The sequence below is a fragment of the Rhipicephalus microplus genome, chromosome 3 (assembly GCF_043290135.1).
Source record: "Rhipicephalus microplus isolate Deutch F79 chromosome 3, USDA_Rmic, whole genome shotgun sequence".
In the NCBI taxonomy this organism is placed as follows: domain Eukaryota; kingdom Metazoa; phylum Arthropoda; class Arachnida; order Ixodida; family Ixodidae; genus Rhipicephalus; species Rhipicephalus microplus.
Window position 1 is genome coordinate 245,112,899 of NC_134702.1, and position 144,179 is coordinate 245,257,077.

The following is a 144,179-nucleotide window of genomic DNA, read 5'->3' on the forward strand; positions in this document are numbered from 1 at the left end:
TCTCACCCGCCTTGAACCGAGCCGTTCGAGTCGCCGACGGGGGAACTGCCGCCATTATTGTCATGTGCTCTGCCCATGTGACTATTGCCGATAGAAGCACTGCTGTTCCTTTCATCGTTATGGAAAATTGCCCTCATGATTTAATTCTAGGTATGGATTCTCTAAGCGCTCACTCGGCCCTTATAGATTGTTCAGCCGGCTGATGATTGATTGATTGATTTGTGGGGTTAAACGTCCCGAAACCACCATTTGATTATGAGAGACGCCGTAGTGGAGGGCTCCGGAAATTTTGACCACCTGGGGTTCTTTAACGTGCACCCAAATCTGAGTACACGGGCCTACAACATTTCCGCCTCCATCGGAAATGCAGCCGCCGCAGCCGGTAATCGAACCCGCGACCTGCGGGTCAGCAGCCGAGTACCTTAGCCACTAGACCACCGCGGCGGGGCTGTTTAGCCGGCTGTCTTGACCTTGAGATGCCTTATTTCCGATCCGACCAACCCACCCCAAAGCCGTCTTTGCTGCATTGATTTAGTACGTCTTCCGCCTAACTGTGTTACACACTGTCACATGTCCCGTTAATTAGACAGGCGATCGCCGGGCTAATTCCGAGGACCAAAATATCGGCCCCCCAAACTGCACCATAAAAGCGTGGACAATTTAGAAGTGGTCTTATTTGGCGCGCCAGCGGACGCCGGCTGTGTCCCAAAGAACAAGTCAGAGCCGAGAGTTGATAAACAAAACAAAATTATATTCTCAATTATGGCAGATCAAATCAATACAAAAATATGCACACTCGACAATAGTTGAATACCATTTGTCACCAATCAAACAACGTACTACAAAGTACAATCAGCCACATTCGAAACAACGGACACAAACAACAATACGCACTACAATGCAGTCGTATGCATCGAACAACGAAGACACTCAAAGACTAAAGAGTTCGAAAACTTATTCAGTCCAAAGTCCTTGGGACAAAAGTCTGAATGATACTCTTCCGAGAATCACTCGCTCAAAGTCCAGAGCTGTTGTCTTCCCGCTGCCCCCGAAGTTTCTCTTCCAGGAAACCTCGCGTCTTCAATTGGCCGCTCTCCAAGCACCAAACTTCTTCGCCGGTAACACGTCGGCTTCCCACGCGCAGTTGTTGCCACGCGTCTTCGCTCGCTGGCGGTAGACACACACTCCTGCCTGTAGCACGAATCTTCACCCTTTAGGTGGAAATCCTCTTCTTCTCCTCCTTTGTCACTGACGACAAAAGGCTTCGCCCACACGGCCGAAAGAGCCTACACTGACCTGCGCAAAAATTTCATTTTCTGTCTACGCACACGGGCGCGAAATTTCTTGTTCTCCTCTGTCACTGAGGAAAAAAGGCTTCACCGACAAGGCAGAACACCCTACGCACACTGGCGCAAAATTCCTTCTTCTTCTGCTCTCCCATCTCCGCTTTTCGATTAAATCTCTTCCGCGCTAGATTCCACAAACTTCTCATCGTTTCGTCGGCGCGATGCACAGCCAAGGCTGGGAAAAGAGCGAGACATTTCGAGGGCCGTCCGCGAGTCGTGACGCAACTCTGAATCACCCCGCCCCTTTCATCGAGAACCTTCCAGGGCTTGCTCGGCCACTGCTGTGAGGAGGTTGGTTGGCGAAACCACGCTTCCGAGGGAGAGAGATGGCGCGCCCGGGTAGTTTTTGGATGCTTGTTTTCTTCTTTATAATTGACCTTGAGGCGCCTCTCTGGGCTTGGTATCATTACTGTCGCTAGAATTCGGCGGCGCGCGCTTTTTCGGAGCGCTCGTTTGTGACACACAAATCGACCTCTTCTCCACGCCACCTGTACCTGACGGCGATTACATGGTGGCACCAATTCATGCCGTGATGCTTACGCATGGCGTCGCTGTTCCGCACACAATTTTGACAATTGTTGAAAACCGCACATGCCTTCCTATTGGAAGTTTTGCCCTCACTGCCCAAATTTTCCCCCAAGGTCGAATCTCCCTGGCCGAAATTACTGCCCTGCAAGACCATACGGTTGAGCCCTTCAGAGTGGATAATTGCTGCACTTTTGACCATGACCTATCACGTTCTTCGGGCATCGACGTTTACCGCATGGTAGCATCAGACTTCGCCCCTGATCAAGCGGAAGCCCTCCGTCACGTCCTGGAATCCTATAGTGACATTTTCGACTTCGCCAGCACAGCCTTAAGCCGAACGCGTGTTGTTACTCTTCGGGTAATACTGGTGACGCGAGTCCCATTCACTGACGTTCATTCCGTGTTTCCGCGTCCGAGCGTACAGTCATACAACAGGAAGTCGAAAAGATGCTTGCTAAAGACATAATCGAGCCCTCGTGTAGCCCCTGGGCTTCTCCTGTCGCCCTGATAAGAAAGAAGGATGGAACATGGTGCTTTTGTGTAGATTATCGGCATACCAACAAAATAAAGAAGGGTGTTTACCCGTTGCCTAGAATCAACGATGCCTTAGACTGCCTTCACGGTGCTACGTATTTTTCTAGTATCGACCTTTGATCTGGCTATAGGCAGATCACATAGATGAGATGGACCGTGCGAAGACCGTATTCGTTACTCCTGACGGTCTTTACCACTTCAAAGTTATGCCCTTCGGTCTCTGTAATGCGCCGGCCACATTCGAAAGAATGATAAACTCATTACTCCAAGGGTTTAAATGGTCAACCTGCTTATGTTATTTACACGACGTTATCGTTTTATCACCCACATTCGACTCCCATCTCGATCGTTTATCGGCGATTCTTGAAGTTTTTCGTCGAGCCGGACTTCAATTGAACTCTTCGAAATGCCACTTCGTCGTCAAATAACCAGACTTGGCCACCTCGTCGATGCCGCAGGAGTCCTCCCGGATCCCGAGAAAATTCGCGCCATCATGGACTTTTCTGCTCCGAAGTCCACAAACGACCATCGCAGTTTCGTTAATTTGTGCTCCTATTTTTGACGAGTTGTTAAGGACTTCACGATCATTGCACGCCCACTCACAAACCTGAAGAAGGACACCCCATTTTTGTGGGGCGCTGATCAAGTCTCATCTTTTTCCCAGCTCACGACCCTCTTTACAACACCACCAATTTTAGCTCAATTCGATCCATCAGCTTCAACCGAGGATCGCACTGACGTTAGTGGGCACGGCATAGGAGCAGTGTTATTGCAACACCAACGTACACATGACCGTGTTATAGCATATGCAAGCCAACTGCTATCTACCACCGAGCACAACTATTCAATCACGGAGCATGAGTGTCTCGCTCTTGTGTGGGCAGTCGCCAAGTTTCGCCCATACTTATACGGGCGTCCATTCTGAGTAGTCACCGATCACCACGCGCTCTGCTGGCTGGCCTCACTCAACGATCCCACTGGACGCCTCACTCGTTGGTCCCTACGTTTACAAGAATACACGTTCACCGTAACGTATAAAACAGGGCGGTTGCATCAAGATGTGGATTGATTATCACCTACGCTGTGGAAAAAGCTGCCCATACTGAAACCTTTCCAGACCTTCTGTCTGTGACGCAGCTACTCAACCTTGGCCTCGAACAACGCCGGGATGCTTCCCTGCGAACCATCATTGACAAGCTTGAGTCAATGCCTCGCGACGCATCTCTACAAATGTTCCTTGTCAAAGACGGGATCCTGTATCGCCGTAACCTCGATCCATATGGCCATGACTTACCATCATACCAGCACACCTTCGTGCGACTGTCCTCAACCAACTTCATGACGCTCCTTTGGTGGGCCACCTGGGCGTCTCTCGCACATACGACCGTGTACGTCTTCGTTTCTTTTGGCATGGTCTTGCCCATTTTGTTCTACGCTACGTCACCGCTTGTGAGCCCTGCCAGTGCCGTGAAAAGCCATCCTCCCTACCACCTGGCTTCCTTCAGCCGACCGACATTCCCCCGGAACCTTTTTTTCGAGTTGGCCTCTACCTGCTTGGCCCATTCCCGATCTCCAGCTCAGGCAACAAATGGATTGCTGTCGCCACTGATTATGCGACATGGTACGCTATCACACAAGCACTTCTGACGAGTTGCGCAACCAATGTGGCGGACTCTCTGGTATATGATATTCTTTTAGTACACGGAGCTCCACGCCAAATTCTCATTCTCCACGCTAACTTCTCAGTGACCGGGGCCAGACCTTTCTATCAGCTGTCGTTGATGAAATCCTGTGCTCTTGCTCTGCCAAGCACAAGTTCGCCACTGCGTACCATCCGCAAGCGAACGGTTTTACGGAACGGCTCTACCGCACCATAACCGACATGCTTTCTAAATACCAGGACTGGGACGTTCATTTGCCATTTGTGTCGTTCGAATATAATTCATCACGTCATGACACTGCCGGTTATTCGCCATTCTATCTACTATACGGCCGAGAACCCGCCATACCTTTTGACACCTTGCTGCCCTCGGTCACTGAGTATGCCGGCGAAACCATCGCGCGAGCCGACCACGCACGCCAACTCGCCCGCAGCCGCCTGCAGACTTCACAGGAGAACCAAAGACAGCTCTACAATTTTCACCATCGAAACGTGCACTTTTCACCGGGTTCTCTTGTCCTTCTCTGGTCCCCCACTCGGCGTGTAGGTCTTTCTGAAAAACTGCTGCCACGCTACACTGGACCATACCGCGTCGTTCGCCAGGTGACTGACTCCAGACAACACAGAGCCATCCTTTGGATTCCCCTAGGAGGAGCGCTTAGGATGTGTGGGAACTTCTAAGGGTGTCCCAAATAATTCCCGGAAACCTCCATGAAGGCTCTAAAATGAGACAAAAAACGAGATCCTTAGGGCATCCTGCACTTAGGGCATCTTGGGATCATGATGGGATTATATCAGGATGTTGCACATTCCACTGTATTCAGAAATCACCAGTACATGCAGCATTTGAAGGACGCATGATAGTTAGTAGAAAGAACTGCCTTTTTGGAAGTCTTGTATTTCTTTACATCTTTTTAATACCCCTCAACGTACTCTTCCAGCAATGCAATGCACTCCTGCTTTTGCACGTGGCTGTAGGCCTATAACATGTTCAGTGGTTCTGTTGTCTTCCTCTTTGCTTGTTGTTTTCCAAATCTTGCAAACACTGCTTCATTATGTGTTCTTACCTGCTTATTTATTATGTGTATATTTATGAAGGGTTGCGCAAGTTCTATATATATATATATATATATATATATATATATATATATATATATATATATATATATATATATATATATATATATATACACGTGCGTTAAAAATGTTCACTGAAAATGTACACTAATTCATGAAGCAACGTGCATATATACGTGAGAATATCAGTAAGTAGATTAATTGAAACCACGTGAAATGATATATACCATGTCCAATAAAATCCCATAAGGAGACATGAATGGGTGAATGAAGATATGAATGGATAGATGCATGCAGATCTCACGCATGCATCTACCCATTTCACGTCCTCTTCCGGGATATTTAATGGACATCCGTTGGCTGAAGTCTACGGGACATCTACACGATTTCCTTTATTGGAGTGGGACTTAGGTACTTGTTTGGGGCATCCTTAGGACTTTTTGTGTTGTCTGGGACGTTACATACGAGACCGTTCCAGCCGATTTGAAGTCACCATCGTCAGCTTCAAGCGTACATCATGCACATAGCTAGACTCAAGCCTTATCACCCTCCTTCTACAGCGTGCGAGTAGCTAAAGCACCGAGACGGTGCTTCTACCACCGGAGGGTTATGATACGCAACAGCCGCCACAGCCTTGCTGCATGAAAGAGAATGAAGACATCGGTTGCTGGTTGTTGATGAACTGTCACCATCTTGTTCGCCGAACACGGTCCATCGTATATAATTTAATAAAACGTTACTCGTAACAATATTGAAAAAAAAACGCTTTATGCTTGTTCTCTTCTTGAAAATAAAGAATCATGCAGATCTAATCAAGTTTATAAGGTATAGGAACAAATTAAGCATAGACCTAAAGAAGTAAGAAATGAATATTAGGAAAAAATATCCCCTTTATAGTATAGCTCCAATCTGCTCTGGGGTGCTTTTAATATAATATATACAAACTGAACGAGCAATTACACATACTGAATTACGCATTAAAACCAAGCTCTGGCACGACGCTTGCAAATCGGTTCAACATGCATTTTTTTACTTCAGGTGCTTTTCTAGGCCCCAAGGTAACACCATCCTCGAAATCTGTTTTTTCATACTTTCGTACGGCATACACAGATTCTATGTTTTTATCACCTAGCTACGTCAGACGAGGGGAGAGCATCCACTGAAAGACATGAGCTCACTCAGCTACGATGAAATCAGCATGCTGCCTATTAAATCAGCTATCTGTAATATTTCTGCTCGATTAACCTATAATTGCCACAGAATGCTGGCGACTGGCATTATTCCCGGCGAAATGAAAGTTGCACGGGTTGCTATCGTACTTTAATTAAAGGCGGTAGCAAAAATGACCTCAACAATTATCGACCAATATAGGTATTGCCGTTTTGCCCCACCGCGGTGGTCTAGTGGCTAAGGTACTCGGCTGCTGACCCGCAGGTCGCGGGTTCGATTCCCGGCTGCATTTCCGATGGAGGCGGAAATGTTGTAGGTCCGTGTACTCAGATTTGGGTGCACGTTAAGGAACCCCAGGTGGTGAAAATTTCCGGAGCCCTCCACTACGGCGTCTCTCATAATCAAATGGTGGTTTTGGGACGTTAAACCCCAAAAATCAATCAAGGTATTGCCGTTTTTTTTTTCAAGGTGGTAGAGAATGTATATTTCATACAAGTTAAAAATATTTTCTTCAAACACAAGTATGGCTTTCACTCAGGTAAATTGGTGAAATCTGCTCTACTGTAAATAGAGAAAAGATATTCAGCAATTTTGAACAGTGACTCTCTAGAGTAGGGCTTTTTTTTTTTCTTTCGAAAAAGCTTTGACTCAGTCAAACACCAAAGTTTGTTTCAAAAGTCCACAATCCGCGGACTGGCACTCACATTCATAGAGAGTTACCTTGAAGAGTATTCAACCCAATACACACAGCTTCACGAATTCAGTTATCACTTAGGTAATACAAACTTTTCAATGATGTGTTCAGTTGAACCCCTTTATAAGAGACATGCTACAGGCAGCCCTTTTTGTCTCCTATATGAGATGTCTCTTATTAGCAGGGTACCTCGTGTGCATTTCTCATGAACCGTATTTTACTGTCTCTTATAAAGGAGTTTGACTTTATTTCAGGGTCTCTTAAAAGTGGTTTGACTTACCTTTATTTTATATTTTACGTGCTTCATATGCAAAGACTAATATTTCCACTATTGCAGTTTTTATTAACTTGTTTTTCCCTTTAGACTCCTGTCAAAATGTTCTTTTTTACTTTCATTCTTAATTTCATGCTGTGTGATGAGAAGTGTAATCATTTTTAGTATTGACATGTTTTCCCTGGTTTTGCTCCTGCTGTCGGACATGAAAGTCCGGGGTGAAGGCCTCGTCAGGAGAAATACAGTCTTGTTTTGCATTTCCTTGTAGACATACTCAACACTGTGGATTGTGTATATATGTCTGAAATAAACCAATGGAAATTTTTATTTATTTATTTACTTGGGTACCCTACGGGTCCGGGGGGCATTGGATTGGGGGGGGGGGGGGGATTTCTAAGAAATGAACTACAATCACATTTGAGGCCTTCAATCAAATTAACCTTGCTCAGATATGTGTTATGTGTGCCTACAACGTTTTCCCCTGTACCGGTATTCATTTAATTGTCCTCATTGAATGAAGCAATAAAAGCAGGTCTCCCTGTTCTACCAAGAAAAAATGAAGGCACTCATTGAAGGCCAAGACAGGACTTTCAGAAGTGGGGCAGCTTGGGCTAGTTGGTATGGCATGACGATAGTTATAGCGCGAGAACAAAACGACGACACAGAGACAAGAAGGACACGAAAGACACGAGTGTCTCTGTGTCATCGTTTTGTTCTCGCGCTATAACTATCGTCAGGACTTTCAGATCCTGGCTGTCCAGAGGGCCCGCGTGAGCGTGGTCACTTTGATCCTTACTGTCCCCCATTGGGCATGGCCAGGTGTCGTTGAGTGTGCTCGCGTCTGTTGTGGATCAAATAGAGTAGTTTAGCCCAAACCACATAAGCGCGAAAATGCACGCGACAGCGACGAGCGACGCGACGTAGATCGTCTTAGCGCGATCAGTCGCTAGCGCAGGCAAACCTCATTCGCGCGACGGCTTCGGCGAGCGAATTCCACTGTTGCTGGCATGAGGCCGTCAACTCGCACCAAGAAAACCGCGTAGCGAGCGGTTTCTAATTTAAAAACAAGATATATTGTTGTGTAATGGAACGGAAAGTGTTTATTATTGCCTTGCAGCACTTTTTATATGCACATGCATAATAAACATTGCGTTATTTTTTGTTGCGCCCAGTGACTTGGGCAGGATCACGTGCACCTATGTAGTCTGTCTTTTCTGGTATTTCGCTATTGACTGCTTGAGCCCAGCACTTCCGGGCGATGAGCGACGGTTTCCAAAACTGGAGAACCGAGCGATCGCGCGAAAACGAGCACGCGACACGTCGCGCGGACGCCCTGTTTCGTCGCTCGTCGCTGTCGCGTGCATTTTCGCGCTTATGTGGTTTGGCCCTTTAAATCGCTGAATCATGGAAAAAGTTGTTGAACTCCATCCAGCCAAATGCGCGAAAAAAAAAAAAAAAAAAGAAGCTTCGCGGGCGCTCTGACCGAAACCTCCGCCACTGTCGCGGTCACACCCTTTTTGTTTTTTTGCTGCTGCTGATATTGGCTGCGGAGTGCGCCGGTGAGGGCAGATGCGCGCACACCGATCATGTCAGTGTACGCAGGCGCTGTCTACACAGGTAGACACGCGCCGCGAGCGGTGGACCCGTGTGAGGGGTCGAGTGAGTGACGAAGCGCGCTACGTGTGCTCGCTGCGCGCGTTTGCGTCTGCACTCGTAATGTTCAGCCGCTTACCGCGGCAACCACCTTTGCCTCAACAAAGGCTGCGCCGTTCGAAACAGACACAGCGGAGTTAGCGAAGCTTCCCCCAAACGATCTCCCTGAAGAAAGCCGGGCGTCTGGCCGGGAGATGCTTGTGCCCAGTTTTAATCCGGTGGGTGTCCGGCGGTGGGTTTCGAACCAGCCACCTCCCGCAGCCGAGACGGACGCCCTAACCACTAGGCCACGGCTGCGGTGTTGAACAGCGGGCTCAGTGTCCCTTTTAACATGCACAATCGTCGTGGTGTGGCTGACACGGAAGGATTGCGATCGATCATCCCAAATGTAGTCGACATTCATGCTCCGAAGTACGAATTATTTGGTGCCACTACCTGTGCAGACTACTAAGCAGATTTACGCCACTGCCTCAGTTGAGCCGTCTCTCCCCAGCTCTGTATTCCTGATATGCACTGCTGCAAGTTTGCAATAACACACATGAGAAATTCGCTGACAGATAATTTAATCAACAGTATCCTGTACAAAAGCCACGCGTACATCCACGACCGGTGACAAATGCTATGGGCACAAGAAAGTTCTGCGAGCCAATAAATAGTTCTTAAACCGACGCGTAGATGGCGCCAGAAATGGAAAAGAAACATTTTTTTATTTGCCAGGTAGCGCGGCAACAGTTTTGTCTGCTATTTTCCTCGTGCCCTACGCGAAGCATGATTTTCAGGTAATACGACCATCTGATGAAAAGAAGTGCACAACACGAACATTTCGTCCAATGGGCAAATGGTTACATTCGTGCATTCTTCGAACACTTGAGGCCCGTGTACCGCACGTGTGATAACTCCAGATGGTCAAAGCTTCCGGAGCCCTCCACGGTGTCTCTCGACGTAAACCCAAGGAGAATTGCGTAAACCCCAGATATTGCTTCGCATGAGCGCAGGGAATACACGGACACGCGATAACTTGAAGCGCGAAATTTTATTAGAATACACAGATCACAGTGCCCACATTTTACGTATATAGTCAGCGAGTACACTTCGAAACCAAAAACATCATCTCCAAAGAGCTACCCGGTATGCCTTACTGGGGAAGATGTGGTGGATGTGGTGCCAGAGAGCAATTAAACGACATGTTTAGTACCACGACACCGTAGTGGTGATTTCATGTGCCCAGACCAACGTTTATAGATACTTTTTATCAGCGCGTGGCTACGGCGACTTTTCGGAGGCTACGTCATTGCGCGTCGACAGGTATTCTGCTGGCTACAATCTCGGAGGTCATACCACGTATTGCAGGTTCACTGAAACTCCACAAGGTGGCTGCGGGCGTTTTCTGCAACTACGGTTTTCGCACGGGTTTTCGACGGTCTTGGAAGCGCGCATGGTTGTGAGTCGAGCCCGTCGATCTGACGTCTGGAAGCTGTGCTTGTACGAAGTAGCACTTGTGGACATCGTCGATACAAGGTGTGTCTAGAAGACGTCGCGTCAGGTGGCACCGCGGCCGTTCACGAGTGTGCTGCGCCGTGAATGACGCTCCAGCGTACACCTTACCTCGACGGCAGTCCGTGACGGCAGCTGTGTGATTGCGCCGCGACTTGTCTTTTTCGCGGCGAGCGATAAAGGTTTCAATCGCGCCGAGTTGAGTGGCTGATAGCGTCCGCCCTCGTGACGGGGGGCGTATTCTTCGGCTTGTCAGATCGGCCAAGCACGCTGCATTCCCTTTCGGCAGTCGCGGAAGCCGCCTCCGACGATGGCCTGGACCAAGTACCAAGTGTTCCTCGCGCTCATGCTCGTCTTCACAGGTTCCATCAACACATTGGCGACAAAGTGAGTGGTGACTAGCGTTCTTACCGGCGTTGCTCTGTTGTGCAATTGCTTCATGGCTCGTTTTCGCCCCTGCAATTACTGCGAATGCGTAAGCATTTGTTACGGCTTTCATTATATATAAAGCGCTCACTCCTGGCTGCTTGTTCGGCGAGAGTGGTAATTGGAAGCTCTGCAGGTTTTGTAATTGCGGGTATACGCTGTGCTTTCAGATGGGCGGACTCATCGCTCTCTGTCGGTCGAGACGGCAAGCTGAGGCTATTCGACCATCCTTTCCTGCAGGCAAGTTGAACGTTTAGTTTTCCGACACGCGGGTTCGTTCGAACATTGGCCAGCAGCGAATCTTCCCCGCTTCCGCGTAAGTGGCTGTGACTCGGCAGTCGATCACGCGCAAACTACGTCATAACGAGCCGCCCGCTTGGCTCCGATTTTAGTTCAGACAATAGCCGCATGACAAACTGCAACATTTGACATCACTTGTGAAAGGGTCTGCTGAATGAAGCGCACTTGCAACTCGTGCACGCGTTGGCTGGCACACGCCGTTGCTTGACTGAGTTTGTTCAACCGCTTTCCTTGGCGATGCTTCGTATGATGAGTGTAATTTGGTGTCTGTATACTAGTGGCGCCCATCGGCAGATAGGCGAACACACGTTGTCGATTTGGCGAGTGCGCCAGGGAGTTATCTGCAGTTCGGTCGCATGACGGCATATGTATAATCATAATTCTAGGTAAAGCAATTCTTGCTGCCTTCACCCAACAAACAATGTGTAACAGCAAAAACCAATAAGGATACAATAGTCCATGCAGCTTACATGAATGACATAAAAAGTAAAGAAGGAAATTACCATATGACTTTGGTTACAATTGCCACAGTAATGGAGGCAGAAACTCTTCAGGTGGGGCTTTCGCCTATTAGCACACTCACTCTCTAAAGAATGGCCATTTCGTGTTTAAGGCGAAACCCCAAATGCATGAAAACGCACATAACATCAACGAAAGTGGCTATTGCTCAACAGATCACTGGGTTTATCGCTCACAAATCTAGAATGTCTCCCCTCGCTTTTAAGTAAAATCATCGACTATCCAATAGCGAGGAGTGAAAACTGCTTGTATGCGTGAGTGGTAAACAGCGAGCTCTGCTGCCTAGGAAAAGCAAGTAACCTAATGTTTGTGCGTACTGTTGTTCTATTAAGAAAGGTTACTCATGAATATACACTGTGCAGCAGCGGCCTCTAGCATTTTCAACGTGCAGCTAGAGAAAGTGCATCCTCCACCTTTAACATTCACTGGCAAACAAAGTATCGCACTATGGCCGGTGGACAAACGGGTGATGCCTGCTGCACATTGTATGCCGGCAACAGACCAAGTGAGGGGTGCAAGCATGGTTAAAACATACAAGCTCAGTTTTTGGGCTTGTGCAAGTTGTGCTTTGCCTAAGCCGAAGCCACATAGGCAAGATCAGTGCACTCAGCTGAAGGTTTGGTTTGCGTTAATCGTATCACTGGACGATAAACAGTATCGATCAATGATTCTCCGGATCAAGCGTGATATTTGGTATCAATCAAGCTACATGACCAAGCCATGTAGATCGCTTTCGCATAAGCCACCACTGAATAACTTTTCAAGCGAGTCATGTGCAGCATTGAAGAATCCAGCAAATAAAAGCGAAAAAGTTATTTAAGTTGTATTATTGTTCCTGTGTCCTGCAGAAACGTAAAAGTGCCAGTTTCTAATAAAATTTGCTCAAGGATTGATTTCAAACCGACCTTGCATGGCACTATCCTCCAAGTTTTTCCAAGTAGGTGCATGGGCTTCAGAAAAAATGATAGTGATTCCTCTCGGCTAAATGGTCACTGTGTTCATGCATTTATTGGCAGCAATCAATGAAAAGAGATGTGGTTTTAGTTGAGAGGCAGGGTCATGATCAGTTCAGTTGGGGGACCAAGTTAGAGTCAAGGATCATTGGCGTATACCAGGGTAAAGAGTGTCGGTGTGCGAGGGGGGTAACACATGGGCTCCAAAAGCCTATAGCTGGCTTTGTAAGAAGCGATTAGGCAAGCCACAACCAAACCTTTACCAGAGTGCACCTTGCTCACCTTTACAACTCTTGATTATGCAAAGCACAACTCTCTTAAGCCGAAAGACTGAGCTTGTATGTTTCGACCATGCTTGTACCTCACACTTGATTTGACAGCAGATGATGTTGCAGGTATCACCCATTAATTCACTGGCCACAACTGGTTGACCCATACATGACACCATATTGGATGTGCTTTCTTTAGCTTCTGGCTGACCACTCTGTAAGTAGCCGCCTCAGAGCACAGGCCACCGGCTCATGTCTTCTCTTTCATAAAAAAACAGTGTATGTTTGAAGGAAAAAAAAACTTAATGCAAGACTTTCAAAGCGTCTTCTTGCACAAAACATGCTTTCTATTAGATACAGTTGGCATCATCCCAGTTTTAGTACAGAGTAGCCACCCTCATGCTGGCAACACTACAAATTCATCGCGCCAGTGAGGTATAGTTTGGTAAGCTTGAGCAAAGGTATTTCTGTGCGTGAATTTTAAAACATAGTTTGGTAAGCTTGAGCAAAGGTTTTCCTGTGTGTGAATTTTTAAACATATGTTGTTTAGCCTTTACAATGATGGGCCTTATATACTGCATTAAGCAGGGGCAGTTTAATAACCAGCCATTGCAGAGTAGTGACTGTGAACTCAAAATACTCATAGTTCATATAGAACAGAAGTTGCAGCATTCAGTAAATGCCTTTCATTTGTTTTAAGTGCAAGGCACACAACTTCACTTATATTTATGCTGCTTACCTTTAATTTGAAAAATTATCCAGTTTACATTACAACAGGATTTGTACAGTCAGTGTTTAGTAACATCATATTTATGGACTCAGTTATTAAACTATTTCAGGCAGCCACTATGCAACTGGGCTCTCTGTGTTACTTCAAAAAGGCCTATTCATGCTATTCAGACTCTATGTAGCAAAATGTTGATTTTTTAATGGCACGGAGATTGACAAACCAAACAACTTGAGTCATCAATACCTTATCAAATACAAAGCATATGCTAAATTCTAAATTGTTTTCCTCCCACAACTCATTGGCTTACTTGCTCTTTAAGACCTTTGAGTGCGAACTGAGGCAGGGACAAAGAGGGAAGGAATGACACCAGTGCATTTCAGTGACTGGTAGGCTTGTGTGAATAAGGAATTTCAAGTTTCGAAGCAAATAGGAGTTTCGGTTGAATAAATTTGAATCGAATACAAATAGTATATTTCACATATTACGAAGAACAATGGGCATATTTGTCATAGCCTAACCTGCCTTTCAAGAAATTTAAACAAACAAGGCTTTTGCAAGTGCCATTTTTTCGGGTCAAAAGAAGTCGAAAAAGCTTTGAATTAGTAGACTGATTTAACTTTTGATACAATGAAAGGGGTCGTTTGTAAAATATGTTACGTTTTAAAGGTTATTAAACTTGGAGCATATAAGACAGTATAGCGAGGTTTTGGGCTTTAAGAATGATGAATTGATGTGATGGTAATATATGTTCATTTAACCGTGAAATGACGCTTCACGACAGTGTGGATTGCTTTCAAAAAGGTGCTAACAGCGCACAGAATGATTAGTTGAATGAGACAACAGATGCAAGAGCACTCTTCGCCTTTGTTATTTCGTTCTTTTCTAATTGTTCTATGCACTGTTAACATTTTCTGAAATGAATCCCCAACTTGCCCAAGCGTAAAGTCTTTCAGTGCAGATTGCACTTGGATAAGTGTTTTCATGGCTTAGCACTTCTTTACAGCAGTCAACCTTTATAGGGGGTTTGCATGTGGACTAATGCACACTAAGATATGTGCCTTCACGGCTTAGCATTCTTCTACTGCAGTGAAACCACCATTACAAAAGTTGACATGTGAACTAATATACGCCTATTTGATTATTTGTAGTAATTTGAAATATTTATTAATTTAAGTTTGTATTGAAACAAATCTGAGTACTGTAATATACATTAAAAAATTCTGAGCAATTGAATATTCACACAAGCCTGGTGACTGGTCATGACCACTCTCAGCATTACTTGGAGCAATTCAACCTAGCATCTCAAACTTATGCCTTCAGACAAATTCGCTCTGACAAACATGATGCCGTGTCAGCAATACGTCATCGCCACGCAGCCAACGATCAAGCAGGTCACCCCCCACATCAGCACAGGTTTTAGTGTCACTGGGACGAAGCGCGGTGTTAGGAGCGCCCTTTACCTAGCGGTAAAGTAGCAGTACACCCTTTTATCTCGGAAGCTTTTGTTCTGGAAATACCACTTCTCCCTGTAGTGTCAGGCTCTACGAAATGCTAGAAGGCAGCACAGGAAAATTAAAATATGAATTGCGTGGCTTAAACTTCATCGCCACACACACGCACTCGCACGCACACTCTCATTGGTTTTCCCCCCCGAGAGAATGCAAAATCTACACCTAAGGCTATCACCTTGATTTCTTTTGTTTATTTAAACAAAAGTAGTGCATTTTATGGCACTGGTTGTAAACCATTTTAGACTCATATCAGTAATTTTGTTCAAATACTTCTTTCGGAGAAAAGGAAAGTACACTTAATTGGTTTAGCACATTTGAGCAAGATAATCTATGTACATTGATAGGAGCTGCCGAGATAAGGTTTGCCCGTAGGTGTGGCATTATTGTAGGATCACAGGCTGTCAGCCCTCAATGAGGTCAGCTAACCTCACAAAGCACGTGTTTTTCTTGTCTGTAGCTTCGTAAAAGGAGAGATATTTAGGCCATAAACCATGCTTATAAATTCTGGCCACCTGCCAGGCATCGTCGAGTCTTTCATAAAGTGGTTTTGATTAGTTCCGATTCAATCAATCATTATTTCAAGTTCTCAGTAGTACATGAAAATGCACTACGCTGGTTAGGCCCATAGCCACTGGCTAGTAGGAGGGCTTGCTAATTATGCGCTTAAGGGAACAGGTTATACAAAACAGTTGTAAAAAGAGTGGGGGAGAGGAAAGCATATGATAGGGCAATTGCAGCTCCTTGCAACATGTTGCATGCACGTAACAGATTAGATACTATTCATGAAATATTAATGCTTAGAGGTTCGCAAACAGCGTCAAGTATTAAACATAGTCAGTTCCTTTCCAAATCCTTCTTGCTAGTTTCCAGCACATGTCAAATGTAACAGTGCTCACATCATACAGCCGCTGGTCTTTCATGGGCTTCACCTGTGAAGTTAGAAGTGAAATGGATGCCACGAATGGTTTTGGAAGTTTTATTTTAGCGGGCGTGATATCCTACATGCCACTTTGAAGGAGAGAAAAATATAGACATATTACTTAGGTTGATTTTAGACCCTTTCACTGCAAAACCTTCAAAGACATTGTGGCACTAGGAACAACCACTTGTAGTCAGTGAAACCACACGTCACAGACACTAATGGAAATTCTGTTTGACAGGCTTGTTCTCTGTACACAAACACCTCAGCTTGCCATTGCGGTGGCATAGTGCTTATGGTGCTCGCCTGCTAACCCGAAATATGAGAGTTCAACTCTTGCCATGGCCACTGTACACTGATGGAGGTAAAAAGGCCGATGAACTGTGCGATTGCAGGGCACACTTAGAAGAACCTCAGGTATAGATAGCTCTCCACTCTGGCATGCCTCATAATAATGCTGCAGTTTTGATATTTGAAATTTTACTTATTTCACTACAATCAATACATTTCTGACAAAGATAAAAAATGATCGAGCAAACAAAAAAGCTAACCATTTATTATGAGGATAAATTGATAAAAGCAGAAATATCTGCAGTTTGACTAGTTTGCCACTATACAATTGTAGCAATATGCAGTACAGAAGGAGTTTGTTTAAAAAAATTTGGACTTGCAGTGTAAAATTCAGAAACGTAAAAGCCCTCAAGATGATGTAACCACAACAAAAAGTGAAACATTCAACGACATCTTAATTAAAGTTGAATAACTGTAGATGATGTTACAATATTGTAACAATAGCCTTTTCGGTTACAATATTATAACAGCAGCCGTTTTCGGTTCAGTAGATTTCAGTCGCCTCTGGTTTCTTGACTACTATTGCGCAAAATGGTGGAAGAAACAAAAAGACACAACTTTGCCACAAAGGCCAAGCAGTGATCACGATAGCAACGAATTGAAAGGTCACGTGCAGAGTAAAGCAGACCGAAACGTGCCTTGCGTTTCTCATGCACAAATGACGCACGAAACGCACTCGCAGGTACAGATGCACGCGAATAAGCGTCTCAGTTGTTACTTCGCTGTGTCTGAAAAGTGCGCGCTTTTCGCAAAGGGAGACTGCAATGAGTGCAGTGACCTTTGTGCACTTGGTAACTACAACAGAATCGTTCCAGGTAAAGCCCGAGGCCAGCCAAGACGTATGATCCTCCCCACCGCAAGATAAAGGCGCACCAGGGAGCGTCTCTTCCCTCCTCTAAGCGGGGCAAACTACGCGCGGGAGATTAGAGCGCTCAGCACCACGCAATGTGGCGACGCATGCTCATTGTGCCATCTTGCTGGTAATGATGAAAACACAATAACTTCTTCGAAATGCCCGTGAGTAGCGGTAAGTGGTAGATATAAATAGCTTGAGGTTTGAATAGTGAAGGATGTGCTTCTCAGTAGCTCAGTGGCTAAAGCCTTGTTTTCACAATCGAGAGGACCCAAGTTCGATTCCGCGCTCCGGTGTCTTTCTTGCATTTTCATATATATAGATACGTATACATATATGCTGAGTGATGCCGAAGCCGGCAGTAAAATGCAGCCGAGAGTGTCCATATAATTGCTAGCGCTATAAAAACAATGGCGTATAGTTGAAGTAAATCATGATGAGTGGGCAAAGCACTAGGACCATTCAGTGTTACCGTTAATCACCCGTGACATAAACCTTAATCACCCGTGACATAGACCACCCATGCATGTGAGTGAGTGACAAAGCGGTGTACAGTTATATACAATGTTTATTGTTCGTAAGCGGTTTGTTGTGTTCACTTGTGAATTTGGTTTTGCCTTCATTATTACTGCCTTGTGGTATCGGATGCAGCTGGAAGTTGGCAAGGACGAGGTCAGTGCACATCCTGGTACTTTTTGGTTGTTGCCAGTATGCGAAATGAATCTTGGAGCATATCGAGATGTCGTGTGCTGCACAAGCCAGTAGTTTTTTGCGATTATCATCTTTATCATCATTATTATCGCCAACAGCAAATGCAGAAAGAGAATATGTGGTCTGGAACGAGCTTCTTTATTGTCATCAGCGTACTCGTCATGACATATAGTGGGTACTTTGCATGTGCTGCGCTGTTTGAAGTTTGAAGTTTATTGAAGGGTAAGAATACATATAAATGAACAGATAAGCAGAGTACATGAGGCACTGTGATGGCAGAAAGAGAATGTATGGTCTGGAATGCATTTGTTCTTTGTCATCAGTGTTAATGTCGGGGTGTGTCACGATTGACAGCGGATATGGCTCGACCTTTAGACGCTTAGCCTTTAAAATTTCCGGCTGAATTGTTTTTTGCACTTCTATGGAGACCTGACCCTCTTGATCTTTAATTCCTTTATTGTCTGGTGCCATGCATCAAATACCTGATACTCATGAACAGCAAACGCAGAGCTATCAATCGTTCTTTTGCTGGGTTCAAAGTGGGAAAATGGTCCGGTTTGGGCGAGCAGCAGTAGCCATTCATAATGCTCATTGCAGGGACTTTGCCTGCCACCAATAAATCTCTACAAGTACAGCAAACCAAGTACTCACTGGGATCATTGGCGGCAACACGGCAGTGGCATTGGCGTGGGACTGTTCGTTCTTAATTGCATGCAATCTTTGTCAGATTATTGCTGAACCAAAGGTGGCCGCAAATCTTGCAGCTGTGCTCGAAACGTTAGTCGAAGAACTCTCGCTTACACCGTGCATTGGTGCTGCCAACCTCGGGTAGCAACCACTTCAGGCGTTTTATAGCCACTTCCAGTGCTCTCGCTACTTCTGGATCTGCTTGCTGGCACTCCTGTCTCGCTGCACCTTCACGAGTCCTCAATACTTCATCAGCGCAGCTGCTGTTATGCTGCAGCTGCGCAAGCCCTCACCACTTCTGCAGCTGCGCAAGCCCTCACCACTTCTGGATTGGCTTGATGACTTACTGTGCCATTGCGGCTTCGCTGGCAACAGCGCATTCACGTTCGTTTTCATGCATGGCAGAAAAAGACTGTTGTCTGGAACATGCTTAGTCTTCGTTGTCATCAGCCACAGCTCAAAGTACACATACCTTACAAATGTGTAGCGGATACCTCACTTATCAGCAGAATGATGAGTGGCATAGTGGGCGCTTCATCATCATGGCATATAGTGGATACCTTGCAAGTGCTGTGTCATGATGACAGAAAGAATGTGCGGTGTGGAACGGATTTTTTTTTTTTGTCATCGGCGGCATTGTCATCTGACAGCTGACATGGCTCAACCGTATGAAGCTTCGCTCCTAAAATGAAATAGGAAAATATCCAGGATCGAATTGGATTTGAACAGAGGCTCTCTGTGTGGCGGTCTACCACAGAGTCACAGTGGTGCTCCAAACTCCTTTTCAAGACCCTATGCAGGTGTAACATTGGGCAAGGAATCTTACTAGTCTGTCATGCAGCGTGGTAAAAGAGTAAGATAACAACTAGGTGTCCCACAAATGCATTGTGCTAATAGTGGATCGTTTAATGCTTCTAACTCATTACAAATGGTCTGGCCACAAATTGTAGTAATCAGCCACCACACCAACCAAGAGCACATACCTGCACATGTGCACATAGATACTTGCTACAGATGTTTAGCAGGTACCTCGCTTTTCCACAGAAGGATGGATAATGGTGTATTGGGTGCATCCCTACTTCACTAAAATTCTAATTTATGGTGTAGTGGATATATCTCAAATGTACCTGTATTGATTGCCCCAAGAGAGTTTACAAAGACTGCTCTTCCACTAGCTTTTGCTGTCACTGTTCCGAGTGTTCCGCACCTGCCTGGTGTTTTTTTTTTTTTATTTATGTGTAAGCGGTCATCTGTACAAATTTGTTTGATAAGTTGGGTAGGCTATGTTGTAGCTGTGTTGGGGATTGTGCCAGTGAACAGTGCGTTCTGTTTAACATGCACATGGATTTAGTGATTTTACATATGTTGTGGCTGTTTATTAATCAGTTGAGATCGAACTGTTAAGAGACAGTATTCATGAAAATTTTCAATTATTAAAATCTCTCAAAAATGCAGACATATGTGCATTGTATGGAATACCTGAAATGAATTTTTTTTCTTTTTTGCAATGGGATGAAGGTGGCTAATGATTTCAGAGTCCTGATACCCTACACTAAATCACAATAGTGTAAATGGCGAGTACATAGAGCATTATATGTTCTTGCTGGTCTGGTAGTATGCATGGACATTTTTTAAAAATTCCCACTACTCTAAAAAGTTAGGGAGATTGAACAGCACGAAGATCGACACATGAATGACAGTGCTGAGCCTCCAATTTAGTATTACTTGATAAAGATATTCTCTATAGTGTAACTCGTCACCTCTGACGGGAAGCCATACGCACAAAAGTAGCCAATAATAGCAGTCATGAATGTTGTCACTTAACCAAAAAAACAAGCTACAAGGCAGTTGAGTATGCAGGAGAGAATGGCATATTTTGAATCACATTGAGATATGAATATTAATATGTAAAAGTAGGTGCACACATTTAGCATCTGGATAAAATACACCATCCTTTGATGTACATGGGCCAGTGAAAAAAAAACTTAAATCAAAAATACTTTTAAGAACACTTTTAAAGCACGCTTGCAAACATGACGTACTCACTTCCAGAAGACGAGTTCTCTGGTATTGTTCACAATATTCTCTGTTCAGACTAATCACGTGAATATTGACAAGACTGGCGATTTTCAAGTACACCTGAAAGAATGCTCTCATGATGTGGAAAGGAGGGGTCTTCCTGTGCTCTTGCCAAATGTGCCGTTTCAGAGGGACACAATATTTACAAGGGCAGTGTGCATGTGCTAGCTAATGAATGAAATCTAACTTCATGACTTTATCTTGCGTCATTACTAATCCAAACTACTAAAACCACGCTGAACCACAAAGATGGCACCCTTCCTGCCTTTATGCATGCTGATTGTGCCATCTATTTACGAGTACTTAATTGCCACCCTTTCTCTCATTGCATCATTGTGAACAAAGCACGCGAGTTTTTCTGTTTGGTTAGCATGTTTCTTTTATTTTTCACCAGCTTTTTATTTCAATAGCAATCATATGGACACTATCGGCCCATTTTTTTCCGTGGCCATAATGTCCCGGATATGTGTGTTATATGTGTGTGTGTGTCTGTGTGTGGACGTATATATAAAAGGTACAATGAAAAATAAGTCTGATGAATATAATTCCAAGGCACCCAACAGGGATTCGAGCCAGCAATCATTCGCATCTCGGCATGCCGTATTAACCGACTAGGCCACGCTGCTCATACTGTCCATCTCACTAGCGGCGAGCTATAGGCTTGCAGCGCTAGTTTGTGTTGACACATTGCACAGCTCTGGTGGCCTTGTTGTGAAACGGTAGTGGACGGTTATGGCTACCGCAATGACATGCGCGGAAAGGCCCCCCCTCCTCTCCGAATAAAAAAAACTAGAAAGGAAAATGTAGGAAACGACGGTACTGATGCATGTAAAATGCCACACAAAAGAGGGGTACTACCCAAACGTCATCTTTTAATCATTCCCATCTAGGCTGTACAAGAAAGAGCGGCGGCAACGCTGGACATGTAAAACACAACAAAACTTTTACTTAGCAAGCACGTTACAGCTTAGGTATGTAAAATCTCGCTGAAAATTGTGCATTTGATTTCATTAAATTGCTACGTACTGTGGGGGTGCTGATACTCCCTGTGAAGTTGTTTGCGCCGCGTGGCGCACGTGTCTTGCACAAAAGCCGTATTTGGGGGGCACAACTATTGAGTGGTTGGTGGCGTTCTGTTCGCGAGCATAGATCACCGCTATCATCGTCCTGGTTGTTACAGCGGTAGCGCTGGTGGTTACCTATGGCGGCAGGGAAGCCTTGGTGGCAGCGTGCAAGAATTAACCTGGTCTCTTTCTTTGGTGGCATTTGGCGCAAATGGTTGTCTCTTGCGGTGTGTCCCCGGTGCACGGCACCACAGGCCGTCTGCCGAGGACCACTTTGGTGAGTCAGGCGTTGGCGACGTTGCCTTGCGTTTATGTTACGTTGAGTGTTGTGTATTTTCATGAATATTTAGCTTGTGGATCACAGTTGATGGCATAATAATTCGACTGATGATATCGTTGATCAAAAGTAAGTAAATAAATGTGTTGTTTCATTTGTACCGACCGTGTCTGCTGTGTTCGTTCACTCCAAGAGCACTGTGGCGATTACCACCTTCAGACCCCACAATAGAGTTCTGGACATGCTAGCAAGAAGAAAATACTGAAAAAAATCACATAGGCAGAGATTCACCACTTTTTGCCCACACAGTAGCTTGTCAACACACGGCACGGATGCCTTTTATGCCTACTTCAAAAGAGTTCCCCAACGAGCTCCTTTACGGACGTGTCAGGTTTCGATGATGGCCGATCGCAAGCTTGTGATTGGTCTGTTGAGAATGGTGAGGATGGTTTACACAAAGTACGACCTCTGCAACTTCTTTGCAATTTCAACTTGCGCCGGCCTTGCAAGTGCAGCTGAACGCGGACACCCCGTGCTTCGCTGTCAGCTACGAAGAAAGTGAAACGAAGATTAAGTGGATAATGTTCGAAACGCAGCAAAAGAAGTCGGGAGACAAAACAGCTGCTCACCTGCACGTGAACACGCTTCGAGAGCTCCAACTACCAGTTGTGCAAGAGTTATCTGCTTTTAGTACTCATACACTGTTCGTAACGCCACAATAAAAAGCGCGAAACAAAAGAGATTCTCACCTGGGATTTGACGAACCATAAAAATTTTTAACTACCGATTAGGCTTTTGGCACTGTTTAAAACACTAAAAAAACAAAAGCGTGAAACAAACCAGCATTTCTTCTGCATGTTAACGTGCTGTGAAAGCTGTAACTGCCGGTTATGTAAATTACATCGTGATCACTGGGGACCAGATTATAGGCAAATGCCTATTCTGTTTATTGGGTTACTATCGTACCATTTTGATCAATGAGCATAAATTATAGATTAAGAAGGGCTTTTATAGTGTTTTGTAGTGACTGTAAGTGCCTATTTTTGATACCTAAATTTCTGTAAGTGCCTATAAATTTCTTTTTTCGAAACTGGTGCTTCTATGAACATTATTTAATCTCAAATTCTACTCTTTAGTAAAGTTGGAGAGTGGTATTCATGCTACAGGGCCAAATTGGGCTTTCGGAAGTCTATGGGCTGCAATCTATACTCCATGTTGGAAGTTCCCCCCAGCACTTTCAAGGCTATAAGGCCCTCTTAAAGGGCCACTCACCAGGCCCCATACCAAATTTTAGTAAGACCATGAAAGTTCTTGGGTGGCCGATGAGGAACATTTTGCCACAAAAATTTTTTTTAATCTGTTCGTTACGAGCTGAGAAAATTGTTCTTTAGAAGCGGCGCGAAACAAGGATGAGAGGAGGCGAGCTCAAAGCCCTTGCCGCTCCTCCACGTAGTCTTTGCAAGCCAAATCTCTCCTCTCTGGCATCTGACCAAGAGGTCACGTGCAAATGACTGGGCCGAACAAGCCCAACCCCCGTGCTCGGGAGCAGAATTTTTTTTTTTTTGACCAGCGTTGTTTTGAGGTCTACTGCCTGTTTTTGTGGGATGGTTTGAAAACGCTGGCTTGGACGCTGTAGAATAGATGAGCACAATAAGTTGTTGAATGCGTAGGAACATTCCACGGCTGTCGTCTGCTCGATGCGCTGACCGCGGGGACACAAACTCATGTGAGACGCAAGCAAATTAGCCTGGCATCTCGTTGCAATTTACGGCAGGGAAAACAAAAAATGCTCAAATTTTTTAATGCATCTCATTATTTTCTAGAGATTTATTACTCTCTTCAAGCAACAAATACAGAAACTACGCATGTTGTGTTAAATAATTTTCGCCATGTCGCGTGCCACTGTTGGCAACGTCGGAGCATAGTAGTCTACGTAGAGGACCAACACCACTGCATTGCCTTGTATGTAGAGCCATTCTTACGCGCACGGTATCCCCTCATTCTCTAGGCGAGCGCCCGCAAAAGGAAGAGGGAGCAGCGTTCATCTTGAAATTTGTCCCATTTCTACGGTGCATAGCATAGCAAATTTTGGCAGATGTGATCATGAATGCCTTATCTACTCATTGCACTTGTCATTTCAAAATTGTCAAACCTGGTGAGTGGCCCTTTAAGCCAATAGGAAGACCGATTAGCCTTTACACATGTATTCATCCGCGACACGTCGTATGCTCAGCATCTCCACAGCGTGTGCTCGCACGTGTAGGGAGCAGGAGGTGATTTTATGCAGTCGAAGGACGATGGAGTACGAATGCTAAACTGAATTGACATTAGGGGACGTTATAGAGTGTAGGGGAAAAAACAGATGTTCATGTGGTTTTTGTTTTGTCATTTACTTCTTGAAGGGCTCTTTGCAGGTCATATGACAAATTTCGGTTACAGGCTTGAAGTTGTTGAATAGCTTTCTACTGCAAAAATTTTATGTGACCAAGTTTGCTTGAAACCTCTGCCTCTCAGCCTGTGTAGACTTCGCAAGCCCAATTCCTTTACGGCCCTCTTCGGTATTAAAGCAGCTCGGAGCCGCAAGATCACACGACGTAGGCTTATCAACATGTCGTGCTTGGCTCATGCAATCCTTTCTTTTTTGTTTCAGTTATATGGAATACATTAGTCAAGCACCTGTTGTTTTAAGCTATTATAACTCGAACGTGATCGCTACACGTGGTACGCTATCATATGATATATTAACTATGTTTTTCTGCGAAATAACCTATTTGCGAGCGCAGCGGTGTCATAATCGTTCCTTTTGTGCCTTGCTTCACAAGCAAACATGAACTATCACCAACTAACCAAATTTTCAATGCTACTGAGTTTCTATTCAAGCACCAGATTGCACAAATTACACATGGCACCTCGAATAATTGTGTAGTGTCACATACCACTTTCACGTACGCAAGACCACTGTTGTGTACAGAAATTTTTTCGGGGGGGGGGGGGGAAGTGGGCGTGAGTAGGCAATCTTTAGATCTAAAGTAGGGGCAGGATAAGTAATTGAAACAGTCATTTTGCGCTATGTATGCACGAGAAAAACATTTTTTGTAGGGGGGGGGCACGGCCTGGAGTGCCACACCCTGGAGTGCCACACCCTGGCATCTCCACAATGTTGGAGTGCGCGCCCGTGACATGAATGACAAGCAGCGTTCAGTGTGACATCTCGCCTCTTGCCGGGCGCATACCAAATCTTGGCAGATGAGCGCCCAGTGCATGCATTTCTCTTGCCAGCTCACAGAGCAAAACACAGAGCAGAAGTTGACCCTGTTCGATTGGACTTGGTTAACATGAGGCTAAAAGAGCCGTCTGGTCTAATAGAGATCTTGTGATTTCCTCCACCTGTGGTGCCCTTCTCAGCCATGCAAAAAAGAAAAACAAGAAACGAGACCCAGGAGCATGTTTATTCGATGGTGCTCAATTAAGTCACCATAATGGACAATAAAAGGAGAGAGTGTTTTGCAAACCCCGTGGGAAAAAAAATTGCTCGTCTGCTACACCAACCTCCTCTCCAGTCACAGATCCCGATCTGTTGCCTTCGACAATGCGCGTAAACTCACGTTTTGGGCTGTAAACTTTGAAGGAAAAAAAAAAACATGGCACGAAAGCAGATAACATGTCGGGCAACATTCCGTATGCGTTTCAGCGGGGCCAGTGGCCCTGGCCTACTAGGACTTTTTGAGTCAACTCGTTTGGCGGTGCCATGTGTGAATTTTCGACCTGACCTAGGCAGGGCTGCTTTTCTATGTATGTACGCCATTCATTACTGGCTTACTGTCAGTGGACTTGAAAGAAACATTCTTAAACAAAGCATGTGCTTTGTGTCCGATGGCTTGATCAGTGGAGGAAACACATACAGTTAGATGAGAGGCATTCCAAAATGTCTCTGGCTGCACTTTCACTCTGAAGCAACAGAAAAAATTGCATCAAGTCCAGGACCATAAAAGTTGTTGGTTCTGTCGTGCCTGTAAATTCTGTTCCCATCGAAATGCACACTTTAGATGAACAAACTCAACTCGCTGCCCCAGATGGGTTGTGGGGACTGTTGCACTGTTAAAACATTACATTACTTTGTCATCGCCATAGTGCACTTCTCACTAGAAACCTTGCGGGCTGACGTCATGAATAGAGGCTGGATTTATAGGCACTAAAAAACTGGTCTGAGGTACCAAAAATAGGTGGGCAAAACACTTTTTTACGTCCCCAAAATTATAAATATAGATACAATAAAATTTGACAAAATTCAAGCTTTCGAATAAATACGAGTCAGATCTGTGTCTGCAACAGGAACGCAAATGGAAATATAGTTTATAATGGTACAAATAGTAAAGGCTTAGCATAGCTATTCAGTTTTTTTTTTTTTTTTCGCAGGACCTACAAAATACAGTATCTCCTGTTCTAGTCCAGCATGGTGAGATAAATGTTCCCCATCGAATAAGCACACTCCTGGATCTTTCTTTTTGTCATCGCTGAAAAGAACAAAGGAGCAAAGAGCCAGAGTGCTAATAGGCCAGAGGGTCTTTTTGCCTCGTATTAACTAGGTCTAACCATGCAGCATCAATTTTTCTTCTGTCTGTGAACACGTTAAAGGGCCCTTTACCAGGTTCAAGAATTTCGAGTGGGCAAGAGGAATGCTTGCACTGGGCGCTCACAATCTTATCTGCCAAGATTTGTAAGGCTACCTGCCCAGGGAAGAGGTGAAATGTCAGATTGAACGCTGCTTGACCTTCATCTCGCAGGTGCGGGTCCAGCAAGGTGGAGGTGACTTATACGAGGAATGGCCCTGTATACATCAAAGTAGTACTTGACACTGCAAGAATTGTTCGATGTGACGTGTAATTTGTGCAATCTGTTGTATGAGTAGAAGTAGGAAGGTTGACAAAAATATTAAAACATACGAACGGAATCTACGTGTGCATTGCAGACTAAAAATATGTTGCTTGCTTGTAGACATCAGCATGATAACAGGGAATAGAAGTGGCTCTTAGTGCTGGGTGATGTGAAATCTTTTTCCTCTGCTTTGTTTTGTACTCTTTTCAAAGCATTTCATTTCGTGGTGCCTGTGCAGGCGGTCGGCATGTTCTTGGGGGAAATGTCGTGCCTGTTGGCCTTCCGTGTTGTCTTCTTCTACTACACCCGCAAGGCCAAGGCAGGCGAGGCAGTTGAGCTGCCTCCCAGTGTGAGCGGCAGCCGAGACTTCAACCCACTCATCTTCCTCCCTCCGGCCATGTGCGACCTGGTCGGCACTTCCATCATGTACATTGGACTCAATCTCACCTACGCTTCCAGCTTCCAGATGTTGCGAGGTCAGTTCGCTTCATCTTCATTGCACAGGCAGAGCATGGCACTTTAATGAGACATGCCGAACCAGTATGTGCTAACTTCACAATTTCAATTTGGAGGCAGTTCAAATATCTCTTTGGACTGCATGCATCTACCCAGCTCCTGAACCTTCACTTGGCACTTTGAAATTGTCCTTGTGTCCTCTCCTGTCTGTACAACTTCTTGAAAACAAACCCTTTGGGGTCCAGGAACCCTTACTGAAGCAGCTTCATGCACAGTGATGTCAGGTATGTCAGGCAGTTAAGTATTCTGCCCTAGGTAACAGTCAAGTGTTCTGCCCCAGGTAACACTGAATAGGTTTATTATTTTTTTTTCTTCAACCGTTCTAAGGCAAGCTTGTCTCGCTCGTTGTCACTGAGCATTGTTTCAGTCCCAGATTGCCGAGAGTGTTGAACATCGCAGTGCTAAGCTCAGTCTCGGTGCCGAAAAAAAAAAAAGGAATAAGACCATGATCGGTTACCTCTTGTAATTCTTTTCTGAACGAGCCTTGGGATGTAAGATAACTGCTTCATTGTATTTGACACAAGGCCTCTATACTTGCCACAATTTGTATTGATAAGGGGAAAGGTGTGATAAGGGGCAGTTGGTACTGACTGGCATGCAAAAGAAAACCAACCATGAAGGCATGAAAGCATAGTTCCCATGAATGTGACATCATCTTGCCACATTCATGGGAAAACTGTGCTTTCATGAGCAAGAAAATCGCAATACTGTTAAAATGTGGTCACGCAGCATAGCACATCTTATATGCAACTACAGTAGAATTTTGATGGTACGATTACAGTTGATGCTAATTTCGTGATGATTTTAAGGTTGCTTCGAATGGACTACATTATATAAAAAACGCCATGATTTGGTGTTGCAGTCGAACACTGATATATCAAACTCGAAGGGGATCGCAAATTAGTTCTATATATAAAAAATTCTATATATAAAAAAAATAGAGGCCCTGACAACTTGCCTGTAGCGAATCATCACCTACAATAGGTGTATCGAAGAATCACAACTAATTCTGCACGCACGCCGCAACAGAATTGCACAAACGCCGCAACAGATTTATTTGCGTGAAAAAAAATCTCTAACCTTGGCCTGCTTCTTCGTTTTTGAAATGTTGAAGACGCTAGTCTTGATCTTATCACTACGCATCGTCTAGCTCCGCCGTCTCAAAGCCTGCCTTGCGGAAGCAGTGGACCACTGCGTCCGTCTTCATGTCTCGCCAGGCATTGAAAATCTCCGCAGAAAAAAACCTTTGCGGAGATTTCCGGCCATTTCTTCAACATCCACCGCTGGATGTCCTGGCTGCTTACTGTTACGCTTACGCTTACGCCAGAAATAGTTTTGCCAGCAATGTTGTAACGCTGCTTATATCGGTGAAGCCACCTGCTGTGCTCGGCGAAGTTGTTTCACTGAGTACAGCGACAAACCATTTGGTCTTGGCGATCAGCATCGGGCCATCCACGGGAATGTTTCATCCACTGCTGGATGTCCTGGCTGCGGACAGTTTGGCTTTCACCATAAATGATTTTGCCAGCAATGTTGTAGCGCTGCTTATATCTGTGAAGCCACCCGCTGTTGTCAGCGAAGTTGTTTCACTGAGTACAGCGACAAACCATTTGGTCTTGGCGATCAGCATCGGCCCGTCCACGGGAATGTTCTTCGCGCACGTTTCTAAAAACCAGAGTGCCTTTTCTACATTCTCATGGGCAGAAGCGCGCACATGACAAGCTCTCGACGTTTGCTGCTCTGCCGCCTTTGTCTTGATATCTGCCTTGTTCTTTAACAAGGTACAGTGAAACCTCGTTATACTGTAGTTGGCAGGAGCTCGGAAAAAGTACGTACTGAACGGTAATACTGCTTAACCGAAATAGCGTCAGGTCGCTCACTTACCTGTCAAAAAAAGAAATCTTCAGGGAGTGTGATGAAAGAACAAAAAACGTGCAGTTATTAACTTCGTGTGACATAGTCTGTAATCTTCATTTGACGATGCGGCGGCTTAGCAGCAACGACAGCAGCCTCAAACTCACTTATGCTGTGAGCCAGCTTTTCCGCCAGCCCCCTCTTCTCGGCAAATACCCGCATGACGCTGACGCAATGCGGAGCTTTGGCCACTGTCGGACCTGGATCACCCGTGTTGTCGCTTTCCATGTCGTCCTGATCACTATCATTTGGCGACACTTCGACAACCGAGGCAACAATGGCTTCGTCGGACATGTCCGTAGATGTCTGCACATCGCTGTCTGCGTCTCTGAAGTCAGGGAAGGAAATGCCTTCCGTAACGCCCTGCCGCTCCAGCACTTCAGCTAGCAGAGTTTTGCAAGCTTCGTCTACGATGTCCGAAGTCTGGTCGATGGTGTCACTGGCGTCATCTGCGTCGCCCGCACACACACTAAAGCCAGCATGCTTGAAGCAATTTTGAACTGTCATTGCTTCAACCTGCCGCCACGAGTATTCGAGCAGGTGAATCGCGCCAATCAGGTCGATGGAAAATAATTTGCCACATGCAATGGCGAGAAGAAATCTGCGCAGCAGATTTTTCTTGTAGAGCTGTTTTACAGCTCTAATGATGCCTTGGTCCAATCGCTGTTGTGTTTGGTGGCAAAAACGCCAACTTCACAGCAGTCAGGTTGTCCAGGGCGACGTGCGCCGAAGCGTTGTCTAAAATAATAAATCTTCTGTTCTTAGCCGCAAAACGACGATTGATGAGGCGCACGGCCCCGCCGCGGTGGTCTAGTGGCTAAGGTACTCGGCTGCGGCGGCTGCATTTATGATGGAGGCGGAAATGTTGTAGACCCGTGTGCTCAAATTTGGGTCATGTTAAAGAACCCCAGGTGGTCGAAATTTCCGGAGCCCTCCACTACGGCGTCTCTCATAATCAAATGGTGGTTTTGGGACGTTAAACCCCACATATCAATCAAATGATAAGGCGCACGTACTCCTCAAAGAGTTTTGTTGTCATCCATGCTTTGGTGTTGCTGTGATAGATGACCCCTGATGGCAACCGGGCGCCTTTGAAACATTTAGGCTTTGCCAACTTTCCAATCACGAGGAGCGGAGTTTTGTCGGTTCCAGTCATGTTTACGCAAAACGCCACTGATATTCTGTCTTTTGCATGCTTGCCGCCGGTGCACGTGAACGCGAGTGTTTTGTCTGGTAGCAGCTTAAAGAATAGCGGCGATTCATCCATATTAAAGATGTCATCAGGTGCGTAGTCTCTCAAGATGTTCTTCAGCTGACCATTTTGCCACTGCTCCGCGCCATCCACGTCAGCAGCAGCACCTTCTCCCGAAACAGTCCTCGTGGTAATGCCGTGCCTCGCCTTAAATCTGGCCAGCCAGCCATTGCTGCACACGAAGTAGTCATGGTTGAGCTGCGAGGCATAAACCAGGGCCCTCTCCACGAGCAGCGGTCCGCTGATAGGCAGATTTTTTGACTGTGCAGCTTTTAGTCGCTTCACCAGCACCTCCTCTACATCTGAAAACGCTGAACTGCGTAGCCGGCACCTTTTCGCAGTTGCAGCAGCACTGCCGAGCAACTTCTCTCTGGAATTCCAAATTCCACACACCGTGGTTAACGGCAGGTCCTTCTCGCGTGCCAGCGCCGATTTTTTCGTGCCACTTTCAATAGCACGAATTATGTCCGATTTCTCCTCTATTTTCAGCACTTGATGCTTTTGTCCCAGCTTCGGCATGACGCAAGTATGAAGCAGCACAAGCACACATACACAACACGTGAAAAACGACGCGGGCTGTACGGCACGGATCAACCAGAAAACACCTATGCACAGCGCCAAAAAAACAAAGAAAGCAAAGCAAGCGCACACCGTGTTTGCGTGTTTGTGCAAAGCGCCATCGCGTGGACAACACCAGAAGCCTAGCCAGCCGAGTGCTTCTTGTTGCAGAAAAATCCAAGAGATGGCGCTCATCAACACAGCCGCCATCATCATGAACACAAACAAGCGAGGCGTGTTTTGATCTCTGGGGCTTGTTCTGTCGGGACGCCCTGTGGGGGACGACATGCCGCGGTGAGTGCGCAACGAAAATTGGAAAAACTACTTATTAACCGATACATACGCGATAAGCTGGTACGGCTTATGCGGATACAAAATGCATTATGTTCAATGGCTGCCGAGTCGGGGATTTGACTTCACTACTTTTAAAACGAAACTACTGTTTACGCGGGTACGGTTTAACGAGGTTTCACTGTAGTCGGAATGCCCCGTGGTATCCTGACATCGTCCGCGGCGGTCGAACATTTCTAACCCGCCTCAACTTCATCGCTAAGTCAGGGGTCATGCGCTTCTTGAGACTGGTCATACCTACACGAGAAGTCGACCATTCAAGGAGTTCGCAGCGGTTTTGCACACCATGCATGCAAAAGAGAAATGCTTGACATGCGGTGGTATGTAGACGTAGCGACAGCTCGAGAGCAACAAAGCGCTGCTGAGGCGGTGGCTACCTGCGAGGGCAGCAGCAAAAGGCGCGAGCCGTGGTTGGCTGATCAAACCTTGCAAAACAGCAACAAAAAACAAAAAGAAAAGGCTGATGTACACCTTCCAGCTCGAGCGATGTTCTATATATCCGAAGGCAGGTAAAAACACTGATATAAACGTGCGAATTTCTATACCTTTACAAAGAAATTTCAAGGGGATAAGTTGCGAGTTTCGTATACCAGAAAATTCGATATACAGTCGAGCCCGCTAATAAAGAACCTGAGCATGACGCGGCATCCGTTCGCTGCATCCCGAAGTTCGTAGTAAATGAAACACAGCTTTTTAAAAAGTTGCGAGTGAAAATGCAAACTTTTTTTTCCCCCAAAGGTCTGTGATACACATGTTTCGAAGAGCAGAAGCGATAAGCGCGGTCTTGAGTTCATTTAAAACGGCAGGGTGCTCGTTTGCTGAGGCCTGTGGCATAAGCTGCATGAGGCACTGGCTCCAAAGTTTCATCGTTCTCGCAATTGGATTCTTCCAAATCGCTCTCGCTACATACTTCATTCACAATGCCCCAATCTGTGCACGGTTTCGCAGTGTCGGCATCATCGTCGGCCGTAATTAAACCACTGCAACAGATGTCCCACCCGCTCTCCCGGGTCGAAGTCGATGACGTGCTGCCACAAATCGCCGCCGCAGTTCAGAAGCTTCAGGCTTGGCATCGAGCCTGTCGTCAATGAAGTCGGCCTCGCGAAAACAGTTTCGCGCGCATGTAGCCGTCGCCGCTGCCCACAAAATATTCACCACCTCCACGCTCAGCTGAATACCGGGACACCCGAAGCGGCAAGTTGGCTGCCAGGTGGTCAATAGCCATGAGCAAGCGCTTCGCAACGCGGCACCTAACGCGCGGATTACGCTCAAGCCAAGCGGTCAGGACGGAGGGGTGCGTAACAAAAAGCAGTCGGGGCATCGAGGAAGGAAACAGCTTTCCTTCCTCCACGGGTTGGGCAGAGTGGCAACTAGAGGGTCGCAAAGGCAGGGTCGGCGTTTAACAATAATAATGTATGGGCACTTCGCCGATGCCTGATCGGTGGTCGAAATCGGCTCTTAGGGACGTCGGCAGACCGCTGACTCCGTTCGCTGTAACCGATCAGCGGCGCTTGGAGATGTTCGCTGTAAGTGCGATTTTGTGCCATTGAACCAATGTATTTTTTGGTGGTCACGCGGATTGGTCCTTTTAAGTGAAAGTTCGTTTTAAGTGGGGCCATTAAATGTGGGATCGACTGTATGTAAGCTCGATATAACCGTGTTTGACTGTATACGAACGGTTCCCCCAGCAATCGGGAATGATACGAACCGCAACTGACCGCTACATCCGAGCAGCGCAAGACGGCCTGTCTGTTGGAAAAAGTCCCACAAACACTTGGCCTCAAAGGGAGTTAATGTAGCAAAACTCACTGGAATTTTTCTCACTTCGCCCCCGGAAAAGAGGCTTGAAAACCATGCTGCGAGGCCGATGTGAAATTGTCACATTGGTCCCGTTAATTAGGGAGGCGATCGCCGGGCTAATTCCAAGGGCCGAAGTATTGGCCCTCCGAACCGCACCACGAAAGCGTGGACAATTTAGAAGTGGTCCTTTTTGGCGCGCCAGCGGAAGCCGGCTGTGGCCCGAAGAACAAGTCAGAGCTGAAAGTTGATAAACAAAACAAATATTATATTCTCAGAATAGGCAGATCGAAACCAATACACAAGAATGCACACTCCACAATAGTTACATACAATACGTCACCAATCAAACAACGTACTACACAGTACAATCAGCCACACTCGAAACAACGGACACAGACAACAATACGCACTACAATGCAGTCGCATGCATTGAACAACCAAGACACTTAAAGACTAAAAAGATAGAAAACCTATTCAGTCCAAAGTTCTTGGAACCAAAGTCTGGATGATACTCTTCCGAGAATCACTCACTCAAAGTCCAGCGTTGTTGTCGTTCCGCAGCCCTCGAAGTTTCTCTCCCAGGAAACCTCGCGTCTTCAATTGGCCACTCTCCAAGCTCCAAACTTCTTCGCCCGAACACGTCGGCTTCCCACACGCAGCTGTCACCACGTGTCTTCGCTCGATAGCGGTAAACACACTCTCTTGCCGGTAGCTCGAGCCTTCACCCCTCAGGTGGAAATCCTCTTCATCTCCTGCTTCGTCCCTACGGACAAAACATTCGCCGACTACACGGCGGAATCCCTACGCACTCTGGTGCCAACTTCCGTCTTCTCCTCTTCTCTCATCTCCGCTGCTCGATTAAATACCTTCCGCACGACATTCCAGAAAGTTCTTCTCATTTCGTCGGCGCAATGCGCAGCGGAGGCTGGGGAGAGGCGCGAGACTGTACGGGGGCCGTCCCCGACAGATGACTCAACTCGGCATACACGCCCCTTTCCTTCTGGAAATTTCTAGCGCTTGCCCGGCCGCCGCTGTGGGGTGAGGAGGTTCATCGGCGAAGCCACGCTTCCGAGAGGAGAGGCGTCGCGCGCCCGAGGAGCCTTGGATGCTTGTTTTCTCTTTTCTTTTTTTTTTTTCGTTGACCTCGCCGCGTCTCTCTGGGCGCGTTATCGCAAGAATTTGGCGGCGCGCCCGTTTTTAGCGCTCGTTCTGTGACACTGCCCCCCACTTTAAGAATATTATCCCATAATATTCAAAACCACACAAATGAGCGCGAACAGTCACCACACACTCTGTAAGACTGTAACACAAACCGTCGCTCATGACACTTCACATTCGCAATAGATCGCTCAATACAATCTTACATTGTAGTTCAATTCCACAACACATGAAATATAGCCACAGGTGCACGACTACAACACTTCATCACTCATTCCAAACAATACAAACGGACAAAGTTCTCTCATTACAACAATTATACAACACTATACATCACATCACAGCACAGACACTTCGACACTTGTGACACAGGATAACACAACATTAACACAACATATGGCACTCAGCACTGCCAAACACAATTCGATTCCACCTCAGCACCTATCCTGTGCATTTCGAGCGGCGCTTGCGCCCTTTCTTGCGGTGCTCGCTCGATCTCTTCTTGTGTTTCCACGTTCTTTTTCGGCAGGCCCTTTCCAACGACGATATCTGAGGCGGCGTCTCAGCCATCGTTGTCACTTCCGACACCGTTAACTGGTCATAACATTCGACGGGTCCTGTCTGTTTATTTACCAGCTTATTTATGTCTCGACATTTGGCCCGGCTGGCCGACTCCGTCACCTTTACACTGTCGGTCGGTTGAGGTCGTGCCGACGTAAGTCCGGTTGCTCGGCCCGTGAACTTATTCAACACGATCATCTTCTCCTTCACTGTCTCTTGCGCCGCGGCTTCACCTTGGGCTCTAGTGAGATCCGTCACGGGCTGCTCCTCCACTGTATCTTGCGGTCGCTGGGTTGGCGAGGGTTCTATCTTAGGGTCTTCTCCCAAGCATTCCGGATCATTCGGTCCTCGCGCCCCGTCGATGTTTCCGATGACAAGGTCGTAAAGGGGGGACGTCATGCATAAAGCAGTAACCTTCCCGCTGAAGTACGGGGTTTCCACCTCAATCTCTGCTTCGGGAAGCATCCGAACTGTACGGTCAATTAAGCAAACCGGTTTCGTTTTGCCGGTCAACTCCCTTTCCCGTACCAAATTTCTCCGCACGATAACCGTGGAGCTACCGGTATCTCATAGAACCGTAATCTTCTTCCCCGCAACCTTTCCAGGCAGCGTTGGCATTCCCTTCGTAACACCGGTTGGCCGTTTTGACATTACAGCTCCCACAATAGGAATTTTCTCCCCATTTTTCAACTCTACGAATCCATCTGTGACGGCATTATTACCGGATTTCGGTGCCGCTTGCACGCAGGATACCTGGTGAGTTTGACTCGCTCCGTTTCGACATGCGTCTGCTTTGTGCCCAGTCTGACCACACTTAAGACATTTTACTGCCGTAGGGCTCGTAAAGATCGTTCGACAGTGTTCCGCGCGATGACCCACTCGGTTGCACAGAAAACATCGCGGAATGCTCTCTGGTGCACGCTTCTTTTCTTCGGGAGCCAATTTCTTCGAATCATCGGGACAATCCTTCTTGATCTTGGCCAAATTAGTTCCACCTTGCGCTTCCAGGAATTGATCAGCCAATTCAAGCATGTCTTCAAGTGAGTCAGCCTTCCTCTCTTTCAAGTACAGCGACAGGCTTGGGTGGCAACTAGTAAGAAATTGTTCTCTAATTAGGAGCTCTCTAAGTTCATCGTACTCCTGCGCTGTCCCTGAAAGTTCAATCCATCTGTCGAAATAATGGCAAAGTCGGGCGGCATACTGCGTAGCCGTCTCACCATCAGCTGGCTTTCCTGTCCGAAATCTGTCCCGGAATCCTTCCACGGTAAATCTAAATCGCTTCAGCAAAGCAGCTTTCACCTTTGCATAGTTGGCTGCATCGGTCGGCGTCAGCCTACCGTACACACTGAGCGCTTCACCACTCAAGCAAGTACTCAAAGCAGTTGCCCATTGATGTTCCGGCCAATTCTGGCTCCTCGCAATCGTCTCGAATCGGTGAAGGTACGCGTCAAGGTCGTCCTTCCTTTCATCAAACGCCACGAGCAGCTTGCTTGGGTTCAAGCGGAAGCCATGATCTTCCTGTTCGCTGCTTTCAACTCTAGCTTGGACGAGAGTTTCGCTTCGCTGTTGCAAACGGAGCCGCTCGAGTTCTATCTCGTGCTGTCGCTGCCGTTCTCTTTCCTCTCTTTCTTCTTTAGCCCTCTCTGCTGCCAGTCTTTCTCTCTCCAACTCAGCTTCTTTTTCCGCTTTGGCTCTTTCGACCGCCAACCTCTCTCGTTCCAACTCAGCCGCTTTTTCTTCCTTGGCTCTCTCAGCTGCCAACCTCTCTCGTTCCACCGCCTCTTTCTCCTTCTGGCTTACCCCTTTCCGTAGTTCGGCGCCGGAAAGACCCATCTTCTCACCAAGCGCAACTAACTTTTCGAGATCCATTGTGTCTCTCAACTCGCAAATAAAACCTTGCCGCGTGCAAAAAGTATCTGCCTAAATCAGTCTATCGGAACACTCCCCTGCACTCGTTAATGAGAACACTGAACAACACACAAAATCGTTCTGATAGCACTATCAACAACTGGAGGCTCTTTCTCACTACTTTGGACACACTGTGCACCAAAAGGTCCTGTCGCGGACGCCAGATTAATTGTCACACAGGTCCCGTTAATTAGGGAGGCGATCGCCGGGCTAATTCCAAGGGCCGACGTATTGGCCCTCCGAACCGCACCACGAAAGCGTGGACAATTTAGAAAGGGTCCTTTTTGGCGCGCCAGCGGACGCCGGCTGTGGCCCAAAGAACAAGTCAGAGCCGAAAGTTGATAAACAAAACAAATATTATATTCTCAGAAATGGCAGATCGAAACCAATACACAAGAATGCACACTCCACAATAGTTACATACAATACGTCACCAATCAAACAACGGACTACACAGTACAATCAGCCACACTCAAAACAACGGACACAGACAACAATACGCACTACAATGCAGTCGCATGCATTGAACAACCAAGACACTTAAAGACTAAAGAGATAGAAAACCTATTCAGTCCAAAGTTCTTGGAACCAAAGTCTGGATGATACTCTTCCGAGAATCACTCACTCAAAGTCCAGCGTTGTTGTCGTTCCGCAGCCCTCGAAGTTTCTCTCCCAGGAAACCTCGCGTCTTCAATTGGCCACTCTCCAAGCTCCAAACTTCTTCGCCCGAACACGTCGGCTTCCCACACGCAGCTGTCGCCACGTGTCTTCGCTCGATAGCGGTAAACACACTCTCTTGCCGGTAGCTCGAGCCTTCACCCCTCAGGTAGAAATCCTCTTCATCTCCTGCTTCGTCCCTACGGACAAAACATTCGCCGACTACACGGCGGAATCCCTAAGCACTCTGGCGCCAACTTCCGTCTTCTCCTCTTCTCTCATCTCCGCTGCTCGATTAAATACCTTCCGCACGACATTCCAGAAAGTTCTCCTCATTTCGTCGGCGCGATGCGCAGTGGAGGCTGGGGAGAGGCGCGAGACTGTACGGGGGCCGTCCCCGACAGATGACTCAACTCGGCATACACGCCCCTTTCCTTCTGGAAATTTCTAGCGCTTGCCCGGCCGCCGCTGTGGGGTGAGGAGGTTCATCGGCGAAGCCACGCTTCCGAGAGGAGAGGCGTCGCGCGCCCGGGGAGCCTTGGATGCTTGTTTTCTCTTTTCTTTTTTTTTTTTGTTGACCTCGCCGCGTCTCTCTGGGCGCGTTATCGCAAGAATTTGGCGGCGCGCCCGTTTTTAGCGCTCGTTCTGTGACAGAAAACATCGGTCCGAAACCAATTTTGCCCCCACGCGATAGCGGATCGCCTTTCTGCTTTGGCTTTGCCTACACCGGCTGCGCTAGCTCTCAAACCACGTAATGTAAACAACCAGCTGTACATTCAAAATGGCGGCAAAGCTGTCGGCAGTGGCTCATGTCGGCGCAATCCCAAACTACCCAGGTAGCACGACAAAGCTCATAACCTTGTAAAAGACGTATTCTTGGAAAGTCTCGTTTGAATTATGATCACCGGAAGGAACAACGGAAGGAGAAGGTGCAGCAGCAGTCAGTATGCCTTAACCTGTCCTAATTTCACACTGCTACTGCTGCTGGTGCATCCGCTTGTCATTTCTTCTGATCTATCTCCCAAAACAGTGTTTGTAAAGGTGTAAATTTTTTCTTTTCAGTTTTTGCATGCATGACTTGAACTCGGTACAGATTTTGACGCTCGGGAATAAATTCTCAAGCAACGAGGGTGGCAGTGGTCGCATGTATGCAAGGGGCAAAACGAATGCGAACATTTTTGATAGGCTGGACCTAGTATTGCGGCCGCTCTGCAGTTTTCACTTGAACTTTCCGGTGTGAATTCTCTACGACGGATTTTGTTCGTGTCCATTTTGCGGCGTGCTTTTCCGGCCGCTTAAGCAGTGAAGCAAGGGAATTTTCAATAAGTTCTACTGCTTTCACTCTCTTTGATGCCAAGTGTGAACGCGCCTTATAGCACCAGCAGCATGAGTGAGGAACCTGCAGCACTTTATTGAGAGGTGGTCAAAGCAGGAAAGTTCAAAAAAATGTCATGGACTTCTTTTCAGTTAGAAGTAGTTGACCCCAATAAAGTTTTTGCTCATGTTTATGGTCAGTTTTAACTTGTTTTTGGTTCGTACGCATCCAGGATGATACGAATATTTTGCGAGCTGCCTTCGAATTCTTATCATTGAGATTCTACTGTAGTAGATTCAAGGTACCGTGCCTACTTTGACACAAGACAATTGATAGCAGCACAGACTAAGCACACGAACAAAAGGGGGCACATTCAAGACACCGCAGAACTAATGTGCGTTCTTTCGTTCGTATCCTTAGCTTGCGCTACCATAACCATCAGTTATCATGCCACCACACCAACAAGCCCAAATCGCTGCCCTCTTCCACAAAAGGCATTGTGTAAAGGAAGGTTGATTCAGTCTTTGCCTTTTCGTTGTTTCTTTTGTATGTAAATGAGAGATAAATATTGAGCACCTTACCAGCACTAGAAGGTAGATAATTTTACCCATCAGCACGACAGTCGAAAATGAGTAGATCACAAAATTAGAACAGACTTGCCAAGCAAGGGTCCTCTTTATTGCAGCTGGTGACCAAATGATTCATCTGTGCTAGTAGAGGCAGGCCAATAACTAGCGTTTTAATCATATACCGTGTAGTCCAAATTTTCCAATAGTGTCATTTTGCCCATTCGAATACAGCTTCCACCAGCTGCATAAAATTTTTTCATTCCTCTTATGCAAATGGCATCGAAGCAGCCCAGATATGTTCTTTGATCTGGCACCATAAAGTGTCACTAATCCCATTAATAGGGAGGCAATCACTGGGTGGATTCCAAGGGCTGATGTATCGGCCCCCGAAACGCAATACAAAAGCACGGACAATTTAGATTTGGTCTCTTTGGTGCTGGTGCAAAGACAGTCAGAGCCGAGATTTGACAACAAAACCAAAATATTTATTTTGATAGGCAGTACAAATGCCCAAAGGTGCACACTCGATAGTTATCAAATGCAGTTCAACTTAAAAGGTACTTCGATATGTTGAAAGCAACGGGCACAAACACCTACTCTCACTACACTGCAATCTCATGCATTAACTATCCGAGAAAACTTGTAGGCTGGAATGTTGGTCAAACGTATTCAGTCCAAAAGACGTCGCTCATGTGATGCTTTTTTTTTTTGTGTGTGGTGTCTGCTTCTGTTGCATCTGATCGGCACATGGTATTCGCGCAGCCATTAGAAATCAGAGGCACGCGCTTTCTTGGGTGCTCGTTTGTGACACACACCGAGGCTTTTTGAAATGGCAGCTTTTTCGCTGCTCCATTTCAGCTGTGTGCGTTTTGTTATACTCGGTAGGTGTGTGCAAATATACCGAACTTGTGAATATTTTTGGTATACTGTTTCTTATTTTATTCAACTCGCCCTGAAACATTTGAACTTCTCGAACACAAATATCGTCGTTTTCTTGCCAATCGCCCCTTCAAATATTTAATGTGCTTCACCTCATGACACACTTGTATTGCAGTGAAGTCATTTTTTAGATTGCTATGGTCAGGAATGTATTTATGCTGGTTTCAACATGGAGATGATAAACGGGGCAGAGGTGATAGCTCAGTTAATACAGTTATGAACCAAAATTTTGGAAGAAAGTCTTAAAAATTAGATGCCAAAGATATTCAACATTCAAAGTTTTAGATATTCATCAATATTTGTCTGTGGGGCAGATTAGGAACTCTGGACTAAAAGGGACCACTGCGTCATCTGCCACACTAGTTGGCCTTCCACTGAAGTTGAAAGAGGAGCAGAAGCTCAGGAAATGTCATCTCGGCCTTAGACATGCGAAGTGTTGTCGGCATTACTTTGGTTGTAATGAATCGTGTAAATAAGTACGATTTGGCCTCTTCATTGCCCCATTCCTGATTAAATAATTCCTCTTCAGTGCTCCATAAACCTAGCCAGATACATCGCTTTCATGTTGCTCTCTCCTAAAAAGGAATCCTCTCCAACCTTTTTTTTTTGTGTAATTTCACTTTAAAGTATTTGAGAAATGTTTGTAAAAATATTCTATTCCTTTTGCATTCAAAGTTTAGTATTCGATATTATTACGCACCTAAATTTTTGCCATTCACACAGCTCTATTATTTAGCCTGACCAAACTCTCTGCATTGCCACAAGTGAATGTCTTTGTTGAAAGTTTGACATGTCCTCGATAGTCTGAAGCTAGTGGAGGAACTGACATTTCCACATAGACAAGCATATTTTTTTAGTCTCTTTACATATCTGACTGCAATCAATATATCTTAATGCAGCAATGATGAACTTTTTATTCAAGGGTGCGGTTGCGATCGCTGGCGTGCGTGCTATCTCTGTAAACATCAGTGCGTTTTCAACATGAAGAGACTCTGTGAAAAAAGCACTTCTCTATGGAGTGGCCGTATTCGCTTACACCAGCGTTTTGTAGGAGTTCCGTGATATCGGATCCAAAAGAGTTGGCTGCCAGCCTTACTTTGTATAACATTCATTGCATTGCATTCAATGCGCCATCGCGTTGTTGCCCAAGCTAATCAGCTAATTGCGAAGGCTATGGTCCCGCGAACTCGGGCGGCGCAAGACAGAAACGCATGACGAGTCGATCTCCAAAGATCTGCCGATGTCAGTGTGGCCTCTGAAATCCTCAGCGCGACATTCCCTCAGTATTGACAAAAAAAAAGGCAATGCTGAATGTTCTTGGGGCCACACCATGTGCGTAAACCATGCACGCACGGCATTGAAAACGAAGAGCGAACCACACGTGTACCTCGGAAAACTATTTGCTAAAGCGCCCTCCATATGCAGCACGGCCTCACATATGCGGTGCTAACTAAACGCGTGGCACTGCCAGAGGTAGTTTCCTGTTTGTTTGTATTTTGTTTGGAGGGTGGGCACCTTTGCGCATGCACCCGCTGCAGCAAGAACGGTGCAAACGCTGGCTTTTGAGGCGCACCTCCCGCATATCTGCGTGCAAAAAGGAGCACTCGCTCGTGCCTGGGAGTCGCCAGAGCCACGACCGCGCCGCTGCCGTTTTGCACTTTGTTGGCGCGGGGCCACCGCGAGAGATTCATACTTGTGTCAAAATGACAGAATCTAAGGCGAATTTTTTTTATTGTTTGTGGTGAAAATTCTTCATATCAAGGAAGGATCCTGCTGTCATACTTTGTTACACAGAGGTCGCAAATACGTGTGCTTCTGAGGAGTAATAACGGGAAATAAAAAGCATCATTACATGAAGGAATTCGTTATATAGAGGTTCTTTATAAGCAGGCTTAACTGTATGCAGGATACCACGTGCGACAGCAATAATGTCTATGTGGGTAAAAGTGTGAATCTTCAATGCTTAAAGGAGCATGTAAATGATACGAGAAAAGTCTTGTCCAGTGTCCTCGCCGACCATGTAGAAATAATTTATCTCCCCACTCTAGTTTTATTACTACGAACACTTCCTTTTATTTCTGATAAACACATTTCACGTCACTCTCATGATTTTAAAGAGGCCCTGCAACACTTTTTGAGCATGGTCGGAAAACACTGCCGATCGGTAGTAAAGGCTCTCGACAACACGTGTGCCAAATATTATAGCACAGCACGCGGCCTGGAATTCACAATAAATTATCAGTCAGCTAAAACTTGCTTTCTCTTCTCTTGACAAATGGTTGAATATGCCCAAAAATCACACGTGAATTACCCATCTATCAACCATTGACTGATTTGAAAATGGCATGCTCGCTTGTTACAGAGATCGCCGCGAAAAGCCATGACTTGTCCACGCGTGCGCACGCGATCACACCGAAAAAGTGGCGCATTCAAAGAAAATAAAAGAAATTGCTCAAGGCCATGAGGTGCGTGTGACATTTTTCTGTGGCCCTGCCATCCCTCCCTGCTTAGCTTCCAGCGCTTTCGTCGAGACGAGAGAAGATAAAATGCAATTGCAGCATGCGACAAACCTTTGTAACTCCACTTGCACTGGACAGATTCTTAAAATTTTTGTGGCGTTGAATTCGTGAGGCAATAAGCTTTTCCAGTGAATTCATGCTGTGGTTAATTGAAAAAGCATTTCAGGGCCCCTTTAAAAGTTATGTTTCAGCCTGCCTAAAGTCACAGAATCTTAGGCTCCTTTAAAGCCGCGTAACAGTGTAATAGTTCATATCCTGTATATGTCACCTTAAATAAGGGACCATTGTATTTCTATCATTATTGTTCGTGGCGCCCCTCGGCCAAGCATAGCCCTTTGTGCCGTTAAGACCCATATATCGTCACCATGTAGAAATAATACATCCAGAGTTCAACTGGAACAAAGCCTCACTTGTCGCCTGGGAAAAAAACTGGATGAAGTGTCAATGTCTACAATCCTTGATAATACAAACTAGAGAGACGGTTAAAGGGCACTGACACAAAAGTGTTGGCCTCCGTGTTGCTGGGGGCCTGCTAGTTATAACATGGCATATCGTTTGCTGCTGCACCCGGTAGATAATGAATTATAGGCTCCTCAATACTGACCAGTCTGTTTCGATTTGAGAGCTCCAAAAAGCCACTGTGTCCAACTATCACCACCTAGTGTGTGCAACGCCCAACCACGTCAGCACACGTAACTGTCACGCACTTCCGCACAGTATGCGTCAAGTAGTCCGTTTGAACAAGAAACGGGACAGCAGTGTCACAAAGCTCAAAACATTTGATGCGTGCGCCGCGGCCATGGACTCGTGAGCAGCCGCTGCATAGTAGTCTTCTAGAGCAAGTGCGGCCAAACGAAAACATCAGCTATAACATCATAACTTCTATTGACTGCAGTGGGGCGATGTGAAAGAAGTAGGAGGGTCACCATGGGTCACTTTTGAAGGGGTGGTGCTCGACCATGCGCGCTATCTCCTGATTTCATGTAAGACACCTTCCAAGCTGTGTTCGCTGTTCATATTGTGCAGATGATATACAGTAAAACACTGTTAATTTGTACTTCACAGGGCTAGAAAGAATGTCTGAATGAACTGAGGGTACAAATTATCACGAGTACAAAGAAAGCACTTAAAAAATGTTTCCTGCACCACCAGACTTTTATTTCTTAAAAAACTGTGATCGTGCTTTTTTTATTTTCCCGGAGATAATGTGCGAAGAAGTCACAATTTTTGAAGTTCCTGCAGGTAGCTTAGTCTGTGCACACTGTTTGAGAAAACCACTGTATTCTAAAACGTGCAATGCATGCACAGCCTTCGTCATCATTGTGTGGCGTGGACGCTCATCTGAATCACTTGGGTCCTTTTCAGCACTTCCCTATCCAAAACTTCGGCGATGATAGTTAAACCTGGATATACCAAAATTGATAAATTCTTGTAAAAATTTGTTATAAGGAAGATTTCGTTATATGCAGGTTTTGTACAAGAGTTGGGAAAATAAATGCGCATATTAAGCAAAAGGAGGCTGAAGGCAAAGCTAACCCAAAACAATTATTTAGGGGTAAAAAACTGCGTTAATAATCTGATAGCTATTTGGACACTCTCGGCGGGTGTTTACCGTCGCGGCCATGTTCTGTAACAAGTCTAAGATAACATGCCCCCGCGCGTCATAACTTTCACGAGCGAGTAAAAGCACGCAAGCACTGCTGAACCTCAGATCAAATGAGCTGGCCCATCTCTATCGCCTGAAAGGCGCCTAAGGTAACATCACCGGCATGTTAGAACTGCGGTCGAATCCTCATACAGAAAAGAAACCACCTGTCTGAACCGAACATGAAGAAATGCGGCGGGAATGTCACTCGAGTAGCAACAATGAACTCTGATTTTAAGGGCGGTTGCAATCGCTGGCATGCCTGCTATCTCTGCAAACATCAGTGCGCTTTCAATGCGAAGAAATTACGTAAATAGGGGACTTCTCCCTGGAGGGTTCGTATTTGCTCACACTAGCGTTTTTAGAGGTGGCTGCCAGCATTACTTTGTACAGTTAAACCTGCTTATAACGAACCTCCATATAACGAATTCCTCGATATAACGAAGTTTTTCTATTTCCCGCTGTTGCTCCATAGAAGCACATGTATCAGGGACCTCTATGTAATAAAGTAACAGTAGGAGACCACCCTGATATTACGAATTTTCTCCACGAACAATCTAGGATTTTTTTTACTCCGCGTTTTGGCACGAGCATGCGTGTAACTTCCCCGCCGCTGACGAAGCGCAAAGCAGCGGAGGCGCACATGGCGCACCAGGCGAGAGCGATCATTCGTTATTGGGCGCGGGTGGGTAAGCGTGAGGTGAGCCTGCACCCCACGAGCTGGTGTGCGCCGATGTGTGCCCCCCCCCCCCCCCCACTCCAAACCAAAATAAAAAAAAGTATTCTTGCGCGTTGGTAGTGCCACGCTTTTAGTCAGCGTCTCATATGCGGGGCCATGTTGCACATGGAGGGCGCTTTGCCCATAGTTTTCCACGGTGTTCGTGTTGTCCGCTCTTCGTTTTCGACGCCGTGCGCGCGTGCATAGTTTTACTGCGAGCACATGGTGCGACCCCCGACGACATTCAGCGTTGCTTTTTTTTATTATTGCGATAGAAATTATATAGACAGTCTTGGCTGGTTTTTTGCCGTCGCCGCTGCCATTCACATCAAACTTGGAAAAAAAAAACTTCAGCTCAAAAAAAAAAAAAGCCGCCCGCGCATGGTGCCCAGTCACAGAACACTTATTGCTCAGTTCATCATGATGCGCAGACGCGTGCTTATCTCTCACCTGTACTCTGCCCCGCGAATGGGGGGGGGGGGGATTAGATGCTTGTGCTCGCGTGCTTATCCTTCTCCTTCGGTGAAGAGAATCACGCGCCTGAGACCTTGACCGGAACGATTGCGTTTAGTTGCCGGGCGCACAGGTGCCGTTTGTGAAAAGAGTGCGCTTTTCAAACATACAAAAGTAACAACTGGGGCATCTGTACCTGTTATTACGTTTCATGCCTCGTTTTTGTTTAAACAGCGCGTTAAGTGTCGAGCGGTAAACGTTGTTTGTTCGCAGTATGTTTTCATGCATCACTTGTGCGTGAACTGCGCGTGGCCCGTTTCAATCTGCTTCCCGTTCTCGGCATTAATTCCAACTTGTTGCTATCGCATTGTTTTGCCCTTGCGGTGAAACTGCGACTTTTGTTAATTTTGGACAACTGTGACGTCAACTCCGCGGGGATATCAGATTAGGCGCTGATGGAAACTCTCCGAGACCACGGTGACGGCGGATATTCGGAGGTCGACTCGTCGCGGGCTTCTGTCTTGCGCCGCGAGTTCGCAGGCTGGTAGCTTTCACGATTAGCCGATTAGTTCTGGCAACAATATGACAGCGGGTTGATAGGAATGCAATGATCGCGATAGCAAAAAATTTTAATGTTATAAGAAGTAAGGCTGGCAGCCAACTCTTTTGAATCCGATATCGCATAACTTCTACAAAACACTGGTGTGAGCAAATACAACCGCTCCAAGGAGACGTGCTCTTTTCACACAGTCCTTTCGCGTTGAAACCGCACTCATACTCGCAGAGATCGCAAGCACGCCAGCGATCGCAAGCACCCTTGAAATCCAAGTTCATTAATACTACTCGAACGATTCCCCTCCCCCCTCCCCACATTGTTTCATGCTCGTTTAAGACGGGTGGTTTATTTTCTGTTTGAACATTTGACGGCAGTTCTAACACGCGAAAGATGTTATCTTACGCACTTTCCAGGCGATAGAGATGGGCCGACTCATTTGATCTCTACTTCAGCAGTGCTCGCGCGCTTTTACCCGCTTGTGAAAGTTAAGATGCTTGGGGCGGGTTATCAATTTGTACTTGTTAAGTAACATGGCGGCGACGGCAAAAACCCACCGAGAGCGTCCATATAATTTTATTGCAATAAAAATGCAGTTTTTTACTGTAAAATGAGTGTTTTGGACTAGCTCTGCCTTCAGTTCTCTTTTTGTTTATTTCGTGCATTTATTTTGTGAATTTTCATACCAAACCTGCATATAACGAAATCCTCATGACAAATTTTTTGGGGAATTTATCAATTTAGTTATATCTAGGTTTAACTGTATAACATAACAATTTGTTGCTTTTGTCTTCAGTTCATTGCATCCAACGTGCTGTCGTGTTGTTGCCTGAACTAATGGGCTAATTGCAAAGGCTACGGTTCCTCGAACTTGCGGCGCAAACGGAAACGCGTGAGGAATGGACTTTCAAAGATCGGTTGTTGTCGGTGTTATCTCGGAGGGTTTCCATCAGCGCGCCTAACCTTACATCCCTTCGGTGGTGACGACATGGTTGTCCGCATAAAAAAAAAACAATGGAAAGAAAAAAAAAAGGCAATGAACTTCATTGGGGGCCACACCATCCGTGCACGCATGCAAAACCATGCACGCATGCATTGCTTCAAACGATGAGCGGATGACACGGATACCATGGGAAAAGAATGGTAAAGCGCCCTCTATATGCAGCACGGCCCCACATATGTGACGCTATCTAAAGGTGTAGCACTGCCAATGCAAAAGTAGTTTTTTTTTTTTTTTTGGTTTATAGGGTGAAGGCACATCCACGCATGCACCCATGGCAGCAAAAATGGCAGGAACGACGGCTCGTGGGGTGTAGGCCTGCCTGCCCTCTTCGCGCTCACCTGCGCGTAATAAGCGCTCGCTCTCGCCGGTTGTCACCGGGATCACAAGTGCGCCGCCACCACTTCGAGATTCGTTGGCGGCGGGGCGCTTGTGGAAAGTGCATACTCATACCAAAATGACAAAATCTGAGGCAAAATTCATTAATTGCAAATGCAAAATGCCTAAAGTGATTATTGACACGAATCCAAAGCTGAAAGCTTCGGCCTGCCAACTTGGTAAACAAGGCTTCGTGGGGAACTTAAAATGTTTTTGTAGCTCATTTTGCAGAAATTTCGGCGTCGGTATCGTTGGTTGTGAGCGAAACATATAAAAAGATGCACATAAAATAATAAAAACTTCTCAGCTTGAGGGAGGATTGAACTCGGACTGTTTGCGTGGCAAGCAAGTGTTCTACCACACAGCTACACGTCTGCTTGGAAATTCAGTGAAAGTAACGTTTATGCTTTACAAACACATGCATTCTGATACAGGCTTCACAATATAACATGTATTATCGTGGTAATAAACACAATAACCTCGATATATTGAAGATGAATATAACAGAATATCGGTTTTAATGAAGTGAATGAAAAATAGTCTTGCAACAGGGAGTGTTGGGAATAAGCTCTATGATGCAACTTCGTTGTAATGAGGTTTCAGTGTAGCCTGGTACAAGCGTACATTGCCATGAGGCGTCAGAACCGTAGATTACCATAATGACTTTGTGGTTTAAAGCCGGCCACTCATTACACAAGACTTTACTTGTGTATTCCCATATGACCACGTAGTAGGTGCATGCCCCGCCGCGGTGGTCTAGTGGCTAATGTGCTCGACTGCTGACCCGCAGGTCGCAGGATTGAATCCTGGCTGTGGCGGCTGCATTTCCGATGGAGGGGAAATGTTGTAGGCCTGCGTGCTCAGATTTTGGGGCACGTAAAAGAACCCCCAGTTGGTTGGAACTTCCGGAGCCCTTCACTACGGCGTCTCTCATAATCATACCGTGGTTTTGGGACGTTAAACCCCACATATCAAACTAACGTAGTGGATGCATAGCAAGTTCGAAAAGGTTTCACGTGCATAATTGCTCGATGGTGTGAACCATGCTACCCGTTACACAATATGCACCCATATGTGAAAGCTTCAGTAATACAAGACACCGTCAATTTTATCAATTACATTGTCGTAATTCGCAATCGAAACTTCTCGAGTAGCATGCTATAATAGAAGTATGCACTAAGTGGTTTAAGTATGCACTACAGACAGGCTATCACTATCTCATTTATATCTTAAAAACAAACTTTTTTTTTCAACTTTTTTGGTCAGTGTTCAGTGTTTCTATTTTGCCGTGCCATTTTCTAAATATTTGAGAAAGCAGAAGGCCCAAAGTGCTTGATAAAGGAAGAAGACTAACTTAGTGTTCATGCCAGTGAAGCATCAGCCAGTGTGAGTTTTGGCAATGATAGAATGCACAGTCTATGCAGGCAGTTGCAAACAGAATTTTCGATTGCAACAAGCTTTTCTTTATCCTTTGTTCGAAACTGGTAGACAGCTGGTTTTTTTGTTAGGATGATCTTTTCTGATTGGAATTACGTTGTGACACCTGTCATTCTCGAGCATTTCGGGCCATGCTTGTCTTGCCACTAATGCTTCACTGCAGCACATGTTGTATAGTGCAGTGAAGCCGGCATGTTGCATTCTTTCATGCTACTGGGCCCCGTTGATTGCGGCCCTGCACCAAAGAGTTTAACATATGCATCACATATGCAGTATACACCAAAAAGTTTTACATATACTGCTTCAAGTGATTCTAAATTCTATTTTCCTGCTGGAAACCTGCTCTAAAAATTGCTCCAAATACTAAACAGCCAGGCCAGCACTGTATACCGTATTTACTCGCATAATTCTCGCACTTTTTTGCCAGAAAATCGATGCAAAGTTGGGGGTGCGAGAATTACACAGGAAAAACTTTCCACGAAAACGCAGAGAGCGAAAAAGAAAACGAAGTGGCTGCAAATTGGGATTCTCGCGCTAGCAACTTACAGCAAGCTTTAAGGAGTACTTATTAGGACTTACCTCAACAATAAACGCAGAGGTTCAACACTAGGCAAGATTTATTTGAGACACAAAAAGTGGAAGCAAATAGTCGAGAATTAGAATACCGTACGGAAAGCTTGTAGGTGTTGCCGGCGTAGCGGTAGTATTCGTCACGCATCAGGAGCCTTCAAAAGGTAAGCGTAGGACGTCAGTATTGGGCTGACGGCTATTTAACAGAATCGTCTGCCGTTCCCTTGTGAAGAAGTAAAGTTTATCATCAATCCCAGTTTTAGGCACACAGCAGGCCCAACGTGTCTTGGTGGCTTTCAGCTGCCGTCACCAGTAGCGAACACAAAACTCGTAGGCTCCGAAGGGCCTACCGGCGGCCCTGTTGTCGTTGTTTAGCGCATGATCTATCACTTGCAACTTAAAGCAGCCATGTGGCTTCAGTATCTCCTCATAACATGCAGTGCCAAGATTACCGACACAACGTACAAAACACGCTGCAACACGCATTGGTCACTTCGGCTTGGCTTAGATTGGATTGAATCTTTGTGCAATAGTACGCTTGATGCTTAAGAGATGGTGCCAGATGGTGTGCGCTATCATCATCAATGGCTGGAATGAGCAGACGACATTATTGCAGCAGTTTTCGGGGGTGCGATGATTACTCGAGGACAAAAAAATTTTACTTTTTCTTGGGCGATGTGGGGGGTGCGAGAATAATGCGTGTGCGAGGATTACGTGAGTAAATACTGTATGTTATTGTGGGAAAAACACACAACCTGCTGTGCGATAACTGTGCAGTGATTGTGAAGTGTGGAGCACAATATGTTGTCTAGCGATAGAACAGAGTTCTTCAGGTTCTCCCTGTGGTATATGGTTCTCCATATGGCAGCCAGACTTGTGCGTGAAAATTAGTGTCCACTGAGCTTATGCTTTTGTCTGCAGGTGCTGTGATCATCTTCACGGGGCTGCTGTCAGTGGCATTCCTTGGGCGCCGGCTGAGATCGTACGAGTGGATTGGCATCCTCGGAGTCATGTGTGGCCTGGTCGTGGTGGGTCTGTCTGACATCCTCTTTCCCGACAGCCATGCGACCAAGGGCCCCAACAGCATCATCACCGGTCGGTACCCTCACAGTGGCTGGCTGTCAGCGACAACTTTTCTTGGCAGTACTTCGGAGAGCTGAAATGCATGCCTGCTACCACACCAATAAATAGTACTTAAGTTTACTGATAGCTTTCTTATTTGCCTTGCTGAAATAAATGCTTAATTTATTGTGCGACTCAAACAGTTGCAGGAAGTCCTGCAACTGCAAAAGGGGAGCTAAGACGAAAATGAAATTTTTTGCTTGGGAGTTGTGCAGATGAGTTGTCTCCAATGCTAATTTTGCTACAGAAAAAGTAGTGAAGGCAGTGAGCAAGTTTGCAATGAGTTTCTGGCAGTTTTCTGCGTGTTCATTGCTGACTGGATCATTCATAGTGGCCCATGCTGTGCACTTTGAAATTTCACTGCTCCAACAGTCACATTTCACATACTCATCTAGTGCACTTCACCCTGAACTACAGGGCACAAGCAACCAAACTTCCCATTATCTGTGTAAATAGATTTACGGAGGTCGCACTGCTTAGATCAGTGCATTTGTATATGCCAATGTATACAAATGCTCTGATCCAAATGCACTGATCCAAATGCACTGATTCAAATGCAATGTATCCAAATGCACTTCCTTGTAGTGTGCAAGCCATGGAGCAAGAACTCTTGAGAAGGTGAAACTGTGCTTGTTTGGGCGTCCCAATAAAATTGCGAAATCTGGAACAGCACTCTTTCAATAGTCTGCCAGCAGAAAAGGAAAAACGACGTGTGCACTGCTCTCTGTACTTTTCGACGAAGCTAGTATGTTCAAGGCTATTCTGCGGCGATTTGACGTTCGCGCTTCATATCTGAGGAGGTGTTTTTCTGCGCATTCTCACTGGCTTCAAATTTTAATGCAATATCATTAAAAAGCTTTTTTTTTTCCCTAGAAATTTCTATGTCAGCATCTGGTGTCAGTGAAAAACCACCGTTGTGACAGGAAAATTGAAAACGATGCAAATAATATGAGCTGTGGCACCATATTATGCCTTTTAACCTCACAGTAGCCGGTGCTTGTTTCTTTATATAGTTCAATGCACTGAACTTGTAAGAAGAGGAGGCTACAGGACAGAAAATCAGACGTTCTCCACCCTTGCAAGCAGAAGGCATGCTCGTACCTTTAGCCACTGAAGTATCTAATACTTGTCCTTGCATGCATTCTGCTCTTCAGACGAGGTCCACTTTGTTCTGTTGTTGCTTTTGCGGTAAAAGCAGAGAAGTAATCGAGATGGCACAGAAAGATTGAAGGCACGGTATCTGGTAGTAACAATGGCCGTTTTGGTTTTCAGACAAATAGTGCTATTGGGGAGAGCTTGGTGGTAAACAAAGTTCTCCACAATAGCGTCGCCTGTCTGTACCACTGTCCTAGGAGTGCTTCTTGCAAAGGTAGTCGCAAGGCGTCGGCTCTCTCTCTTTCTTTAGTATGGCGCGAGCCAACGCCTCCAACCTCATTGGACCACTAGAAACTTTGAGGGTGTACCTTCTCCTTGCAAGATGCGTGCCCACTGTAGAAGTTGGGCATATTTCCGTCGCATACTGAAGGACTGCTCAAAATCAGCTTAAAGGGGCCCTGCAACACTTTTTAAGCATTGTCTGAAAACACTGCCGATAGGTAGTAGAGGCTCCCGACAACACGCGAGCCAAATATTATCAATATTATAGCGCCGCACGTGGCCTGGAATTCACAATAAATAATCAAATTCAGCTTAAAATACCTTTCTCCTTTCTCGAAAAATCACGTAATAAGCCCAAAAACTGCTCATAGTAAGCCCATCTATCAGCCATTGGCTGACTTGAACATGGCACGCTAGGTTGTTACAGAGGTTGCCGCGAAAGGTCGTCACTTTTTCACGCGTGCGCATACAATTGCACTGAAAAAGCCATGTATTTGAAGAAAAAAAAATAAAAGGTGCTGAAGGTCACAAGGCGCGAGTGACGTTTTCTGTTGGCCCCTCCCATCTCTGCCTGCTTAGCTTCCAGAGCTTTCGTCAGGATCAGAGAAGAGGGAGCGCGATTGCAGCGTGTGACAAATCTTTGTAACTTTGCTCCTACTGGACGGATTCTTAAAATTTTTACGGCGCTAAGTTTGTGAGGTAATACGCTTTTCCAGTAAATTAATTTCATGGTTACTCAAAAAAGCGTTTCAGGGCCCCTTTAACAGTCTTTGTTATCACGGTTCAAAAACCGTACGCAAACACAGAGGAGCCAGCACCACCAGCGCAACATGAAACCACTGAGCGCACTAGAGTGCAAATCTCGAAGGGATGTGCGGCAGCTTGTTGGAGACTTTCCCTCCCTCCCAGAGCCACCTATGCATGTGTGCGCACAACGTGCCAGTGAAGACTGAGGGGTGTGTGCATGCGGCGAACGTCTGATCAGGGGCCATTACTAGCTGCTGGTTTAAGCACTGTATGGCCTATAATTGTGGCGGTATGAGTTAGTAACTGCAGATGAAATATCTGTCATATTTTCCAATTGATGTTACAGACAGAAATCTGAAACTTTTTCGAGTGTATGAGGTGCTATAACCGCTTTTACTTGTCACATCTATATACGCGCATGTAAAAGTTGGCAACAAGCCAAAAGCATTATCCGTAGAGCATCGGCGCAAACTGCATTTCTCCGCGGCGCTATCATGTTGCCCTCATGTGCTGCCACAGCCAGGAAGTTCCTCCTCCTCTAATATTCTTTCTCAGAGGTGTGAGTACATGAATGCTAAAAAACGATGTAATATACATGAAAGCTTACTAGACTTAGGGCACTACATTGAAAACGTTGGTCTGCATCACCTGGTGGATTTTTCAATAGTGCGCACTTTAAAAACCAGACAGCATCTCAAGATCAATGCTTTTGTCTTAGAGTGGCATTTGTACACTTCAAGCACCATATATTTATATCCTACAGGCTCTGCTAAGAGCATAGGTCAATGGGGCATATGACGAAGTAGGGGTAAAAACAAAGTGTAAACTGTTCAACAGTACAGTTTTCGATACAGTAGCGCCCCTATATAAGAGACATGTGCTGGGGAGCAATCTTTGTCTCTTATATTTTCTTACCAACCCCTACTTTTATGCAAGAACACTGTTGTCTCTTATACCCAATCATATGTTATATCAGTGTCTCTTATAAAGGTGTTCTGCTGTATCATGTAACAGCAGTAATAAAACTGTAGTCTTGAAATAATGTCTCATCCGTCATGCAACGGCAGCCTGAGGTGAAATCTGTTGTGGCTGACAGAAGCGCTGGCCCTGACCGTCCTTTAGGTGACCTGCTGATAGTGCTGGCCCAGGTGATCACAGCTTCCCAGATGGTGATTGAGGAAAAATTTGTCACCAAGTACAAGGTTGCACCCCTGCAGGCTGTCGGCTGGGAAGGCAAGTGTCCTTCTCCTCATCTTCCCTGAATTCACTGACAAGCAACAAAAAATAATGCTAATGCTGCTTAGTTCGCATGCAGTCAACATTCGATTTTAGGACTCGCTGGCTACCACAAAATCGTCTGCCGAAGCTCATCTTTCACATCGCGCTGCGTTCGATATATCTGAAGATAGGTGAAAATTCCGTTCAATATAAACGTGCGAATTTCTATACTTTTACTGAGGAAATTCAAGGCGATAACTTACGAGTTCGATATACTCAAACCTCGTTATAATGTAATGGGATGTAACGAAACAATGAATATAACGAAGTAAATGAAATTTCCCTTGAAAGCTTCATTGAGGACCACGCATTTTAAACCTCGTTGTAACAAAGTAAAATTGACCGGTCAGTGGGTCTAACGAACTAAATTAGTCTATCAAATAGTTTATCAAAAAATCGACTAGTGTGTTCGACGCGGCTCTTTCAAAACTACCGCGCCGACCTTACAGCCACATCACGCGTGCGTGGCCGAGAGAGCCGTCGTCCTCGCACAGCCAGCGGAAAGGATTGAGGAAGCGCTCAGTGGGTCACATGATCGAGAAACTGTGCAAAGCGATTTCCCTCTCCAGGCCTTAAAGACTACGCAAACGACTGGCGCTGCTACCCCACTGCACCGAGAAAAGAGGCCTCTCCGCCATAGCTTATTTTTTTTCCTCTCTACACACGCTGCCTTGAAAGGAGAAGGGACTCTGGGTGCAGAGACGGAAAAGGGAGAAGCTTGGCACACGTGCGTCGCAGATCGGCATTTGAGGAAAAGTTAACAATCTGCCAGAGTCTTTTCTTTCAGTTTCTTTATTACCTTCTTCGCGCGCAGCGTTAAAGGGTGCGGCCACGGGATTGTGCATGGTGCTGAGAGCATTTTCGGAGTGCGGTATGTTCGAATTAACCGATGCAAGTGCTTGCGGTTCGAATTACAGGGCGTTTTCGCCCATTGGAATACACATAGCTTTGACGAGACCTCAGCATGAGTTCGAATTCACCGGAAGTTCGAATCGAGCATGTTTGAATGAATGAGGTTCGACTGTGTTTATTTTCTGTTGCAGGTGGGGTCGAGTAGTGGTACATCGAGCAGCGAGGCGGTTTCCTTGTTTGCATGCTTATAGGTGTGCGCCTATCTGAGCATACATTGCCACAAACTGTTATAATCGATATACCGGAATAATTGATATAACGAAATAATTGTGGCTCTCCTTCATCTTTGTTATAACGAGGTCAGAGTGTACTCAAACTCTATATATGTGGGTTCGATATAACCGTGTTCGACTGTACTGCAATGACTTCAAACAAGTTCAGCGGTTGCTTACCCCGGTGAGGCTGCTTAAGCATCATGCTCTCATGTTTATACTTCACCTGCACTGAATAATAGCTTCTGGCATTTTTTTCTGCAGGCTTTTTCGGTTTTGTAGTGCTGGGGACCTTGCTGGTGCCAATGTATTTCATCCCAGCTGGCAACACCATCTTCCAGAACCCTGGTGGCCAGCTGGAAGATGCCATCGATGGCTTCATTCAAATTAAGAACAGCTGGCACGTTGCTTTGGGGGTTGTTGGTGAGTCATTAACTTTCCTACTTTGTTTACCCATCCATTGTAGCTTGATCAATTTTACAGCAAACACTGTTGCGAGACAGCAAGGGCCAATAATGGCACTGTAGTTGTCCGCCGCCACTGGTGTCTGTAACCAGTATCGCAAGAAGTAAGAAAGAACTACATAAATCAAAAGAGGGAGGACAGAATAGGAATCGAACCTGGGCCTTTTGTGTAACAGTCCAACACACTGGGGCTTGAAACTCTGTTGCAAACTGGCCCTATGCAGGCTTCATGTTAAATAAGGAATCGCGTCATGTTAGTGTGCGTAATAAAGCGTTTTAGAACAGTAAAGTTACTTCTAGGCATCGCACACTGCGAATTTCATTACAAGTGTGCCATTGCATGCTCCAACCCATTACAATGACCTCAGGCGTAATTCTGCATCAGCTGAAGCATCAACAAAGTGCCTTACAAGTAGCAGGTATCATGCTTCCACAAAAAATGAAGAAAAATGGCACGGTGGACACTTTACACTACACAAAAAAATACGATTTGTAATGTATTGGGCACCACGCAAGTGTGCTTGTCTGAGGTGTCCCAAGAGTGTTAAAAAAAATCACAAAAGGCCGCTCTTCCAACTTTCACTGTGATTGTGCTGTGCGATCCATCCAGGCCTGGTGTTTTTTTTTTTTTTTTAATACCATATTTGTGGTTTTCTTTTCCTTTGTTGTGGTAAATGTCAGTGGTTTTCTGTAGTGGGCCCAATTCTTGAGCTGCCACTTTTGATGCAGTTGTTGCGCTTATACAGTCACGGCACTAAATGAAAATCGTAAAACCAAGCATGAATCTCAGGGGGTCTAAGCAGAGCTGCACTGCTCTCAAAGTGCACACTAGACTGCAATTAACACATGTACAGGCATGAGCAAAGGTGTGCGGACCGCAGGATCGCGTGGCAGAATGCATTGATGCATCATCTATCAACGTGACACTAGCTGCAGGTGCACATGCCCGTCCAGTCCTTATCAGGCGACCTCGCACATCGATTTGTTTGAAGGGGTTACAGCGCTCATAGCCAAAACAACTGGTTGTCGCTTTCTTTGCTCCATCCAATTTGTGCCGTTCTTTTACGTAGTGGCAAATTTTACGGTCGCACTCAGTCCCCTCTCCGGTGATTCCAACAATGCTCACTAGATGGCACGCCACCACCCAAGGTGTTGGCTTACAATAGTCTGCGCCCTCGCGTTATTTAAGGGGCTTTGAAAGAAAGGCAGTGATGGAAGTGCTGCTCCAATTGCTCTAAACTGCTACAAAAGAGAAATGTTGCTCTGTGCTCCTCCAAACAGTAATTTTTGTTGCTAATTGCTTCAAAGCTGCTCTGAAATGACACTGAGAGAAGGAGAGTGACAAACTTTTACTCGTTGATCTTCTCGCAAGTCCTCAAGAAACTTAAAAGAATCTGTGTACTTTCGTCCCACTGTGCTACTTGTGTGCAGAATTATCAACTCTGACCCATTTGTGCAACAGAACTGTCATATTGACTATACAGGCTATTTGGCTATTTTTTTCTCAGCTGGACACGCAGGCTAGTGTGGTGAATTGTGAAAATGAGCCGGATTGCTTTTATTTCATGCCTATTTTCTACTCCTTATTTGGCAACAGCTCTATGGGGCTGTGGTTACTTCTAAATGTGGCACTTAGCATTTACGTTTTGATTTGATTTCTGCCACAAATACTAATTTCAAATTGTAGATCATTTCACAGCACATTTTCTGAAAACCTGTCATTGTTTGCTTCATGAAACTTACTTTGATTGTTGTCTGGTAAATACATTTCATAATAAAAAAATATTTACAAGATGTTTCGACAATGCTCTGAACTCCAAATAATGCGTGGCAAATTTAATATCTGATCCTAAAACACTAGTAGCTGCTCTATACTGGCATTTTTTTCTGCTTCGGGAACTCTTATGGCTGCTCCAAAGTAGGAGTTTTCATGCTTCAAAGTGTGCTCGAAAAAGTAGTCGCTTCCATCACTGGGAGGGGAAGTGAAGAGAAATTTGTGTCGTCGTAACTGTCTCTCTCTCTCTCTCTTTCTCTCTCTCACAGTAGGTGACTTAAACAATGCCACACTGGGGGCAGATGGTGGGGGAGAGAGCGGAATGTGAAAGAGAGGAAAAGAGGAGGGTTACAGGGGTGTCTGGTCTGACCGTGCGCGCCGCCTCCAAGCCAGGAGGAGAGAAAAAAAAGGTATCGCCATCAATGTGAGGATCGTTGCTACGTAGGCACAGCAGCACGTGACCAGTTTCTACGATGAGCGTTACGCACAGGTACCGAAATCCTCCCAAACCTCCTCAGCTGCCTGCCCTCAACCCCGTTGAAGAACGCCTGATAGCTCCATGTCATTTATGAGGGTTAGCCATTTGAGTCACTGCAGCGGCCAGCATAGGTCTGCAAACTCGCCGAAGAGTCAACTCACTGAGACTCACTCGAACTCAGATTGAGGCGCGACTCTGAGTGAGTCCGACTGAGCTATACTTAGGTGAGCTATACTTAGGTGAGCTATACTTAGGTGAGCTATACTTAGGTGAGTCTGAGCCTGAGTGAGTCCGCTTGAGGAAACCATTTGAGTCTGAGCCGGAGTGAGTCCGCTTGAGGAAAATATTCACGAGTTGGAATCTGAGTGAGTCCGGCTGAGTTACATCTTCGTGAGTGTGAGTCCGAGTGAGATCGCTTGCGGAAAATTCTGGTGAGTCTGAGTGCAGTTGACAAAAACGTTCACGAATGTGAATCAGAGTGAGTTCACTTCAGCAGAGTTTCGGTTAGTCTGGGTCCTACAGTCAAACCTCGCTGAGCGCTGCTTCAACGAAATTCCCGCTACAGCGAAAAATTCATGGTTCCCCTTCAGCAGTCCATGGGAGTCAATGCACAAATATTGTCGCCACAATGAAAACTTTTTATTCTGCCGTCCCGCTGCAACGAAATTCCACGATGCAATTTCACATACGGTGGTTTTGGGACAGTAAACCCCACATATCAATCAATAAATCACAATGCGATTTCAGGCTCAGATATTTATTGCTATACAGTAAACCCAATCTTTAACATTTTGATGCATTTTCAGAACCTGAAAATACGTTCAAGTCTAAAACACACGTTAGCACCACCAGAAAGCACCGCTGTTCAGCTAGCTTGGGCACCTTTACACGATAGTGATGGCAATATAGAGACTGCCCTGCTTTTGCACTGGCAAATGCATGGCCTTTTCTATGTTTGGAAATGCGCGGGAAAACACTTCAGCTCATTCGCATGACCGTATCCACTACCATGAAATCATTTCGCATCTATGAAAAGAGTATACATGCTGAAGTCTCGACACAGCTGATGAACGACTCGTCAAGCTTCGACATGTGTGCATACGTTTGTACAGCGATCCATTAGTGAAAACTGGCGTGGCTATACAAGAAACGCGTTACCATCGTACGTCAAGCTGAGCACCCCCTAGCTAGTTTCGTGCAGTGCATCACCTACAAAGCTTACTCCATCACAGCCGCGCGCTGTAACGTATATGCATGCGATAGCCCTTGCGTAGAGATTTTTATTGTGATACCAATTATACATACAGTCTCGCTGGTTTTCGCTGTTGCCACCGGTATTATGCACCGTATATGAATACGTATTTATATACAGTCGAATCTCATTAATTCGAACATGCCTAATTCGAACTTCCGGTTGATTCAAACTTGCGATGAGGTCTTGTCAAAGCTATATGTATTTCAATGGGCGAAAACACCCAGTAACATGAGCGTGCAAGCACTTCCGACGGTTAATTCGAATATACCGTGCTCAGGAAATGCTTTCAGCACCCCGCCCAATCCCGCGGCGGCACCTCCAACGCCTCAACGCTGCGCGAAAAAAGAAAAGGAAACAAAAGGCTGCGGTGGAATTTTCACTCTCTCTCAAATGCCGATTCGCGATGCGCCTTTGCCAATTATCCCCCTTTTCCGCCCCTGCCACGTAAAGACCCTTCTCCTTTCAGCGTCATTCGCAAAGAGAGGGAAAAAAAGCTGTCGCGGAGTGTGGCTCTCTTTCACGTGCCTGTGCCACGCTTCCCCCTTTCTCGTCCCTGCCACGTAACTCTTCTTTCAACGATGCGCGCGAAGAGAGCAAAAAAAAAGCTGCCGTGGAGTGTTGGTTTATCTCAAATGCAAATATGCGTATTTCTGCATGGATAGGCTCCTCCTTTCTTGTCACGTGCTGGCCACGCTGCGGTTTTGGCGCAGAGGGTAGTAGCTGAGATGCAGTTGTTGTTGTCGTCTTTAGAGAGTGTCGGCGCCAGACGTCGCTGCGCCAGAAGAATTCTGAAGCCGAAGTAGACATGCTTTGCAAGCTGCGTGCAAAATTGACTCGCTGCAAGGCAAACGTGTGCAGATGCGCATTACCGATTATTTCAATTAATGATGGATGTCCTGTAATTTGTGAATAAATCTAAGTCTTCTGAAACTTTTCCTCGTGTGTTAGCTCAATGCACATGTGCCACTGCATAGGGAGCCCTCTATTTACTTAGCTTTCATTAATTTGAGCTTCTTTTAATTCGAACAAATTTTCGGGCCCCTTCAAGTTCGAATTATCGAGATTTGACTGTATATATGAAAACTCAAGAAAGAAAAAAGTTGCCTGCGCTCGGCACCCAGCTCATGGCAATGTGCCAATGCGCGCCTATCTCCCAAGCATACTTTGCCCCGCAGATGGGGGCATGGGGTTAGGTGCTTGTGTGTGCGTGCTTATCCTTCGGTGGCGAGAATCCTGTGCCTTAGCCTTTCATTGGAATGATTGTTAGTTGCCTGGGCCACAAAGGTCACTTCGCTCACTGGGCAGGCCCCATTTGCAAAAAGAGCTCATTTTCCAAACACAGCGAAGTAATAACTTGTCAGGATTTCCTGTTTGTTGCAATGGTGGCGGTAGCAGAGAGCGGCGAGCAGCCAAACGGACTTCGCTGAAGCCTTCGCCCAGAGGCGGAATAGGGAGGCAATCGTTTTCAAAACAGCTACAAGTAGGAACGTTTAGTAAGCAGGTTGTCGTTTGTACAGAGCCGGTCAGCACGACGACGTCGGCTGGGGCGAAATTCTCCAAACATAGGGCCGGCACGGCCTTAAGGGGAGACGCTCCTCGAAAAAGTCTTTTTTTATTTCTAGTAATAGAGACCTGAAAAGTTTGTTATTAGTATAGTTTTTCATGCAGATTTAAAATATGCAATCATTTTTTGTGTAGCTGCTATAATTATTGAGTTATGCCATAAACAATAGCAAAAAGTTACATTTTTTGCGGGCACTCTTTTATGTACTAAACTTTCAGTAAAAGCACTGTGTCTGATCTTATTTGACTCTTGGTAGATTGAAAAGTGCAAATATCTATATAGATATGTCACAGAAATATTGGAACCAAGAAAAAAAAATTGTATTGAATGACTTATTATTTTCAATCTCCCTTGAAACAATAAGCTAATATTTTCACAACTAATGCTGGTAGGCATTGCAATTTAGAGTAGATATTTGCATTCTGCATGTGTTGAAGAATATGTGTGCCAAGTTTCGTTACTATACAATGAATATAAGTTTCTAAAAGGCTGCCCGGAAAACGTGAAACTGTCAGAAAAAATGAAAATGAGAAAAACAAGTTTGAAAGTTCGCAAAGTTGGCATTTATTAGGAAATCATTCTTTTTGCATCAAATTGGGGCACAATGAAGAGTACCTTGCCTTGAATGCACTGCAAGTGTCTAGAAGTCCCCTGCACCATAGCTTGGTCCTTCACGGCTCTTGCGGTCAGTGTCCTCAACACGAGCTCTCTTCGCTGTGTTGCGACGGTGTGCCCTCGCTTCTGCAGTTTGCTTCAGGTTCATCTTCCTGATGCGCATGACGTCACAGTGGTCACCATGTGTGGCCAGATCTTGTGAGGGGAGAATTCCAATGCCTTCGAGCACTTCTTCAAAGCCCCTGTGGCCTTTGTTGTACCAGAGTACAGCAAGAGCGGTGGCTGTCTCCACAGTTGTTCTGGAGGCGAACTTTGTTTTTGGACATAGCAGCCATATCTTGCTGTTCAGCGGTTCGGCTGCATTCTGTGTCTTGCCATGAAGGCACCGAATAAGGAGTTTCTCCTCTTTAAGGCGCTTGTAGATAGGCATAATTGCCAATCCTTGAGCCTTCGTCAACAGTGGGGTGTGGCATGGTGCAGGCTCCCCCAGTGCTTCCGCACGCTTGTGCTTGCACCACGAATTTGGTCCTGCGGGGCAAAAGTTGTGGCTACTGGCACCATCACTGGAGCAGCAATGAAAATACGATGCCCATATGGCAGTGTACATATTTCGGACACTGTCCTTGTTGCTCGTGATGGCGATCTTGTAATATGTTTGTAGTTTTATTATTGTCGCATCTTTCAGTTTTTCGCCTCGTGGCAGTGGCGTTGCCAATTTCCGTAGGGCAGTTCCCAAGCGCTTTGCAACGTGGTTCGTGCACTCTTCTTTGTCAATGGGGGTGTCACAGTATACATTTGCCTCGCAGACTGCAGTGTAGGCCTTGCTGTCACCATCACTTGGGAAGCTGGTGAATCGCAGTGCAGTTTCATAAGACAAGGTCCTCTGCCATATATTGACAGCTGCCACAGGTTCCATTGCATGGGATGAGCAGTCAGTGTTTTTTTGGCAAACTGGAAGATGAAAAGCTCGCCATATCTCTTCATCCTCCCCAAGGTCCCTGTGTATACTGCAAGCATGGCAGTAGTTCGAAAGGACTTCAAAATCGAGGCAGAGCCCCGTGTCCAGGGACACGACTGTGCCCACTCCATTGTGGCTTTTATGACCTCTTTTCTGCCAGGTGCCATCAAACATGACTGGCACATCTCTGCCGCCGACTGCGTCCTTCGTGATGTTTCGTGCCTGGTGCAAGTTTTTGCTCACTGCCGTCATCGCCGCACCATGGAGCTTCTTGCAAATGCCGTTGAATGTCTTGTGATGCATCGGGCTCGGAAGACCGAGAATCGCACAAAATCGTGAAAGTTGGTCGTGGCCTGCGCCTATAGCGCGTGCTGCCAGAACTGCCTTCACGTTTACAGCAAAGCTGTCACGCGAGCTGCCGCTGTCAAAACGAGCGCTCGTTCCTTGGTCCCCGGCCAAAGCAGTACGTCTCGATGTGTGCGTGAACGAAAGTGCAGATTCAGGGCAATCAGAATTTTGACAGCACAGTTCGAGGAATGCCGAAAGTCCTTTGCGCTTTCCAGCTGCCTCTCGCACGCCGAGCTTTCGTTCGCGGCAGGTTGGGCATTGCGCACCCGCCACAAGTGCCGTCAGCGCATCGATTTCGCAAAGCAGCATGTTCGCAGTAGCAGCATCTACCGGTCTACGTTCACTCTCGAAGAATCCAATCTTCCTTTGGGATGCACTGACGAATTCCACGGCAGCGGCTATTTCACAACCACTGTCGCAGGGTTCGGTGACGGTGTTAGGCCTATCCGAAGTCGGAGCGTCGGGGTGTTAGTCGGGGGCAACATCGTCGTTCGCTGTCGCTTTGCGAAGCGTCCGACGCCGTTTCCCTCGATACTTGTGGCGAGTTCTGAACTTTCGATTATCTGAACTGCACTTCTTCGGGCTTGTCATGACGCAAAAATGCAGAGAAACGCAGAAAAACTCGATCGCGACGTCCGAGGCTTTGTTTTTTTGCCGGAGAGATAGGAGGGGGAGGAACGTGGAGCGCACCGCCGTCCAATGGCGGCCTCGCGCTGTGTGCCGCGATATTCAAAACGCGTGACGTACGCGTTGTTTTTCTCGTTTTTTGTTTATTCTGCGTGAAGGCACGAGACTGGCTACTAGTGGATTATGAAGGATACGGCCTTCGCAGCATGCGTGCACGATTGCAAATGGCAGTCAACGCGTCGTTTTCGCGACAGGACGACGCGAACTTCGCCGTTTTTCGCGACTTTCGCGCATTTCTCGCGTCACCGCTGCCCACTTGGAAGCATTTTTTGATAATTTCTCGTGCAAATTTCAGCTTGATATTTTCAGAAGTAATAGATTATAGTCCAAGGATGCCAATACAGCCGGAAAAAAAAAAAGCGAAAATTTTCCAAAAAACCGAGACTTTTCGACCCGCGTCTCCCCTTAAATAACGTTTTGGCCTTTTCTGCGAGACCAGTTCCCGGTGCTTGGAGAAGGTGAAGCTTTCCCCGGAACGGCACGGTGGCTTGGTGGAGGAGGCGACGCTTTGCCTGGAACTGCACGGTGCCGCTTTCTGCATAGAAGGTGGCGTTGGGAGGGCGAGAGAGTTCGCCTGAATTGCGCCTGTCTCGTGGAAAGAAGCGCTCCCGAACAAGCATCATGCCTGTGGCATAACAAACTGGATCACTCGTTAGTTTGCACTCGTATCTTTACCTGTCATTACGTTTCGTGCGTCATTTTTTTTAAACAGCGCCATCGTTTTTTAAACGTGCGTCGTTTTTTAAAACAGCGCCAGCGGTCGAGCCAATGTGGCAGCGGCAGTGGCCTTCATTTCTACGAGCGATATGCACTTGTGGTCTCGCGCAAAAGGGCGCGGCAGCGGACCGTGTGCGCTAATCTGCTGCCGCGTCGTGCAGGCAGTACATGATTTAGATTGATTGAGCTGTTTATAGTTAGGTTTGTCGCGATGATGTGCAGGCATCACCGCATACTCGCTGAAGTTATAGTAATCACTCCATGATCTACTGAGGCTCTTAACGCAAATGCGCAAAACTGTAAGTTCTTCACAGTGACATATGCGAACAAATATTTGGGAACATCGAATATGCATATTTGAAATTTTCTAATATGTGGTTATCAAATCGAATACAAACATCACAAATACAATATTCGATGAATATTCAAAACTTTCGAATATTCTCACACACACACTATTCATAACTCTTATTTAAAGTTAAGGAATCAAATGGCATCACAGAATGCACCGATTAGGTAAGACATTAATTTTAAAGGGACACTAAAGTCAGATGACAATTTATGTCAGAGTGAAAGCTCACTGTATGACAACACCTAAAACGACTATATTATCAACAACAGTGCCCTATTGACCGAGAAATTGAGGTAAATGCACAAGAATGCATGCGCCGCAGTAGGACATTTTCAAAATGATCCCGATGCCATCAGATGGACCGCCTACAAATAATCACTAGTAATCGATCTAGCTGCACATAATAAACAACCTCCCGTGCATCAAGAGACGCAATAAAATGCTGCCTGTTCGTTTGTTTGATTCATGGACAAAATGACTGCCGGACGTTACTATGTGGAATGGGGCGAGTGATTCAAAAATTAAATTTTCACGTAGTTGTACTGGAAAGGTGGTGCCATCTAGCAGGGCTCAGTTGAATCAAAAACGTATGCAATCTCGGAGCCAATGGGGAGAAATTGATAAAAAGCCATTGTTGCTGCTGTGGCTCCCGCTACAGCAGCAACAATGGCTGCTGTAGCGGTCTGCTGCTACTAGCGCAGTAGAGCCGGGCAACGTTGTGCACAGCAACAGTGACATGAGTCTGTCCGGTCGGTCCGTTTCTTGAGGCAGGTAATATGAAGCGCGCCAACCCGATGTGGAACGCTAAAACGCGATTTCATTTCAAAATGGGCCCTTCATTCGTACAAAGGTAACACTACAAGGTTTCTAGAGTGCTATTTCAACAATCAACGTCAACCTAACAGTTGCCTTTAATGTCCCTTTAAGGAACATTGCAAACATGACTAAAAAGCTAATTTTCCATTAAAACAATATAATCTGAAATATTGATGGCACCACACTGCTAAAAGCCCATGCAATGCATATAGCATACCTCCAAGACACACAACTATTAGTACCACTGTGCAGTGTCTTTGGTGATGGAGCTAACCCTGTTTGCAACGAGAAAGTTTCAAAATTGAAGTTTATATTTTTAATGAGACAGGAGTTTATTTTTGTGAAATGCGTAATTCTTGGTGGTATAATAGTGGTTTTACGTATTGCCCTGGCTCTCAATTCAATCTTGGTAGGTGATCTGTTTACAGATTACACCGTTAAGTCTATGATGAAGTAGAAACAGCAATTTATTTTAATGAAAAAAGTTTCCCAGTCACTACATTTCTCTATGAGAAATGTGGTGACTGGGAACTTTATGAGTGCCAAACAAGTTATTCACAAGAACGAGAGAGAAACAGGACCGGTGCTTGTGAACGTTTTGTAAAGGCATTGTACTGCACCAAAAATTTCTCGATAGCTATGCACCATCTCACGGAATTTCAAGTCCTGTTAAACTGTAGTATCGACAGAGACCATCGGATTTTGTTAATTCCATTTACTACATATTGAACAGTGGTTTTGTTATATTGGGTATCTTATAAGTTGTATCGGCCAGCTTTCAAGAAGGAAGGGGGTAGAAACGCATCACTCATACCTTATGTGATGCTTCGTCGCTCGCAAAAACAAAGTTAAGCTTTATTTTTGGCTGAGAATTGTTACCCCTCAGCAATAGGAAGGGCATCCAAACTTTAATGATATGTTTGAATTTCAGAGTCCCCGTATGAGATATTTCTTCCATATTTTCCCAACTTGTCTGCAGTTCAGTCGTACCGACACAGCATATTAATGCCACTGTTAGTTTTTCTTTTTTTTTTTTTCAAATGCCTTTGCATTTTTAGTTGGCTTTATAGTGCAGAAGCACTTTCGGTGGTCCTTCACCCCTCATTTTGTTTGTGCAGCCCACAATGCGAAAAGCTTGACAGCACAGGCGTTTCCCAGGGTCTAGTTTCTCGTACCTATTCTGGCGCTCTTTGTGCATCCCAAGAAATGCATGGAGTGTACAAAACCAAACGACGAGCTCGACACCGCGCCTTCAAGTCTGGTATGATGGTCAAACTGCTTGCAGTGTTCTGCCATTGCACTCTGTTCGCTGTTCCAGTGACAAAGGTCATTCTTGTGCTGCCGCATTCTTTAACGGAAGTTCTTGGTTTTCTCAGCGTACAAAATGGGGCAGTCGGCGCATGGGATCTGGCACGCTACGTTCTGCTCTTATTTTGCAGGTCTTTTGGCCAAGGGATGAAATTGCCGCCAGTGGTGGATGGCCTGTGGGAAACGTCGATCTCCCTCCCCTTCTCAGTTCATTCGATCCCGTATATATCAGACTCAAAGGAGATCGTGAAATAGTTAGATATATCGATAATTCAAAATACAAAACATGCATATTTAAAGCTTAAGTTAAAGAAATTCAGCTCTCGGAAATCGTTACAAGCACTAACATACAGATTCGCTCATAGTATAATGAAGAACAAGGTGTGAACTGCAAGTTGCTGCTTTATTTCGCATCAAAATAATCCGTAAACTTGTTTTGCTTGAAGCACGCCGTCAAGTTCGTAATCCTCAATATCACTGAAGCTTTTAAAATAAGCGAATTCAGCTACAACAGCGTTGATTGACGCAGAATGCCAATGCAAGCTTCGTAGCACGGCAAAAGGTTAGTTAACGGCGGCAGCGAAGGCATTGGCATGGCATATTCATAACCGCGCTGGCAAACTTTCGCAGCACCGGCAGCGACAGCCATGATCTCAGCATTGATGCATTCAGAAACACCTAAGTCATCATCTGCATTGATAAAGTTGCTCGCTGTCCGAGATGGTGCCCAGAAGCTCTGATAAGTCCCGAAATTCACTGAGGCAGGCTACATCGTTGTCGAAAGTCATCAAGTATCTGAAGTCATCGCCTGGCTCGCAAGGAAAGTTTACGACTGTGCTTTACTTGTACATTGCTCTAAGCTCCAGTCGCAATTTTTATCACAACATATGGGTCGATGTTCAGTTCAACTCCTGTATGAGGATTTTTCAGGAACGAAACGAGAAGTACTAAAGTCCAGAAGGTGCATAAGACAATGCAGAGTTCCCACAGTCAACATGTTGGTGATATCGATGTCACTTGTGACTTTGTGGCTGGCAGCTGCTGCATTCAGCTGCTCTGATACAAAAGGCTAGAAAAAGCCTAGCCTTCAAGACATGCATTTTAATACTGCTCTATTGTTTTCAGAAACAATAGTAATTAATATTAATTAACTTTAAAACTAATTGACATCTTAAAATGATTTTGTATCTGGAATCAGCGAAGACATAAAGAAGTCTGTGCAGTTTTATTAAGTATGTTAAAGAAAATTTTGATTTCTTTCAAAAACCCACTTCCCCCTTTAAAATGAAAGTGGTGACTCAAAGGCAAGGGGGCACGGTCTAAATGCAAGAGCAGCTGTGTGCTGCAATTTTAGGCACATGTTGAAGAGAGTACCAGGCGGTGAAAACCAATGTGCAGTGCAGTGCTGTGTTGTTTAGGCTGGTAAAATTCTAAATTGCTCCAACTTTCATGAACAGTGCCGCTGAGTGCAGTGCCTGTTTTGTTCCTACCCAGGCACGGTGCTGAGCATTGCATTCTTCAACTTTGCCGGTATCAGTGTGACGAAGGAGCTGAGTGCAACCACGCGCATGGTCCTGGACAGTGTGCGAACCCTGGTCATCTGGCTATTCTCGCTGGCTGTGCGTTGGCAGGGCTTCAACTGGACGCAGATAGTCGGCTTCGTGGTGCTCATCCTCGGCATGTTCCTCTACAACAACGTCATAATCCGCCCGTTCCTCATCAAGCGGGGCTGCCTCAGGGACACAGATTCGCAGGACGACCTCAGCGGGCTGATCCAAGAAGAGCGGCCCCCAGGCACTTCTCGGCCATCTTCCAGTGCGGACGAAGCAAACCCTTAATGCTGCTCTACAGGGCGCAGCAATGCCTACTGTTCGCCAGAGTGTGGTAGACTGCTCAGCCCACGAAACCATCGAAACTGTGGTCGATGTTCTTTTTGATGAGCTAGTGTAAATGTTGGTAAGGTTGCAGTTGTGGTCCTTGGGACTGCTTTGCAACATTAATTGGCTCGTTGTAGATGTCCTGCGGTGCTTCTAATGATGTTCGCATGGCGGCCAAACTCCTAAGCACCAGACAGTCATTTTCTGCTCGTGTTTCCTGAGGCCGAAGTCAACTGGTGTCACCCTTTCCATCTTTGGCTGCCGAAAGAAGCAGCTGCCTTCCATGCCTTGAGATGCTCAGTTGTGGCCGTGCGATTCCACACTGCCTTTGTGCATGCTTTGAAGGATCCTCCTGAAACAGATCAGTGCTGCAACATTGCCCAATGGGCATCGACATGTTGGCTGGGGCAGTGCCCTAGGCTTTACTGCACACTATGACGTGACTTTTATTTGCTGGCAGAAGTAATGCGAGGGCATCTAATGTGGCACTACATGCATTCTTGGGGGCAGTGTGTGCCTTCTAAAACGTTGCACATGAATTGTGCAACGTTAAAATGTTGTGGCTGAGCTCGTAGCTGGCCCAAGGCCCTATGGTATTTGAAGAAAGCCTGATATGGCAGCGTATGAATGTGAATATGTTGGGCAATCTCTCTCTATAAAAAAGAAGTCTTTGTTTTTTTTCTATTTCTCTTGCAAGTGATGTAACATTTGTACTGAAGTTAATTAAGGCAACACAGAGGCACTATTGCCTAAGGCATGTGCATGCAGTGCCTGTAGATGCTGTACCATAGGAGAATCTCGATAGTTGAGTGCGCTTCCCAATGAGCGAAAGAGTGTCTATCTCCTAGCTGCTGATGGGTACCTTGCATCGAGCTGATACTTCAGTGCACTTCAAATTTATTGCTGCACTGGGTGCTTGTCATGATGCACAGTTCTGGGGCTGCCAGTATTTGGCTGTCTTGTGTTATGTTCCATCCAAAAATGTAAGTACTTTGAACACTTGTTTTTGTGGTATCTAATTGTAATAATCAATCATTTGCTGTGAAAAAGGCACATTTGAGTGTACTTAGATATGAAAATATTTTTTACACGCATGGTTTCATGGTTTTACACTGTATACTTCTGTGCAGAGCACGTTCTAGGGGTTATGCAAACATAGGGCTTGTAGGGCTCAAGATCTGCAAGCTGTATGAAAACTGGACTGTTGAAACGAAGAAATTTTAGCACTTGAATGCATGCATTGCAGTTTAAGTGAAGAGCTTGATATTTTGGTGCATGGGCACAACTTGTTTTTAGTTAAGTTGATATTGGTTTTCTGACTAAAATTTTAATGTGTCTGTAAGAAGGTCATGTTGGCTTCAACGGAATCTGTGATGTACTACCAGATGACTAGTTTCCTGTGCCCTTCAAGATTTTCTTTTTTTGTAATAAAGCAGATATTTCTGTGAAGTTTGATTTCCGTTACTGGTACGTTGCATGGGCATCCAATAGGAACAGCTTAATAAGCAACCTAAGATATTAGCTTGCATATTAAGCTGTTGAAATTTCATTTTTGGGCTTAAGATGTTAAATCCCTTTTTTCACTTTTGACATAATTTAGCTACAGCCCAGACGCAGAGCTGGAGTCTCATACGCACAAGCTGTATACTCAGAAAAGATATCGAAGTGTTCTACATGCAAGATGGGCCACTGGTGAAAGGCCTGCACCAGTGCATAGCCAGGTCCTACCCCCCCCCCCCCCTAGAGAAATTTCTGCCTAATCCCCATTGTGGCAGAGATTTAAAGGAAACGTAATTTTCATTGATCACTCTGTACCCACTTCTATGAAGAAAACGTGTTAATGAAATCCCTGGATAACATGCACATTATCCATATGAAATGACAGATTAAAACACTTGGCAAAAGAGCGACTGAAGTTGCAACCATTAAAATCAAGTGAGAGAAGCCCTGGTGAATTCAAAAACATTTAGGTCAAATGCTTTAAAAGTTGATAATTGTTTGGGTTTAACTTCCCGGAACCATCATATGATTATGCAAGACACCGTACTGGAGGGCTGCGCAAATTTTGATTACTTGGGGTTATTTGATGTGCACATAAATCTTAGCAAACAGGGTCAAGCATTTTTCGCCTTTATCAAAAACGCTACCGCCGTGACCGAGTTTCTATCCCGCGACCTGCGGGTCGGCAGCTAGGTGCCTTAGTCACTAGACCACTGTGGTGGGTACTTCCTTAGAAGTTGGCCATGCTAATTCTGGCATTACTCCAGTGAAAAAAGAAAGAATTGAGCTGATTGATGAGGGTGCATTTTGACAAAAGTTGAAGACTTAGCTGATTCTTTTTTTTAGCTAGTTTCTTCGTCCATTTTCACAATAGTCCAAGAAGATAAAATTTGGGCATCCGTATGCACGGATGCTACAATCGCAATGGAACCTGTTGTCGACCGGGAAGTCATTTCAGTTGCCACTTGAGCTAAGCGTAAAGAAAGCGAGCGGTCCGGATAATGTGCCAACAGTTTCTCAATAGATATGGGCAGTTGGTCTCGCTTTATTTAGAAATGCGTATCTGTAAAATCAGTTGAGACTCAATCACTTAAAGGAGTACAGACACAAAATTTTGTGGCCGAGATAGCCTGTGGGATCGATTTGCGTGAACCTGCATCCATCACCTGCAAAATATCAACGGCAAATAAAGCTTGGGAGGTATCTCTCAGCAACTTTTACGTTTGAATTTTGAAGGTATTGACACCATCTAAAGGGACCCCTTGGGGACCACTTTTTATTTCCCTCACATCACCACGCTGCAATCAATAAAACAAATTATAATGATGTCATCGCCGCTATTTTTTCTTTTGCCGCGTTTGTATCTGCTGTCTCTACTTCTCGGCGACTGGTTGCGTGGGTGTGGCCGCGGGCACGCGTTGAAGAAATTTCTGTGATGCATAAATAAATGCATCTATGTATATATGCACTCGAAAATTCTTTGGGGGTTGAACACCCACCTCCCTACGTAGGCCACTGACAAGCGACCTGATGAGTGAATTATAAGAAAAAAAAAACCTAGGCTTGCAAGGTTTTTAACTGAATATAGGCTTTGCTGCAAGGTTTTAAACTGATTTTTTTTTTCAAAACTAGATACTTGTTAGGTGGTTTTTTTCCCTTTCCAAAGTTCTCTGTGTCGGTACTTCCTCAATGACATGTTCCCCGATCAGTACAAGGGATGACTCTGAGGCACCATGTTTAATTGCAAAATAACTTTTTAAAGGCTTTGCGATGTGGAACCTTTCACTGGAAGGGGGAGGAGGTGTCACAGTTGCTCACCCAATTAACATGTGCATTCCCACTACACGCAGAGTAGCCATGTTGAAAATGCTTGATGTAAATATGTGTGCATAACTTTGCTTGAGTGCTCTTTATTATCTTGGGGAGCCATGAGTGTTGATGCTCGTTATCCTTGAGGTAAAATTGCAAATCTGAAATTACATCCTGCTCCTCTGAGTGCACGATGCAATAATTGTGGCACACAGCACCATGGGGCCAAAAACATTGGTTGTGCTTTGTAAGTCATTGTTCTTTATAAATGCCAGTGCACTTGAACTGGTGGTAAGACAAGGCAGATTTAAATGGAAAAGTCTGAAAAATATGCGCTCGGACCGCTGCCTTCTCTTTGTCAAAGCAAGGTTCTGTGAAGCAAGGTGGCATATGTGATCCAACTTAGCATGTCGCGACGACTGCAGTGCCTAGTCTCCAGTGGCCATGCATATGGATGCTACCATTGGAGTAGAACTCCAATGGGAGATTACGGCACTGTGATCACATTTATGCCTTTCCTTTTGTGAAATGAGCTTTAACAAGCCAGAAAATGGCAAAAAATTGAAGTATATAGGTACTAACGCCCCTGCAATATTCTTGCAGTAATCACAAATGCAGGGGTGCAACAGCTGCACCAATTAGATACAAATCCCCATTTGAGCGCAGAGCTGCACCAAAACCATGAAACTTGTTGAAATTGCGCCAAAATGCCCGACCAGCCTCAAAATGTTCTTAATTGCGCAAATTTCAGTGAGAAATAGAGGCCACGTTGGTGACCTATATAGACATATGTTGAAGAGTTGCAGATGTTTTTATAACCAGTTGTTAGCACTTATGCAATGATGCCAACTGGAACATGCGTATTAGCAACACCAGAAGCTGATATGAAGCGCTGATGCTCGCGAGGATGCTGGCCCTGGACACTGCTACATAAATCATTTTCAGTGCATGGCAACCAACCACAATTGACGTTAACCCGATGAGACAGCTGTATCGAATGAGTATCTATGTAATATCTATAAAATTAGGTGGGCAGCTCTGCAACCACTATTGACGTTACACGAAGATTAGCGTCTATTTGACGGAGGGACAGAAAACTTTATTAAAAAATAAAAAGAAAAAACCCTGCACGGTTACTGGCCCGGGCTCAGGCCACCCCGAAAAGTAGTTATGAGACCTGGCGTAGCTCTGTGTAAAAATGCTTCATTGCCAAGCAGAATGCTTGGTTTCGATTCCAGCTGGTACCCTAACATTTATTCTTTGCATTCGTTGGGTCGACGCTACCGATGTAAGGTATTTCTTAACGCTCACATGTTAAAATTGCCCGTGTGTGTTCTAGTCGTCCCTGGGTAGATACTGAGTGTCTATCACCTGTGGCACATACCCGCGTATTAGCGGCACATACTCGCCCATGGGTATGTGCCACTGCCTGGCGGGAAGTGTTTGACGACGTACGGGACGGATTGTGACATTATTCATTTCTTGACCAGTGCGTAATATTCGTTAAACCATCTTACTCTCCTTTGCTAATTTTGGTTCATGGCAAGTTAAGGGGGTGACCACGAGAGCACCCAAACATAAGCGGCTAGATAGATAAATAGATAGATAGATAAGCTCAAAGTCGCCTAAGTTTGCTAAGAAATGCTTCGCATTTTAAAAAATACCTAGTGTAATTCCAGCATGCTGTGGCAAACTGCTAACTGCGAGTGAACGTCACCCGAAAGCGAAGTATCGTTCCTTCATGGCGGCACCCGAGCGATTATGGTTTTTAATACATGGGCCCTATGGAGATCTTTTCCTCTTGAGTCTGTGTATTAACTCTATGGTTGTGATGATGTGGAGCTTTTAGGCTATGTGCGCTCATTGTGCCATTTTGCTGGTAATGCCAAAAACACGACAAAATCCCCCCCCCCCCCCCCCACAGAGGTGCCCGTGAACAGCGGTATTTGATGGATATAAATAGATTGCCATTTGAGCGTTGAAGAATGTGCTTCTCAGTTGCTCTGTGGTTAACGACTCTCACTCATGACTGGGAGTCTTTTCTGGAACATTTTTCTTTCTTGCATTTTCATACATATAGAGACGTATGATACGTATACATATACGGTGAGTGACGGCGGCGCCTTCGGCAAAATCCAGCCGAGAGTAGCCATGTAATTGAAAAAAAAAAAAAAAACGGGGGGGGGGGGGTGCAGTGGTGTTCGAAATTTTCATGGCTTTGCCCGAACCCGTGCAGAACACTGCTTAAGTCACCTTCGCCACTGCACGACAGCGTTCTGCAAAAAAAGCGCAATACAATTTGGAAGAGACTCTTGGCAATAGTTGCAAGATGCAGCTCATTTTGTTTATTTACTCATGTGTGTATACGCCGCAGAACCGTGAGTAGTAATACGATTGCTGACTTCTGAAATGATACGGGCAAAGACTTGGAGCAGTGTGTGGCATTGCTGATGCGTTAAAAAAAAGGTGCGCTTTATTTTCCCCATTCCTACTCCTCAGTTTCACGAATCTCGATTTTCAAGGTCGCCAGCTTGGTAGATCTACATTTGAATTCACTGAGCCTGTTGAAAGTATCTGAAAGATGAGGTGAATGCTAATGTTGACTTTAGCATTTTTTGCTCAGTGGGGTGGTTAAAAATACTATTATTGAAATAGCAGTGCTCATGTTTACTGTGCATGATCCATGTGATGTTGAATGGTTTGTACTCGTTCTTTTTCTAAATGTAAGCCTTCACTTTTTATACTGCTCCAAATGTGGTCAACTGTGATAAAAAAAAAAGGATGTTTTTTTGTCTCCGGAACCTGCTCTAAATTTGCATTTTAGTGCTCAAAAAGTAAACTTTCGCTGCTCCAAAAATTGCTGCAAATCTATTTCGGCTGCGGCACCCCTGCAAATGCAGTCTGGTCACTATTCGTCGAGAGCTATTTATCATGTTAAGCTCTTAATTGGTACATATTTTTCTGCTGGTGAGCACTGTGGTAATAATGTAGCCAGATGCAGTTTGGCCCCAGTATTGTCAATGCCTTCATACAAGTAAGCTTCGCAGGGATTTTTCGTTGCATTTCACACGTGTGCTGCCGTCGTACAAAAGAGGTAAGGGGATTTGATGTTTTGGTCACATGGTACATTTTTCCTCACTGGCATCCTCCCATTTGCCCTTTGTATGAGCGTGACACTCCTTGGGCATATTGAACGGCCCTGTATAGCCCTGCTCTGCCGACCCTATCTTCACTTCACAACGCTTCTGCTCCTGTTCCCCGAAAAGAAATCAGCATTAATGAAATACAGGTGCACACAAACGTTATTCCACAATTGTCTAAGATGCGTCTATGAAACCGAGGTTTTGCATTCCATCGGTTGATGCCAGACATCTTACCCAGAAAGAGCTACTGCTAAAGCATGGGGGATTATTTCAGACTCACTGAAATGCACTTCTGCTTCAATAGTGAAAACATTGCTGCCAGGTTCAAAGTCTGCGACTACATCCACCGTGGAAATCACGAAAGCCGTGATCACTCAATGGCTATTTGCACAAGCGGTGATGTATCGTGTTGGCTTTTAATTTGCCGAGAGCTACGAGATTCTTGACATTGCTTCAGCACTGATACTGGCATGAGCAATTGAGTAAGAGATATTCGGTTTTTTGCTTACAGATACATCTACTAATAGGTACATAATTTTTTCACACCCAAGAAAACTTGCGACACATTCTTGAAGGCCCCTGTTTATTCCAGTTTGACTTTATGTTTTTGTTTAGTGTCCAATTGATGTCCCTAACTGGCTGTGTGTATTGAACTCACAAGCAGGAAAGTTACACCAGAAAACATCTATATGCTCATGTTTTACCCAGTACCTTAAAAGATAAAGCTGATCAATAATATCAACTTTACTGTCAGCTGCAATGATGCGGTAAGCTACCACAATTGTTCCCTTTCAGTTAATACAGCCAAAGAATTCGCATTTGATGCTAAAATATGGCATCTACGGCTAGCGGCACCAGTGGTCCTTTCTGGGCACTCGTGCGATGTCGTACGTTCGTCTGGGCACCACGCATGCGGCGCTGCATGTTCGGTTGCGCCGGCCATGACACAAGTGCACGCCACAGTGACACTGTGAAGGTGCCTGCAGGCTGGCAGACGACGTGGTGACGTTCCAAAAAACACGGCTGGGCAGGACGAAAAACGTGCGTGAGCTTACATCGTCCGACTAGTACGTACTCGTACAAGGCTACTTTTGCTGCCAGGATTCCATTGGGCACCGCAGGCGATGCGAAAGTTACCGTAACCCTCGTCGAGTTAGTACAGAGTCGATGCATCACAACCGCCTGGAGAATAGATGCACAACCACTGAACATGTAGCATCTCTCAAGCTCCTCTCATTGTTTGATTTTCTGTTGTTTGCTCTCTTATTACCAGTACAAACAGGATGCTGAAAATTGCCTGCTAAATGGTCTCTCTTGCATACAGCGCTGCTGTAGCAGATTCATGTTTTGTGGTTCACACGTTCGTTTGGTCCGTAGCGTGGCATGAAACTAGGATTGTGCTTGACGTAACTTCCTTTTCACCCTGCACTTCAGCCAGCCTCAGCTGAAGATGCCAATAGATGTGTTATGATGGTTACATTATGGCATCGACATCATCTGGTCGATGTTAACTCAGGATGACGCACAAAACACACATGCGAAGAAATAGGCCGAGGGCGCTGTGAACGAATGAGATATGAAGTGTCTAATCTTCTGGCAGCCGAGAAAATTTCTGAAGATAATTTCACTTGATGGACACATCATATTAGTACTCAAACCGTATCTTCATTTGTCGTAAGTTTTTCCACAAATCATACTTTTCTTGCTGAAGGAATGATGACAGAAATTCAAAGACATACGGTACATTGGATTGATGCAAAAAACGGGTTCCCAATGTTTCTATAACCACTCCTAAATTTAAGGTGGTGCACACCAGGTGTTTTTTTTTCTTTAGACGACAAAAATTTCAAGATGGTAAGGCTCCTGTCATATTCACACACAAACTCAATGTCGAGGTGGAAATACTGCCAGCTGAAATGGCACTGTTGTAATTAATTAACAAAACATTGTTAACTACTTAATAACTGGCTTGAGGGCTATTGCTTATATTAAGAAGTTGCATTTATGTGCCAATGTATGACATGCATGCTTTTCAGAAAGATCCACAGTGCCACACAGTTTTTACGGGAAATGCCTGAACCACGCAACAATTATTCGAAAATGCCATGCAGTGGTGTGACTACAACATCAAGTCAACTGAGCAGCAGTGTTTTGATGGCCATCGACTGGATGGCCTTCCAAAAGTGCCCATGTGACACACGTACTAGTTCATCAAACATAAGTGCAAATGTGATTTGGAGGGAGTGGCAGAATCATGAAACATGCTGTCAAATGAATTAGAATTTGTCTTGGTGCTTCTGTTTCTGCTTCTCATTCAATTTCACTCACCATTTATTTATCCAATTTTATAAATCTTGTGTGGGTCAAATTAATAAAAGCTGATAGTACAATAAAGATTTTTGCTAATCACTGCTCATCGAGACCCCTATTTTACTCAAAAAATGTTGCGACCTTCAAGGATACTTGTTAGGGCATCATCACATACAGGCTGTGAATTGCATTCGACAACTTCATTTTATTGTCAACATACAGTAAAAAGATACAACAAGAACAACCTCAACAACTGCACAAAAAAGGGGGGTCATAATCCAGAGACATTACTGAAATTGTACAGTCTCAACGACCGTTTCCACCCCTTGAACTGATTCGACCGCACCGAGCAGCAGTGCGTCGGCCGGCAGGGTAACAGTCAGGGTGCCGTCGTCTGCCACACTGAGCGTGTCATCCGCTTCTCCATGGTGCAGCTCGACGACACTGTCTTCTTCTTCAACCGCAGTGGCCAGCACAGCCGCTTCGTCTATCGTGGTCACTTCCAAGGAGGTGCCACTGTCCTCCATCACGGGCACTGCCTTGCGCAACACCGTGCTGTGAACGTGGAACAGGTGACGGCGCAGCATCTTGTTGGAGACCACACCTTTGTTGCACAGCGGGCAGAAGATATGGTAGTCACCAGTGTGGAAACGGGTGATGTGGTGACGCTGAGACATGGCCAGCGTGAACGCCTTATCGCAGAAGGTGCACTTGAACGGCTTCTCACCACGGTGTCGACGCATGTGTGCCTCAAAGACTCCCTGCAGGCACAAAGATGAAATTGATAAAAAATGAGCTGTGTTTTGTATGAGGGACCGTATAGCACTGTCATACAGAAATGTCTAATTAATAACGTGTGAACAGAAACCGTCACAATTTCGCATACTTACCCAAATCCAACACACCTCTGAATCCAATGCACACACAGTGTTGCCAACCAATTTGGAAAATACCCTATGCCATAGTCGGAATTACCCTACTTTACACAGCTTTTTTCATTACCCTTTGTTTTACTCTAGCCAAAGATATAGTGCTGTGTAACAATGATAACGTGCAGATAACGTACAGCCTACAATGTTCAGGCGTATGGGATGGCTCCAGGATCAGCTTATCTATGACCGTGTGACAATAACATCTGATGACGCCGTCATTCGACCTCACATTGTGATGCCACAGCATCATCACAATGACTTTATGATGACATAAAGAACTCTGGTGATATGTTATGCTACGACCACATCATGAGGTGTCATCGTTGTCATATCACGATGATTTTTCGGAAACTAGCAATGATGCTGGCCGTCACTTTTCGTGTATGCAGTGGCATTACTGGGGGGCAGGCGAGCAGGTACAATAGCCCAGGCACCACTTGGAAAATGGCACCGAGCCGAGTCCGCCTAACATGCGCTCTTGAAGACCCAAACAGGGTGCTAGCGCCCCACGCCACGTGGAAAGGTCGCTTCTACCGATTCGAAACTAGTGGGGGCATGTCACCACACTGTTTGAACACTCCCTTGCTCACTTTACTATTTCCTAGCTGGTACCACCCATAAGGCTCATTTGACTCCTTCAATGGTTCTTCCTTCCTTCAATAAACGAAACAATCTTTTGGCAACCTGTGGCTTATATGAGCATATGAGCCTGTGGCTCATGATATGAGGGAAGAATTTATTTTCAGGGGAAGAGAAGATTTATGCAAAAGATATGTGCAAAAGTCAGAGGAAGATATCTGTGAAACATATCTTCCTCTGCCTGTCAAAAACTCTGCTGTGTCAAATACGAGCTTAAACACGCTCCTGCCTCTCTTGAACTTCTCACATATTACTTCATTCGGCCAAAGATCGAGCACGCCTGCAATGCATAGGACCCCTACACACAATATAACGCAACAAAACTTGAATGAATCCAAAGAATGGCTACCCGGTTTGTTTACATGAAGTTTTCTACTATTGACTCACCAATTGAACTGATGCAGTGAAATGATATTCCCACTCTTGAATTGCGTAGAAAAAAAAACTACGGATTAACCTTGTTTCACAGTTACTGATAAACTCGCACTCGATCTAGCAGTTTATTTAAGTTCACTATTAATGAGGCTTACTTGCCAACATCACCCATATGCTTTAACCCCCTATTTTGCCCCAACTAACCTATTCAGATACTCTTTTTTTCCACGCACCATTAATGATTAGAACAACTTACCCATGTAAACACTGCCTCATTTTACTTTGCACATTTGCATTTTTTAGGGTGGTTTACCGTATTTACTCGTGTAATGAAAGCACTCGCATAATAAACACATCCCCAACTTCAGTCATCAAAAATTAGATTTTTTTTCTCCCACATAATAAACGCACCCTTTACATTCATCTGCTGCAGTTCCGCTAACCAACACCTGGCGTCTTCTTACCTGTTAGATCTCTTCCGTTTTTTATTACTTTGCCGACCCCCCCCCCCCCCCCCTGGCCATCTCGGCTCGCTTCCTCCACCGCCCCCCCCCTTCGCCCGTTGCCGCGTGCCGTATTGCTTTTCTTTCTATCTGTGCCCAGAACGCCTACCATTTTATCTGTGTGCCACAGCGGGGTTCACAAACGGTGCAAGTATAGACATCGCAGCTGAGAAGCACGCAGTGAGCAAAGATAACGAAGTTGCCCGCTCCAACCGACGATTGATTCTTGCGAATACGAAAAAGCCCAACCATGCACACGCGATTTTCGAGCGACGATGCCAGAATTTGCTGTTGCGAAGGGTCATTCATTGCTACTGCGTCACAGGTTTCTGAAAAACCAGAAAAAATAGCTTGTCATCCAGAAAATATCGTGACGATTTCCGCAATTCGGTAGCAACTCCGATTCTCTTTTTGCTTGTTATCTGTGCGTATAGGAACTTCTCATGCGAAGCGAGGCGGTGGCTGTATTTTGTTGTTAATCTTGTTATCGACGGTTTGCTTTGATGCTTTGGAGGTAGCTTGCTGGAATGCTGGTTACTTCCTACAATGTTAACGGTGGTGTCACGGTAGCTGCGAAGTCAACCAAGTGCGTCGTAGCATCGTAGCGCACACTTTTGGGCGCTCCTCGAGATCACAGCAGATAGTGCGGTTCAATGACTGTGAGAAAAGATAGCCGAAAAACACTTTTATGGTGTGCGCGGGTGGCCCAAGGACAGCTTGCAGAAGATTCGCGGTGAGATCAGGTTATAGGTGGCAGCATAGTCTCCGCGCTAAGTGGATAGGCAGCCGGCGGCATGTACACAAATACACGCAGCAGCGCTTCGTTGTGTGCGGTTTGAGCCGATTTTCGGCGGATAAAATGCCTCGACTACAGTTTACTGTTAATATCTACGCTCTTCTCTACTAAATCGGTGCACGACGTCTATGCAACGTCAACATTACCTGCGAGTAAAGAGCATTCCGTCTTTCATAAAGATGCTCGCACTGGGAACTCTCTTCACGCTTTCGAAATAAATCACGCCTTTGCTGTGTTGTTTGTATGTGGTTAGTTTGTGTTCCGCCTGCTACACACTGCTGTAGCGTCACTGAACTCCTTACTTACATCTTTGTCATCTGCATACTACAAAACCAAGAAAGAAAGATCGTAAAAAGCCCGCTTATCTATGCGATTCATTCAGTACCACCATTCACACCTTATACGCATATAATTTTTTCTCTCTCATTCTGTTCGCCATGAAATGTGGGACAGTTGACAAGTCTAGACAGGGAAGCTTAGTGGCGCTTTGCACTAAGCTGCGTTTAGCACGTGTGTGCACATGTTCTTGCACCAATAAAAATCTTATATAATAATTCAGCAGAAAGCTTTCATCGATGGATTATGTGTGTGACGGTGCTACAACAAAAGCCTGGTTAATGAGACTGTTTTTTTTTTTTCGGACAAAAAATTACCACTGTTGTTCGTCGGTCACCAACAATGCCACACAAACGCTGGAAACAATGTAAAAAAGATGAAATTTTCAGTGAAATTATACCACATTACATATAAGGCATGCTGTCTGAATGAATTTTCAACGTCTGGGCTCTTTAAAGCGTTCTTAAATCTAAGCGCATGGTTACACACGGTAACCCTGTTTTAAAGGGGCCCTGAAACACTTTTTTGAGTAACCATAGAATTAATTGACTGGAAAAGCTTATAAGCTCACAAAATCAATCTTGAAAAAATTTTAAGAATCCATCCAGTAGAAGCAGAGTTTCAAAGATTTGTCACACGCTGCAATCGCATTCTCTCTTCTCTCGTCCCGATGAAAGCGCTGGAAGCTGAGCAGGGAAAGATGAGAGGGGCAAACAAAAAACGTCACTCGCTCCTCGTGACCTTGAGCACTTTTTTCTTTTTTTTTTCGAATACGCGGCTTTTTTAGTGCCATCGCGCACGCGTGCATGGACAAGTGACAGCCTCTCGCGACGACCGCTGTAACAACCGACCGCGCCATGTTCAAATAAGCCAATGGCTGGTAGATGGGCTTACTACGAGTGATTTTTGGGCTTGTTCCGTAATTTGTCAAGAGAAGAGAAAGCATCTTCAGCTGACTTTTACAATTTATTTTGAATTCTAGGCCCCGTTCTGCGCTATAATATTTGGCTCGCGTGTTGTCGGGAGCCTGTACTACCGATCGACAGCATTTTCTGACCATGCTCAAAAAGTGTTGCAGGACCCCTTTAAGTACAGTGTAAGTACCGAAGTCTCGCAGCTTATGTGACAGAAATATTTCTATGCAGTGGTACCACGGCCAGATAAACGCAACTAACGCTCCTCGCATGATTGACAAACTACAGTGCCGTAGTAGTACACCCACCAACAGCACACAAGTGCATGTCCTAGAGCCTGTTTTTTTTTTTTTTAACCAAGTGGCTATAAAACGCTGCATTCATACAGAATTTAATAGTCCTCATGTTTGTGAGGATGTCAAAAACATTTTGCGATGTGCTTGAAACAGAAAGTGGCACCCACTCCGAAATCCTTGTGGTAAATGAAGGGTATGACGGCAATAAACAGCACTCTGGAAACTTGCACTCGCCAATCCCATTGCAATGCATTAGCAGCCGGGCAAGACCAAATGCTTTCGTACGTCGTTTCACGCCTACGTAGAAACAGTTACACTCGTGCTGACATGACCACACAAACCACACTTCGAGAAAGTTTATGACGTACTCGCACATAGAAACACGACGTGGCTAGCAGAAGGCGCGAAGAGCAATTCACACTTTACCGTTTTGGCTTGTTGCCGCCAGGCGGCGACTCTGTTCGATCTTGTGGCCAATTCAAACAGTTGTTTACAGTTGCGCAACGATGCCAAAAGGGACACAAGTATTAGCATCACCAGAAGTGAGAAGCTGATATGAAGCGATAGTGCTCGCGAGCATGGGAGGATGGTAGCCACATTGTCCTAGCTGTCAGACTCATCCAGAAGAATTTCGTTCGCTGATTGTTAGCGACAGAGGTCAGTGTTTGCGGTTGAGATGGCGAATATCTATTTTCATCTGCTGCATAGCACTTCGACAGTTCATTAACAGCTTCGACAGTGACAACAGGAGTACAGTCAACAACGTGAACGTATCTCCTTTTTGTGTGGCATTACTTTTTTTTTTACATCACATGAAAAAATAAAGTGTTGCAGCACTGCGCCGATACTGCACATGTTTCAGATATGGTAATTACTCGCATAATGAACGCACCTTTTTTTCAGACAAGTTGACGTCAATTTGGGGAGAACGTTCATTACGCGGGAAAAAAAAGTCATGGGAGTTGAAACAAAAAATTTCGCGTGAGGGCTTTGCTTACTTTGGCCCGTAAAATGCGCGACAAATATTTTTTGTAGCCCGAACCTCTTTTTGTTTCATCCCGTAACGAAAGGACACGGATCGACAAGTGTCGCCCAGCCGCTCTGTTCCCATGCTCCAGCGCCTGCTGTTTGTAACCAGCCATGTAGCTAGCGCACCAGCCGATGCGCCTTGCGCAACAGGTGTCCTAATTAAGCTCACAACAACACACCTGACAACAAAAACGCAGCGCTGGATAGCAGCACACGAACACTGTGGGTGCGATTGCGCTTTGCATGGCCTCAGTGATGGCGCAAGCGTGCAGTGTTTCAACACCGCACGCCCGCCATTTCATAGGCCACGCACTTTGTTTTTTTGCTTTGCTTTTGTGCCGCTGTGCTTACGTGGTGCTATCAGCAAAGAGATTTTTTCTGCATTCGACAGATGGCACTTTGTTGCAAAAGGCGGGACTTTCAAATTTTGATTGACGTCGTCCGCTCTCACACTGCTCGCAACTGTTTAGCATGGTTGCGAAACTATGTTTTGACTTCTATTGCGTTGCTATTTTGCAATATAATAGCTTGATTTAACGTTGTTTCCATCGTCAATGGCACTGGCTACCCTACCGATATAAAATAAATAGATACATTAAAAAAGGACCAAGGTGGGGGGTGGGTTCATTATGCGAGTAAATGCGGTATACCTTTACAACAAATTTTTTAATTTAACGAGCTATTTTCATGTACGATGCAAATGCGTTATAATGAGGTTTGAGAGCATAACATATAATGTTAAAGAAAACATAAAAATATTAAAGAAAAAACAAAAGAAGACATGGTCATTCTAACTAAGAAAAAGATTATTCATTTGACATAATAGAGGAAACGTTTCAAGGCAACTAGTTGCAGTCATCGACTGTTAGTGGCATTTTTCTTCGAAATTATGCGCAGAAAGCGTGCTTTTGTCGTGTTGACATAGGCTGACAGCAGACTAAATTATGCCACTCTTTAAACGCTAATACCACAGCAATTTTATGTTGTGGATGGCTACACTGGTAACTTCTCGCCAAGTCAAGCCTCCAGCCAAATCACTCTGAGAGCTCATTGGTACAGCACAGTGTTGGTTGAAGTGTTGCAGTTGACTGAAATGCGCACTAAGTGATTGCATCATCGCTCAAGGGTGCTCACTAAGCTCTTATCACAACCTTCTCTGCGAGCTCAGTATAAATAAAAAAATTCTTGTGCGTGTTTTACGTTAAGTTCATCACTCAATGCGGTAACATTGTTGGCAAGGTTCTGTTTAGCAATGCATAAATTGTTGCCAGACTTGGGGGGTCAGTGCTGCCACACTGCCACCAAATTTGCCTCTGTAGTTGTGCCTTCTCCGTGAGGGCTCTGTGTCGGCCGTGGTGCATTTTGCGAGTGTGTGTGTGACGTTGGCCATTTTAATTAACAGAATGAACAGCGTGTTTGCTGAAGTTAAGGCGCGTTCTCTTGCTGTGTGCACAGCTGTGCAATTAAAAGGTCAGTCTCGATGGTGTCTAAGAGTTAGGGAATCAATGCACAACAACCCGTATGAATACACGCTCAAGGGAAACTGAATTTGTGCGCAGCATTTCAATATACGTCGACTCATGTCACCGAATTATAAAATATATCCGTAGCTGTGCGAACTTAGTGGACTATGCACGGCAACGCGTTTTCTGGGGAAACTGAATAGAGTCGCAGCAGGTGGTGCGCTTCCTTTTCTGACCGTGTCCGATCGTGTCTCAGAAGTAGGAAGTATAGCTCTCTGCACAGCTGATTTTGCCGCGTCGACCACGCGCAACGATGGGGACGTACACTACGCTTCCCTTAGCTATGTCAGCACAAGACATATCGTTCAAACTCGTGTTCATATTAAGTATAAATGTACCAAGGCTGGATAATTGGGGTACGTTGAATATGCTACAGCTATATATGCCCAAAAGCCTGCTTTATCGATGCTGCTGGAGTGAACTAAGTGCGACTCGTGCGTAGCTGTAAATGGGACACCGCCCCGCGAGCCGCCGTTACCTGCAGGGCTCCACCCACAATAAGCCAAATGACAAAAATTCCAGTTAATTATTGTTTATTGCCTCTCAGCTTGAAATTCAGTTCCCCTTGAGCGTGTACTCATACGTGCCGATGGGCGTTGATTCTCTAATTCTGAGACACGATCGAGACCGACCTCTTAATTGCACAGCTGCGCATACAGTAAGAGAATATGCCCCGACTTCTGCAATGCGTCGTCCATTCCGTTAATTAAAACAGCCAACATCGCCCACGCCCTCGCGAACAACGTTGCACACACACTCATGAAATGCATGGCGGACGACGTGTCGTTGATTCCCTAGTTCTGAGACACGATCGAGACCGACCTTTTAATTGCACAGCTGCACACACAGCAAGACAACGCACCCCTGACTTCTGCAATGCGCAGTTAATTTTGTTAATTAAAACAGCCAACATAGCACACGCACTCGGAAAACTGTACTGCGGACGACGCGGAGCCCTCATGGGGAAAGCAAAACTACAGGGACAAATTTCTTCACCAAATCTGGTGGCAGTTTGGCCACACTGACCTCTAAATCTTGCAACTGACTCATGCAACGCCAAACAGAACCTTGCCACGTTGGTATGCATTGTGACCAATGTTTTCAAAGTAAGACGTTCTGGTGCTCTAAGCACTTGAGTTTCACTGTCAAATCTGAATATTAATGTGAGAAGTCCCTTGGTACTACTCAGTTCAGAACTCTCCGACCAACCTTGGACCGTCCAGCATGCTGTTGACACTGCATGTGAGCTACAGATTCCAGCAGCCAATGGGCGACCCAATTTAAACAAATATGCCTTTCTTTCCACAAAAATAAGAAAGAATTTATTCCTAGCCGATCAAGAGAAGTGGCTGAAAAAGGCCATTTGAAACTCTTTATTATCGAGCTAGCTGCAGTGTGGGGGCTCTATAGCATCCCTGCACCTATTGTAAGGCACTTGCTCATTCTGAACTTGCGCTGCAGTTTTATTAATAAACACTGGTGGTAATTGAAGTCTTTCGTGAACACATTGTTGAATACATTCAGCATGTATCAGTGGTACTAGCTTGCCCCATACCGCTGAACGAGGTCAGACCGATCATCACACGGCAACGCGCATTCCTCCCTCCCTTTATGGAAAGTTAAAATATTATGAACTTTGGATAATACAGACCCATGTTGCCAGATTATAATGGTTCGTTGTAAAGAGACTGTAGACACAACTTACAGTGCGTATTGCTGTAGCTTGAGTTTTTGTTCTGCGGGCACAGGTTCACCCAAGTAAAGAGTTTCGCCTTGAACACACCAACTTCTGCCTTCTTCAGCATCATGACCATGTGACAATATTCTATGCTACTAGTAATTCCTATTCGGATTGACATTGCACGTGGCAGATGGTATTGCATTGAACAGTGTGGCAGTGTCAAATAGAAAGCTCATTTAGGACACGACATCCCTTGAGGGTTGTCCCATTTGTTTATTTTGCACCGAATTTCGAATTCATTTTGCCAAACACCATACCAGACAAGTTGGCCTCTAGGTCTTAGTCATCATTATTTCGACACCTCATTAACTGCCCTGTTGTTAGCTTCTGGGTGCGGCGATGGCGTAGTGGTTAGAGCATCCGCCTCGCATGCAAGAGGTCCGTGGTTCAAATCCCGGTACCGCGCAGTTCCCAACCGGATTAAAAAAAAAAAAAAAAAATCCGCGTGTTGATGGAACTGCATTAAGAGGCCTGGGGTGCGGCCTCACCGGCAAACACCGCCGAGAACGCACTCCCTCACCAGAGAAGGATTGGCCACCCTGGTGCAGTATTTGGCCACTACCTCCCACATGATTACGTCAAATAACTCACGGCCCTCAGTCCCCAGCAGCTGCGAAGCAACTGACCACGGCGGCGGTCAGATCTGCAACGCAGCAGAGGGTGCTAAGAATCTCTGGATCCGGACAGGCCGCCATTGGAACCTGAACTTGGCAACGTTTAACGCTAGAACCTTATCTAGTGAGGGAAGTCTAGCTGTACTATTCAAGGAGCTAGAGGGTGTTAAATGGGATATAATAGGGCTCAGTGAGGTTAGGAGGACAGATGAGGCCTATACGGTGCTACAGAATGGGCACGTCCTTTGCTACAGGGGCTTGGCAGACAGAAGAGAACTGGGAGTGGGGTTCCTCATTCACAGAAACATAGCTGGCAACATAGAGGAATACTATAGCATTAATGAAAGGGTGGTAGGTATCGTAATTAAACTGAATAAAAGATACAAGATGAAGGTAGTACAGGCTTACGCGCCTACATCCAGCCATGATGACGCTTCAGTTGAAAGCTTCTATGAAGACGTGGAATCGGCAATGAGTAAGGTAAAAACACAGTATACTATAGTGATGGGCGACTTTAATGCAAAGGTAGGGAAGAAGCAGGCTGGAGACCAGGCAGTAGGAGATTATGGCATCGGTACTAGAAACGCCAGAGGAGAGCTACTAGTAGAATTCGCAGAACGCAATAATTTACGGATTTTGAACACCTTCTACCGAAAACGAGAAAACCGCAAGTGGACATGGAGGAGCCCTAATGGCGAAAATAAGAACGAAATAGACTTTATAATGAGTGCACACCCTGGAATCGTGCAGGATGTGGAAGTGATTGGCAAGGTACGATGCAGTGACCATAGAATGGTACGGTCTCGAATTCGCCTAGACTTGAAGAAGGAACGACAGAACTTGATACGCAAGAAGCCAATCTATCAGCTAGCACTGAGAGGGAAAGTACAGGAATTCAGAGTGTCACTGCAGAACAGGTACTCGGCTCTCAGTGAGGAAACCAACCTTAGCGTAGATACAATGAATGATAATCTGACGAGTATCATTATGGAGTGTGCAGTGGAAGTGGGAGGCAGGGTAGTTAGACAGGACACTGGCAAGCTTTCACAGGAAACGAAGAACCTAATTAAGAAGCGTCAAATCATGAAAGTGTCAAGTACAACAGACAAAATAGAACTGGCAGAGCTTTCGAAGTTGATTAATAGACGTAAAGTATGCGATGTAAGAAGGTATAACATGGAGAGAATTGAACACGCTCTGAAAAACGAAGGAAGTGTCAAAGCATTGAAGAGGAAACTTGGGATAGGCAAAAGTCGGATGTATGCACTAAGGGACAAAGAAGGCAAAATAACTACCAATATGGATAGGATAGTTAAGATAGCGGAGGAGTTTTACAGGGATCTGTACAGTAGCCGAGACAACCACGACCTTAATACTATAAGAACTAGCAGTAACCCAGATTACACCCCACCAGTAATGACAGACGAAGTCAGAAAAGCTTTGGAGAGCATGCAAAGGGGCAAAGCTGCTGGTGAGGATCAGGTAACATCAGATCTGCTGAAAGATGGAGGACAGATTGTGTTAGAAAAACTAGCCACCCTGTTTACGAGGTGTCTCCTGGCGGGAAGAGTACCAGAGTCTTGGAAAAACGCTAACATCATCTTAATACATAAGAAAGGAGATGACAAGGACTTGAAGAATTACAGGCCGATCAGCTTGCTCTCTGTAGTATACAAGCTATTTACAAAGGTAATTGCTAACAGAGTAAAGAAAACATTAGAATTCAATCAACCAAAGGAACAAGCAGGATTTCGAACAGGCTACTCAACAATTGACCACATTCATACTATCAATCAGGTAATAGAGAAATGCTCAGAGTATAACCAACCACTATACATAGCCTTCATAGATTACGAGAAGGCGTTTGATTCAGTAGAAATATCAGCCGTCATGCAAACACTGCGGAATCAGGGCGTAGATGAAGTATATATAAACATTCTGGAAGAAATCTACAGAGGATCAACTGCTACCATAGTGCTTCATAGAGAAAGCAACAGAATACCAATCAAGAAGGGTGTAAGGCAGGGGGACACAATTTCCCCAATGCTGTTTACCGCGTGCTTACAGGAGGTTTTCAGAAGCCTAGAATGGGAACAGTTAGGGATAAGAGTCAATGGAGAATACCTTAGTAACCTGCGCTTCGCCGATGACATTGCATTGCTGAGTAACTCGGGGGACGAATTGCAACTCATGATTACGGAGTTAGACAAGGAGAGCAGAAAAGTGGGTCTTAAAATTAATCTGCAGAAAACGAAAGTAATGTACAACAACCTCGGCAAAGAGCAGCGCTTCGAGATAGGTAATAGTGCACTTGAAGTTGTAAAAGACTATGTCTACTTAGGGCAGGTAATAACCGCAGAGCCGAACCACGAGATTGAAGTAACTAGAAGAATAAGAATGGGGTGGAGCACATTCGGCAAGCACTCTCAAATTATGACAGGTAGATTGCCACTATCCCTCAAGAGGAAGGTATATAACAGCTGTATCTTGCCGGTACTTAGCTACGGAGCAGAAACCTGGAGACTTACAAAGAGGGTTCAGCTTAAATTGAGGACGACGCAGCGAGCAATGGAAAGAAAAATGGTAGGTGTAACCTTAAGAGACAAGAAGAGAGCAGAGTGGATTAGGGAACAAACGGGGGTTAAGGATATCATAGCTGAAATCAAGAAGAAGAAATGGACATGGGCAGGGCATGTAGCGCGTAGACAGGATAACCGCTGGTCATTAAGAGTAACTGACTGGATTCCCAGAGAAGGGAAGCGGGTTAGGGGGAGACAGAAGGTTAGGTGGGCAGATGATATTAAGAAGTTTGCGGGTATAAATTGGAAGCAGCAAGCACAGGACCGGGTTAACTGGCGGAACATGGGAGAGGCCTTTGTCCTGCAGTGGACGTAGTCAGGCTGATGATGATGATGATGATGTTAGCTTCTGCACCCTAAGCAATTGCAACAGGTTTCCCACCTCGGAGTGCAGTGTGACCTGGCACAGGTCGCACTTGAAGCGGGTCTCCTGTGAGTGGCGGTAGCGGTGGGCGGCCAGGCTGCCCGGGTACTTGAAGCGCTTCTTGCACACGTCGCATGCGTGGCCCCACGTGTTCGGGCCAGCCTTCTCGTGCTTGTGCACAATGGTGTGAAAGTTGAGTGAGGCAATTTTGTTGAAGCCCTGGCCACAAACGTGGCACCGGTAGTGCAGGTCACGTGAGTGGGCCTGCACAACGGAGGAACATTGGTGAAGACAGGACAGTTGAGTTTTCACAAACTACTGATATATAGTATTGGCCATATGAACTGTTGGCTAGTGTACGTACGTAGCGATTCATCTTTGATTGAACCAATTCACTAAATTTGCGTTTCGTGAGCATCTACAGTCGGCTGTTGAGCATTGTCACAGATAAACTAGTGTCACATAAACCACCGTGAGTGGCGCAACTGAACAAGACACAAAGGGAAAAACAGACAAGCACAGGCACACACTAACAACTGATTTCATTGAAAGCAGATCCCCAACTGTACACATCAACAAGCTGCGCAGGTGCACCGTTACAATAACCAATATAACAAAAAAAATCAAGGCACTAAACAGACTGAATTTCAGCACTCTACAGCGCAATGGAAGTGTCGCTCATGATAAAAATGTTTCCTGATAAATTGCTGCTAGTGTTTCACGAGTCGTTCTTGTCTATTTCTGCTCAAGATTTTCGCAAATCGGAATCGCAGTTCACAGTGCGGGCATGCCATAAAGTGGTCAACGAGGTGACTTCTTTACTTATTATTCATATTTTCTTCATGTTCCCTGAGTCGGTCATTGAGGCAGCACCTCGTCTGGCTGATGTAGACTTTGCCGCATGACAGGGGGATATCGTACCCGATGTTGGCACACTTAAGAAAACGTTTTTCATGGTTCTTTAAGCAGCACCCTTTTTGCTCAACACAGGTGGTGTGACAGCTCAGCTGAGCGAGCTTCTTAAAGAACCACGAAAAACATTTTGTTAAGTGTGCCAAGAACATTGTGTACAAGATTCCCTTGTCCTGTGGGAAAATCTACATCGGCCAGACGGGGTGCTGCCTCAATGACTGACTCAGAGAACACGAAAAATGCACAGAAGTCATGTCATTGATCACTGCATAGTATGCTTTTACTGTGAATTGCAATTCCGATTGCTGAAAATCTTAAGTGGTAGAAGACCGAAAAAATTCGGCAGATTCCACGTTAGGGTCGCAAAACATTGGAGGCATGTTTTATTATGAGAGCCGCTGAGGAGTGCATAAGGGACACTTCTATTGGGCTGTACAATGCTGAAATTCGATTTCTTTTTTGCCTCCTTTGATCTTTTTGTTATAGTGGTTATTGTGACAGCGCGCCCGCACAGCTTGTTAATATATAAAAGTGGGGATCCGCCTTCAACAAAGTCCGTTGTTAGTGTGCGCCTGTGCTCGTATGTTCTTTTTCATGCGTCCTGTTCAGCTACCCTATTCCCAGTGGTTTATATGTTGAAACATCAAATCACCCAACAGTCAACTCTTTTGAAATTTCTACAGGTGGTTACCAAGTCTCTTGAAACATCTTTTTTGTGTATTACTCATGATGACCCGACATCCGGTCACTTAAGGACTACGCACACTAGGTCGCACTAAATACCAATTCCACTGACCTAAAATGCACAAAGAACTGTTGACACCTACCTATATATTTATTATTGCACAATATCACTGTTTTAATTAGCAGTAGCACACCTGGCAGTGAACATCAGTGATCTGTTCTGGAAAGCACAGTTGTCGACATAAGAGCCTCTTTTTTCTTTTCTTGGTTCTTTGGCAAGTTTTTTTTTTTTTATGGCTGCTTACTATGTACTGTTGTTTAGACTGTCATGCTTCATCATTGTGAGTACTGTGGGTTTAACAAAAATTTGTTGCTCATTCACTAACAGTGTGGCAGTGGCAGCTGGTAAATACAATAAAATTTTCACACATGAGACCTAATGATGAGGTTTTCGTGGGCGGAAAAAAGCGTAAATACTCCAAACACACTGAGCAAGCTGGCACAGCCTTGGCATCAAAGTTGTGAAAAGGACTGGCTAGATGGTACAAATTCTAGTCCTTCCAGTTAGTGCAGTGACTGTTTCAATTAAGCTTGTGCAAACATTCAAGCACATCGAATATTTGAACAAATATTACAGTATTCGAATTCGTTTTGATTTGAGTCTAAATTATTGAAAATATCAAAGTATTCGAAATGAACGAATAAACATATATTGGTAGTTTCACAGCAGCAAAGGAGTGCTATGCCATGAATACATTTATTTATCCAAAGAAAATTCGCATTGCCGTGAAGACCCACTTCAAAGCCGAATGAACATAATGCCCTCACATTGAGTCAACGTTTTTTTAAGTTTATAAGGTGGTTATAGCGTGTTATACTCTCGGTAAAGTAAATTGGAAAAAGTAACATATTTTACAGGTTATCACTCACATTTTACTGAAATTCATCTTCTGTTACTGCTCAAAGTTGCTTTGACTTCCCCTTGTACCACAGAGAATGACAGCTGAACATGCCTTGCTTGATTTAAAAAAAAGTAACGAGTAGGTTAGTTGGGTCATGACAAATATGCTCTTTTTTCTTTATAATGTGTGGCACATACCATAATTCAAATTGAAATTATTCGACCGAATCAATAATTCGCTTCAAGACTAAAATTGACTATTTGCACAAGCCTAGTGTTAATAATTTTCAATCGGGGAACGAGCGGCTTTTCTATTTTGAGATGTGGAAAGTACATAAAATCCGAGGTTCGTGCAAATATAACTTTCTTGCTTTGGAATGAAGGCAAAGTGAGTGGCCACTGTCATTGAATAATTTGAAAGCAAATTCAAATAATAGCATGGCACAAGCTATTAGTAGCACAATACGTTAATGTTATAAAATTTGCCATACGTGGCCTATAAAAGGTCATACAACATGCTTTTAAAATTAAAAATTAGCTAATCAGTTTGCATGTGATAAGCACCTTTTAGCATGAAGTATGGCTTCACAGAAGTTCAAATTTCGTGGAAGTGGGAAAAGTGGCTCCAATCTCCATGGCATAGAAAGCCTACACTGCAGTGAAACCACCTTTTTCAAGTGAATTATATGCAATAAAATGCTTATTAGTTCATTTTGAACAATTTAAAATTTCGTATATAGCTGAAAAATATCATTAACAGTAGAGATTACTGCTACACTATGTTGAAAATCAATTGACATAATGAATCTCATTGCATCCAAATAGCACATGACCTCTTTACATATCTGCAACATGTAATCAAGAACAGCAAAACTGCAGAATACAACCAATGAACATCACCAGGCAACTCTTGCAACAGCCTGCTTGACTTATAAAGGTTGATAATTGATTAATTGATGATTGATCGATATGTGGGGTTTAACGTCTCAAAACCGCCATCTGATTACTACAGTCGCTGTAGTGGAGGACTTGGGAAATTTCGACCTCATGAGGTTCTTTGAAATGCACTCAAATCTGAGCACATGGGCCTACAGCGTTTTCGCTTCAATTGAAAATGCAGCCGCCGCAGCCGAGATTTGATCCCGCGACCTGCGAGTCAGCAGCCAAGTACCTTAGCCACTAGACCACTGGGGCGAGGCAACTTCTAAAGGTTGTCATTCACTTTGAGTGACGTGTGTTTCTGCGCAACATTCACTGTATGCGTGAAAAGCAGGGGTATGCCTAGTGCCAGCGCTACATAACTCCTGGTGCACAAGCACAGATGTCACATTGAACTTAGCTCAGCGTGTTCATGAAGCACGCAACTAAATCAGCTAGTTCGGTGAATTAGAAACCAAAGCATTTAGCTGTGTATTATTTGGTTCAGAGGCCTGCTGAGCCTTCACTACATGGAGTCAGACATAATGGTAGGGTTTGGCTACTGCTCATACGAGGCAATAACTAAAATCCTACCGAGTAAAGGTTACTTGGTGTTTGCGTATGTAACGTTGCAAGAAAATTAGGTAACAAACTTTCCTTTTAGCCCATTTAAGCGATCAACCATTTTGTCACGTGCACACAGTTGAGCTTTTTTTAGAGTTAATGGTGTGCCTATCGCAGCAGTCTGATGCATGGGACACGAATGAGTCGAGAAGTAGCTCATACAGTACCGTGTGGAAAAAAAAACAGCTTATAAATGGCTGGCCCAAATCGCGACATTGTTAGCACACCCAATAAATAGAGGCAATGACCTTGCACGTGTGTGGGATGCAAACTTGGCTTGGTAGAACACAAGGCATGCAGCTTGTATACAATGCTGCTAATACCAGGTCCACTGTTTCTAAAGCCCTGACAATACTCTGACTTTGACAATACCCTCTGACAATACTACCCCCCCCCTCTCTAGCCCTCTGACAATACTAAATAACCATGCAGGCCTGCCACAGATGCGGAATAACCTTTGGCACCACTACTGGCCACAACTGCATGGAGGGATGAAGCCATGCTGAGGTGATTTCCCACTGAAACCTTCGACAGTCTTTTACCAAACTGAGAAACTGCAGTGTTACTGGAGTGACCTTCTGGCTAGGGTCGAATGTCAGTGCAAAGCACAGATGACCCACCTGAAGATGCAGGTCGTACAAGCCCTGCGTCTCAAAGTACTTGGCACACTGGCTGCACGTGCTGCCCCGCTGCTCCTCGTGCGCCTGCAGGTGATCCTGGAAACTTGAAGGAAGCACAAAGACGCGGGGACACTTGGGGCACGGGTAGCTCTCACTCGTGTGCGCTGTGCGAATGTGCCGCTCGGCCTGGTTTCGCTCAATGAAGCCCTTGCTGCAGAGGTCGCACGCAAAGGGCCACACCCCCGTGTGGTCGACCAGGTGGCGCAGGTAGCCCTTGCGGCTATACGACACATAGTCGCAGTGCTCGCACCGGAACAGCTTCAAGCTTGGTGCACTCTGTAGCGGGGAACAAAGAACGACACCTTGTACATTTCTGGCATGTGTTTTTACATGTGTACTGAGCAAGGTCAAGCTATGGCTGGTACTAATCATACAGTTTAATTTTTACGTAGGGTCATTTCAAGTTTCAGCCATTTTGGCAATCATCTCAAGTGCATTAAAAAAAAACTGGCCTGTTTTACAGCATCTAAAACAATGAACTGCTAGAAAATTTCAGAGAGAAAAATTTTTTGGCTCACATAGGAGCATTCTTAATTTTGAAGAATCTTATCTCAATGATGGTCATTAGAGAAATCATTTTGAGAGTAGCATATCTCGCGACAATGCCGACTTTGGTTCACACATTATGAAAAGACATTCAAGGTGCTCAAAGCTCAGAAATATTGCATACAATTTTTCTGCTTTATACACCTCAAAGAGTTTGGTCAAAATGTTATATGTTGGCCATTTTGTGCTTGTAGTATTGTCAGATTCGCCTCGACACAACGCTGCTGGGTTCTCTCCATTTTTTCTTGTGTTCAGCCACGACCCTGCACTACCTTCAACACACTCTTGCTGAACGGACTAAGTTACTCAACTGAGTACGCTTGAGAAGCAATAACAAAGGCCCAGGAGACGGGTAAAGTTGCTCAACAACTACTAGCAGACTCGCAGAACAATCAGAGGCACTTACACACTCAAACCTCGCTATAACAAAATTACACAAAAATGAGTTTGTTATATCCGAAAATTCGTTATGAAGGTTTATTCCTAACAATATATCTATTGCAAGACTATTTTTCACTTACTTCACTATAACCAATATTTCGTTATATCCGGTTTTGTTAAATCGAGGTTTGAGTATACAATGCACGTCGTCCTGGTGCCCAGCTTGGTCACTCTCATGCCATGTTGCACTTTCGGTGAAGTTACTCTCAAGCTATTTCAGCCCTTACCACATCTTACGCCAAGTGACCAACGTCACCCAAGCAATCACCACAAGTAACCCCACTTTCGTTCACCCTCGTACTCACACAGTACAGATTATGCACCTCAAACCCCTTATCACTCAACTGCCGCCCAATTAGCACAAGGTCGGTGCTCCAGTCGCAGCGAAATAATTTAACGGGAAGAAGCGGATGATGAAAAGAACATAAAAGATGACGTCGACAGATGACGGCACCATCTTGTCAGGTGCTGAATTTACTCTGTGAATAGTGTGAATATATTTTTTCCCAATACCAATATGTGCTGTGAATGAATATATGATTTGAAGGTTTAAAATATTAAAAATGTAATGGTCTAACTAAAATATTGAAATATTATCACAAGGTTGTGACGTGGTTGAAGGCAGGAGACTGGATAGTCAGATGAAACTGTTTATTTGGGTGAACCGGTGCCCGGTCACTCGGGTTACAGTAGCAAAGTCGGGTTACAGTAGCACACTCGCAATGATAGCGGCGAATGCAGTGTTGGCCGTCGATCAGCCGACAAGCGGCAAAGCGTGTCGGCATTTATACCCTTGCCATCGAATATTCTAGCATTATCGCTAGCGGCGACGTAGTTTCCCGAATAATCTGTGTTGTTCCCGAAGTAGGCATAATCTTGACAAAACAATCTACTAAAGCCTCAAAGCTTCTCGAACATCGTAGGTGTGGTTTGCACTGAACGTCGTGTAGCGCGGTGATAAGAAAACTTAGGGAAAGGAACTTGGCATTATTAAAAATGTGGTGGTCCAACTAAAAATTGCCTTAATGCTTAAATTGAATGCAAATAAAGTTCTTTGTATATGGCAAATTTCATCATTATATTTTTTTAAGGAAGAAAATAATTTTTAAACTCTTATTGATTACGATCGGGAATTTCAAGGTGGCTGCTGTAAAACCAAATGGGGAGATAGCCACCATTGGGAAACTTTAACAATTATTTTCTTCCTTGAAACAAAAGTTGTAATGATCAAATTCATCATGTAAAAATAACTGTTCATTTGCTTTTGATTTAAGTATAAAGATAATATTTATTTGAACCAATATGTGATGGAAATTGCATCTGAATATGGACAGAAATGACGATTTTGTGAAATTATCGATTTCTTCTTGTAAAATTTAACCGCTTGAGAGCCCTAAAGATAATGTTTCCTCAAAATATACCTTCTGTGGAGTAAGTATTCACTGCTCGAATATTCATACAAAGTGCAGAATTGCAATGGAAAAAATGCAAACATAATACATTTTGGGTAAATCGCACTAATATTACTGAACTTTAAATACCTTACAGAAGCACATTTACTTAACATGTAGATCAAATTTGTTATATAAAGAAAGAGTGGTACTTTTAAAACAAAATTTTCCAAAAACAACCCCCAGACGACATTCTGGGAAGCTCAAAAGACAGCCACGTGACCAGAAAATTTTTTATCTTGGAAATATTCTCGCAGTACACTGTTTTCAATGTAGTAAATCAGCGCAACTTTTTTCGAATACAAAGGGGTTCAGCTGTAGAACTAAAACATTGGCGCCTGGCATGTCAGCAGGTAACTGCAACATCCAACACTTTTCTAGAAACATAAAATAAAAAATAAAAAATGCCCCACCCCCCTCACCAAAGGATAGCGCGAGGAAATGCGAATGCCTTGTGTAGAGTCCATAGCGGTGTTTCACATGTGAGAACCCAGAATCAGTAGAATAATGTTTTTTTTCGTACACCGTGCAGCCAATAGCGTCGTTCACCTCACATGGCATTTTTCTGTCGCGAGAAACAAGGTATGCGAGTCCAGCTTTAGTAGCCAGCGTGCACGGTGAAGAAATACTATGAAGTGAGCAAAACAAACAGCGTTCTAGGCTCAGCGTTGGCGTTTCACAGTGGCGTCTCAAGCACACATTTCCAGATGTTCTTGAAAGGCACCCACCCAGTCAATGGTCGAGAATGAGGCGCGAGCAGACGGGAAAGTGAGGCACAGAGAGAAAAGAGAGCGAATGGTAGAAGAAGGAGCGACAAAGCACTGCACGTGTCAGCGTACCTGACTGCCATAATGTCAGCGTTTTATCAACACAAATGTTACACAAACACTGGCACCACAAACGCTGCAAACGTCTTTCAAACGCACTGCATTGAGGCGGTGGCATGTCACACTCAAGTCAAGAAGGTGGGGGCTCCGGTTGCTAGAGGAGAGAACAAGCGTACGAGCTTGCACCTGTTGCTGACTTCTGCCGACACCGAAGCGTGACATGGTGGAAGCTCCTGTAGCTAGGGACGCGCGTGCCCGCAGCTGTTGCTAAGGAAAAGGGCGGTGGACGGATCTCAATGGATGCCTGACATAACCCGACTAAGAAATGCATTTGCATTTAAAAAGTTTTCTACACCAAAGACCACACATGGCATGAATCACTGGAGGCAAGGTTTCATCAAGGCCCTCTGATTATAGCCACTGGGATCACAGAGAGGCAAAGCGAAAACTTACGGATCCATCAGGCATCAGGGCAGCACCTTTGTCGGACATTTCCGGCTGGACTGCAAGCACACAGAAAAAACATGGTTGATCCCTTTTCCATAGAAACTGGTATAACACGAAAGTAAGATGCGTCCTTACAGAAGTATTTCGATGTTTAGAAGAACAAGAGGTCAGGCGAGTTTGTAAGACATTAAGGAACAAATTTAAAGAGCAAAAAATAAGGACCGAAGAGAAAATTTAGCACTCGCCGTTTGCACTCTTCTCTTTGGTCTTTGTTTTTCACGCTTCAAATTAGTCTCTTAATACTTGAATGTTTGTTGTACAATGACATGAAATAACTAGCACGATTTATATTAGTGCTCGGCAGCTAAAGCGCCACTTAATGCAAATGCACCCACGTTGACGCTTGGTGGCACCCATACCAACGACTAACATCTATGATCAATGATTAAATTAATGTTTGTGGCAAATGTAGTAGTTAACAGTGAGAGTGTAATTGTAGAAAGGAGTGCGACAGCCAGAAGGGCATCACTGACTTAACGCATAACTTAAACTAAGGCTGCCATCCTGAGGCCTGTTGAAGGGTTATTGAATGCACGCTACTCACTTTTGTTGCAATAAATTAGCGCGGCACTATGGGCCGACTAGACAAAAATGCAACATGCATCTTATCTCGGCTCTAGCCCAGCTGCAATGTTTCTTGAAGTGAGCGTAAGCAGGGAATGCGGTATTAAACAATGTGTTAAAGCCAGGCGAAGAAGGTGTGAATTGCAGAGCTATTTTTAATATGGATGTATGCAATCTGCAAAGCTTGGACTAAGGGCACTCACTCGCAGTGTGTTCAGCTGCTCACGAAATTGCACTTCTTGAATTGAAAAAAAGCCTACTGGGTTGTACGTACAGCAATACGCATCGCGTATGCTACGTGCAGAAGCCCTGTTCACGATGCGTTCACTTCAACGCTCCCAGACACCAACAATACTCTGCTGAATAAGCGCACTGTGAGAGGAAAGTGATGAAAATAAAAGGCGTGTTTGTAAAGCCTACAAAGTGTGTTACCGCGGCACAGTGAGAAGCATGTCCAGCATGCAGATCGAGAGGTCATGAGTTCGACTGCCATACACAGAACATTCTTTTTTCTTCGCCGTTTGATCATGCGCATTTTTTCGACATCGTTTCCGTGACGGAAATAAGTCACTGAACTCTTAGTGGACCCTTACATAAAACACTTTCTGGTTAAAATACTTGCCGATGATTATGATGCTGCCTGATGATTAAGGTAATGCCATCTATGTTTGAAGTTTTAGCTATTTGCCCTTGTAATAATATAATACTTGTTGCATATTGCTACAGAGACTGCTAAGGCACGTTGCCGGGCTAGTTGGTTGGGATTCATCATTTTCACTGGTATAGCGCACCACGACAAGGACACACACAAAGGAGAGATTCACACACACACAGCGCTAACTTGCAACTAATGTTTTATTTGCGATCACACACGCTGTTTATACAACAGGAGACGGATAAAACATGGATAATGTCACGTCAAGAATACAGCACAGCCCATGCACGTGTCATCACTGATAGCGACAATCTACACTAGCTCGTCAAAGCTTGTCATGTTTTTGACAGTGTTATCTCCCTTGGTGCTGACGCATGAAGTACCACATGACAATTTCATAAAATTTCTTGACCTCGGGCTGTATTTTTCGCCAGCAAGAGTATGCTGGAGCTATGAACCGCGAGGGAATAAACCGGTTCTACCGTTCACGTCCGCTCATTCGAAATTGGTAAAGCGTGCGGTGATAAAATCCTGTTTTCAGAATTCACTGATGAAGTCGTGCCACCACAAGCTTGATGAAAGCTTGTGGGCTCAAGCAAAACGTTTATTAAACTCTGGCTACCCCTCGCACTTGTTGACCGCTGTCGCCGAATCTATAAACAGGAAAGGAAGGGCAAACGGCAAAGACCAGGCAACCGCCACTAAGGCAGGCAAGGTTGCTGTAGTGCCTTACATGCATGCCATTTCGCATAACTTGCGAAGGATAGCAAGGAAGGCGGGTGCGGATGTAGTGTTTTCTGCTCCCGAAAAGTTGCAAGGAATGTGCAAAAAGGTCAATGCAGAGAGTAGCGGGAAACAGGTTTGTAAGATTAAGCACCGGGAGAAATTTGTGAATTGTTGTTGTGGTGTTGTCTATAGCACTCCTTTGACTTGCGGTTGCGAATACATAGGCCAATCTGGAAGGTGTGTGAATGAAAGACTAAAGGAGCACAAGTACAATGTGGAAAGAGCTGTATGTGGTCATTTGGCCCTTCACTGTCAGAGGTGCGGTTGCGTCCCTATGTTCCAAAACACCCGTATACTCTTTAAGGCCCGTGACAGAACCACACGTGAAATTATTGAAGCTTTTGAAATAGACAAAATGAAAGAAAAATGTGTGAGTGTGGCTTCCATAGCATTATCATCTAAAGAAAATAAGTATCTGGAATTTTCGCTTTGACGAGCTAGTGTAGATTGTCGCTATCAGTGATGACACGTGCATGGGCTGTGCTGTATTCTTGACGTGACATTATCCATGTTTTATCTGTCTCCTGTTGTATAAACAGCGTGTGTGATCGCAAATAAAACATTAGTTGCAAGTTAGCGCTGTGTGTGTGTGAATCTCTCCTTTGTGTGTGTCCTTGTCGTGGTGCGCTATACCAGTGAAAATACAGAGACTGCCTGCGTGCAAGTGTATACGCACCGCTTTGTGCACTGCAGGCATCGCGAACCAAGCAAAACGCCAACAAACCTGCTACTACAAGTGAAGCCAGCTTCAATGCACATGCCAGCCCTGCATGGGCACAAGCTCCAACCAAGGGGCCAGCATGCATGATTGAGGAAGGAGAGGTTAGAGGCCAGTAGTTCGTGATATCGTCAGACTCTGCACTCACTCTTTCATTGGTGATGCTGATGCCAACAAGCCAATAGTGAAGCCCCTCAATGCAGGAACAGGCACCTCTAGAAGTGCAACACTAGCACTGAGGGGCACATCCTTACATGTTCAGATCTTTACCATGGACACTATGTGTTCATATTGCCACGAGTGTTTTATTTCAGTGTTAACAACACTCCGCACAGACTGCACCGTATTGTTTGAGAAGCTTCTAAATTGTTAGAGATCATTCTATTAGGATTGTGCACAGGGCTCTAGTTTATTTGAGAGCTTAAGCAGCCACCCGAGATAATGCTAAAATCTTCATTAGAATATGCATAAAAGCCGGCGTGCTTTGCAGTTAGGCAGATTATCGACGCTTGATGTTCTATTCACTACCATCAATGCACAAAGTGCTTGTAGTTCGGACTTTTATTTCCAGGGTACAAGTTGGCCCAAACAAAAAGTTTTGTCTTCAACCCCCAACCTACTTGGATCATCAGTGTCAAGACAACACAACATTTGCCAAAATTACAAGTGTTACCAACTTCTCCTAGTTCAGGTTCACAAACAAACCCTGGTAGACTAATATACAATGCAAGATAAAGTAGTGCAAGCGAAAATACATAAACCCTTCAGTGTCAATGTATAGAATTTGGAACGTCAGACATGCAGAGGTGCACACCACATGCCACGAGTAAATTTTACCAGCTTAAAATGTGATGTGCACACTTCTGCAAGCTTCTTTGCACCTAGTGATCATTTAACTTCATCGTGTTGCGCATTGCTGCCAAATATTCTTTCCTCTGCTGACCATGCAGTCATGTCCAATGCCACATTCTAGGATGGTGGTAGGAACAGCGTGAACGTAAAGCATGGGATGAAGAAGGGACACGAGCGCTGACTCACAACTGCTTATTTCCTGCATTTGCCACAAATAAATAGACATGGACCATCAGCAAGACAGAGACAAGGAGAGGAAAGTGGGTGGTATTCAGGAAGCATCTTCTCCGTCTGCTGATTGCCAGTGATTTCAAAGCGCAAGCTCTTTGAATGCCAGGGATGCCGTACTCATACACTTGTTCTCTGCATGTGCAATGTTCACAGCCGCAATAACTTCCCTGAACTGCTTGTCTTTGTGACAACTGATAACTGCTTTTGAAGCTTAGCTATAGTCGCTAATCAATTTTCAAGAAAATGCTAGTTCCAACATGGAGATGAGAAGTGGGGACTCAATTAATGTTGATTTGGCCCTGAAATTTGGGCTCCAAAAAAATTTGACGCCAAATATATTTAGCATCCAATTATTCAAGTGTGCTTATGTATTGATGTCTACAAGGCAGATTTGAAAATCTGAGCTTAAAGGGAGCACACCATTGTTTACCACATCAATTGGGCTTCCATAGAAGTTGAAAGGAGAGGACAGGGTGAGGAATAGCACCTTTGCCTTTCAAGTGTAAAGTGTTGTTGGCAACACTTTGGTTGCACAAAATCAAGTACTCGAATACGATTCGGCCTCTACATTGCCTCATTCTTGATAAGGCAACTCCCGCCAGCACATCATTTACATAGCCAAAAGCAACACTTTTATGTTGCTAACTTATAAGAATATACTTAGGAATCCTCTGCAACATTTTTCCCTGCAATTGTGCCTTGAAGTAGTTGAAAAATGTTCTAGAAATAGTCAACAAGTATTGTAGAAGTATTTGATTCAATTTCCACTCACACATAAATATTCGAATTTGCATCACACCCACAGTTTTGCTATTTTCACCGCTGTAATTTGCGATAAAATACCCTCCCTATCAAAATTTGAATAGAGGGGGAGGTGAGCCCCAAAGGCCCTCCCTTGGCTATAGACCTGCCTGTGGTGCATTAACAATGTCAACAAGTGAGCCTAGCTGTATGTCCAGCAAAGAAACGTAAAATTCCCATGCAGGAAGGAAAAATGCAGCCGTCTGGACTTGGCTGCACGCCACTTGTGCTGCCTGTTCATAGCTTTCTTCACACATCACATGGCTGTTTTTCACCAAGTGCTGTGCTGCTGCATCCATTGAGAAAAAGTTATGGCATGTGAAAATGTGAATCATAAGGAGGTGGATGGGGCTGGAGAACATTTATCTCGTTCTCTAGCTAGCTTGACTGTGGTTGCAGCGCTTTCTTTAACTATGGCTGAGCCCATGAACAGACCATCAAGCAATCTGTGAAGGGTGTCACGTTGAGTGAGCTAACAGTTTCCAGTTTTCAAAAGACCACTTGTCGTACGTGATGGTTAGCTGCCCCACTCCATGTCTCACGCAGCATAATGTGAGAGCCACCAGCAACAAGGTGGTCCATACATTTAGAGCAAGGAAAGTAGCCGTGCAAACGGGACGTGGAACAACAAAGGAATGAAGACCACAGGACAGGTAGCATGGACTGCCAAGTGAATGTTTATTCAGTTGCAGTCGGCACTTGTCCCGTGGTCCTCGTTCCTCTGTTGTCCCTTGTTTCTTCACTCTAAGTGAGAGCCACTGATCGAGGTAAAGTGGCTACAACAATCTGAAGACAGAGCAGACAGGAGAAGCACTACCCGCCTGACTACTGTAGGACTTCAACTGCAGCACCGCACTCTCTCTTATGTGCATATAATAATAAAAATTTAGTGGCACATAAAACTTGAAACACTTCAATTTCGTCATGAGCAGGTTCACCTGCAGACTCGCATGAAAACGTTTGCTAATTTATTTCCAAGTTGCAACACAGTTCTCCCCATTACACACTTACTGTGAAAAATAATGCAGTAATTTACTAGTGCAATAGCTTCGAAAGTTGGGCTAGTTGGTACGGATGCATTTTTGGAGATGACGAAAGGGACATAGGCGAGCGGTGTTTGTGCCCCTTCCGTCTTTCGTTTTGATCGATTTTGCGCTGAAACCAAAAATGCAATTTACTAGTGACTCTGGCACCTGTCGGAGGAAGAGGCAAGCGAGTGAGCAAGACTCACACTTGTGTCCGCAGAGCAGGTGCAGCATGAGCTCGCGCCGGGTCATGAAGCGCATTGGGCACATAGTGCACGCGTGGTTGGTCTGGCGCAGGTGAATGCGGCTCACGTGGCGCTTCTTCTGGGCCAGGAAATTGAAGCCCTTGGAACAGTGCTCACACTTGAACGGCTTGTTGGCACCGTGTTTTGCCTGCCTGTAACAGTAACCATTCGACATTTGGTTGCCTCCTTTATGGGCATGAATAAGGACGGTGAAGAGACAAAGGAAAGAAAGCGAGTCTCGTCCATCTAGCCACACGAAGAAGGGCCGAGACTGCTTATTCAGTTAGCCTGGCAAACACTGACCTCCATGCTATGCTCACATGCACAGCCCCCTCATGAGCTTGTCACTCCAGTTGCTCACTCAGTGGTCTAAGACATCACGCTCCCACATGATAGACAAGACACGAGATGCTGACAAAGACGGCTCGCAATGCCTCACCCAGAAGTTGGACTGCTGCGCTTGTGCTATTTCATCCAAATGATTAGGACTAGGTTCGATGTCCTTAAAAATGGTTGATTTAGAGTAACGCATCTCACTAAAACTTTTGCTTGGCAAGGCAGTTGCACCCTCTTACGCATTGTCGGAGACAGTTGCAAGTATGTGAAAGGTGTTTAGTCACATTAAGTTAACTATTGCAATTACTTCCTCGACATTTCTGTCAATTATATTATTTTAGACACTGCTCATTCATTTCAAACCCAATTTCAAGCATTGCTAGCTTTTTTTATAGACTGTACAAAGCGCTTTATTGTGAGCATGATCACAGCACATGAGATGTATGGATGGACGACACGCCAGGACCCTCAGGCACTCTACGCTTAAAACACAAACTAAGAACACGTTACCAGAAACCACATTGTCACCATAGGGTTTGGTACCATGTTCTATATTAGCGTGTTTATTTTCCATAGTCACAGCTTCATAAATAATTACACCAGTTAAAAATTCGATGTATGTGTCATTTCTCTCTCTACTGTATTACCTGCAAAGAGAGAGAAACGTTTCTGAAGGGAGATTGAAAGCTTTGTTCCCAGAGTTATGACTGATGTATGCATATTTATTCTGATACAGTAGAAGAAGCCAGTTTTCTTCAAATAAACATCAACTTGACAGTGACCACTTATCCTATTGTATTAGTTCTTTTACATCCTCATTATAGTTGTGCCTCTTCATCCTCACTTCTAAAAGTTTCATCAATGCAAGTCTTTGAGCAGTTACTTAGCTAAAGAGTTTCATGCATCAGGCATTCAAGTGCTAGTGTAACTACACCTACAGGGATACTGTACAGCTAACAATGACTGTGAAACTGTTGCATTACTACAAGTGCAGATGAATGTACAGTAGAGCTCCATTGTTACGTTCCTGTCTGTCTGTTGCATTTTTGTGGCTGCTACATAGTTTTCTGCAGGTCCAGACTTAGCTGTCATAGGATTCAATGTATTTAGAACGCTGCTGTGGGAGAGAAATGCCAGACAGAAGCAGCAAGAGGCACATTTTTCTCACCCACAACGAGAAAACAAAGCAAATGCGACCGCTCTCAGCGACCAAAAGTTCGATCTCTGACTGCTAAGACAGCGCTACGCAAACTTGAGCATGGAAGTCCCATGGGGACGCTGAACAGATGACGTGACGTGGATGGAGACATGTTTAGCAGCGCTACCAAAGGCCACATTCTAGGAGCCGAAAGGCAAGGTGCTGGTGGTGTCACCTGATTTTAATCGAGCAAAAGAGCTGCGTAAAATTGTATATAGAAAATAAAACGAAGGGCAAACTTTCATTTTTGAATTTTTAATTCTTTGGCCACAAGAGTCCTAAATTTCCAGCAACTTGTCATGTTAAGTTTCTGGCCCCTGTAGAACAAAATGAAATTACTCTTTACCAATTCACTAATTTTTAATTTTTAAATTAATTATTTTACAGGGCTCGTGAGAATGGAGTGGCATGGCTCGTGAGAATGGAGTGGCATATGCATAACAAGGACTCCAGAGCGGAGGTAGGATGCACTTCTCGGAGGCCATGCATGCAACTGACCATAGTTGACTGAACTTGCACAAGATGGCACAAGTGTGACAGCGAAAGAGAGCACTGTGAGTGTGTGTACAGCGAGCACCAAGCAGTAGCAATGTTATCAGAAAATCAAGGAAAGTTCAGCATCAATCTGTGGCCTTTTGTAATCGCGATGCCGCGATGCAATATCAATGACCTCCAGGAAAGCTGGGGCAGAAGCAGCAAGGGAGGCATCGATACCCCTATTTTCCTTTAGCAAGCTTTCTCACTCACCAAACATCCTCTCAGAGCTAAAATGGCACCTTTGTTGTGGGTGGGTCATTCGCTAATTCGAGCAAAATAATTCTTTCTAGTGCCTCCTTAAAGAGAGAGAAAGACTGCTCTTGATGAAAGCTTGAAGCATGGCTTCAGCAAACAGAGTACCTCTGGACCTTATATGGCACTGAAACGTGCACTGGAATCTTGGTGCAATAGGATTTTCGGATCTAAAGGTAGCTTCTTACTGGTGGTACTTGAGGGTGGTGCTGGTCTTGAAGCTCTCTCCGCACTGATCGCAGCTGTAGCCTCGATCCTGGCTGTGGCAGAGGCGATGGTTGCGTAGTGCTGTCTGGCTGCTCAGGCACTTGCCACACTGGTCGCACTGGGGCCGCTGCCGGCACTGGCGCCGCTCTATGTGCCGCTGGTACCGCACCTGAGACAATATTTCACATGTACTGGTCAACTGGGATTAACATGCTTACGAAGCCGCATTGTGCTCCAGATCTTCGCTGCTTATGCTCAACGAATCTGCAATATCGGCACAATAAAAAAAATATATTGTATGCAGAAGACTTGGGTCATCAGTTTGTTCTTTTTACAAAGAGCTCACTTCATCAGAAGTTCTCCCCCAAAAACATGCCAACAAGCTATGTGCATCAAACATGTTCCTTGAAAAGACCAAATGAAGTCTTTCACACTGGTGCCTTTTATTGAATCTAGAAATTTTTGCAAGATTTCACAAATGTTACATAATGCAGCCTAATGACACAATTTACTTATTAATTAATTATGCTTTTTTATTAAAAAGCCTAAAAAATAATTATTTCGATTGCTTCCTCTTTCAATTTGAATATTCTGCTTATCTGACCGAAGGCAAGAGCAGTTCTTTAAAGTGCGATTATTAATGCTGTCTAATTGGAGGAAATTAAACTTTATCATCTCAAGGGCTTTGTATGCACCAGTATATCATCATGGTCGTCCTCACTAATTGCTGCTTTCTGAAGCAAGTAGAAAATTTTCTTGTCTTGCATAGAAAAACTAACCAAGTTCATTCACGCTTGCTGTGTGCGTTCACCGTGCAAAGTCTCCTTGTTAAATTACTTTTGTACGAAGAGATATTGAGAAAAAGAGAGTGAAAGTTGGACTGACAACTGGGCGAGTTGGAACGAATCCACTATCATGGAAACAGCGTAACAAAAAGAAACCAAAAAACTTCGTTTCATTAGTCGTTCCATTACACCAGTGTTGTAAAAGTGAAAATAGTGACAAAAATATTTGGCCAAAATGAGAAGCTGATCAAAACTACACAAGACGGCAAGCAGCTAGTAAAAATAGAGCCTTGTTACACCAACTGAAAATTGTGCAATGCTGACCGCAAATATGAAAAATTATAAATTTATCACTACCTCGCAAGATACAAGTAGAAGAAAGCCACTCCAGGCTAGCAGTTGACCCAAACAATCACTCACGCCTATGACTTCAAAGAGTGCACAAAGTGAACATCACAAATCTGTCTGTCTCTGCAGCAATGGCACCATCTGCAATCCCTTTATGTGCAATTTTACAGCCAATAAAAGACTTTAAGTGGCTTTTATTCCAGTGTATTTTATTGCGATAGCAATTATATGGACACTCTTGGCTGGATTTTTGCCGCCGATGTTGGCGTTTGTCGTCATTCACCGTATATGTATACGTATTGCCACAAAGCAGTAGTGGGATTGGGGCAGCAAGCGGTAGAGAGTTCCTGCTTCGAAGAAAAGACTACGAAGTGGATAGAGACTGGTGCCAGCCCGCGAGTGATGATGATGATGATGATGATGATATATGGTGTTTATTGGCGCAAGGGCCATTTGATGGCCAAAGAGCGCCAGTTCATGGGACAAACAATGTGGACAATGATTGTGATTAGCGGCTGTATAAGGGCCATGAAATTCCTCGCGGTAAGGCGGGTAAGAACATACAAGTAATAAAATCATGACCATGCCTTGAAAGGTGTGTGTGGTGTGAATAGATGACAAAAGTTGGTGATAATAAAAGACGATGGTGGATATGTATGGCATTAGCGCAAGTGCCTCACTCGTTCATACCCTTGCGTCCAAGGGCCATGAGGCAAGTGCTTTCCTGTGTAGCCACCGCAGCAAAAACCTCCCTGGAGAGGTCGTGCTACGGGATGCCCGGGTATATGATATGAAAATTATTATTATCTTTTAAAAATGCTAACAACGATTTATGACTAAAAAGTGGTTCCCTACCGACAAACATTGCGGGGTGTAATGGTATATGTTGTCGGTAGGGTAATGGAAAGTGCTGTCTTCTTAGAGTGTCTAATTGTTTACATTGGATTAAAACGTGAAGAACTGTCAATGCCTCACCACATTTGTCACACAATGGTGGATCACCACCGGACAAAAGATGTGTGTGTGTCGTGTGTGTCCTATCCTGAGTCTTGTTAGTGTTACCTCTATTAGACGTGATTTTGATACTGGTGGCTAATGGCCAAGGTGTGGCTTGATAACGTGTAGCTTGTTTTGTGTCTATCCCACTTGCTCTGCCAGTAGTTCCTGAGCTTTCGTTTGAGAGACGGCTTAAGATCAAGGGGCGGGATCGATATGGGTGTAGTGGCACTGATTTCGTGGACGGATGCAGCAAGCTGATCCGCCATCACGTTGCCTTGAATCTCACAGTGCCCTGGCACCCAGCACACTACAACATGTTGGTTGAGTGTGTAGAGTGTGCATAAAATAGAGTAAAGTGAGACGAGGACAGGGTTTTTTTGTTTTTTAAGACTGTGCAGAGCCATTACCACACTGAGGGAGTCTGTATAAATTACTGCTTTTTGTATTTGTAGTTGTTTGATGTGTTTAGCTGACACAAGTATCGTATAAGCTTCCGCTGTGAAGATACTTGTGCCTGGATGGAGAGGGCCAGCATCCGAAAAGGAAGAGCCAACAGCAGCGTATGACACAGAGGAGTTGGACTTAGAGGCATCTGTACAGAACTCAGGACGTGTGTATTTGTGTTGAAGTTCCAAGAAGTATGTTCGGATATGGGCAATAGGCACTTGTTTTGTAACTTCTAGGAAAGACACATCGCAGTCTATAGTCTGCCACTGCCACGGTGGCGGGTATGCTACAGGAGCCATTAAACTGTGTTCAAGTGACACTCCAGTGTCCTCAGCTAGACCCTTCAAGCGAACTGAGAAGGGCTGCCTCATCGAAGGCCTGTTTTGAAACAGAATGGAGCTCGACAAATCAATAATAGTAGAGTATGAGGGGTGCTTCTTGTCTGCTTTCACCTTAAGAAAATAAACAAAGGATATGTAAGTTCTCTGCAGATGAAGCGACCACTCATTTGACTCAACGTAAAGGCTTTCTATGGGGCTGGTGCGAAAAGCACCCGTAGAAAGGCGGATGCCCAAATGGTGCACAGGGTCCAGCATCTTCAAAGCACTTTGAGTCGCAGACTGATAAACAACGGCCCCATAATCTAAGCGTGTGCGAACGAGGCTCCTATACAAATTCGTGAGACATTGCCTGTCACTACCCCACGTAGTACGTGACAACACTTTTAAAACATTCATGGCTTTTAAACATTTTGTTTTTAAATACTTGATTTGCGGTACGAAGGTCAACTTGTTGTCCAAGATTAGGCCTAAGAATTTACGCTCCGCATTTACAGACAAGCGTTGACCGTTCAGTTCAATGTCGAGTTCTGAGTGCATGCCTCTCTTTTGGGAGAACAAGACACACGTGCTTTTTTGTGGGTTCAGTCGGAATCCGTTTTCCTCTGCCCATTTGGAGACCTTGTTTAAACCTAACTGAACCTGCCGCTCACACGTTGCCAAGTTGCATGACTTGAAGCCAAGCTGAATGTCGTCGACATATGTACAATAGAACATGTTGCGGGGGATGGACAGGTGCAAGGAATTCATTTTCATGATAAAAAGTGTACAACTAAGTACACCACCTTGCGGCACGCCTGTTTCCTGGACAAATGTTTGGGAGAGAACACTGCCCACACGAACACGGAATGTCCGATCGGACAAGTAACTCTCAATTATGGAAAACATTCTACCGCGCAAGCCAAGGTGAGACAGGTCTCTTAGAATTCCAAAGCGCCATTTTGTATCATAAGCCTTTTCGATATCGAGAAACACAGAGAGAAAATATTGTTTATGGACGAAAGCATCTCTGATCTGGGCCTCAATACGAACAAGGTGGTCAGTGGTGGATCTACTCTCTTGAAACCAGCACTGAAATGGGTCTAGCAAATTGTTTGTTTCAAGAAAATGTACTAGTCGGCAGTTTATCATTTTTTCGAAGACTTTGCACAAGCAGCTTGTAAGTGCAATAGGCCTATAACTCGAAGCTAACGAAGGGTCCTTGCCCTCTTTCAAAATGGGAATAATGATAGCCTCTTTCCAAGAGGTAGGGATAGTGCCAGAGAACCAAATAGCATTGTACAAACAAAGTAAGGTTTTTCACGTTTCGATTGGTAGGTTTTTTAACATTTCATACATCACACGGTCAGAACCTGGGGCAGAAGTACTGCAGGAGTTTAGAGATGTTCGGAGCTCAGCTAGACTGTTATATGCCTCGTATCTAGTGGATTTGTGTTCGAGTTTCTGCTTTTCTATTCTTGCTCTGTATTTTTGGAAAGTGTCAGTATAGTGGGACGAGCTGGATACCCATTCAAAGTGTGCACCGAGGAAGTTTGCCTGATCTTCCAAGGTATCACCCTGAGTGTTTACGAGTGGGAGTGAGTGTACTTTTCTTCCTGCTACCCTTCGAACCATGTTTCAGACTTTAGCCTCTTGTGTATATGAATTTATCCCTGATAAAAACTTGTGCCAACTTTCTCTTCTGGCCTGCCGACGCGTTCTCTTGCCTCGAGATTTCATTTTCTTGAAGCTCTCAAGGTTTTCCGCTGTCGGCGAGTTCCGCAGCAACCTCCATGCCCTGTTCTGTTCCTTTCGCGCATTCTGACACTCAGTATTCCACCACGGGACGTGTCGTTTGCCGGGCAGTCCAGATGTTTGTGGAATGCACTTGGCTGCTGCGTCAGTAAGAAAGGCCGTAAAGTACTGCACAGCTTCATCTATGCCTAATCCGCATATGTCAGTCCAATTTAAGTGAGTAAGCTTTTGAAATTGTTTCCAGTCAGCTTTGTTTACCAGCCATTTGGGAAGATGTGGAGGACATTCATATATTATAGGTGTACTCAAAACTAAAGGAAAATGGTCACTTCCGTATGGATTATTTATGACTTTCCACTGAAGTAATGGTACTAGTGAAGGAGATGCGATACTGACGTCTATGAAAGAGTAAGTTTTGTTGGCAAGGTTATAGTATGTTGCCTCTTTCCTATTCAACAGACAAGCACCTGATGAAATGAGGAATTGTTCAATGAGACGACCTCGTGCATCACAGCGAGAGTCACCCCACAGACCATTATGTGCGTTTAGGTCCCCAAGGACCAGATAAGGTTCAGGTAGTTCGTCTATTAAAGACTGGAATTGGAAGTTTTTCAAGACGGTGGTGCGGAGGTATGTACAGAGAGCAGACAGTGACAAGTTTGTTTAGAATAACTGCTCGGACAGCCACCGCCTCGAGGGAAGTTTTAAGGGGCAATTGTGTACATGCTATACCTTGACTAACTATAACCGCTACACCACCGGATGGTGGCATGGCATCATCCCTATCCTTTCGGAAGATTACGTAGTTACGTAAAAAGTTTGTGTTTGTTCGTTTTAAGTGTGGCTCTTGTACACACAGCACTCTTGGATTGTGTTCATGGAGGAGTTCTTGTAAGTCATCGAGGTTTCGAAGAAGGCCTCGGATGTTCCACTGTAATATTTCTGTCTGCATGTTTAAACAAGAGAGATGCTGCTGCGTGTACAAAGAGTATCCTGTGTTGGAGTGAGCTCGTTAATTCAGGTGGCAGGACGGTCGTCCGGCCCCGTTATTGGTTTTTTGCTTTTCTTGGCGTGCTCCAAGGAGACGCGCCGCTCTTTCGGTACCAGGGGTACCGTTGTATCCATTGCCTCCTCAGAGGCACTGGATGCCCGCACATGCGAGCTGGTGGTTTGGATTTTAGGCCTCGCCTGGTGAGGTGAGGCCTTGAGACAAGAGGACCCCGGAGTCTCCGGCCCCAATTTGCTTGGAGGCGGAGTAGACTGAACTACTGCCGCCTTGGGGGCAGGCACCACAGCCGACAGCTCGCTCTGCGCTGGCCGAAGGGGTGGCGAGGGCTAGTGCGGCGTTGCCCCCTGACGCACAGCATCAGCATATGTAGCGCCGTAAAATGGCGACACTCTTCATCTTGTTTCTTTAAATGTGATGTTCTCTTTAATTTTCAATGTGATAATTTCTTTTTCTTTTTTCCAAAATGAGCAAGACCGTGAGTATGCGGCATGATTTCCGCCACAGTTCACACAGTGTGATGATTCTTCGCAATTGTCAGAATTGTGGCGTGACACTCCACATTGTGCACAAGTTTGGTGACCACGACAGCTTTGTGATCCGTGGCCATACTTCTGGCATTTAAAACAACGACGTGGTTAGGTATGTATGGTCTGATCAACGTCTTCGTGTACCCTGTTTGAATACTTTCTGGCAGATTACTGGAAGCGAACGTGAGTATTAGGTGTTTCGTTGGTGTTACCTTGTTGTCTCTTCTAATGATGATTCTTTGTACGTTGGTCACATTCTGACTCTTCCACCCCTCCAGAAGTTCCTCTTCGGTCAAGCCGAGCAAATCAGCATCAGATACTACTCCACGGGTTGTGTTCATAGATCTGTGTGGCGTGACAGTGATGGGAGTGTCACCAAAAGTTGAAAGATTCTGTAGCTTTTCAAACTGTTCTTTTTCTCGAACTTCAAAAAGGAGGTCTCCGCTGGCCATTTTGGTAACTTTGTACCCGGCTCCAAGAGTTTCTGTGAGACATCTGGCTACTACAAAGGGGGATACAGTTCTGGCTTGCTTGCTGCTTATCTCATTATGTATAACATGAAAATGGGGGAAGTTTTCACTTGATCGGTTGAAAAAGCCTAAGTCTTCGGTGCGTACACGCTTTAAGGGGGTACGATCACTTAATAAGGGAAATGCTCTATGCATGCCAGTTTAATTTTCTTCAAAAGCGTTGGCGGCCACCCACCACGGAGCCCAACAAGGGGACGCTACAAGTTTGCGGATGCTAAAACCTGCAGACGCCAGCCGTACAACGCTACTATAACCCAATGCATCTAGACCAAGGTGGGCTATTTGCACAGGGTTAACCCTAGCCGCCAGGAAGTTTGGAAGTAGACAGAAGAGAGTAGAAGACAGGACAGATAAATAGTGAGAGATAAAGACGAAGATGTAGGGAGAGAGAGATAGAAAAAGGCGACTGCCGATTTCCCCTGGGTGGGTCAGCCCAGGGGTGCCGCCTACGTGAAGCCGGGGCCAAAGGGGTGTGTTGCCTCTGCCGGGGGGCCTTAACGGTCCAATCACCCAGCGTCGGCTCAACCCCCCAGGATCCCCTTTTCCCCGGACACGGCAAAGCCACGCACGGCTAGGCGTGGGAGGGAGTAGAAACTCCCCCGTTAGCTCAGGTCCGTGGTGTCGCTACACACCAAACGCCTACTTGCGCAGGCGCCCCTGCGGGGACCAGCCCCCGAGTGTGCCAGCCATTGTCGTCGCATGTAAATTTTGTTAATACCCGTAAATATAAGTTTCCTTGTAAGATTATTGGTGGAGGTGCTGGGTACGCCTACCTGGTTCTCCGGGCAAACCAAATCGGAAGTCACCATCTTCATTTTCCTGCAATGGCTCAACAGGCCAACCCACAAGAGCAACAGCAGCTGCAGCAGCAGCTGCCTTCTCTGATTCTCCTGCCTCCACGAGACCCCGGAACCTTCTCGTGCGCCGGCAAGGACAAGGTGAATGTAAAAGATTGGGTCGCATCATGCGACCTTCGAATAACATGTCGAATAAAGCGTGGAACGTGTTATTTGAAGGTCGCAGGTTGGGTTCCTGCCCACAGCAAGTTATCTTTTCACCCACTTTTCTTTCTTCACATTTACAATACATTACATTACATTACCTATGCATAACAGCAATGAGTAGTTTTTCATCACGTTGAAGCTAAAAAGATGTACGGTATCGATCATTGGTGGTTACATTTCACCGAGCGGGAGATTTGATGCTGAACACCTGAAACTTGTCATTGACTCGAGTCAAGGACTTCACGTCATCGTAGGTGACTTCAATGCACAACACCATCTTTGGGGCAGTAGTGTCATAAGTACTTGGGAAAGACAACTCCTAGACTTCACAAGCAACAATGACCTTTATATTCTAAACGACGGACCACCGACATATCTCCGTGGCGCAACGTACAGCAGCTGTCTCGACTTAGCTATCGCTTCTCAGTGCCTTTCAACATATGCCGTTTGATGCGCAGACGTTGAGACATATGGTAGTGATCACATTCCTACTTACATACAACTACGATGGTATACTGGCGTTGCAAGCATTCGAAGGCGATGCACAGATCGGGAAGCTTTTCAAGAAGCGCTAGAAAAGTCTTGTAGCTCTATAGTTTCTCCGACAGAAATTAAAGAAAGAATTGCCACAGTAGTACAGACCACTACACGAGTTGTCACAACATCTAATTCCAGGAAGCCGGTTAATGTGGTATACGAAGAGCAGTGGGCAGTTTGTCGTCGAGCTGAACGCAAATACAGGCGAACGAAATCGATTACAGACCTAAAGACCTCTTTAACGTGCAAAAGAAAATTCAGAGGTACTTAGGAAAGCTTGGCCGCCAAAACTGGAAGTCATTTTGCACCACCCTGGACCCACAAAAACCACTGTCTAAGATATGGCACATGGTACGAGCTCTAACATCTTCTCCTCAACAACTGCGTCGTTTCTGTGAATTGGCCATCATAAGAACATGCAGTGAGAAACAGATCGCAGAGGAATTTTGCATGCACCTCTCCGGCTCTGCAACGACGCATGGCTCACTGCTTGGGTGCGCACCCCCTACGGCCGACGTCTGTCTCGATCATCCTTTCACGCTGCAAGAGCTTCATGCGTCTATGTACACTTCACAACGTTCTAGTGCACCTGGGCCTGATGGAATCAGCTATGCTACCCTGCGCCACCTTAGTCCTTGGGCAATGGAAGAACTGCTGTCTCTGTACAACCTTTCTCGGGCATCTGGAACTGTACCGGCACACTGGAAAACTAGCAAGATCGTGGCATTGCTAAAACCTGGCAAGTCTCCCCGTGATATGCTATCCTACAGACCTGTGGCCCTAGCAAGTTTTGTAGGAAAACTGAAGGAACGAATGGTTCTGATGCGCTTGGAATGGTTCCTAGAGAAGCAAAGAGTATATCCAGACGCCATGACTGGCTTCTGGAAGGGAAGGTCATCAATCGACAGTGTGATTGGTTTAGTAACAATCGTTGAACATCAGGAACGGCACCGCCGATTAACGGCTGCAGTATTTCTTGATATTAAAAGTGCATTCGACAATGTTCAGCATGACGCCATTCTAAATGCTCTTGAAGACTATGGCACTGGTGGCCGCATGCATCAATAGATAGCCAGCTATCTTCAAGAACGAACTATATTTATGTCTACTGCTGACGGTGATACAAATAAGCATCCTGTCTATCGTGGCGCGCCTCAAGATGGAGTCCTGAGCCCAACATTATTTAATATCATACTTGCTAGCCTCGTTAAAAAGCTCGTTAAACTAGGAGGCAAAATCTCAGTGTCTGTGTACACAGATGACATTTGCACTTAGACCACGAGTCTAACACGTTCTCAAGTACAAAAGAAACTACAACGTGCAATATCGACAACGTCTGCATACCTCAGTACCTGCGGACTGCAACTGTCACCGACGAAAAGTGCAACCCTGCCATTCACAAGAAAATTCATGGCTTGCTACCTTATAGTGATCAATAGGAACACAATACCTTCGGTAACTCATCACAAGTTCCTCGGAGTAATCATCGATTGTGATTTGTCTTGGTCGAAGCACATCTCATTGCTAAGAAAAAAACTAGACAGCTCTGTCCAGGTCATTTGCCATATGTCTGGGATATCATGAGGACCATCGAAATCATCTCTTCTGCAGCTATACCAGGCACTCTTTATTGGATACTTTCGCTACAGTGCTCCTGTTCTGTTCCGTGCTCGCACATCGGCTGTACGTACACTCGAGGGAGCTCAGGCACGTGTCCTAAGAATTTGCCTAGGAGTACCTCGATGCACTTCTACATGGGGCACTATTGCAGAAGCACCTGCTTGTCCAGCTTGTGTTTATCTTCAACACAAACCACTATGAGTACATCTGAGGCTACTGACAAGGCATCGAGACCATCCTCTGACAGACACTTTTAACACACGACCCAATGCTGCATATTCAGAAGCTGATATGTCGCACCGAGATCTGCTGCCTTCAAATTATGCACCACATGTTATCTCCGACATACCACTCTGGACAATTTCTAAGGCGATCGTGCAACTTTCAATCCCAGGAATAACTAAGAAGTCAAAAATACCAACCGCTGGTCTTAAGCATTTCACTTTGTCATATATTGACTATTTGTATGGATATACAATACACATTTTTGCAGATGGCTCTGTCATGCAGACCTCCTCAGCAGCAGCTTTCACTGTGCCTCAAATGGGAATCACTCAATGCTACAAAATAGCACACCGGATATCACCTACTGCCACCGAGCTGACCGGCATCTGACAAGCTGCGGCTACATTTTACAGCAGCGTCCAGCCAAATAGACATTATTTTGCGACTCCAAGCTGGCACTTCAGCTAATTAGAAACTACATGAAACAAGACACTGCATACAGTCCTCTAGCATGTGACATAATGAATATGTTGAACGAGGCATTTCAGTCTAGACATATCGTTGCGTTGCAATGGATTCCCTGTCATTGTGGCATAGCTGGAAATGAACATGCTGATGCAGAAGCGAAAATGGCACTCACTAGTGGCGAAGTGATATCAATTCACTTTTCCCGATATGACATCAACGCCTTGCTGTCTAAAGGTATGAAGACATTTATGCAAGGACAATGGAATGATCCGGATTATCGCCACAAGCACATTTACAGGCTTGACTCTTGTCATGATTTTCGCCTCCCGTTCCGACTAAAAAGAGACAAAGAAATGCTGCTACATAGACTGCAGCTGGGTGTTACATACACGCGACGATACTTATGCATGATTGGACAAGAGCAAAATCCTAACTGCATCTTGTGTAACACTCCAGAAGCTATTAATCACATCCTGTGTGCGTGCCCTTTATACGCAATTGAAAGACAATCTCTTAAGTGCCTCACAGATGACCTAGACTGCCAACACTTTTCGGAAGAGAAACATTTAGGTCCTTGGGAACGTGTGGGTCACGCCCCACACAGTTTAAAGGGCCCGCTCGCATTTTAAAGCAAGACAGGTTTAGATTCCCGCCTTTAGAGAATCTGCTAATGTAGAGACTTTTGTGCGTGTACTACACCGAACGAGACATTGTGTGCAGTGACCCATTGTGCTATACTACAATCACCCCTCATCATACCCTTCTCTTTCTTTCCTTTTTCCCCTCACCCCCGTGTGAAGTAGCAGGCCAGAAACCCGCTTTCAAGGCCGACCTCTCCTCCTTCTTTTCATTAAACACTTACTCCTTTTTCTACATTACAATTCGGTCCAATAACTTCCCATGTATAACTTCCCCCTTTCACTTTGTCATATATCGGTGCTGTCCTCCTCCAGCGCGATGACACTTCACGTGAGAGCGTAGTTGCGTATGCCAGCCACGCACTAACACCTGCGGAGCAGAACTACTGGATAACAGAGCAGGAATGTCTCGCTGTCGTTTGGGCCATCCAGAAATTTCAGCCTTATCTGTATGGACGCCACTTCACTGTGGTTACCGACCACCATGCCCTAGGCTGGTTGTCCTCGCTGAAGAATTTGTCTGGGGGCCTCGGTCGCTGGATACTGCATTTGCAAGAGTACACTTTTGACGTTGTGTACAGGTCCGGCAAACAGCATCAGGATGCTGACGCTCTCTCTCGCTGCCCTCTGCCACTTTCATCTCCAACCACGCATCCTCAATGCCCCTCAGGTAATCCAGCGGCTTCCTCTTCACTCACGTTATCACCCCTGGCAGTTGCTGAGTCACTATCTTGAAATAGCAGCGCCCAGTTTGCCGCGTACCAACGTGATGACCCCTACTGTAACCGCATCATCGGATACTTGAATGGCTCGCCTTCTTCACCTAATGCCAGACTACGTCGTCAGCTACGGCTGTTCAAGCTAGAGAACAATGTCCTGCAACACTATACTTACAATGCGGATGGGCATCGGTGGGTGCCAGTACTTCCCCGTTCGCTGCGAAAACAAGTTCTCGGAGTATTGCACGACGACCCATCAGCTGGAAAATTAGGATTTCAAAAGACCTACAACCGCGTTAGGAGCCGTTTCTTCTGGCCTGGTCTTTCTACCTTTGTGGCTAATTATGTCGCTTCTTGCGCACTCTGTCAACGCCGGAAACGACCAACTTCAGCTCCTGCTGGCTTATTACAACCCATTCCATGTCCCGACACACCTTTTGTCGTTGTCGGAATAGACATCGTCGGGCCACTTCCCGTAACGCCAGCGGGCCACCGCTGGATCGTCACAGCCGTCGACCACCTCACACGATATGCGGAGACCGCTCCTCTACGCACTAGCTCTCCCTCAGACATTGCCGCCTTCTTTTTAGAAGCCATTGTGTTGCGTCATGGTGCACCTCGCGCGTTGTTGAGTGACCGAGGCAAGGCCTTCCTGTGAACGATTCTCGACGAAATCCTAAAAACTTGTGCCACAGTTCATAAGACCACATCCGCTTACCACCCGCAGACAAATGGGCTGACAGAGCGAATCCACCGGACTCTAATCGACAAGGTATCTATGTACATTGGACCGAACAACGATAATTGGGACAAAATCTTGCCGTTCGTAACATCTGCACACAACACCGCTGTTCAACAAACCACCGGGTATTCTCCTTTCTTCCTCGTCTATGGTCATGCGCCGACATTCACCATTGACGCCTCTTTCTTCAATGTAATGACAAAAACGTCGACGACTACGCCAGAACATTTCGTCTCCAGGCTCGCTGAGGCACAACAACGTGCTCAACTCAACACGGAGGCCAGTCAACAAGACCGCAAGCAACGCTATGACAGCTTTAGTCGAGACGTCACTTTCCGTTCTGGAGATGAAGTAATACTTTGGACGCCTGTTCGCACACCCGGATTGTGTGAAAAGTTTCAGTCACGCTTTCTGGAACCTTACGTTATTTGCGAACGAACATCTCCTGTCAATTACCTAGTCACTCTCGTCGAGGGTTCCTCGAACCGTCGTTATCGTGCCTCCGAGATAGTCCACGTTTCACGTCTTAAACCCTTTGTTCGCTGTACCTTTCCCGCCTAGGTCTCGGCTGGGCCGGCCGCTCAGGTGCGCGGGGAAAATAAGTGTGAGCATTATTTATGCGTCCCATCTTTTCATCTGTATATACTCATCATCACCAGTCAAGTTTAGGTTGTGGGGCACATACTCGAGTCAATAAAGGAGAGTCTTGAGTGTACTCGAGGACATCTTACAATATATATATTTGAGCCCACATATAACGGCCCCACTTAAAACGAACAATATTCGCATGACTGTGAAAATATGCATCGGTTCAATGGCACAAAACTGCACTCACAACAAACGTCTCCGAGCGCCGCTAATCGGTTACAGCGAACGAATTTGGCACTCTGCCTACTTCCCACGAAACCACTTTCGACCACCGATCAGGCATCGACGAGGTGCCCATACATTCTTATTGTTAAACACTGACCCTGCCTCGCACCCCTCTAGTTACCGCTCTCCCCGACCGCTTTTTGTTACCACCCCTCTGTCCTTTGTCCACCCCCCTTCCCATTATTCTGAGCACCTCGCATCGCCAGGCGAGGCCCGTGTTTTCACACTGCCACCGATCTTTCGAAGACCTGTTGGCCATCTACCCCGTTTTTGATCGCTGGTAATGTGGCGTCACCGTCCTGGAGTGACCAGACCATTGGCCAACATCGTCGGCCACCAACTATATCCGATTGTCTGCGCCTAGTGCACGCGCGTACGCTACCCCACCGACTCTGATAATTTGCAATCCGTTTTGTGTTTAGGACTTATTCTTGCTCACTTCGTACTCGGCTCAGCATGCCCTCTGCACGCGTTCGGAAGCACAAAAATGGCTGGTAGTTTGCGCGGAACGAATAGCAAAGTATCGAAGTTCCTGAGGCCACGCAAACCCGCCGGCACAACAAAATGATTTTTTGGCCACGGCCATCGATTCTTTGAACACCGCCGCGCGCACCTATGCAGGCGGCTGTGCTTTGACTTCTGCGCATGTGCACTTTGTTTTTCTACATTTTCTACGTGCAAGTTTCTATGTTTTTCTACGTGCGAGTTGCGCGTTTTGCGGATTTTTCAAGCAAGCTACCCAACATGCCTCCTTCCCGTGGGTTTTGGTTTTCAAGGTCGCCCTCCCGCCGCATCCTCCCCTCTCTTTACTCTATCGCAACTCCTTGCCCTTCTCTCGCAAATCTGCTCTCCTCTCTTGATGACAACCCCTCGCCCGTCTCCACCGCTCCGCGATGCCAGCCACGCTGGCTCGAATTAGTTTCATTTTCTGACTGAAAACGGGCCCAGAGCTCTTCCACGCGTTCTGGCATGTGTGTCGCATGTGTGCGTCTTGCTCGCTCTTGATGTGCGTGTGTGGTCAGGATGGCAGACAGGAGGACTTGCACGCTTTTTCTGGCCGCTCAGCAAAACGTCGAAAGTGTGACCGCTTGGCTTGAGCATAATCCGCGCGGTAGGTGCTGCGTTGCGGAGCGCTTGCTCATAGCTGTTGACCACTTGGCAGCCAACTTGCCGCTTTGGGAGTCCCGACATTCAGCTATGGAGATGGTGAAAATTTCGTGGGTGGTGGTGACAGCTACATGCGTGCGAAACTGTCTTCGTGAGGCCGACTTCGTTGACGTCGGGCCCGATGTCGAGCCTCAAGCTTCCGAACAGGATCACTCCAGCAGCGATTTGTTGCAGCGCGTCGTTGACTCCGACCTGGAGAGCAGGTGGGACATCTATAGCGATGGTTTAATTACGGCCGATGATGATGCCGACACTGCGGGACCGTGCACGGATTAGGGCATTGTGAATGAAGTATGTGGCGAGAGCGATTTGGAGGAATCAGATTGCGAGAACGATGAAACTTTAGAGCCAATGCCTCACGCAGCTTATGCCACAGGCCTCGGCGAACGAGCACTCTGCCGTTTTATATGAACTCGAGACCGCCCTTATTATTTCTGCTCTTCGAAACTCGTGCATCACGGACTTTTTAGGGCAAAAAAAAGCTTGTGTTTTCACTCGCAACTTTTTTTAAAGCTGTGTTCTATTTACTACGAACTTCGGGATACAGCAAACGAATGCCGTGTCAGGCTCCGGTTCATCATAAGCGGGCTCGACAGTATGTGTGTATATATATATATATATATATATATATATATATATATAGTGTGAGTGTGTCTGTGTGTAAGAAAAGGCACAAAGAAAAATAAAGGAAAAGAATAAACTTCAAGGCACCCGACTAGGGAATGTAAGCAGCAACCCCTCACCGTACAGCGCGCTGTTTTAACCCCTCAGCCAAATGCCATGCATGCGTTGACTTATAAAACAGAAAGCTGTTTATAATAATGGCAAGTGCTTTTACATGTTCTTTAAATTTGAAAACTGCCCTTGAGGCACGCACAAAACAAGGGCCCCTTTTTGTATCTACTCCTGATGCGGAACGAAGAAAAAAAAAAGAACGCCGTGCACACCTTGCGTCCGACACCACCCCGTGGCAGGACGCAGAGGGGTTATTCTACGCACCGCACTTTAAAAGAAGAGATAATAAAGAGAGTCAGGTTCTGTGTTGTTGTCATTTGCAGCGCATTCCTCAAACACAATGGCGTAACAACTGTGATAGTTACGCCTGAAGAAGGACCCGAACTGGTCCTGAAATGTCAGGTCAGTTTTAGTTTTTAATTTTAGCATTAGAAACTTGGAACTAAAAGTGGCTGGAGAGTTTAGGTGATCATTTGTATCTTAGTTCACGCTTGTACTCAGTTTACTTGCGCATACTTTTGGAGCGCCCTTCTTTGTGATCCAGCGGGAAGCTGCAAGTATCAAGCTGCTCGTCGATTTTCGTGAAAATTTTGATTTCTTAAGATTGTATTTATTGCTTCACCTTTGCAGTGAAACTGTGACTATTTCGACAATTACACTTTCATGTATTTCAAAAACATTAAACAAACATACGACAACTATTGAAGAAATATTCTATTTAATTCACGGTCAATCTTCCATAAACTTGCACCTACAATTTTGCTATTCACGCTCTACTTCTCACCCTTTTCTGTTGACATTAGACACCGCAAGAACTTTGCTAAAGTGAATGCCCAATGCGGTTCTACTGCACTTACTCTCGTAATGAGCTCACCTTTTTTACACAAATGTTGAAACCAATTTGGCAGGAGGGTTCATTACGTGGGAAAAAAAATTCACAAGAGTTATAACAGTAAAAATTTGACATGACATTATCAAGAAACTCCCTGTTCAACTGCTGCTGGGTTTCTATTCAGTTGAAGGATTATAGAGCTTCTATTCAAGAACTTTGCTCTCCACAAGAAAAAACTGTCCTTGCTTTGGCCCACATAATATGGGATGATTCTTTTTTGTAGCGCAAAGCTCTTCTTGTTTTCTCCAGTAATGAATGTTAACAGATCGATGCTGAAGTGTCGTCCACCCACTTGGTTCCCATGCTACAGTGCATGCTCCAACTACTTTAAAACTGGCCGTGTAAATAGTTTATCAGCCGATTGTGCCCTGCGCAGCAGCTGTCCAGCGAAGTTCACTACAGCAAACCCGACAACAAAAACGAATGTCGGATGGCCGCACATGCACGTTCTGGGTTTCACTTTGTTTTAGAGCCACTCTGCTTACATGGCGCTATAAGCAATGAGGTTTGCTCTGTGTTCGACAGATGGTGCTTTGCCGTAAAAGACGCGACTTTTAAATTTTGACAGATGTCATTCGCGCTCGCACTGCTCACAACTGTTTAGCATGGTTGTTAAACTATACTTTGAGATTTATTGTGTCATAATTTTGTGATATAAGAATGTGATTCAACGTTATTTTGATTGTGAATGAAACTAGCTATCACAAAAAAATAAAATGAACAGATACATTAAATGGCCAGTCAGGCTCCGAAATGCGCAGGAAAAGCTCGTGCATTTTTTCTGCGCGTCCTTCCACATGCAGTGACGTCAACGCGGTGATCAGTGACGTGATGCAGCATGCAGCTCGTCGATTGGTCTAAACGAATTCTCAACAAAGAGTAATGAAGTCAACATCGCCCATTGCCGAGTTGACGTCACTGTGCATGGAAGGAGGTTGGTCAGGCGTACGAAAGATGCGCGAGCTTGTTTAGAGGGTGTAGAAAAAAGTCAGAGCCTGCTGACTGGCCCTTTAAAAAAGAATAATTTTTTTTTCCAAGGACCCAAGTGAAGGATGGGTTCATTATAAGAGTGGGTACATTAAGAAAGTAAGTACGGTAATCACAAAAACAAGAACACCATACCTCGCTGGAAAACTCCTTGTCACAGCGGTCGCAGGCGTAGAAGCGGATCTCCGGGTGAGCGGACAGGTGTACCTGGATGTCCACCAGGCCAGACCCAGTGTAGGCACAGTAGTTGCACTTGAATTGTGCCTTCCTTGTGCCAGAGGCCTGCAGCATGCAATACAATGCGAATTACAATGCAATGTAAGTTTACCACCTTTTGTTAAGTAAATGAAAACGTGAACATATTTGAAATCTATGAATGACTATTGCTGATATCTGTCTTAGTTCAATAATTTCTCAATTAGCAAGTGCAGTTGATTCAGAATACTATGTCATATTCCATTCACCTTGCAGGAAGATGCACTCAATGTGCTTCAACCTACAGCTAGCAGCCAAGTTGAGGCTTCTTACAATGCAAGGTAATAATCCACAGCCTATTTTTGCACAATTCCAATTTATCCAAAATTAAGGCCGTGGCTTTTTGTAAAGTGGCAGGACTTCGCACGTGCTTTTGTTTGATCCAAAAACAATAGCAAAGTCAATGAGAATATTGAAAATAAACTAGTAAACATAAATAAGTTTTTAATTTTAGGATGTCAGAATAAACTTTCAACTGCTGTATCATTTTCTAGAACTTATAAATTACTGAGAAAAAAAAACAAGTAGGTTACTAGTTATAATGGTCACCTTGAATTTTTCGTCACGTCTTTCTACAGTGCAGTCCACTTATAACAATATCGAGAAAACCTAAAAATATGATCGTTATAACCGGTGATCGTTATATCTGGACTGCCGCCAAAAAATCGTCGCCGGACGTACCTTTTGTAGCTCCAGGCTTCATTTCGCTATTTTCACCAATTAATAAATATTGTAGATAGTAGGATGTCAAAAACAAGACTTTATTTCTTACTCCGAAGAACGCATCACGGGTTCGCTGAGGAAGAGAGACTGACCGACGGCGGGGTGGGAGCAGTGGGAGGAAGAAAGCACAGCCAGAGGTACACAGCCGGAATGCCAACGAGGCCCCGCCCCGATACCGCCGCGCCGCTTTGCTTTTCGCTTTTTTTATTTTCTCTCTCTTTCCCGCTTTCGTTCGGCAATCTACGAGTAGCTTGCCGTTGTAGAAGGCGGGAAGCTGCGGAGCGCGGCACTTTGCTTTTCGCATTTTTTTTTTAAAATTCTCTCAGCCTCTCCGCGGTCGACGCGCGGCGAGGCGCAAAACGTGACACAGCTGGCGCCATCTGTAGCGCGTCGCGCCAACTCGCGATGCTCTCCTCGGCTTTTTGAACGGCCGGGACGCGCTGATACGCGCAGATACGTACTCGCCTACGCTAACTTTTCGTCTTGTCTCGGCATAGTTCGTTTCAGAGGAACTTATCAATCTAAATGTTACGATTATTCTGAATGAAACATGCCGTCCACGGCAAACTTTTCATCGTTGCATCCGATATGCGGTGGATAACATATCGTTATATATGGTTTTTTTCCCATAGCCCCAATGCATAAAATGAGACTGTTAAGTCGACCCATCGATATAACCGATATATCGTTATATGTGGTATCGATATAAGTGGACTGCACTGTATAGTGTGTATTTAGTGTGTCGTTTTCATATGAAGTTAGTTACTGATATTGAAATAGCGATAGCTTCTGGCAGTTTTTACACTCCAAGTATCTTTTCAAAGTACTTCCAGTCTCTTAAATATGCCAGATTACACTATAGGGTTTATCTTAAAAGTTCCCGCGTTATTTACGAGGGACATTGCCGTGTGTCTTAGATTATTCTCAGATTGTTGTCAACTGCTTGTTTTTTTTGTAACCCAAGCATAAGATATGAATATCTCAGGATTCTTTCTCCATGAAGTATGCTTGCTTTGGCCGAGAGCCAAACCCACAACCTTATGTTCAGCTGCAGCATCATTGCAGCCAGTTCCTTGTTACCAATCTTTAGCTAACAACTCCAACTAATGCTGAACAGACATCAGCAAAAGTTTATTACCTCATGAGAAACTTTCAAAATCGTCTCTGCTTATCTTATTCATTTTTTGGATCTACCAGCACTGCTTACATAGTAAACATTACAGGTGATATCCAGGGATATTCAGTTACAACATAGTGATACAATTCTTCACTGCCTGCTTAAAAATCGAATGCTCACAGATGTGCATTGGGGCAGATAGCCTGTGGCAGGCATTATTCATAACATAACTCTGACATCCAGTACCCATAACTGCACGCACCACTGTGCAGAATCTGGTTAGCGAGAAATGAGACTTACCGTCTCGGGCTGCACACTTGTTGATGGAACCATTGTGACCATGTAGTGACCTAGACAGGTGAAAAGAAGGATACAATAATGATACCTTCCATAGAGATGGTTTTGCAAGTTCACAGGATGTTGGTGTAGAATGCTCACCTTCAGCACAGATTACAACAGCACACATAGTGCAATATCATGGAACATGCAAAAGCTTACTGCTATTGCCTAGTGCTTCTTTGAGTAATACTGGTGTCACACAAGCACTTTCAGTCGCAATCGGGGCTGATCCAGCTTTTACTCAATGTGAATCTGGTTCCGCTACATGGTGTATTGTGACGTGGCAGACTAGCGCAACCCACATCGTTATTTATACTCTGCACAAGTCAAACCCCTTTTCCTTTTTGATTTAGATTTGCAAGAAAGACCGAATAATGATTTGCCCTTTACCATGACAGCATTATAAATGCTTTGCAGGCACCCATTACACATGGTCACTTTCAAATCGAATTCAAGTTCGACGACGATCAACACGATCACAATCTGTGCAATGCAATCTGGCGACCAGATCGCAAATTGCTGAAAAAATGCTACATTTGACCCAGGTTAGTCTGCAGCATGCGGCAGCAACTAATCGTTGATTGTAACAGAGAAATCTGATACGAGTCTGCCCTGATCTCTATCAAAAGTGGAATCCACAAGATAAACTAAAGAAGATTGCCAACAAACAGAGCGTGCAAGTTTTATTTTCAGCACCCCGAAAATTTGTATGGTTGCGTAGGAAAGTTAACAACATGAAAAGCAAGAACAAAAGAAATGTAGACAAGGCCACAAATGAAGCTTTGTTCAGTGAGATGTAGCAGTTGTGTAAGCCGCACCACTAACATGCAGAAGAAGAAGACCGGGCTGATTTCAAAATTCATTAATACGATGCTTAGAGAGCACAAATACAATGGCCAACAGATAACCCACCCCAAGAATTTAGCTACCATTTGCAACCAATGCACAAACGTACCTAAGTTTACAAGCCCAATTATAAGGTGAATAAAAATGACCAGGAAAGAATAGTTTACAAAGCTGCAGTCTCCGAGTGTAGAAACACATGTCAACATAGGCTGGCAAAAATTGTGGAGCTCACTTGGACTCACCCATGAAATATATTTTGCCCTTAAAACTCACTCAAACTCAGACTCATGAAAACTTTCCTGAGCTGGACTCGCGCTCACAAAATTTTCTTCAGCCGAACTCACTTGGACTCAAACTCGCCAAACCATTACTCGCCCAGATTCGCTCAGACGCACGGCTCGATCTGAGTCTGAGTGGGTCAGAGTGAGTCAACCTATGAGTTTGTTAGTCTAGAATTAACTTTTTCGATCATGGTGTCAATGCTCTTTAACCCCAATATCTCACATAATTTGTGCTCTTGGCACCTTGTGATACAGTACGTTCAAATATGAGCTATGAGTGGTTGCAAACCAGCAAGGACAATTCTATTGAAAGAGATGACAAGATAAGATATATTTATGAAGAAATTCTCTAGAAGAGTTGTGGGAATGAGGGGACAAGGCATCCCTTCAAGTAAATCACATTTTAATTTTTATTGAAATGATACTGCTTTGGCAAACTTGTGAATAGACATGAGTGTGAATATGCATACAGGTAAAGCTCATAGTGATGCTGAATATAGAGTAGATAGACCCTTAGATTGGCAAACAAAAGTGGAGCTCACTCAGACTCATTCAAGAAATATGATATATATCTTTCACTTTGGACTGACTCACCGAAGTTTTCTTCAACCGGACTCGCTCGGACTCAAACACACCAAAGTATTACACACCCGGGCTCACTAAGACTGACTCTAGGCTCGATGTGAGTCTGAGTGAGTCAGAGTGAGTCGACTCATGAGGGAGTCCACCGACGTATGAGTGTCAGTGGGCCATCAATAAAATTATCTCCCGCCAAAATAGATTTTATGATAGATATCATGGGCAAAGATGTAATTGCATTATCTCTTTCCACGTGCTCCTTGAACTTTGTGTTGATCATCTATGAACAATAAACGAGTGGAAGTTTCAGCTTATTCAGTTAAACTGCCCTGAATTTGTCGTAATGTCTGCCTTCCATAAGAGCACTGCGAAGCTGACATAAGATATTAAATTTTCTCAGATAATATGTTTTAGGGGCGAAGCTCCTTAAGGCGTCACTCGATTGTCCTTTGTAGTAGCCACCTCTATCGGGTATGTGCCATAGGGGAGTTTAGTTCTTAAAATATCACCTAGAAGGCAGTACTTGTATATAACCAATATATGATGAAACGATGAGAGATGGTGGTACTTGGAGTGTTCACCAGACGGACGGACATACAGACAGATGCACAGACGGACACATCAACCCACAAATGGCCTAACGTACGGACAGATGCACAAACGTACGGAAGCAAGAAGGAACGAACGGACGGAAGCACGGATGGACTGACGAACGCTTCACCCCACTCATCATCATTCACTCTGTGAATATGCTATGATTTGTTTATTCATTCTTTATCCAAAATCCCTGACACCAGATCCCTGACACTAAATCGAAACCTCAAGCTGTTTGTATCGTTTGACTGCCCAGTACAATTTTACATGTTTGGCCGGCTAGTACTGGTGAAAATAGCATATAAGATACTTTAATTTGGTTTTTTCAAGTAAGCGTGAGAGCTCATCTGAGTTGGCAGCAGCTCACGAAATCACCACTACTATGGCATAGATAAAAGTACCACGTGATGGTCTACAAGAAAAGCGAGTATTTCCGGTGTTGCAGAAGATTCGTGCGGTGCCTACAATACCATGACCAGCACTCAACGAGGGCCTCACCCCTCTCGCTATGTTGTCAGCCTGCTCTCAGGGTGGCTCTGACTGCTGCTTACACCAGGAATGCTTTTATTTTCACTAAAGGAAACAGGCTGCACTCATACTGATGCGCCTACATCGTTTTATTTTTGATTGTGCGTGGGGCTCTGATTTGTAAACTACACAGTCAATGTCGCCAAACATTAAGTGCACAAGGTCTTGGATGCTCCTCAGCTTGGGTCACTAGTTTCTTACAATGTTAAGTGGGCATTTTAAAGTAAACCTAAAATTGGTGACAATCAGCAAAGCTAGCAATAATTATACGATACTTTAAAGAATTTACGATTCAATTGAGGCAACACCAGGTGCAAGGCTACAAGTTACAGCAAAAGATGTCACAAACAAAGTTTTCGCAGCCTTGAACACATAGTTTACTAGTATCACATATTTTCTGACACATAATTTGAACAAAACAACACATCCTCTACTAGTATCCCATATTATCTCATGTATAATCCAAACAAAACAAGCAGAAAATTTAGAGCTAAATTTGATGTGTGACATTATTTTTGTGTGGATGTTGGCTTCACACCGCTGCTTCCCTGTAATGTGGCAAGTAGTACTACAGTCGAATGCAGCTTCGGAAGTCCACGGCATTTCCTCCTCAACAAAAGTGAATGCATGCATGCTGTTGCATTCCATGATGACATCCTGAGCTTGATGGCTAGTGACCCTGCCCACATGTTGCATTGCCGAGTTTATCAGCGAGACTATTTCTTCTTTAGCCGTGAATGCTGTCCTGCTTCAATTGCCTGGGCGAGGCCCCTTCAGATTTCCAAAGCTGTATCCGACTATAGAAAAAGCATAAAACAGACGAAATGTTGTTGTGGTAAAACGGCCCTTTCCACGACAACTCACCGCTGTGTGCATCCTGGAAGTGGCGGTCAAGGTTCTTGCGAAACATGAAGCCGCGGCGGCACATGGTGCACTGCAGCGGGTACGCCTTGGTGTGCTTGCGCACCATGTGATGGTCACGCTTCAGGGCACGTCCAAACATCTTGCCACACAGGGGGCACGCGTGCTCCATCGCTGGTGCCTCTGCACAAGCAAGATCCACGGCAAGAAAAGACTCACCAGCATGAACATGCAGGAATAATGCAATATAACTACCACACAATTTCAGTAACTTGAAATGCACAACTATAAACGTATATTACAGCCTTGTAGGGCTGTACCAGTGTCCTTCAATACTTTTCTTAATCAATACACGGCCTACGTTAAATAAACTTTGAAACAATAAACTTTGAAACATTTCTGATCATAAACCTTCACTGCAACTCTATCAGGGAGCTTTGTACACTGCAAGCGAAAGTTGGTGGGCAGCGCTGTATCCAGTGTGTTGGCATCGGCAGTGAAGGCGACTGCTCGTGTCAGAGAAAAATATTGTGTTGAATCAGTGCGCAGTTTCCAGCTTGTTTTCATCTTGTTTTTCGCACTGTTTGCTACTATGAATCCATACCAACTGGCCCAGCTATCTACACTTTCATACCTAGTGTGTGGTGCGTTAGAAAGGATGCCGCATACCATATGTGTATACAGCAGAATACAATCATGATGCAAGGAAAAAGATGACAAACTATCAATGTTTTTGTTGCCTAGAAACAACGAACCATAAGAATAGTGGAAGCGGCATAGCTCAGCAAGAAAGGGGTGGTTTCACAATAACCCCCCTATGCATGTTCATAAAAGACACTTCGATGCAAGTTAGTCCTCATGACACTAGTCCTAGCGACTACTCAGGGGTGTTGCTGTAACATCACAGCCTCTGTGATCATGGGGCCAATCATGGAGGCCCAAAACGACAATATTATGTTATGGCCTCATCATGTGACATCATCGTGATGTTACAAATTTGGATGATCTTTCATGTTGTGATGACTTCATGCGGTGCCGGCATCACATGACGATTTTCTGCATCACTCGTGTTTTCCCAGTGATGAGGGATGCCAACGCCAATGCAGTCACTTTCCACGCTTGATGAGGAATCTAGGGCTTTCACCTTAAAAGCAGAACAAAAGGAGTATGAAAACTATGTAGTATCACATGGGTGACCAAGCTTTTAAGCATCGCTTGGGGACATCGTGATAAATCAACCGAAAATAAAACACGAAAACCAGAAAAAATCTGTATGAAGTATCCATTTATCCTCATTAACTGTTTAACTCAAAGCAGTGATTAATATAAACTGACTTTTGATTCAATAAATAGGAGGTTACATTAAGATATCTTCACATTCAAACCCCAGGTGCATAGCCCAAAAGATTTAATATGTCCACGGTCAAGAGTTGCAACCACTAAATTTCTATGACACATTAAGATCTGCCATGCAGAGTTCTTGAAGGACTCTGGATCATCCACAGATTGAGACTAGATCTTTCAGAAAAATGGTAGAAACATGAATTTATTGCCATTATATTTCAAGCTTCAAGGCCTCGTTGAATACTGAATTGCACTGTATTTAGAGTTTCCCCAATTCGCTTAAACATAACATCACTTTGAAGATGTAAGCAACCTTCATGGGGACCACATGACAAGTTGCATTACCACTAAGACCTTTATCTACAACAAAAGAAATTCCACTCTTTTCTGGAAGTGTCGCTAACGAATTTATAAAGCCTGTGTCTGGCTATCCAAGAGGCCTCCTAGATTTCTTTTTTGGCTCGCCCTATTTCTCTTGGTGCTACTGAAGATGGGCTTACATCTCTGTGCGCATGCGCCACAATGAATTGGCCTCTTGGATAGCTAGACATGGGCTTCATAAGCGCATCAGTGACAAATCCGTGTATATTGCCAGGACAGAGCGGGATCTCCTTTTCTGTACATAGAGTTCTTCGGGAAGATGCAACTTCTCATGTGGTCATGACTGTCACTGCGCATGTGCTTAGTTTGTTCCATAAGGATGGTGTGTGTTTCAATGAACCAGTTGTTATTCTGTGGTCGTCCTGGCCACTTCGCTTCTGGTTAATCATCTTTAGCTTTATTATATTTTTTCAATTGTATTTTACCAACTAGCATCCCAATGTACACTTCTCTAGCTGTATTCACACTACAACACCCTTTCACTGCAGTGCAACCACTTTTACAGAGGGATTACATGCAGCTTAGCCATATTATTCACCTAATCATTTAATTATCATACTTTAAAATTTACAAATTGAAATCGAAGGAAAATCATATGTTCATTTGAATATTCAAAGTGCTTGAATTTTACAAGTCTACTGAGCATACAAATAAAGTACAGCTCAAAGGTTTGATAGGGCCTGCTCGAGAAGGCTGGCAATGAAGTTTAAGGTTCAAGATGATGAGGGTGACAAGAGAGTGTTAAACAGAAGACTGCTACATTATAATTATTTTCCCGTGTAAAATAAGCACAGCTGCTCGGCTCCTCTTACCCTTGTTGCCGCTCTCCTCTGTTGCCATTTCAACATCCATTGTAACTGCAGCTGCTTCGGTGCTGCTGTCACCACCTTCATCCCCGACTGACTGCAGGGGCACCATCATTGCATCCGAGAAGACCGTCTCTCCATCCATGGGAGTCGTAGGTGCTATGCTGGTGTCAAATGGTGCTGCGATCACTGTCTGCCAACAGTCACACCAGAGAGAGAGTTAGAACATTTATTGAAAAACAAACGAGATGGGCAGCCCTCTAGAAGCTCCACAGTGGGTGGAGTCCTTATTTCGGTACCCCATTGGTGACAGCCGCTAATAAAAACACATCTTGCCACACATCGCTCAGTGATGACACAGCTAGCACGATGTGGAACTACTCCGAATGGATGAACCATCATAAGTGCATCAAAAGTGATGTCGAAAGAGGGAAAAACTCACTGCTGACTGTGCGTGCACACTGCGTTGTCTTTAGGAGATGCATGCAGCTCTATTGCAGTGTGCCATAGGTATAACTCCTGTTTTCCCTTGAAGATAGATGCACTTTCTGTGACATGAGTAAAAGCACAAAAAACCTGGCAAAAAAATTGCAGAGCCATTCAACCCAGTGAAGGTGGATCAACAGCCAACCTAATAAGTGTCTTCCTTGCACAGTCTGGCATCTCTCTTGTACTTGGCATCTTGGGTATTTCTTTTTCTCTGTGCACTGTCATAGCTCAGTCTGTGCTAAGTGACCTCGGCAAATTTTGCCGTCGAGCTTCTTTGCTCAGTCTGGTATTTCTCACAGTTGGAGTGTTCCACACGTCTTGCCGCTGCGTCTTCAGTGTTCAGTCTGGTATGTTTCTGGCATTGGACATCTTAAGCATGTTTCACCACCACATCTTCATTGTTTAGTATGGCATCTCTGTTATTCTCGATTTCTCAAACTTCTTTTGCCCCCACGACTTTTTTTGCACCAAGTGCCGCGTGCAAAAACCTTGACACCCTAGTGTATCAATGGCAGTGTACATTGATGCACAGTGTTATGCCATGCGATTCCTGGTGTCATGCAAGCACACCAGTATGGCAAAGCTTCCTGTGCATGTCACTGGGTGGAGTTAGGCCTCTGGTATACCTGTTTGTTGCCACTAATCTATCGTGGTCATGCTGGTCATGTGGCTTGTGTCAGTGGCACAGGCCACATGACCGACATGGCCACGCTGGATTGGTGGCAGCAAACAGGCACAGTGGAGACATAGCTCCACCCAGTGACATGTACACAAAGCTTTGCAGCACTGGTGCGCTTGCATGACACCAGGGCTCACACAACACAACACACAGCACTAGCACGAAGCATGTCCAGGTGCTTCCTCTTTCCGAACACACCTCTTTACTATGGCTGCACGAATATCAATGCACATGATTTTTTTTATCAGACTTTAGTTATGAACAGCTTCGCCACTGAAGAGATGGAACCGGACAAAACTTCCTGCATGGTGCCGACTTTTTTTTTTTGTACAGTATTTTTGTACTAGTACCTATGTCCACAGAACAAGACGGGAGTAGCAAGTCTGGGCCGGCACTACCGTGAGCATGCGCCACGATAACATCACACTGGAAGAGGCGAACGTGCACGCAGCGCTCCTTGTGTGGATGCGTGGAACTATTCGCTTTTCGCCACGGCAGCCGACTTCAGGAGCCAGCTCCATGCTTCTCGCGTCTGCCTCTCCAGCATGGTAGTTCAGCTGCGTTTTTGTAGGTGATGCTGTCACAACACTGTCTGCCGCCCTCCAGGATGACACTATCGCAGCATGAAAAGCAGCCAGGTCTCTCCTCAAATCTATTTTTGCTCCGTGCTATGTCAAAGAAAATACATCATCACCAACTAGCCTAGCCAGCTGTGTTAACTATATAGATACATTCAAGTCCAAGCAGCGGCTAGTGTTTGTCTTTTTGCTATTACTTCTTTAGCTACATTGTTACTCTTTACACAGCTGTGCTCGTTGCAGTTCCTAAGTACTGCCACGACAAGGAAATCAAAATTTTGATAAATTAACATCAAAGAATGAGAATACCATACTTAATTTAAATGATTTGCAGCGTAATTACACAGACATCATCAAAAATATACTTGGCAGCACAACAATCAGTGTTACCCTCTTTCGTATTTACTTTTGGAAGTTCACTCTGGGCACTCAATAGTTGTCACTATTACATGACATGAACGCAATGTGACGCCTGTATTATTAAAGCACAGGTGTAATGATTAGATGAGCACCACTGCAACCACATTTGTTGCTTCACCAACATTATGCCTGCGTATAGAATCGTTTTCCGATGTAGTTTTGAGACCTGGCATGACTCTGTGGTAGAATACTTGATTGCCAAGCATAATTCTTTGGTTTGATTCCAGCTGGGACTATAACATTTATTCTTTGTGTTCGTCAGGTCAATGCTGCCGATGTCAGTTTTTGTTAACACTTCTCTATTCAAATAACCAATATCTGTTCTCGCCATTCCTATAAACTGTCAAACACCTGTGGTGCGTACACACTTATCACGGCTCAAGGTGTGCAGCTGTGTGCCAGACATACCTGTAGTAAAGTGCTTGACGTCACATACAACGAGATTTTCGCAATATTCATGTCATGAAGACCACACAATCCTTGCCATATCATCTTACCCTGCCATACTCATTTTTTCTACCCTAAGTTAAGGAGGTTGTAGTCAGACGGGTATGCCCCATAGAGTTTCTGACAAAAACACCTAGAGGAAAGTCTGGCGCCACCGTCTATGCCAATTTCTTTAGGGGCCTCTTTGGAGCACTGGTGATGACGGTATATACGTCTGCGAGGCTTGTGTTCGCTGGTGTTGAGCGAGGCTTCAACTTAAAAGCGGATACGACTGCACGATTAAAGCTTTTCTAAAAGAAAACTTTTATAAGCAGGTGTCTTTCATGCATATTATAGTCTAAACTAATGGTCCACTTCCCTTGACGGCACAACTAAACGGTGAAAAAAAGAAAAGACTACATAAAATGGCAGAGAGAGTTCTGACTTTATCGTCTGCCAGCTAAGTTTAGTGGCCGTTGGTTACTCTTTAGGCTTTGCAAAATTTTACATGGACGCGAAAGTTGAGTGTTAAATATAACACGTGTTTGTGCAATGGCAAAACATGAATAGCTTATTAAGTGCTCTTTTAGTAAGAAATCAACCATTTTAAGGTGAAGCCAGACGTGTCTTTGAGGTATACAAATCCAAGTCAATTTCAAAGCTCACATATCTCGGCATCGCCTTGCATCCAGTAGCTCACTAACACCACATTTCCCTCTAGGTAATTTTATGAGAAACTCTATGGATAAGCCCTTCTGACTACAAGTTTCATTTACAACAGTCTGAGTGGTCTTTTTATTTTCTTTCCCACTAACTGAAATTAAATTGGAAATGTAAAGTTCATGTTCAGCATAGCATGTAAACCCACACTACTGCCCTAAAATGAATGTGGCTGGACTACTGAAAAAAAGATACACCTTCTCTGTTGTGAATAATATTATGTCATAAAAAACAAGGTATTTACTCGAATTCTGTGCTCATTCAAACTTGTGAACGAAAGCTACTATGGGGCTTCAAGAAAATGTAGTGCTCCGAAATTGTGGATGCCCATATCATTACTTGCTCTGCTTCAAACGAGCATGAATGTTGGTACTGCGGTCATGCGTTTATATGCCGAATTTCATGCAGGTATCCCAACTCCAACAAGACCTACACATTCCACGGGATAGTTACCTCAATCACCGGCTCATTGGTTGCACCTTCCCGGCCACTCTGCTGAAAGCGGCAGTGCATGCGCTGATGCATGCGCAGACCTCGGTAGCTGCTGAAGGACCGACCACACTGGGGACAGGCATGATCTCCCGAGCTGGCTGGCTCCCCTTCGTAGTGTGACTGTTCGTGTTCCTGTAAAGCGGATGCCGAAGCAAAGGTACGCGCACATACACAACACTGCAGGATCGGGGGTCCCCGGTCTTGAGAAGCAGGAGCACTTTCAACACTGTCCGTATCCTTGCCACCGTGCCGCTGCTGGATGTGGCGCTCCAGCCAGGCCTGCACGTAAGTGAATTGGCCAATCAATGTCACGCAGCAGCTATGACGATGCAATTCAAAACATGGAAGAGAAGTTGTACAATAGCCCTGGTATTCAGTTGTAACACTGCTTAAATTATACTTTAATTGAGAATGTCAATTTTTGGAATGCTCAACTGATGCAGCATGAAATGCTATTGATCCTAATCTTGAATGCCAATTAGACCGTGACCTCACAAGGCATATAGACACACTTATACATCGCCTAGGACTCGGAACTGCTTACACAAAGCACTTACTACTTCGTATTCACCGTTCAACATCATCAGCATGTTCATGCGGCCACGACGACGAGGACATCTATCACTCCTTGCTTGACTGTGGAAACATGACACACACCGAAGGCGACTCGAACAGTAACTCCATAAGTTAGAACCCGAGCGTCCATTTGCGTTGAATAAAATACTAGGCACATGGCCATCTAAAACAAATGGCAAAGCAATGAAGGTGCTGCAACACTTCTTCGAAGAAACGAAGATTTATGACCACTACTGAGCTGACTATAGTTAAAAGTGAGCGTGGCGACTACGTGTTTGTTATGACCATAGGAGAACTTTTGCTTTCACCTATGAAGGACTGTATATATGTATATATGCTATTTTGTTTTTTTTTCTTTATTTGTAACAATCAAGCGGAAAGGGGTAACTGTCACCAAGTAACGGTGACAAAAACTTGTTAGTTTGTTTTCTATTTCAATAAAAAAAAAGTCGGGTTCGTGCCTCATGCCATAGTGGAGAGCTTCAGATCAGTTCTGACCACCAGTCACCCCTTGAAAACACAGGAGAGAGAAAAACAGCTATAGATGTATAAGTAAAATAGTGCCATCTATATTAAGAAAAAATACTATTGTAGCATGAATATAAGCACAGGCAGAAGCACCAGTGAAAGAAGAGAAGGAAGACTGTTGTTGCTGCTCGCGCTCGCTCCGCTTGACAACTGGTTGGTTCTACATCTGCCATTTATTTAAAATCGCCCCTTCGGCTGACCGCTAAAAGCGTGCTATCAAGTGGTAGAGAGTGCTTGACCTCTTTCCCATCCTGGAACTCCACAACTGGACTATACCTTTGCCATCAACGATGTCCATCGACGTTGCACAGCAGCCTGCTCCTACATCCCACTTGCCCGCTGGTCCCGGCGTTTCAAGAGAGTGATACCCAGTAATCTTAAACGATACAGATGAGTAACACGTCGAGGACTGGCTCTCCTGCTACGAATAGGTAAGCGTCAATAATAAGTGGGACGTCAAGAATAAACTTGGCTGCATCAACTTTTACCTCTGAGGGGTAGCGGAATTCTCGTTCAACAACCACGAAAGTGAGCTTACCCATTAGACCACATTCAATATCACCTTCGCGGACGTGTTCGGCTGACTGACAGTGCGCAAGCTCCGTTCGGAAACGCGCTTGTGGGATTGCACCCTGCTGTCTGGCGAGGTTCTTACGTCATATATCGAGGATGCCGTAAGCCTCTGCCATCGCTTCGCGAGGGTCAAACACATCAAACCGCCAAGATCAAACATGTCATAAAGGACATCGGGGACGACGCTTTCCACATGCTGTTGGCAAAAGGCCCGCAAACAGTTGCAGACGTTATTCAGCTTTGCCAAAGCTACCACAAGTGGCAAAAACAGCGCATTTAAACATGACACGCTACTTTCAACACGATCAGTACATCTGCATTGACCATTGGTGCTATTTCGTTGTAGCCAACGATACTGACGCCACAAATCCAACAATCCATTTGAGAGGAAATGGCCCGCCAGTTGTCTTTCGCGCCCTTCCTCCCAAGCGTTACTCATGGGCTCACCTCGTCACTGCACCATCGAAGAGCAAGTCTCCGAGGCACTTACGCCAGCGTACCGGCCACCGCCCTTGTCCGCTCCTCTCACCTATGCTGACGCCGCGTGAAGGCAGGCACGTGTGCCGCCAAACGTCGCCGACTGTGCTCTCCAAACAAACTCCTTCTACACAACACGCGCACTGGCAGGCCTGCATGCCCCCCTTTACCGCTGTCCTTCAACGCTTCCCAAGAGCCCTCGATTCACATCAGATAACAGACCCCTCTGTTACTACTGCTGTCTGCCTGGCCATGTTGAGCAGTTTTGATGCCAGTGCATCCGTCGTCCAGGCACCATTGATGGAACCTACAGCAACGACCACACAGAACCACCATAGACGATGCCTCCCCAAGCTGTTTTGGGCACTCCTTTGCTGATCCGCTGCGCCTTCAACCTATGTCGATCGTCTTGCCCATGCCGACGTTCGCCTTTGCCGATGCTTCGTTGTGCACCACCTGCCCAAACGGAAAACTGACCATCGCAGTTCCCGAAGTAAGAGCTGCGCCGCTGTCGAACTCTATGAGGCCTCGGTCTCTTCCTGTTATGAAATAACTGTCTTTATTGAAGGTGTTGCCGTACGAGCATTAGTAGATACCAGAGCTGCTGTGTCTATAATGAGTGAGGCAATGTGTTGACACTGAGTGAGGCAATGTGGGACGACGAAGTTGAGAGTGCAGCTAACCCTACCCTCGATCTTGTATTTTTCCTTGTTATTTGTTATTTTCCGTCATTCTCGCGAAGACGTCTGCGGCATCAAAAATATTTTACTCTTACCGGGCCCATTCCGAGAAGACGTGACCGGAAGAAGGGTCCGATTCCGGGACTTCGGCCGTGGCCCAGCCATGCAAGCGACAAGGACAGACGCCTGATCTATCCCACATGCCATCGAAATGACCAGACCAACGAGCGGGCGAACATAACTGTGGTGACACCAATGAACCTACAACCGATGACGACGCATCCACAATAGTGGGACTCCACGAGAAGGTAGACAATTGGTCGGACATGGATGGTAAGCCACCGCAAAAGCAGAACTGTGGGTATTCCGGTGATTATATCACCTGTAGAGAGCGAAAAAAACTTGAGACAGGTGAACGCTATTGCTTTACATTCTGCGGTGACATCAGTCATTGACGCTGAGCCAGTTCGAAGTTATTTCACTGCTTAAGATTCGCTACTGCTTGACGTGGCCACTGATGATCAAGTAAATGCGCTGTTCAGGTGTGGCAAGCTGTGTGGTGTAGAAGTTAGTGCTCGTCTTCCTAATGCCTACCTGCGAAACACCTGCTTGATCAGAGGCGTTCCGAAATGGTATACAGAGGCAATGTAACATTCTTCTCGCATACACGAAACCCCAAGGCTTGATTGACATCAGGAGGATTGTTAGAAGAGAAGTTTCTTCTACGAATGCATCGGTTAGACCCACGGACGTTAGACCAGAAAGTTAGACCCATGGACGTGGTGGTACTTGCGTTCACTCCAAACACCGAGCGACCTCAGACTTTTAACCTTGGCTTCACTCGACATGAAACCGCTGAATACAAGTAAATGCGCTGTTCAGGTGTGGCAAGCTGTGTGGTGTAGAAGTTAGTGCTCGTCTTCCTAATGCCTTTTAACCTTGGCTTCACTCGACATGAAACCGCTGAAGATCAAGTAAATGCGCTGTTCAGGTGTGGCAAGCTGTGTGGTGTAGAAGTTAGTGCTCGTCTTCTTAATGCCTACCTGCGAAACACCTGCTTGATCAGAAGCGTTCCGAAATGGTATACAGAGGCAATGTAACATTCTTCTCGCATACACGAAACCCCAAGGCTTGATTGACATCAGGAGGATTGTTAGAAGAAAGTTTCTTCTACGAATGCATCATTTAGACCCACGGACGTTAGACCAGAAAGTTAGACCCACGGACGCGGTGGTACTTGCGTTTACTCCAAACATCGAGCGACCTCAGACTTTTAACCTTGGCTTCACTCGACATGAAACCGCTGAATACATGGAGCCACCACCGAGATGCTTTAAATACCAACGTTTTGGTCACGTGGTGAAATTCTGCAAAGGAGAGCTGCTATGCAAACGCTGTGGAGGTTCACATGACTTCAAAACTTGCAAGGTTGACTTTAAATGCGCAAACTGCAATAGTGACCATCCCGCCAGTTATAGTGGATGCCCATTCCAAGTGAGTGCGCTGCATAGACGAAAAGCCTTTCTTAAGGGCCTAAACCAACTAAACGAACTACTGCCCGGTCAGCTGCTCGATCACCTGCAGATTTTCCTCCATTGGTGAAAGAAAGAATATCAACAAGTCCAAAGAATATACGTGAGGTGCAATCGGAAGAATGCTTCCTGAAAACACCAGGCAATGCGAGTCAAGCAAAACAAGGAGCCATGCCAACTGAGTCTACTCAAAACATTTCTACATAAGCTACCTATGCCAGAGTACTGAGACAAGAAGTTGAGCAGAAGACAAAAGGACATGAGGAAAATATCCACAACACTGCGGAGATTGTCCGTGTTCTGTTTGCCGCTCTACGTTCTCACCTAGCGACAATGCCACCAGGTACTGCGAAGACCATGCTGCACGCCGTGGTGGCTCTAGAATCAGTGCTGCTTGGTTGTTTTGGGCACAACCAGCAGTAGGATGCCGAAGACCAAGTCTGAGTGCACGTTAAATCGCCGAAAAGTGCCTTTCATAATGCAGCGAAATTGTGCCGGTATTCTTTCTCGCATGAACGAACTAGACCTGTTTTTGAGAGAATATCCAATTCCAATTTTGGCTCTGTCGGAGACCGGATTACCGAGACAAAGATCAACCACTGAATACGACACTCACAAGAACCCCACCATAACGACTTTCCCAAATGGAAGTGCTGCTGTGTATATACAAAGAGAGATACGACACGTAGCACTCAGTGTGGTGGACTTGTGCACACGTTATAGAAGTTTGTGCGATCAGGGCACAGATAGGAAATCGGAAAGTCAGCATTGCATCGGTGTATGCGTCTCCTCACAAGAAAATTTCCATCGAAAAGTTTTTGGAAGACCTGTACCATCGTTGCTCAGCTCCGCACATCATTGGTGGTGATTTCAATGCGCATCACACGTCATGGGAGGACAAGAGTTCGGATGCATGTGGACGTTGTCTGGGAAAGGCTATTGATAAGCTAGACTTAAGCATTGCGAATGATGGCAATGTAACATTCTTTAGGCCCCCAGCTTGCACAAGTATTATTGACTTGACGTTGCATTCAAGTGACGTTCAACTCACGTGTTGCACAGCTCCAGACAGAATGGGCAGTGATCATTTCCCTATTTTGACCAATGTTGTTGGCTACCATTTGACGGTAGCTAAATCCTGCAGAGTAACTGATTGGGATCGCTACCGAGAGCATCTAGATCACCGATCAGGGGATATGTTTCAGGATATACTGGCGAGCAAAGCGGCTGCAACCACTATACTAAAGCTGCCTGCACATTTTCCAGCCCCGGACTTAAAGCTCCGTAATTTGTGTGCGGCCAGAAGAAGGGCAGAGAAAAGGCTTATGCGAAGAGATGGTAAACCTGCTAGCAAAACTCAGTTCAAAAAACTTAATGCAGCAATACGGCGATACAGCAACAAACTTGGGAGGAAACATTGGGCAACGTTTTGTGAGAGTTTAAATGTATTTACTCCACTGTGAAGGATATGGCGAGTAGTAAATAGGGTTAGAAGCACACCCGAGCCTTTGAGACCATTTATTGCCTTCGCGTTATTCAAGGATACATCAGTATCGTCTCTAGCCGAAGAGTGTGCAGACGTGTATGTAATTGGAAGAGAAAGTGAACCATCTTACCCACTTCCGCCTCATTCTACATCTGCCATCGACGCACCTTTCACGCTGCGGGAACTTACGTCAGCCATAAGTTGTCTCCGTCGACGCTGTGCTCCTGGACTTGACGAAATTACAAACCAAATGATCTCAAATCTGTCTGCAGACTTGAAGAGCAGACTTCTGATGCATTTCAACTATATTTGGGAGTCGGGAAACATTCCTCAAGCCTTGAAAGTGGCCTGGGTCGTGCCAGTGCTGAAGCCAGGTAAAGACAGAACAGAACTGGCATCATACAGACCAGTATCACTAACTTCGTGCAAAGCGAAGCTGATGGAGAAACTGGCCTGTGTTCGGCTGACATGGTGGATGAAGAATCACAAGGCTTTTCCGGCATGTATGACTGAGTTTCAGCAACGATTGAGTGCACAGGACATCTTGGACTTGATGAGTCACATAGAACAACAACGAGCATACGGCTTTTCTACTCTGGCAATATTCCTGGACTTTTCAAAAGCATACGACTACGTGTTCCAAGGTGCGATAATTTGTGGTCTTACATCTATGGGAATAGCGGGGCACCTTTGTAAGCTTTGTTCAGGCGTTTCTTAGTGATCGCACGATGCAGGTGAAGTTAGAGACAGTGCTCAGTAGCTCAAGGAAAATCACCAGAAGAGTGCCACAGGGCAGTGTCCTGTCTCCAATGTCGTTCAATGTGGCCATGGCTGGTTTACCTAATGCTCTCAAGACTGTGAACAAGGCAGTACAAATATCATTTTATGCCGACGACATATGCATCTGGCTGTCTGGATATCAGCATAAGCTATTGGAAATGATTGGCCAAAGAGTTATACTCTCTGCACAAACCTATCTTGAATCTATTGGACTAACAATATCAGCTGAAAAGTCTCATTCATGCTATTTCCAGGTATGCGAAGACGAGAAACAAGGATGAATTTCCTTATGCATCAATTAAACAAGTTAAGTACATGAGATTCCTTGGAGTCACACTAGACACCAGGATGAATTGGCGATGGGCAGTAGACAAAACAATGTGAGCGCTGTCTCCCCGTGTAAACATTCTTCGAAGGATGGCAGCAACAAGCTGGGGGAGCCACCCAACATCAATGATAAAATTACACGAGGCAGTAATTGTTGATCGTGTGCTTTTCCAATTGCCTCTGATATCTCCGAGTGAGTCACAGTACGAACGGCTGGAAAAACTTCATCGTGAAGGCCTCAGAGCTGCTTTGGGAGTGCTAAAGTTTTGCAGCGAGCATAAAGGTGCTTCATGAAGCTCATCTTCCGCCGTTACGTCTTCTCGCCTCTCAACGACTGCTGACACAGCTTTGCCGACTTGGTGAATCGAGTCCAGGACGAGCACTACTCAGTTGCCTTCGGCGACCCACGGAATCGCGAGCTTTTGTGGCGCTGAACACCCTTCGCCATCTTATCATCGATTTCCCCAAACAAAGACAACTTCGACAAGACCCACCTTGGTCACATGAGGATGTTGACTGTCAGGTGACGTTTCCTCGAATGCACAGCAAGC

The 144,179-nt window shown here is 45.1% G+C and overlaps 2 protein-coding genes and 2 long non-coding RNA genes across 6 annotated transcripts in view; 3 read left to right on the plus strand and 1 right to left on the minus strand.

Annotated features, from left to right (window-relative positions):
• Nucleotides 1-9,954: 9,954 nt before the first annotated feature.
• On the plus strand, nucleotides 9,955-70,035 carry Tango9 (transport and golgi organization 9). Of its 2 annotated transcripts, XM_037420149.2 has the most exons (7): nucleotides 9,958-10,817; nucleotides 11,027-11,096; nucleotides 27,193-27,430; nucleotides 50,647-50,820; nucleotides 54,094-54,204; nucleotides 55,638-55,796; nucleotides 68,204-70,035. In XM_037420149.2, the coding sequence occupies exons 1-7, from the start codon at nucleotides 10,741-10,743 to the stop codon at nucleotides 68,545-68,547; spliced, it is 1,173 nt and encodes a 390-aa protein (XP_037276046.1). In that variant the 5' UTR covers nucleotides 9,958-10,740; the 3' UTR covers nucleotides 68,548-70,035. The 2 variants fall into 2 exon arrangements, with proteins under 2 accessions (XP_075746994.1, XP_037276046.1); XM_075890879.1 differs by lacking the exon at nucleotides 11,027-11,096 and having other exon boundaries at nucleotides 9,955-10,817.
• On the plus strand, nucleotides 55,804-61,464 carry LOC142804200 (uncharacterized). The gene is made up of 2 exons (XR_012894505.1): nucleotides 55,804-58,313; nucleotides 58,359-61,464. It is a non-coding gene; the product is annotated as an uncharacterized LOC142804200 (long non-coding RNA).
• Nucleotides 70,036-77,533: 7,498 nt separating the features above from the next.
• The window catches only part of LOC119168853 (uncharacterized), a 174,132-nt gene continuing 107,486 nt past the window's right edge, over nucleotides 77,534-144,179 (minus strand). For both annotated transcript variants that reach the window (XM_037420148.2, XM_075890877.1), the window contains 11 exons: nucleotides 136,631-136,948; nucleotides 132,872-133,058; nucleotides 130,338-130,517; nucleotides 126,607-126,656; nucleotides 124,347-124,493; nucleotides 106,869-107,056; nucleotides 104,319-104,509; nucleotides 98,427-98,476; nucleotides 94,649-94,984; nucleotides 90,008-90,253; nucleotides 77,534-78,109 (listed from right to left, as the gene is read on the minus strand). In XM_037420148.2, the coding sequence (XP_037276045.2) occupies nucleotides 77,636-78,109; nucleotides 90,008-90,253; nucleotides 94,649-94,984; nucleotides 98,427-98,476; nucleotides 104,319-104,509; nucleotides 106,869-107,056; nucleotides 124,347-124,493; nucleotides 126,607-126,656; nucleotides 130,338-130,517; nucleotides 132,872-133,058; nucleotides 136,631-136,948 (2,367 nt within the window). In that variant the 3' untranslated portion in view covers nucleotides 77,534-77,635. The remainder of the gene's footprint in view (nucleotides 78,110-90,007; nucleotides 90,254-94,648; nucleotides 94,985-98,426; nucleotides 98,477-104,318; nucleotides 104,510-106,868; nucleotides 107,057-124,346; nucleotides 124,494-126,606; nucleotides 126,657-130,337; nucleotides 130,518-132,871; nucleotides 133,059-136,630; nucleotides 136,949-144,179) is intronic.
• On the plus strand, nucleotides 124,391-136,641 carry LOC142804199 (uncharacterized). Its single transcript, XR_012894504.1, has 3 exons — nucleotides 124,391-124,529; nucleotides 124,683-124,747; nucleotides 136,586-136,641. It is a non-coding gene; the product is annotated as an uncharacterized LOC142804199 (long non-coding RNA).

Coding starts and splice junctions, on each gene's coding strand:
- Tango9 (XM_037420149.2), top strand. CDS start 10,741: ATGGCCTGGACCAAGTACCAAGTGTTCCTCGCGCTCATGCTCGTCTTC. Junction 11,097..27,192: donor TCGACCATCCTTTCCTGCAG/GCAAGTTGAACG, acceptor GTGCCTGTGCAG/GCGGTCGGCATGTTCTTGGG. Junction 54,205..55,637: donor GCAGGCTGTCGGCTGGGAAG/GCAAGTGTCCTT, acceptor TTTTTTCTGCAG/GCTTTTTCGGTTTTGTAGTG.